Here is a 121,126-nt window from a genome sequence, read left to right on the forward strand (position 1 = left end):
GTTATACTGTGTTATATATATTACATAAGTAATTCATCTAACTAAATCCATATTATTGGGCCTCTGGATTATTTTAATTTTCTGTAACTATAATTAATACTGTAATTTGTGCCTGGAGTTATTGTGATTATTTTATTAAGATAATTTCCCACAAACAGCATTACTGGATGTGTATAACTATGTATAATCATCTTTTTCTAATTTTAATTTTTGTGAATACATAATAGGTGTATATATTTATGGGGTACATGAGATGTTTTAATACAGGCATTAAATAAGCACATTATGGAGATTATGCATTTACCCTTTGAGTTATGAACAATCCAATCCACTCTTTAGGTTATTTCAAAATACACAATTAAGTTATAGTTACCGTCTTGTAGTATCAAACAGTAGGTCTTATTCATTCTTTCTAACTATTTTTTTTGTAGCCATTAACGATCCCCACCTGCCCCTCATCCTCCCACTATCCTTCTCAGTCTTTAATAACCATCATTCTACTCTTTATGTCCATGAATTGAGTTGTTTTGACTTTTAGATCCCACATATAAGTGAAAACATGCAATGTTTGTCTTTCTGTGCCTTGCTTATTTCATTTAACTTAATGATCTCCAGTTCCATCCATGTTGTTGCAGATGACTGGATCTCATTCTTTTTATGACTGAATAGTACTCCACTGTGTATATGCACCACCACATTTTGTTTATCAATTCATCTGTTGATAGACACTTAGGTTTCTTCCAAATCTTAGCTATTGTAAACAGTGCTGCAATAAACATAGGAGTGCAGATATCTCTTTGATATACTGATTTCCTTTCTTTTGGGTATATACCCAGCAGTGTGATTGCTCGATCATATGTTAGTTCAATTTTTAACTTTTTGAGGAACCTCCAAACTGTTTACTATAGTGATTGTACTAATTTACATTCTAACCAACATTGTACAAGGGTTCTCCTTTCTTCACATCCTCGCCAGCATTTGTTACTGTCTGTCTTTTGGATATAAGTCATTTTAACTGGGATGGTGTATCTCATTGTAGTTTTGATTTGCATTTCTCTGATGATCAATGATGTTGAGCACCTTTTCACATGCTTGTTTGCCATTTGTATGTATTCTTTTGAGAAATGTCTATTCAAATATTTTGCCTATTTTTTGATTGGATTATTAGGTGTTTTTTTTTTCTATAGAGTTGTTTGAGCTCCTTACGTATTCTGGTTAGTAATCCCTTGTCAGATGGGTTTACAACAATCTTGATAGTCAAAATTGGTTCTAAAAGGGTTAAGCATGTTTATGAATTAACTTCATTGCAGAAAGATGTTCATTTCACACATCTTCACCAGTACTGAGTGTTAACAATTATTTCTATTTCTTAATAGAGGAAACAGAAAGTTTAGTTCTGTGCTATCTAGTACTGTAGCCACTAGCCACATAAAGTGTGGCTTATTCAAATTGAGATGTGTGGTAAGTGTAAGATACACACTAGATCCTGAAGACTTTTGATGAAAACATAATAATATAAAATGTATTACTAATAAAGTTATATATTAATTACACATTGGAATGATAACATTTTGGCTGTACTGTGTTAAAATATATTGTTAAAATAATTTCACTTGTGGGCCAGGCGCGGTGGCTTACACCTGTAATCCCAGCAGTTTGGGAGGCTAAGGCCATGAGGTCAGGAGATCAAGACCATCCTGGTTAACACAGTGAAACCCCATCTCTACTAAAAATACAAAAAATTAGCCAGGTGTGGTGGCAGGTGCCTGTAGTCCCAGCTACTCGGGGGGCTGAGGTAGGAGAATGGCATGAATCCAGGAGGTGGAGCTTTCAGTGAGCCGAGATCACACCATTGCACTCCTGCCTGGGCGACAGAGTGAGACTCTGTCTCAAATAAATACATACATAGATAAATTCACTCGTTTCTTTTTATATTTTTAATATAAATTGGTCTTAGCTCATTTTCCATTGCTATATTTGAATACCACAGACTGAGTAATTTATAGTGAAAAGAAATTTTATTTCTTACAGATCTGGAGGCTGAGAAGTCTAAGATCAAGGTGCTAGCACCTGGGTGGGGCTTTCTTGCTACACTGTAACATGGCAGAGGGCATCACATGGTGTGAGGGCAAGAGCATGCCAGCTCAGGTTTCACTTCTTCTTATAAAGCTACCAGTCCCATCATGGGACATCACTCTGATGACTCTATCTAATCCGAATTAGCTCCCAAAGGGCCCACCTCCAAACGCCATCCATAAGTAAATTTGGAAATTTTTTTTTTTTTTTTTTTTTTTTTTTTTTAGACGGAGTCTCGCTATGTCGCCCAGGGTGGAGTGCAGTGGCTGGATCTCAGCTCACTGCAAGCTCCGCCTCCCGGGTTTTTACGCCATTCTCCTGCCTCAGCCTCCCGAGTAGCCGGGACTACAGGCGCCCACCACCTCGCCCGGCTAGTTTTTTTTTTTTTTTTTTTTTGTATTTTTTAGTAGAGACGGGGTTTCACCATGTTAGCCAGGATGGTCTCGAACTCCTGACCTCGTGATCCGCCCGTCTCGGCCTCCCAAAGTGCTGGGATTACAGGCTTCAGCCACCGCGCCCGGCCTTATTAAGTTTCCAACACATGAAATCTGGAGGACACGTTCAAACCATGGCAGGATTCTAGAATATTTAAACTATATATGCAGTTTTCATTCTACTCCTAGTGGAGAGTACTGTCTCTAAGATTAAATGATGTATCCCCAGTATTTATGTATCTGGTGAATAGCAAAACTAAAACCGGGCTAATAATGTCTTACAGCTTTGAGTCCAGAACTTTCCTACTATATCACTGGAAGAAAGTTATAGCACTTTCTTTGTATAAAAGCTACTATTTATTGAAATGCTTTTCTGCCACGTGCCAGAAACTGTCTTAGCTATTTTATAGACACAATCTGTAATTCTTAAAGATATGTTCTCCTGGCTGGGAGTGGTGGCTCACGCCTATAATCCCAGCACTTTGGGAGGCCAAGGTGGGCGGATCACGAGGTCAGGAGATGGATATCTTCCTGGCTAACATGGTAAAACCCTGTCTCTACTAAAAATACAAAAAATTAGCCAAGCGTGGTGGCACGCACCTGTAGTCCCAGCTACTTGGGAGGCTGAGGCAGGAGAATGGCGTGAACCCAGGAGGCAGAGGTTGCAGTGAGCTGAGATTGCACCACTGCACTCCAGCCTGGATAACAGAGCAAAAAAAAAAAAAGATATGTTCTCTTTTCCTTATTTTACAGCTGAAGGAAAAAGAAGTTAAATGTTGCCTTTCTACGTAAAGAAACTATCTCAGAGCCCTCAAATTGCTGATTTCTATGATTGTGTTACTCACTGACTATGATCCCAAGGGGGAAAAAATTAGATTATGAAGACAGGAAATACAGATAAAATACAAGAAAAACATACAAATATGTAAAAATGAAGCAAAACTCTATTAATAAGAACACACTAATTTAGAAATTGTGATTTTTCATATGGAGACTGAGCTTGGCACGGTTTTCATTTTCATTAATGTTAATTTTTCCTTTTATTGGTATTACCCATCCCTTGCCTATCTCCAGAAAAAAATGACTTGCAACAAGAAGAGAGGTAACAGAATGGGGTTTAAGTAACAGACAGCAAAGGAGGAAGAAGGAGAAAATTCTACCTGGCAACCTAGGCTGGGCTAAGGAAATTCGCCTGTGGTAAGCTATAATTTAGCTCTGAGTTCACTGGCAGCCAAGATAAAACATAATCGATGCATTGTATTCTTTTTTTTTTTTTTTTAAACGGAGTCTCACTCTATCCTCCAGACTGGAGTGCAGTGGCGCAATCTCGGCTCACAGCAAGCTCCGCCTTCCGGGTTACACCATTCTCCTGCCTCAGCCTGCCAAGTAGTTGGGACTACAGGCGCCCGCCACCACTCCCGGCTAATTTTTTTGTGTTTTTAGTAGAGACGGGGTTTCACCGTGTTAGCCAGAATGGTCTCGATCTCCTGACCTCATGATCTGCGTGCCTCGGCCTCCCAAAGTGCTGGGATTACAGGCGTGAGCCACCGAGCCCAGCTGGCATTGTATTCTTATAATCTCACTAAAGAAAGTTTCCTGCGACATCAGGAAAGATTTATATTTTATTAACAGTTGACTCTTATAGTAATATAAAAATTATTATGTGGGGGACCATAAGGAACATAATAGAGATTATATTTTAAATTTTTATCCAAAACAGATGTTTCTCTGGCAACCATTTCTCATCTTCTCTCAATGCTGTCCAAGTGCATAATGATTTGCTTTTAAAATTGAATAATATTTGTAAAAACAAATTTAAATCACCCCCACATACAATGGATCATCCTTAATTTAGTAATCTGTTGTTGCTTTATCATAAGTCTATGTGGGTTTTTGGTTTTATATTTTAAATTTCTGCGGATAGTCTATGTGGTTTAATGTAGTATTTTATTTTGCTACTATATATAATTACGATGTATGCTGTTTGTTGTTTGTTTGTTTGTTGAGACGGAGTCTTGCTCTGTCGCCCAGGCAGGAGTGCAGTGGCGCGATCTCAGCTCACTGCAAGCTCTGCCTCCCTGGTTCACACCGTTCTCCTGCCTCAGCCTGCCAAGCAGCTGGGACTACAGGCGCCTGCCACCACGCCAGGCTAATTTTTTGTATTTTTAGTGGAGACGGGGTTTCACTCTGTTAGCCAGGATGGTCTCGATCTCCTGACCTCGTGATCTGCCTGCCTCGGCCTCCCAAAGTGCTGGGATTACAGGTGTGAGCCACCGCGCCCGGCCTGTTTGTTTGTTTGTTTTGAGATGGAGTCTTGCTGTCCCCCAGGCTGAAGTGCAGTGGCACGATCTCAGCTCACTGCAACCGCCCAGGTTCAAGTGGTTCTCCTGCCTCAGCCTCCCAAGTAGCTGGGACTACAGGTATGTGTCACCATACCCAGCTAATTTTTGATTTTTAGTAGAGACGGGATTTTGCCATGTTGGCCAGGCTGATCTTGAACTCCTGACCTCAAGTGATCCACCCGCCTCGGCCTCTCAAAGTGCTGGGATTACAGGCATGAGCCATCGTGCCTGGCCCAACAATGTGTACTGTTTCTTAATAGAGAGAATGTATAAATTCATTCTGCTTAAGGAGAGAACATGGATTTTTAAAATAGTGCCAAGACAGCATGTTGACTGTGGTATCAGAAAGAATATTTTTTTAACAAAGCTTGAAAGGATTGCACTGAACTTATTAAACATACATGATAATAATTTAAAGCTCTTCAAAAGCTGTTTACATACCAAAAGCTGACCATTAAAAATAGTTCTTCTGTGTCTTATCTACATCATTTGTGTGATTTCCCAAAGCCTCTATTATATAACACTTTGTTCTAGAGTCACTGCATACTGAATACTTGAAAATATTAACATTGCATTCTTAAATGATAGCTTGCATTTAGACTTTCTATTAATTCAAATGGTTCAATGAATACATCCTATAATTATACTTGCCTAGATAATCAGGGGATAAAAATAGGTCAGTGATCAGAGAATCAGGCCCTTAGAACTGTGGAAATTTCCACAACCATCCATGGAATAGACTTCCCTTTTGAACTTCTGGTTGATTTTTTCCAAAGATCATAAAAACCTTGAAATAGCATTTTGTTTGTGTGAGAGACTTAGGTAAGAGTTAATGATATTTGTAATTAGAAAATGATGTCACAGCACCTTCTCCAGAAGGGATTTTGGTTCACTACATAATTTGTGCATGCAGTATATCTGATGGTTAGTAGATTGTCGTGGAGGTGGGGGCAGACAGATTTTTTCCATGCACCTCTGTTGCACTTTATAGTGTAAGGGCTGCTTTCAGGCTGTGATGTCACTGGAGGTGACTTGAGGTTTTAAACTATATTTGTCCGAAATGGTCCCTGAGTTTTGCAAGTTCAACCTCAGGTGGTCCATGTTCAAGTATTGCACCACTACGATCAACCTCATTTAGCCACACTGCACAGCATCCAATACACCACATGTCCCACCTAGACTTGTGGAGGTTTTAGGCAGAAGACGTAGGAAGACAGTACAAGACAAGACAAGTTGAGGAAGAAACTTCTGTTTGAAGGCTTCATGTACAACTTCAATTGGTTCCCTTTATTGGTAAAGTTTTCCTTTTGTTGGTTTTCTTTCTGGTCTCTTGAGGACTTGACCAATAACTCATGGAATGTGTCAGCTCTGATTGCCTGTGTGGATTGGCACAAGTCATGCCTCAAAATTGGAATGTTGTCACATATAACATAGTCCTGCAGGGGGATAAATGTGGCCTGGAAAATGTTTTATCCAAACATTCCTTAAAAGCAATTGTGTTCTGCCATGGTAAGAGGCAGACAACCTTTAAGAACCAGCTGAGTGAACTCCCAGGATGCCAAAGTTTCAACAGGAGTCAGGACACTGCTCTCTTCCCCTTCCCTTAAAAATGCAGATGCCTTCCTTACTCCAAGGACATCAGACAATGGCCAATTGCCCTCTGGGCACAGTTGTAGCCAGGGCAGCTTTCCAAAAGAAGTGGGTAATTGGTGAGTTGTGAGGACAGATGAGGGATCTATGAACCTGGGCTGGCTTTGGTGAGTGCTTCCTAATTGATGAGTAACTTACACAAGTGTTGCCTGATGGCCAGGTAATAGCTGTCAAGCAAGCTCCATTGGAATGGATTTGAGGAAAGCATAGAAGCTATCTGTAGGGGCAGATTTGTCTTTAAGAAAGATGCCATGAGGTAAGCATATAATATGATTAGGGAGAAGAAGAGTGGACACGAATATCTGTGGAGCACCTATTGTGTGCTAGGCACTATAAGTTGACATTTTCACATATTTTATTGCAGGACTCCATATTACTTACATTCTCATTGCAATGTCTGTTTTCTTTAGAAATAAATTGTGGCAACCTGGTCCCTGGCAACCAATTAAGTAGTAGACTGGGCTAGGCAGACGAATCAGTTCTTTGCTTATTCATTCTCCTTTCTTCTGCACCAGGCAGACAGGTACTGAGGAGGAAAACAGATGCTTGAACCAAACGCTACAACATAGTAGGGAAAACATTCATTTCAAATGTGGTAAGCTCAGATAATGTTCCTCTTACCTCAGAAACATTCCTCATTAAAGGTGCATATGCAGTTACCAAAACAGTTGTTGAACATAGAAAAATAATAATTATTATTTTGGCTATCTAAAACTAATCAACTCTTTAATTTAAATTTTGGAAAAGAAATACGGAATTGAATTGCTCTTTTTATCTGGAGAGACTGAGTTGGCTGGGGACTACTAGCAAAGCCAAAACTATCAGCTGGGGAAGGATAATCAAAAGCTGCCACCAGGGATGGGCTCTCTACAAGAGAAACATTCAAAAAAGTTCCCATAGAAAACTTCAGGCCCACAGGAAATGTCTAGTTGAGATGATGGATCACAGACTGCCCCAATCGCCAGACTTCCATGGCAACCTTTTGCAGGCACCATCATGTGAAGGAACAATTCTCCTTTTTGTCCTAGGATACGTCTTTTTTGGGAAATGACAAACCGTGATCTTCTAAACATTTCATGTTTGATATTTGACATTTTCCCAAGACTTCCAACCCTGACCTTGCCATGCAATAGAATGGGGAGAAAGACGCTTCTTTTTTCAGAGATGGGCAACATTGCTTTTAGAGAGCTGCGCAGATATACAACCATCTCCTAACAGAGCATGCAGCTGATATGATTGAGATTCCTGGAGAAGTGAGTATGAGTCTGTTACCAGACCATATCATAGATTCTCATCTTCTGATAGTAGTTCAAATATTTGCAGTTATCATGAAAATATCTTTCATTGAAATGGTCTCATTTTTGTGAAGACTTCCTCGTACATTTATATCCCACTTTGTTAGACAGTAATTGACAAATACTAGCATTGTACTGCATTAGATTTACCTGGAATATATTTCTTCTTCACTATAAAATTCCCTTTCTATTCTCCCAAATGGCCTGACCCAGTGGGTTTGGGATACACCTGAAAATCTATAATTTTAGAAGCTGTCCACGTGACTGTTGTGTGCCCTGGTATGGGATCAGCGAGGAGAGGAGGAATTGCCCATCCATACAGAAATGTGTGAGCTTTGCTCTGAAAGTCTACAGCTCTAGACATTTTCAAAGTGTCTTACAAAGAAGACCGGGTTACAGAGATTGATCTAATTGACTCAAATTCTTTGCTATTACTGGCAGAAATATCTGGCCTTTAGTGGGTTGGTACAACCCATTTTTCATTCAGTTTATTATTCCTTGAATTTCCTCAGAAATAACTATTAATAGTCACTCTCTTCTGCAGTTCAGAGTTAAATTGTTGTAGGTTGAATTATGTCCTCTCTAGAAAGGATAGATTGGAGTCCTAACCCCTAGTACCTCAGAATATGACCTTATTTGGAAATAGGATCTTTATAGAAGAGATTCAATGAAAATGCAGTTATTAGGGTGGCCCCTAATCCAATATGACTGATGTCTTTATAAAAGGGAAATTTGGGCACAACAACAGACACATATCGAGGGAAGACAGTGTGAAGAAGTGCAGGGAAAAGATGGCCATCTACAAACCAAGAAAAGAGGTCCTGAAACAGATCTTCCCTCACAGCCCTCAGATGACACCAACTATGTCAACACCTTAATTTTAGGCTTCTAGCCTCCAGAACTGACACAATAAAACCCTGTTATTTAAACCACCCAGTTTGTGGTACTTTGTTACAGCAGTCCCAGCAAACTAACACCTAAACATTAGTGGCCCAGCCTCCACGTTTCTTCCTAATAAACTTAACTTTTCTCCTGTGTAACCGTTTTTTCTTTACGTAGGCAGTCTTCCTGGGAGAGTAGCTACTCCCTGTTGCTCTTCCTACCACAGAAGCCAAGGGACTCAGATTCTTTCCCTAAAATCCCATGTTCTAGCAAAGGAACTGGCCCATGACCTAAGTTCAGCCAATTGATTTCTTTCTTTTGGAACTTTCCATCTTGACTGAGGGAAGTACTGAGTAAGGACGTATTAGGAGACCATGCCCATAGCCTCCACAGAGCGGTGGTGTCTCTCCCAGCAGTGACTCCCCTGAGGCTATGGTCTGAATACCTGTCCCTGCAAAATTCTTATGTTGAGATTCTAAACCCCAAGGTAATGGTGGTAGGAGGTGGGGCCTTTGGGAAGTAATTAGTTCTTGGAGGCAGAGCCTTTATGGATGGCATTAATGCCCTTATAAAAGTGGCCTGTGACACGCTCCATGGCCCTTCTACTATGTGAGGATGCAGTGAAAAGATGACCATCCATGAACCGGAAAGCAGGGTCTTATCAGATACTGAATCTGCTGGTTCCTTAATCTTAGACTTCATAGTCTTCAGAACTGTGAGAAATAAGTTTATATTGTTTATAAGCCACTCAGTCTATATGATAGCAGCCTAAATGTACCAAGACATCCCACTATTCCTGCAACAGTCAATTGGATTTCCTCTTTTCTGCCTCTAGTCCCTCCAGGGCTTCCTTGATCTCTGCTAATCCCTAAGTCTGCTTTCCCTGTGTCCTATTCATTCTGTGAACTTCATGTGAAATAATCAATAGTCAGTTTTTTATTTTTTTAGTTTTGACCCACCAAAAAAAACCCCCCAAACCCCAGTTCATATGGTTTAGCCAGAGTCATTTTTTCTTGTTACTAGTAACCTCAATATTTCCAATGCACCTCACACATATGTTACAACCTAATAGTATAATTTACATGTGTCTGTCTTCCCAGAACGACTGTATTCTCAATACCTGTAAAGTCATTTGTAATTTTTGTTTCTGATTCTTTGGTTGCCCTGGTGTGTTTTTCTCTAATTGTACCAATGAACAGGAAGCAAGCATCTGTTCATTAATTCAACAAATAACTACTGAACATATTCTATATGTCAGATTTTGTTTTAGATTTTAGGTTCTAGATTTACCAAACAAACAAAATAGGACTTTACAGGTCAACCAATCCAATGCTTTTGTCTTATTGACAAAGAAAGCACTGAGAAAGTTAGGTGATTTAATGAGTCCCATAGTATGTCAGTGGCAGAGTTGGAGCTATAGTCCCATCCATGCCCTTTTTCAATTTAGCAAACATTTGTCAAATCGCCATAAGCCTCAATTGTGTACTAGAGGCTGGAAACAGGATAAATAAGGAGTTGTATTAGTTTGTTCTCACACTGCTATGAAGAAATACCTGAGACTCGGTAATTTATAAAGGAAAAAGGTTTAATTGACACAGTTCTATATGGCTGGGGAGGCCTCAGAAAAGGCACCTCTTCACAGGGCACCTCTTCACAGGGCAGCAGGAGAGAGAATGAGTGCCAGCAGGGGAAATGCCAGGTGCTTATAAACCATTGGATCTCGTGAGAACTCTCACTATCATGAGAACAGCATGGGGGATATCGCCCACATGATTTAGTTACCTCCCATGGCATCCCTCCAACAACACATGGAGATTATGGGATTGCAATTCAAGATGAGATTTGGATGGGAACACAGAGCCAAATCATATCAGGAATGGTCTCAAATAAGAAGCATAGGACTGGGAACACTCACTGATTTTAGGGAGGCCCCTGGGAGTGGGGTCCGACAATTTCAGAAACTCAGCACAACAGGGCGGATACTGAGAACAAGGAGTGACTTTTTCCCGTCACATCACTTCTGCAACTAGCACTTTTTGGCTTTTAAAGACTCCTATTGAAAGACAATGGCACAATGAGAGTCCTTGACTGAATCTTTTGCTTGAAGTTAAGCCCAGTTGACCAATTTGTTCTGTTTTTATCTCTACATTTGTTTATTGCTGTGATGGTATATACAGGACATCAAACTTGACTAAATGTGTGGCACACATAATGTCAGTGCTCAGGGTCCCCAACTCCCTTTCTGGCTCAACTCCATTTGTCCCTCCGGCCTTTCCACTTCTATCGTGCCCTGAGGTATTCAATGGTGGTCTCACTATTCTGGGTCCTGGATGGAGATTAAATCAAAATCCATTCTAGCATGTTTCAGTTGAAATTGTTTCCCGTGCTGCCCCATTGAGGATATTCATATTTAAAACTGTATATATGAATGTATGTATATTCTTGTGGAAAAATCCTACAACAATAATTCCTCATGGAAAACTCTCAGAGCTTGTAACAAAGGGGTAATATTCAGGGGGTTGCTGGACTTCCTTGGAGCTCCTTGGTGCCTCTCCCACCAGTTTCTGCTGAAATTTCAACTTTCAGAAATTTGAATGGAGCCAGTGATTTCTTAGAAGGCCAGGTTATGGACAAGTGGAAGATGTGCACACACGGTGATGTGAAATTTGATACTTTACTAAATGAACAACTGCCACTTGATTTAACATTCTCCCAGTTTTCTGTAGAGTTTAATTTGGTTCAAATGAAGAAATTAGTGTTACACCCATGTTTGAGAACAAGCCAAACTGCATGACTTCACATCGCTTTTAGAGCAGTATTGAATTACATAACTTCTTAGCTTGTTTGCTCCCAGCAGCCTGAGATTCAGGATTTTCAGAATTGAGATTTGGGCCTGAGGAGAGGGTTTCCAACTCCAGGGCTGGCCAGACCTTGGTGATGTCACCTGAGGAACACATCTGTGTTCTTTCAGTTGGGTTGGCATCTATAGGAGAGAAAATCCCATGTTGGAGGGAAAGCCTAAGAGATTATATTGGGCCTCTTTCCTTACCACTAATTTTTTGCTTTTCTGTTTAATTATGTCTGTTCTCTTAGGCTGAATGATTTTCCTAGTTCTGATCACACAGCACAAAGTCTCTCTCAGTACATTCTGTTCCTTTTACAAGGTCTCTGCCCAATTACAGGAACACACTCATCTCTTCTCCAAACAACCATTACTTGCTGAAATAAAGAAACTAACTACAAAGTATTTCAGGGAAATAAAGACTCAATCAGGGAAAAACCTAAAGCAACCCTTTCATTTAAAAAAGCCAATTAAAAAGCATTACCTTTGCAATGTTAAGTGAAATTATTTGTATATATTGATATAATTACCTAGTATTTATATTATTTCTCTAATCTCATCAGATCTGGTTATTATGCTCCAAAATAGGCACAAAAATAACATTTCCTCTACTATCTCTGACCTGACCTGGCACGTTAGTAAAATCAGGGTCCTAGTTTTCTTTGTTCAGCACAGAGGATGCGGTTGCAGAGACAAAGGAAGGACTAGAGAATAGAGTGATGATTTAGTAGATTAGCAAAAAGAGATGCAATCTAATTTTTGCTAGAATTACAAGGTAATAGTCTTTGATAGAACAATGGCATGTATTAGCTAAAGTTCAGAGACAGGTTTGCCATGATGTGCTTGAATTCCTAGTCTTTTGCTTTTATGGGCCCTTTCTAAGACTTTGAATCTAATTTTGTATTTGAAATTTTGCTTCATTTTTTTTTAAAGCAATCCTCCTCCCACACACATTATATGTGTTTCAGGGAGTTTACAAAGCATAGGTCTATCCATAGTCTAAGGCTTAAGTCTAAGCAAAAGGAGCACAGCTCAGCTTATTCCCAGATAGAAAAGTAATGTCATCTCAAGACTAGTGACTACAAGGAACAGTGAGTTTTTGGCTTTTTCTTTTTATTCTCCCCTAAAAATGGTAGAAAATGTTGTTGTAGGTACATTAATGAAGATTTCTAAGGGCTGAAATCATTTCATACAACAGCCCATCTTGCTTAGGAGTAGGTTGTGCTGTTCCACTTAGTGGTGCTTTGCTTGTACATGACCATCAGTTTCATCAAGGGCTTTGCCAGTGGGGCTTAGGTAATATTTGTACTTTTGCACATTTTTCAGTCAGCACCACCTTTTATGTTGAATTCTATAGAATGTGAATATTCAACAAATTTTGACCTACAAAAACTGCATTTTCATAAGGTATGACCTAATATAGTTCAATCATATGTAAATTACAAAAACAAAGATTGGTAATATTATAGCTAATGGGTATCATGTAGTCATTGTTTGTAAACAGAGCTGCTTTCAAATTCTTCACCAGAGGTGTCTACTAGAAACACAAGAATACAAGATGCAAATGTGAGCCACATATGTAATTTTAAATTTTCTGGTAACTGTATTAAATAAGTGAAAAAAAAAAACAGGTAAAATTAATAATATACTTTATTTAATCCCATATATTCAAAATAGTATTATTTAGACATGTAATCAATATAGAAATCAAATTAAAAATACAAAAAAGTACAATCTTTTTTTGTACTAAGTCTTCAAAATGTGGTGTATATTTTACACATCTGGCATATCTCAATTCACATTAGCCATGTTTCAATTGCTCGATGGCCACATGTGGCTAGTGGCTAATACAACAGACAATGAAGTTCCGGATCCTTCACCAACAAACTGAGTGGTCTTGGACAAGTAATTTAAGCATTCTGAGTCTGCTCACTTCCCTTTAAAATGGAGTCATATTTTTTTAAAAAACTACATCCTAGTATTAAATATGAGATTAAATAAATTAAAAGAGAGCAGTGTCTGGTAGATACTTAGAATACTGTAGTTATCAATACTGCATTATCATGTTAGGGAGTGGGTCATTAAACTAGCCACTGTTCTCTTTTACTTTGAGTTTTAGTTGGTGGACTTCAGCAAAGCTTAAAATGAACATTTTCCCTGTAAATAACTTCTGTCAGTCCTGTAACCAAAAGGTTAACATATAGAGTTATAGAATATTCTCAGGAATTACTGATGTCCTGATCAATTTATGAGATAAGGGTCTGGAGGTTTTACACATTTAGTATCAAGGTGGAGAAATATGAGCCCAGGTTATAGTCTGGAGGTTAAAAGTTCATTACAAGATCTCCAAGAAACCAAAAACAGAACAGGCTTGGAAATATTGTAAGCTTGCCTGCCATTTACTCAGCCAATTACAGAAAAAAACACTAAGCAAGGAACCTTTTCGCGTGTCCATTCACTTAACAACGACAAGGGCACTAAAACACACAGACAAAATGCTATAGAGCAAGTATTCTCATCTTCATTTTAAAGCTAAATAGAGGCCCAGAGTTGCTGACAAATTTGCCAAAGTTTGTAAGGCTGTTAGGTGGCTCTTTTCATCTCTCTGATTCTATGATACCTTCTATTCTTACTCATCAATTAAATATAATGTTGCAGTGATAGGTCTGGGACTAGCCAGGCTGCACAGAAGCATGAATGAATGAGTTGGGTGACAAACTTCCTCTCTCTATGAGTTTACTATGAAAGATCAAACACAGATGAGATTGCAGACAAGGGAAGCATTTTCTCTTCTCCCTCAATACTCGAATTGATGGTTTGTTTCTAGATGGTGTTTAGACAACACAACAGGCACACACTAGTTCTTTCACTAGACAAAGCAAGACAAACAGATTGAGTCACAATTACTATTTTTATTATTCCTGTTTATTAAGAGATTGGCAACTCATTTGAGGAGTCTGGTTTTGTAGGTAACAGCCAAAAAACTTGGAGGAAATAGGGTGGGTTTTTTTGTTTGTGGTGCAGTGGTACCAGTGAAACTGACAGGCGAGTAGCTGATCCCAACCAACCAACCCCAAAGAGCACGTGGCTCTTGTTATATCTGGCTGGCTCAGCAACTATCCAAGTTATGGGGCTACAGGGGATACTGTCTAGACCAGTTCTTTTGGCCCTGGCGTTGGCAGAACATAGAACCAGAAAGCCAAAGCATGGTGCAAACATCTCTCTGCATTTTTTCTGGTCGGCAGTCAAGCTGGATGGAAACTAAATCTCAAACAATTACCAAATACCAATAAATAAAGGAATAAAAAGACTGCACAGGGATTTCTTCCATCCTTGATGAATATGGCCTGACTCTTGTGCTTTAAAGCATGACTTCTGAAGTGACTATCCTTAAGGGAGAAAGCCGAGGGCAATGTGAAAGGTGGTATGACTTTTCCAGCTTCAGATAGTCTTACTGCATCACAGGTGTTTTCTAGACTCGATGATGGTACTGATAGGAAAAAGACATCCATGTATCATTGAAATAATTTATTTACCACTAGAGCACCACAAAAACAGACATACATCGTGTTAAAATACAGCGTAATTGGTCATCAAAATACAAAACAGCTAATCTTATATTCCATTTTTTAACCATGCCAACGATCAAATTGTACTGCTGATTAACACAAAAATAATTGCTGCCCACTTGCATACTAGCACTTCCCCCCTTCCTTCCCACCTCCACCCCCCTCCCATGGCAATATTTACTTATGGGAAATAAAGACCTTATAGAACCCCCAAATTTAAAAAAAAAAAAAGATTCAAGAGATCTTAAAATAGAGCATTTAAAATATTATCAGTGCATTCATGAGGAAAGACAAAATAATACAAAACAAAATGTCATCCTATCTGAGAGGAAAATACCTGCAGAAATAAGAGTGATTTACACATAATTAATAGAAAAGTGGAAGACAAAAAATATAATCAACACACACTCAAATCTGGGATTGGGTTACATCCAACACAAGGGCTGTTTACTATTATGGCATCCCATCTCTTGCTTTTCCAGTTTTCAAACTTGCAAATCCAATTCTTTATTTTAATTAATGGTCAGGAAATTCCGAAAAAGAAGTAGACCATATCAAACAATTTCACTTTGGATTCCCACCTCCTTATGCTGCTCTTTAGGTGAAACTGCAAATATTCCATTGCTTTACCTATTAATTTTTATTGTAAAGCTAAATAAGTGACAAGTGACAAACTGACATATTCTATAAACCCCAACATGAGGATACCTCTTCTGCAATGATGTGGCAAATTATTTATTAAAGCGAGGTAAACTTTAGCCTCAGATATAGATAAGTCTCACTCAGAGGAAAGAAAGAATTTTTTGATCATAGGAAAAATTGGCTTGTGCCTTTTCACCTTCAAAGAACATTTATAAAACCTTAACTTCAGTGAAATACACAAAATGACTTATGCTAACCTGGACTTTTTCCCCCATTTGAAAAATCGACTAAAATGTGTATGTTTCCATTTCCCACTGAATATTAAAAGCCTGACTAAAGAAAAAGAAGTTTCCTATGAAGTGTCCACTTTGTAATAACAATAGGATTTTATGAAAATATTGATTAAACGAAGGTAGAGAAACTTTTCTTAACTTAATCAAGATTCTGAGTTTTAGATAGAACCTTAAATCCTTGCTAAAACTAAAACATTTTACCTCAATCTTCTATGTATCTGTAACATTCCTCCTTTTCCTAACATAAAAGTTTGTTAATGTCTGACTTGGTTAGTAACGATGCTTGGAAGATGAAGGAAGACCACTGAACTCGAACCCATCTTTTTTGTAAAATAAAAAAAAAAGGACAGGTAGACCCAGGTAGCTTATGTCATAATAATGAACAAAACACAAAGCACAAGTAGGGCAAATGTTATAAAAATGCATCTGTAGTGCAAGTCAAAATATAGGGGCTTTACTCAAAAGTACTGGCCAGCTAAAAGAAACATACATTTGTGAGTGATCATTAAAAAGAGCTCAAATTTAAGTCAATCTAAATCGTAGTTGACATTATTACAGAATATAAAAAATATGGTAAAAATTTACACATTACACATAAAGTAGTTAATGTTTTGATTTAATAGTTTGCAAAAGAGATCTGCAGATGTGTTTTCAATTATGCTGGCTTCTATATCCATCTATTTTAATAATATAGGTATGGTTACATATACCAAAACAAAGGAAAAAACCTATAGCATAGCTATACAGCAATATTTTAAGGTCTGAAGTTTGACCAGTACATGTCAAAACACTTCAACATTTCACTGGTTTACTAAACTGACAAAGAACCATTTACAATTAAAAAGAAAAAAAAATCTTACAGACTTATTCTGACTGAAAGTTTCTTTTATTAACAGGCTTTTTAGTTTTTGGACCTTACAAGAAGCTTCCTTAGGCAGCTGGTACATAACATGTGTTTTCAGGGTCTTTATCTTAATGCAGACTTTTTCGGTCATATAATAACTCACTTGGGTTTTCATCCCATTAATATGACCTCTTTTTTTCTGGCTCGTTTGAGTTCAAGTTCTTTAAGCCATCCATGAGTTTCTGGCAAAGTATTTGGTCTCCACTTTATACACCTGTTTTATTTTCCAAGGGCAATGAAACGTTCATTATATAGTAACACACAATAAATAACTCACTGTTAACTCTAAGAGTAAGAATGGAAAGGGTGCCTATTGCATAGCAATACAGAAAAATCAAGTGAGGCGTGGGATAGGAACGGTACGTACAGCAACTCCACTTAATGGGATTTTCCTGTTTTTTTTTTTTTTTTCTTTTTGTTGTTGTTGTTGTCGTCGTTGCTCACATAATTAACACTAATAAATTCTTCCAGTGTTTATTTTTTTCCTTTAAAAACAATTTGCTTCTTGTCTCTCTCACTTACAAAGTAGGTGAAATGTAGAATAAGGCCTTCAACTTTTTTTGTGTCAGATGCCAGTTTTAACAAACAGAACACAAACTTCCTACGTGTCTGAACTAGTACCGCCTTTTCAAAATTTTTTTTAACACTGACGAACCAAGGCTCTCTTATGTTTTCTTGTTACAAGCATCATCATTGTCGTCGTCATCATCATTATCATCATCATTGTAATTTTGATCTTGCCACTTTTCCAAGAAGTTTAGCTGCATTTGCAAGACTTTACAATCATATTAGAAAGCTGTTCAATCTTGGGTGTTTTGCCAATGTAGTAGAGAATGGTTAGAGGTTCTAAATCTTGGGACACGCAGCAAGGAGAAGCAGATGCTTCTGGATTTATGGTATTATATAAGCTCAGGACCTGAAAGGACACAGGAGAGGAGAGACATCATAGGGAAAGATGGAAAATGAACACAATTAGTTTTTAAAAAACAATTTTGCATTGTTATCCGTCATAGCGCTGAGTAGGAAATTTGAATTATTTTCTGTCGTGAATTTCCTAAATTACAGTCAAACTGGTATGTGACCTTAGCAATCATCAAAGTCATTATTTTCCCACACAGAACTCGTTTTTCACACATCTTAAGCAAATGATTCTGTAAGAGTCAGATTGGAAAAAACTGCTCATTCAACAGATTTTCCCAGTTTTTCCAATAAGTCTTTCCTCTGATCAGTCCTTGGCTGCACATACTTCCTAGGTCCCCACAAAACTTGATCCTTGTAGTATTTGGTCTTTTTTGTACACTACTCTGTAAATGAAGTTGTTTCTTGAGTATACGTTTCAATTCCATATAGATTCAGAGCTCACTCCAGGTCAGGAACTCTATAGACTCTGCTTTTATCTTATAGCCCCAGTAAGTCTTCTCTGGACAAAATGAGATTCATGTACTAAGTGAAGAAATGAATACATGAATAAGTAGAAGAATAAAAAGTTCTATCAAAGCTCTCATAAGAGCTTTAATCTACCCTTGGGTAGAGAAAAAGACACCTGCAAGCAATGTGAAATCTTTCTACAGACCGGGCACAGTGGCTCACGCCTGTAATCCCAACACTTTGAAGAATCACTTGAGTCCAGGAGTTCAGGACTAGCTTGGACAACACACCTAGACCTTGTTTCTTTAAATAAATAAATAAGGAAGGAAGGAAATGAAATCTTTCTACGTTAAGTGTCTCCTCAGGCCAATTTAAGGTATCCTCAATTTTCATTAAAAAAAAAGTCTTTTTATTTAGCATTGCTTCATAGATACAATGATGCTAGAAATGACATAAAAGTGATCTCTAAGATCTCCTATAAGAAAGAATTTTTCACTTTCTTATATTTTGCTTAAAACGGTCATAATCATAATCACAATCATAATCAACCCTCCATTAACTTTCTATGTGGTAAATAGTAGTTGCTGAGTTGGAGGAGTTAATGGCAAGTCCGAAAACAGGATGAAGAGACGGTTCTATAATTAGACTTATACCTTTAACCCCATTCTGTATCAGAGGGGTGTGCGACTTTTACTAATGGAAGTATGTAGGTTCCCCACTGATGATACAGAGACATTTCCAAGGATGCCATTAATGTGTTAGTCAAACAGCAAATGACCTTTTCCTCGAGATTCACTGCAATTTTTTCAGCCTAAGACAGAAGATCTGTTCAGCACAGCAACACTGACTACTTTATTAGCTACCTCTGGCTTCTTGGGTAACTGTCCAAACCACACATTTGTGACCATGACAGTTATTCTTCCTCTCTCCTTGAAAAACAAGCGTGGTCTCAGCCTTCACACACTCCCTCTGTGTATCAGAGAGGAGAATTATGTTTCTACTTGGCAACAGGGCCTTGCCCACATTACAGCTACTGCTGCCGCAGCCCAGAGGAGGCAGCCTGGCCAGAGAGCTCAGACAAAGGGACAGGCATGAGCAAGCTTCCCTCACATGGCCAAGCACACGGTCGCCCCCGAGTGCCAAAGTCTACAGGGGAGTTGGGAAAACAGCTGAAGGAAGGGGAGCCATATTTGTCAATTTAAATTCCAGCATATGCAGGCATTTATAAATAAATATACTTTATACTCCATGAACTCATGATTTTTCGTATGAACTAAAGAGGAATTTTTATAATACAGATTGTCTAAAATAATTGATAACCCCCAAACTCATGAATTCAGCTGAATGTAGTATGTGATCTTCTTGGCAGCTGATCCATTTTCCTATCCTGCAGTGAAGGCAATTTTTCTAATGCCTCTTTAATAGGGAGATTTACAGAGGCATAAAGAGCAGAATAGAAACCCTAACATTTAACCATATTTTGGGAATTAAACCCAGTAAGATAGGGCAAATGGAGGCCTGGTTATAAAACAAGGAGGCCTACGTGCCAAGCCTTGGTTTGTCACTAATTTTCTCTTTGGTCTTGGGTATCATCTAGACTACATGATCTAGACTCCAATTTCTTTTCTTTTCTTTCTTTTTTTTTTTTTTTTTTTTTTGAGATGGGGCCTCACTCTGTCACCCAGGCTGGAGTGCAGTGGCACGATCTCGGCTCACTGCAACCCCTGCCTCCCGGGTTCAAGCAATTCTCTGCCTAAACCTCCCAAGTAGCTGGGATTGCAGGCGCCCGCCACCATGCCTGGCTAATTTTTTTGTATTTTTAGTAGAGATGGGGTTTCACCATCTTGACCAGGCTGGCCTTGAACTCCTGACCTCGTGATCCACCCATCTTGGCCTCCCAAAGTGCTGGGATTACAGGCATGAGTCACCGTGCCTGGCCCCCAATTTCTTTAAGAAAATGAAAGGGTTGGATAAGATGTCCTTTCTATCTCTAAAATCCTGATGAGCCATCAGGAGGAAGCATGTGAACAAATAACATTATTACATAGAAAAACTCTTCTGGAAGAGTTCTAATCTTGCTGGAAACCCATACCATCCAATCTGGGAATTACCTTCTGAATTAACTCTATCTTCACTGAAACAACTTGATAAAATACTCAGATTCTCATTTACTTTGTGTTACATTTTTAAAAAGTAGAGAAACTAATTTTCAAGTCATTTTTACATATATCATCTTTTGTGCTTCATATCAACTCTTGCGTTTGGCATTAGTATTTTAAAGATAACTTTTAATACAGACATTCCTTCTTACTGATAAGAAACTGAGGTTTAGAGATGTTAAACTACATTCTGTCATACATTAGTAAATTGCTAGTGTATTTACTAATAATCACACACTCACTGGCATTAACTGAAATCCCCAGTGTTCTTTCTAATGTAACAGTCCCTGATGGAGATGACAGCAGATTTTTTTTTTTTAGATGGAGACCTGGGTCCTGTCACACTTTATCTATAAATGATACTATGTGACATATTGATTTTAAAAGGGTGTGCTGTTTTTGGCTATTTATGCTTATAGCTGTTAAAAATATAAAACTCATGGAGGCAGAGAGTAGAATGATGGTTACCAGAGGCTGGGAACAGGGTAAGGGTGAAGAGAAGCTGATTAATAGATACCAAAATACAGTTAGATAGAATGAACAAATTTTAATGTTTTATAGCACAGTAGGGTTACTATAGTTAACGATAATTTATTGTATATTTTTAAATAACTAGAAGAGATGACCTGGAATGTTCCCCAAATGAGGAAATGATACATTTTTGAGGTGATGGATATCCTAATTACCCTGATTTCATCATTACACATTGTATACATGTATCAAAATATCACATGTACCTCATTAATATATGCAAGTATGTATGAATAAAAATTATTTTTGAAAAAGAATATAAAATAAAGAAAAAACCAAACAAAACTTCCCTCCAGTTGTTTATAACTGGGCAGGTGAGACCTGTGGTTTGAAACTGATCAGTGTCACTTTCTGATTTCATCTACAGCCTACATTCTTCCTCCTCATCTATTAGGGGAGTGCGAAAGTAATCGCGGTTTTTGCCATTGAAAGTAATGGCAAAAACCGCGATTACTTTTGCACCAACCTAATAAAAGAATTTCTCCAGTACCCATACATGTGTGATGGTAAAAGGGCACCAAGTTAATTACAACTCATTTGGAAATACTATCAGCAGGTGCACATGGTAACCCAAGAACAGAGACAACAGGTAAGCTGAACACTCACCCTGCTGTGCTGGGTGTCTGAACTCCATAAATACGGGCACGCTCCAGCACAGAAGTTGGCATTGTACCCTTTGGGTTCGTGTATCCATTTCCACCCTAGATCCCTCTTGAAATCAATGTAAAGTGGACGTAGGCAGCAATTATCCTGCACATTTCTGTTAAAAAAAAAAAAAAAAGCAATGGAGATTTTAAAGCTGATTCACCACCTCACTCTACCACCACCTCACCCCAAACCAGAAAAATGACTCATTCATTTATTCAACAAACATCTAATGAGCAAACACCATGGGCCAGGTGTTTTTTGTTTGTTTGTTTGTTTGAGACAGAGTCTCGCTCTGTCGCCCAGGCTGGAGTGCAATAGCATGATCACGGCTCACTGCAACCTCTGCCTCCCGGGTTCACGCCATTCTCCTGCCTCAGCCTCCCAAGTAGCTGGGACTACAGATGCCTGCCACCACGCCCGGCTGATTTTTCATATTTTTTGTAGAGACAGGGTTTCACTGTGTTAGTCAGGATGATCTTGATCTCCTGACCTCGTGATCCGCCCGCCTCAGCCTCCTAAAGTGCTAGGATTACAGACGTGAGCCACTGTGCCTGGCCCATAGGCCAGGTTTAAACGGCTTTACTGTAATCTTAAGTGACTTTCATGATAGGGTGTTGTGTGTGGTGATTTGCTGGACTGCTTGCCCCTATGAGTTCTATACCCTGACTTCCTTGTCTGTGACCTGGAAAATCATACCTTTACCTTCAAGTGACCAGATATAATCAGGGAGTGGCTGGGCATGATGAAGCCCTTTCCAATCAACACTGGGCAGTTCTGCCATCCAGCCTCTATTGCCCTTTCAAATACAAAATGAAAGGAGTACAACAGCAATTTTCAAAGAACCGTCTAAGGCATTTTCCTTTGAGAATCGATCCTTTATTTCACCACATGTTCCCCAATCTAGGAATGAACCAGAGATCAAGAAACATGCAGTCTTGCTGAGGGCAACCACTGGATCGGGCAATCAAAAAGTGCAGCTTTACTCCTGGCCTCTGACCTTTTGAGTCCTTCATCAGTGAGGACCCTTCCCTGTCCCGTACCTCTCAAAATAAGGAAAGAGCCCTCCTCTCACGGAGACCACCTAAGAACATTCACATTCTCCCTCCATGCACTCATGTGGGAATGGGAAATAAATTGTTCTTGCTTCTCTCATATGCTGTTGCTAAAGGCGTGACACATGGCATTCTGCTGCCTCATCTCTGTTACTATGACAGAAGTGTGACTATAAGCACTCGAACTTGGTGAGGGTGAAGGCATCATACAGATGGTGGGTTTTTCTTGATTAAGGAGTTGACATCACGCACCTCCAATAAGCTTTTATTTGTTCTGAGGGGCAGAGAGCTTTTCTTCTTCTTCAGCGCCAAAGAACTTCAGAGGAATGTTGGGGAAAAAATTCAGGGGGGCTAGTTTTCTCCCTTCACACTTGGTTCACTGCTAAAGACCTGATGAATGTAAGCCTCTGGGAAGAATGGTGGTATGAGATACAGGAGATGTACTGCACTCTATCTGGTCTTAGCAATGAGTTCCACTCGGGTCAATACACGGTAGAAGAAAGGGCAAAGGCAGTGTAAGAGTTAACAGATGCAATTACTTGATTTTATTTTCATTTCCTTTACCTAAAGCAATACGCCGCATCCAAAGCACGCTTCTTCCGCCGGTTGGTCTGTTGTGACTCAAGTCTGTAGGAGGGCAATAACATTAGCAGGAGATGTGGGGTCTTCCCACTGTTTTTTTTCCTAGTGGACTTTATAGTTTTCTGATCACCACTGGTATATGTGGAGGTGCCATCAATACCTTGAAAAAATGCATTTGGGTAATAAACATTTAGCTTCACCTTCATCAAATATAATCAGCCATATTTTTTTCCTTTGTATATTGTCACAAATAGCAGTGATGACCACCAAAGCAGCATCAGCTGGCAACAGTCATTCCCCATGGAAATAGATATGGCACAACAGGACTTCGACTAACCCACGTGACAATTAACACTTCTAAATGGGGCTCTTGTCAGAAGGCAGTTCAGTGTCAAAGCCAGGGCTGTTGGTTATGAAAGTCACTACAGAAGCAGTCTTTGACCTATAGTCCAAGGGCAATCTAGGCAGTTTATTTTAGTCAATCCTCAGTTTAGGCTGTGTTCAAGTCCTCGACAACTGAACACATGGCAATAGAATATGCCTTGTCACCCGCTGGTTAACACTCTTCCTAAGACTACTAAACTCAAAAGACTTTCCTAATGAACATAAACTGAGACTTAACTGAATTGGAGTGAATTAGGTTCAAGTGAAACAGAAGTCACCCTTACCTAATGCTATTTTGGGAAGCTGTGAAGAAAGGGCTTTTTCATTTATTTTATGGCATCCTCAACACTTTCCTGATTCCATCTGAGATTTAGAAACTTGAGCTCCCCAAAGCATGCTCAAGAGACTGCCAGTTTAAGCATTTAATCTCCACACTCCAGAGAATCATGACTAGGTTAGAGACTGAAATAAATCTCTAGACCTCTGGGAGCATTTTTCCATGAGCGAGCACTGCTGTAGTCTTCTAAAAGTGGATGGAGGTCCTGGGTGATGTTAGGAGGGCAGGGAAATCAATTCTCTGGCCTGGCATTGTGGGCAGATGCTGCATTGGCACATGGGCAGAGATTTCCTCTCACCTCTCATCATCCAACAACTCATCATCTAATACATGAAGTGACTTGAGGCCTTGGTATCTCCTCACTCTCCATGACTTTTGTCCAACTTACTTAAAGGTGAGCATGGGGAAAGCCAAAACCTTTTTATGTGTTTATAAACTAATATAAAATTCTGATAAGGAACCCACTTGAAATATTGGGTATGGGCTAGAAAAGGTGGAATATTCTTATACATGGAAAGTTAGTTATGGGAGCTGTAGCATGAGGAGACTCTTTCTTCTGTGAAATATGGTTGTCAGTTCCTGACATTTGGCTTGGGGGATTATCATTGAATTTTCTTAAATACATTCTATCTTTCTCTATAATATCAGTAGAGATGGAAAGTTGGTTTGCTACAATGAAGAACAAAGGTCTTAACTTACTACTGGAGGGTTAATGAGTTAATAATCAGTTATTATTGACCAAGTCATCACTGGACATTGAGAATTATAAACGGGGAACCTATCCCATTCTTCCAATCCTTTCTCCCTTCACATATGTATATCCAACCATATCATTGTCCAAATGAATGAAATTCCCCAGGCCTCACCAGTCTCATTTTCACATGCAAACTGATTTTATCCCCCATGAGATTACCAATATAGACCCCTCCCTCCCCCACCTCATATGACCAAGTTTCGGTTACCTGCAAATCTTGCTTCTAATTCTTCGCTTTTATTTGGGATGATGTAATTATTAGATGGTACAAAAGTGCAGCAGGGACAGTGTAAGCTTATTTTAAATCCCAGGTTCCTGTCTGGAAAACATTAAGTCAAGGAGGTCATTTGTATGTGTGTCTATACCCTTAAATCTGCAATCAATTTAAAGTAACTTAGGGATACCAAACATCTTGGGAGGAAAAGAGAGAGTGGCCTGTAACCTTTATGGTGAAGCCATTCATGAACAGCATCAGTTACATCGAAGGAAAGCCATTCGCCTTCTGCTCTTGTTTTCACAACTTTGCTGTCAATGTAGCGCTGGGTTGGAGATGTTAAGTCTTTGGACTTGAGAATCTAGAGGGAAAAAGAGCAAGAGAAAAGGCTGAGTTGGCATTCTGACAGCATGACTAAACCAAAACTATTAACAGTGTTCTAATTCATTATCTAAATTTAGCTCTACTATAGTATAGCCATGTATTGTCATCTCAATAGCATGGTCACATGCAAAAAAAACACAACACCAGGCTATTTGCCATGAAAAATAGAGCTACTAAATCAGCTGCATGTTATGATAAAGGTGACAGGAACCATAAAGCCAAGTGTCTTAAAGAAAGTGACAGTAATTATTTTACTTTGCTGACATAAGCTTTGCAAGATTTCAGCCATAAATTCTATGCTATTAAGTTAATGGTTTTCTTGTTCTGCTTCCCTACTTATTTAATTTGGGGAGTTGGGGTACAGGAAGGGACAAGAGGAGAAGTCCAGTTCAGAGGACCCAGACTCACTCTCAAAGGCCCTGAATTATAAATCTCTTTCTAATAAAGAAAGAACGGTCCTAACCTTGGTTTCCGAATCCACTGCCATTAAAATATGTGTCATGCCTCAGCTTTTGAGGTAAGTCCCTGGCTGGGATGTTTTACTCTTAATGTTACTTGTTATGATTTATAAAGATATTCCATCTCCTGTAGACTCAGAATGAATCTAAGCAGAAGTTGTTTGGTATTCTGCATAGATGAATGTCTAAAAGCAAATCAGCCTAAACACTGAGACTTTAGAAAGATGTATTTATCTCAGGCTGGGTGAGGTGGCTCACTGTAATCCCAGCACTTTAGGAGGCTGAGTTGGATGGATCAGTTGAGGTCAGGAGTTCAAGACCAGCCTGGCTAACATGATAAAACCCTGTCTCTACTAAACACAAAAATCAGCAAGGCATGGTGGCGGGTGCCTGTAATCCCAGCTACTCGGGAGGCTTAGGCAGAAGAATCACTTGAACCCAGGAGATGGAGGTTGCAGTGAGCTAAGGTGGCACCACTGTGCTCCAGCCTGGGGGACAAAGAGAGATTCCCTCTCAAAAAAAAAAAAAAAAAAAAAAAAAAAAAAAAAAAAAAAAAAGGCAAGAAAAAGAAGAAAGAAAGAAAAAAGAAAAGAAAAAGTTTTTTTTTTTTTTTTTTTTTTGAAACAGAGTCTCGCTCTGTTGCCCAGGCTAGAGTGCAGTGGTGTGATCTCGGCTCACTGCAAGCTCCACCTCCCAGGTTCACACCATCCTCCTGCCTCAGCCTCCAGAGTAGCTGAGACTACAGGCGCCCATCACCACTCCCGACTAATTTTTTGTATTTTTAGTAGAGATGGGGTTTCACCGTGTTACATAGGATGGTCTCGATCTCCTGACCTTGTGATCTGCCCGCCTAGGCCTCCCAAAGTGCTGGGATTACAGGTATGAGCCACAGCACCTGGCCAAAGAAAAGAAAAAGTTAAAATTTTGAGAAAGGTGTATTTATCTCAAATGAGTAAAGCGCAACTGCAGTATGTTCCTAGGTTTCGACAGGAAGTGAATATTTTAGGTGGTTTTTTTAAAATTCTATTAACTAAATCATGATTCTAAGTCTACTAGAGCTATAGTAAATCCCTACTGAAACCCTGTATCGTGCCTTTCCTCAGTACTTAGGGGTTCAAGCTCTCTCATTTTTGTACTACTCTTCCTGATTTTTGTACTACTCTTACTGTTTTGTGGTCATTCCATAGCAATGGGCATAGTCTCTCCAGTAAGTTCATAAAACTTCCCAGGTCAGGGATCATGTCTTCAATTTGATGTCATTTCAAACCATAATACTCAATTGAATCAATGTCTATTAAATGTTTATTTCAGTATCTAGAAGATTTATTAACTCTCCTTTAATCCTTGTAAAACAAAAATGCATCATTTTCCCACTGATTTGAAAATACACTTTCCTTCCATGTGTTTACATGATTTGTTTCAGGTACTTTGGCAACAAACACTTCCTGAAATACTTGTCATAATGGTAGACTTTTTTCTGGATTAAGTAAGTATAATAAAGGAAGGAGATTCATACAATTTGACCCTTGGGTGCCCTCATGAATTTTACACAAGTCCTATTCTACAGACCTGCCCCTGTGGTCCAAAAATTCCACTAAAAGAAGAGAATGTGGAGGCAATAATGACTCTATGATAGGCAAGAAATGCTCTTTGTGAATTAAAGAAGGCAGATAAACATGACTTAAGGGCTGGGTACACTACTCTCTGAGCTTGGCACACATTATTTTATTTTATTTAATTCTCAAAATATTCCTGTAGGGTAGATTAAGGAAACAAATTCAAGGAAGTTAACTTGCCCAATGCCTCCCAGTGAACAAGTGTGAAGAGAGGATCCAACTCAATCCTGAGTCATTTTCCCACTTCAGTGCTGGATTTTTAAAGACCAAACAAGTTATCTAGTCAAGAAAACATTCAATGATAGAGGCAGAGATTTTTAAATAAGATTAAAATGAATGTTGGTACAAGATGAAAATATAAGATGGTGGAATGTATACACAATGAATGTTGGCAAAAAGCTATAGCTTTAAAGATACAACTTAATAGCAATCCATCCCCTGGGAATCAAATCTTGCCTTGAGAATACTCCCAGTTGGGAAAATAAAACATCACTTATCTAATTCTGAATAAGTGGTATAATTAACCTACTATGAAATAGCAATGATAAAAACAATGGTTGAGAAGAAGTTTTCAGGCATTTTGATCTGCCTCACTGACTAAAAACTGGTAACATTCACAGAACTCATTGTTCTGTCTTTAAATTCTTCCTGTAGCTAATCTGCAACAATGCATTTTTACATAATGCTTTGCATATTTCTGTACTGCTGATTAGCACAGTGTATATCTTATTCCTATAGCTCACACTTAGACATACTACCTAGAACTAAACATTGTCTCCATTGCTGAATTAATTACTTATGATATACATGTCAAATGTCTATGATACTGTATATATGTGTGTGTGTATATATATGTCTATATATGTCTAGTGTCATTAGAGACACAGAATTTTTTAAAATTATGACCATGTCGACCAAATAAGCAGAAAAGACACATAATGCCAAATCTATAGAAATCTTTCACCTTACAGAAAAAGAGTACATTTAGATGATCTTGCCTGGAAAGAGTCCAAAGAGCAGCAAAGAGACTCTGAAGCTTTTTCTCTTTTAAATCTCACTAGGAGACTTACGATAAGGGCTTCCTCAACCACAGAGCACTGGTAGGCTCAGACAATGGACAACTTCATCCCCTCACTTGAGTGAAAGGTCCTCTGGATCTTTTTCACTAGCTCCAGATTCAAGAACAGGCCACATATGAAGCACCCAAGAAATACAGTTAGTTAGCCACATAATTCTCAAACATAGTGGCGACTTTTGCCTGGTGGATTTGTTGTCTTGAATTTCATGGCCAAAGAGTTCTTAACCCACTTGTTGCATGTTAACTCCATTCTTCTTATCCAGTCCTTAGTGGAAACAGGAAACAGCTGCTTTCCATCACTCAGAGAATATCCCTCATATTCTTGGAGACTATGATTAAGTCCCCCTCAGCGTGCTTGCTTGCTCTCTCTAAACTAAATAAACCCAGTTCCTTTAGACAATATTTAGAGGGGTAATTTCCCAAACCTTTAATCATTTGGGTTGCTAACAAGGATGAATGATGCTATATAAAAGTATTCCTCCTACAGCTTCATGATTTTGCTTCAGAACTGTCTAGAAAACCCTCTAATCACATCGTAAAGTCTTGAATCTTAACTTGAAAGGTATCTTCTTCCTAAGAATAGGCACGACTTCACTGGTCTCTGTTTATCTCCCATTTATCACCCACACTAAATTGAACTGTAAGAGAAGAAGGCATGGAAAATCAACCTGCTGCTTACATTCAAAAGTTTATACAAGAAGTGACCAGATCAGTCAACTTCCCATTCTATTTTAGCCTTTGCTGTCTGTCTTTCTCCGGTCTCTGAACAACAAGAGTATTGAATGTTAGCAGTTGTGGATATGTAGCTGTTAATTGTTTTTCTAGATTCACGAGTCATTTGCTTCTAAATTTCTTCATACCTTTTTTTTTTTTTTTTTTTTTTTTTTGAGACAGGGTCTCACTCTGTCACCCAGGTTGGAGTGCAGTGGCATGATCTTGGCTCACTGCAACCTCCGCCTCCCAGGTTCAAGCGATTCTCTTGCCTCAGACTCCGGAGTAGCTGGGACTACAGGTGTGCGCCACCCACGCCTGGCTAATTTTTTGTATTTTTAGTAGAGACGAGGTTTTGCCATGTTGCCCAGGCTGGTCTCGAGCCACCCGCCTCGGCCTCCCAAAGTGCTAGGATTACAGGCTTGAACTACCACTCCTGGCCTCTTTACATAGCTTATCATGACAAAGATAATTTAGTTGAATAGTAGAAGCTCTCTTAACTGGCGTCCCCTTAACTGGCCAGAGTAACCAGCATTCTCCATTAATTCCATGTTTTATAATATGTATTGGCTGATGCCCAAAGCACACTGGGGATCATTGGGGAAAGTTACTCTCCAAGCACTTCCATTCTTACCAGTTGAGTTGTATGCTTAACAAATATCAATTATACACAGTTCTTTTTTTCCCTAGAAAGCATGAAATGATATACATTTCTAAACCTGTTTATGACACTTGGACTTGTTATTGTAATTATGCAAGTTAATTAAATGGTCTAGAAACTGATGAAATGCAGGACCAAAAGTAAAGAGAGCTGTTTCTTCTCTGAAAGTCAAGTTGACTGTCTTGGAAAGTCTTCATAAAGACAAGTTCCTGTAGGAAAGAAGTTTTTTGGAAAACAGTTTGGTAGTTCCTCAAAAAGGCAAACATTGAATTATCCCATGATCCAGAAATTCCACTCTTACATATATAGCCAAAAGAACTGAAAGCTGGCACTCAAGCAATACTTATACATCAATGTTCACAGCAGCATTACTCACAATAGTCAAAAGGTGGGGGGAAAAAATTGAAGTATTCATCAAGAGATGAATGCATAAATGAAACATAGTACACTCATCCACTAAGATATTTTTCAGCCGTAAGAGAGAATGAAATTCAGACACATGCTACATGACATGGATTAACTCTGAGGATTATGCTAAGTGAAATAAGCTGACACAGAAGAACAAACACTGTGATTCCACTTACAAGAGGTACTTTGAATAGGCAAATTCACACAGATAAAAAACAGACTAGGCCAGTCATGGTGGCCCACGCCTGTAATCCCAGTACTTTGGGAGGCCGAGGTGGGCGGATTACCTGAAGTCAGGAGTTTGAGACCAGCCTGGCCAACACGTGAAACCCTGTCTCTACTAAAATTACAAAAATTAGCTGGGCATGGTAGCACACGCCTGTAATCCCAGCTACTCAGGAGGCTGAGGCAGGAGAATTGCTTGAACCCAGGAGGCTCCAGCCTGACCGAAAGAGCAAGACTCTGTCTCAAAAAAAAAAAAAAAAAAAAAAAAAAAAAAGAGGCAGACTAGAGGTTAGCAGGGGTGTAGAAGGTAATTAGAAGGTATTGTTTAATGGGTACAGAGTTTCTGCTGGGGATGAAAAAAGTTCTAGAAATGGATAGTGGTGATGGCTATAAAATATTGTGAATGTACTTAATGCTGCTGACTTGTATACTTAAAGAATGGTTGAATTGTGATGTTTATATTATGTATATTTTATCACAATAATTTTTTTCAAATTTTAGGTGCGAGAGAGACAGCTATAAAAGAAATAATATGACAAAATTTAGAAGAATTCTGCACTCAGGTTGCTCAGCAATTGTCCTTAAATGTTTCTCTCTGCTTCAGAGAAACTAAAGATAGAAATTGTAGATGATGCACTATGAATGTGATTTATACAAAACAAAAAAAAAAATGACATGGATTGGCACATCCACGTCAAAGAAAAGTCCTTGGACTTTCATAAAAAAACTCAGCCTCAGCATGTGAATGTGTATGTATACATCCATATGTACATACATATATATTTGTTTTAAGTTTAAAAAAGTTAAGGTTTGCATCTCTCTCTTTCTGTTTCTCTCTCTTATGTTTTTCTAATCCCTTGCTTTAACTGATTTTTTAATCTTTAAGTGACCAACAACTGTTTCTGACTGAATTAGAAAAGAGGGCTTCTCATGTATTGAAAATGAGATTTAGCTGTATCTGGCTTAGCTGCCACCCACAGTGATGTTTGAATGTCACCTTCATTACATTACTGATATATACTCATTAGATATAATATGTGCGAAATACCCACATATCGCCTTCAGCAAGGCTCTAAGCTCTTCACTGAATTACCAAACTCCCTACACAAAAGCATCCATTCATTTCTCTGCCATTGGAAAGCAGCCAACCAGGGAGTGGATAAAGGTGAAACTCACTGATGTTACCCAATAGTTTCAGGGGGAAAAAACAAGTAGAAGTCTAGATGTAAAATTATAGCCAGAAGAAATCTTAACCTTAAAAAAAAAAAAAAAGCTGTAAAACAACTCAGGATTTGGGTTAGACACTAAGGGCAACATATCTTACACATCTATGAGACATTGCAAAGAGTTATTAAGAAAGCATTGGGAATTCAATGTTATTTTCCATATTCATACATCAACAGACCCACAGGAGACCATGGGGCAATTCAATCAGACTTCTAATGCAAAGGGAATTTAACTATAGCGCTGTAGAGAAAAATTGACACCAGCTTCATTAGTGTGGGCCCATCTTGTTTTTAAATGCATTTAATGTTTTTAACGCTTTAAATATGTTTAATTATTAATATCTTTAAGTGTATTCAATGTTTAAATGTATTTAAATGTTTTAAATGTTTGCAGTGACTTGCAAGGAGTGATGAACAAATGATGAATCAAACATTCACTCTGCTGGCTATGAGCATGAGTCTCCCAGATCTGCCTGACCTCAAGTCATTCACTTCAGCATTATGAAATACTAGCATTGGCAAGGCACTTGGAGGCCATCTGCTTCAATCCAATACAGTTCATTCTCTAACATCTCTTTGTCTAAAGGCCTCTCATGACCGTGAACTCACTATTTAATGAGAAAGGTCATCCCCATTTTGGACAATTCATATTGTTGAGATTCTCCATTACCTCGGACTTAAAATTTCCGTCAACTAGTCCTCCTTAACAATAGCGCCATTGCCTCATATTTGTACAACCATTGTAGTTTTTCAGATATTTGAACATTTTGCCATGTTTTTAGCCCTTCACAGAAACCCTGTGGGATGAATATCATGGTCCTTATTGTCTGCATTCTTAAAGAAACAGAAGCCCAGGCCCGGCGCGGTGGCTCACGCCTGTAATCCCAGCACTTTGGGAGGCCAAGGCGGGCGGATCACAAGGTCAGGAGATCAAGACCATCCTGGCTAACACAGTGAAACCCCATCTCTACTAAAAATACAAAAAATTAGCTGGGCGTGGTAGCGGGTATCTGTAATCCTAGCTACTTGGGAGGCTGAGGCAGGAGAATGGAGTGAACCTGGGAGGCGGAGGCTGCAGTGAGCTGAGATGGCGCCACTGCACTCCAGCCTGGATGACAGAGTGAGACTCCATCAAAAAAAAAAAAAAAAAAAAAAAAAGAAGCAGCAGAAGCCTGAAGCACTTAGGTGTGTTAACAAACCCTTCAGGAAGAGCCTGGACTAATGTCTTTCCCTCTTAATACCAGTGGAGAAGGCTTTCCAATATTGTGTTTCGCCCTCTGGAGCAAGATGTAAAACTCTTTCTTTTCCATGTCAGGCAGGCCCCAATCACAAGAAGCGGCTTCCCTCAACTGATCCCTTTAAGGCAAAGTTCAAGGTGTGTCACCATCCTTATTAAACCCCTTTCCAATGTCTTCTTAAAATTAGTTCCTCAACAAACTCCAGATATAGTCTAACAGAATATGGAGATACATAGAACCTGTCAAGTGTGAAGAGGGCAGTAGCTATTGCTTCCCTTGTTTTGGTCACTACTTTTAATGCAAACTATTTACTTTTGGCAGCAGCCACAACACACCATTCAGTCAGAGAAATTTTTTTGTAAAATGAAACCTTTGTTCTTATCCACAAACTGTTGTTAAGTCAGATTTTTCCACTCCAAATCCTTTCTGGAATGAGGTGGAATAAAGAGAAAGAAATAATGGAAAGCAAGAAGGGAGGGAGGGCTGGTCTTTTTAGCCTAGTGGTCTCCAATGTTAGCCTGCTTCAGAAACATCTGGAGTGCTCATTAACACAGATTGCTAAGCCCCATCCCCAGAGCTTCTGATTTAATAGGATGAGGTGGAGGCCCAAGAATTTGCATTTCTAACAAATTCCCAGGTGATGCAGAAGCTGCTAACCAGTGATTACTCTGAGAACCACTGCTGTAGCCTGTATTTATATAATTCATTTTTCGAACGTAAATGCAAATTACACATATGTATCTGTTAATGTTGAACTCTATTATCTGACCCAAGTTTTAGCCTCTTGGAATCTCTCTGAATCTTCAGTTTGCTATTCAATGTATAAGCTACTCTTCCCAGCCACAGAGCACCAGCAACAGTGCAGCCAATGTCTTCATCACATTAACGATAACAATGTCAAAATCATAAGGCCAAAACCAGAACCTGTTGCTGGCTTCTTAGTTACCTCCTTCCTGGTAGTCATTTCTGAAATCAACACTCTGTGGTACGTTGTATACAGCAGAAAAAAGTGGAATTTTGCTCATTGACTAAGAGCCCTGACCATCTGGGCCACCTGACAATCAATCCATTCCATTTACTCAGGAGTCCCTAAGAGTTCTCCAAAGAAGCCATGAGGGCTGTGCCAAGTGCCTTTGAAAATCATTAGCATAGTGAAAAGGTCCAGAGGCTTTGGAGTCAGACAAGCCTAAACTATGGCTTACTGGATCTATAATTTTCTCATCAACGAAAAGGAATAATAAAATCCACCTTGGATGCTTGTTGAGAAAGTCAAGTGTCACAGAGTAGGAAGAGCATCAGTCACATTGTCTGGTATTCAATAGTGTGAGTTATTGTTATGATTATGTTCCTTACCTGGTCAGAAACTTTCAGAGGCTTCTAATGCCTAGTGAACAAAGTCCAGATTCCTTAGTTTAGTATTGATAACACAACTGGCCACCAACTTATCATCCCAGACTTGCCTTTCATCCCTAGAAGCCTAATCTAAACAATATCTCTAAAACATGGATTATGTACTCCAAACTTTGGCTTCTGACTAGTAACCCTATCAGAATGCCTTTCTCTCCTCCAGTTTTCCCCTAAAAAAACAAAACAAAACAAAATAAGCCTTTCCACTCTTCAAATCCAAACTTGAAGTCCAGTTTTTCAATGACATGCTTACTTTCACTCTAAACTAAAGTCAGGTCCCTTTTCCTAGTTCCCCATTCAATGCTACAGGGTTTGCTGAGCATTTGGTCCCTTGTGCATAGTGGCTTCAAGGGTAACCCTGGATGTGTGGAAATGTCCATTTCCTCCAATAGAATATTAAGCCCATAAAAGATAGAGGGAAACACAAACTTATTTAAATCCCCACAAACCCTTATATTTTGGTTTGCTGACACTGGTAGCTTAAAGAATACATATTCATTGATTAATTTTGGAGGAATCTGACTCTTTAGGTCGAAACCCTGTTATTAAAAACCAAGATTTTCTCTCAGGCAGACAGGCACAGAGAACACACTCCTGTGAGCATTTCTTGGCTTAACCACAGCAGGAACAAATGATTCTCCAACACATCATTCCCATATCCATACTCTGGAAAGCTTTCATTGGCTTTGGAGGAGCCGTTTACCCTCATTCAAAGTAATAATAATAATAACTAATAATATTGAAATATTTAATATGATCAGTTAATTTGTTTGGTCAGTCATTCATTCATTGCCGAGCATCTTGTATGCACCTGAGTCCTCATTTATTCATTTGTTTGATTTTATTTTATACCTCACTTCCCCCAGTTTAGTTCAACGAATATTAAGCACTGGCTGTAAGTAAAGCATTGCATTATACGTACACCCCGAGACAATAAGATGGACCCTGTTCTTAAAGGAGTGCATTGAATAGTAAGGGAATATAGACATCTCAAGAAAAACTTAAAACAACGTGTTCATAGGTTACCAGGAAATGTTACAGGCAGGGCATCTATCCTTGCCAGGTAGATGGGGTCAGGGAAGATTTCCTGGAGAGAGGAGAGTGTAAAAGGATGACTATGAACATCCAAAAACCAGCACTAAGAGAACACAGTCCAGGTAATAGGGATGTGCTGGTTCATTAGAAAGGAGAAGAAGGCCAGGCGTGGTGCCTCACTCCCGTAATCTCAGCACTATGGGATGCTGAGATGGGAGGATCGTTTGAGCCCAGAAGTTTGAGACCAGTCTGAGCAACATAATGAGACCTCATCTCCATGAAAACATTTTTAAAAATTAGCTGGACATGGTGGTGCACATCTCTAGTCCAAGATACTCAAGAGGCTGGGGCAGGAGGAACTGTTGAGCCTGGGTGGTCGAGGCTGCAGTGAGCCAAGATTGTACCACTGCATTCCAGCCTGGATGACAGAGTGAGACTCTGTCTCAAAAAAAAAAAAAAAAAAAAAAAGAAAGAAAAAAGAAAAAAAGAAAGAAAGGAGAACAAATAAATGCATCCTCCCCTTTTATCTTTTCTAACAATATATACTAGGATTTAGGGAGAGTTGGCTTGATAGGTGTATGGGTTTCCTAGAACTGTAGTAACAAAGTACCATAAACTGGGTTGCTAAAATTAACACAAACTTATCCTCTCACAGATCTGGGGGCTAGAAGTCTGAAAGCAGGGTGTTGGCTGGGCCATGCTCTCTCTGAAGCCTCAAGGGAGGATCCTTTGCCTCTTCTAGCATCTGGTGGTTTGCTGGCAATTTTTGGTGTTCCTTGGCTATAGGTGCATAGCTTCAACCTCTGCCTTCATCTTCACATGGCAGGCTCCCTGTGACTGTCTTCACATGGCTGTCTTTTTATAAGGACACCAGTCTTACTGGATTAGGGACCCACCCTCCTGCAGGATGACCTCATCTCAACTAATTATATCTGCAATGACCCTATTTTCAAATCAGATCACATTCCAAAGTACTGGGGATTAGGACTTCAACATATCTTTTTTAGGTGTAGAGGAGGGGACACAATCCTACTTCCAACAGTACGGATTCATAAATCATACTGTGGGGAGTATAATGCTGAATCTATGAGCTCCTTCAAAGCAAAAAATGTTCTTTCTCTCTCTTATTACCCCCACAGAGTCTTTTTCATGGCAGCTTACACAATCCCTGCTTGGTAAATTTTTATTAACTAACAGACTTCATTAGAAAGACATATTTGATCAAGTGACAAATAAGCCCCCAATTAGTCTTTTCTAGTGATAAAAACAAACAAACAAACAAACAACAACAACAACAACAAAAAAAAACTGCTTCTTGGAATTTTATATGCACCCAGAAACCCACCACAGAGATTATATATACCAAGGACAGAAAGCATCATCAGACAGAATAAGCAACTTAATACTGTTTTTTACCCTTTCTGTTTATTTCATTATGAGAATGAAATGAGGGAGAGAAAGCAAGACAGAAAATTTCAAATTAATAGCCAGTGGAGGCTTATAGAGAATCAGAACTGGGTAAAGTGGCTTTTATTTCACAGAGGCACAAACGGAGTTCTCTCTTCCTGTCTAACCGTAGCCTCCTTGATTATGCTGGGTCACTTCGGGGGTGCCTACCACACTGACACACTGCATGATTATCCTTCAGAAGTGACTTAACCCGCCCAGTACTTATCTTGCTTCTGCCATCACCATGTCCTGTAATTGCCATGGCTCCTTTATAATTGCGTCTGTCTAAGAGGTCGTAAGTAATGTATACCTGGCAAGAGCTTCATAAGGGCCTGCAGTCAGCTCCCATGGAATACACATCAGCCTCAGAAGACTGAGAATACAAGTCTCTTTGGAGCTCAGATAGCTACACTATTATGTCACAACGTGAACTCTTTCTCTTTACAGTACAGAGTATTGCACATTGATATATACCTGTATTATACATAGCCACGTGCAATTATGATTAAATATGGCATACGCAGACCTTTGATGACCTTTATGGAAATGTCAGTAGATGTGCCTTAAAGTTACACACATATATACACACACACACACGCACACACACACACAGGAAAGTCTCTCCTCTGTGATGAAAACACCTTATAATTCCCTATTGTTTCCTTCATTAAAAAAAATAAATCTTTACAGATGAACCTCTGTGCTAAGTGCACATGTGCATAGCAAGTAAATACATTTCTCCAGGTCGAAGGGATGAAGGAGTCCTTTGTGTGAAGAGAAAGTCTCTTGGATGCTGCAGCTCAGTAGCATTCATGAGACCATCAGGCACAAATCACACAAAAGAGAAAAGGATTCAACTGGACTAAAGCCACATCAGTATAGACCAGGAGAGAGAGGGGTGCAGTACAATATGTAATGGCAGAATTTGAAGGAGAATTAAATCAAGACCATACTGACTTTTTCCTAGCTGAATTCCTGCAGTCTTTGAGGCTGTACCACACAGCCCAGCACTATGACAATGATCTAGCTGTTTCCTGCCATTGAGGGAAAGACTGTCCATAAGACCTCAAGCTCTCTGGAGCCATATCTTCTAATTTTTATTTGACCTCCCCCTTCCAACTCCACTCTGACTTTAACACTAACATATGTGCACTTGGGGAACAGACTTCTAACACTCGATTTCTACCTCCTGGCACCTATAACACATGTGATCTGTACTATAATTTAAGTGAGCACTTTAATTTAGGGCATGTGACTATAAACCAACAAGCCCAGATAAGTAAGAGTCTGTTTTTTCTAAAAACATCAAGTTTATGGGGTACCCAAGAATATCAGTTTCATTAATTTGTTACATCACTTTATTTTTTACCTACATGGTTATTATCTATTCATATTAAATACTTTATCAGAATTAGCTCTGAATAAGTCACAGAAGCAGCATAGTTATGTACATTTCTTTCTTCATCAATATTTAGATATCTTTAAAACAAATGGAACAGAATTTCCAAATCCGAAAAAATGAGTGATGTTTCTCAATAGAATCACTGCATAAAGTTACAGACTTATATGAAGGATGTTCCTTGTAGTCTTATTTTGACATTTTAGTTAAATTCATTCAAAAACACTTATTGAACACCCACTGTGGACCAGACACATCTCCAGGAGTTTATGGCTAGAGGTGGAGATCAGATTATAAACAACATAAAGATGGAATAGATCAAATATGGCAGATAATGAAGATTATCAAGGAGAAAAGCACAGTAGACACTGGGGCTAGGATGTGTTGGGAAAAGTGACTCTGACATCTTAGGTAACGGTGGCCAAAGAAGGTCTCCCTGAGCAGGTGATCTCTGAGGAAAGACCTGAAGGAATAAAGGGAACCAACCATATGAGTAGATGGAAAAGCACTGTGGGTGGAGGGAACAGTGGCCACAAGCCACAGGAAGGAGTGAGTGCAGTGTTTGAGGAAGAGCAAAGAGGTCATTGACACACAGGGGAGCCCTAGGAATGAGGGGAAAGTTATGGCTGAGGGGCAGGTGACTAAGGAACAGGTCAGAGCCAGCCTCCTAAGTCATGGTAAGGACTTGGCTTCTACTCAGGGTGAGATATGAAGCCACTGCAGGGCTTTAAAGAGGGGATTTTGATCTGACCAACATTTTATCAGGAATCACTTTGACTGCTATGCTGTAAACAGCTGCTGAGGGGGTGTATTAGTCCATTTTTACGCTGCTAATAAAGACATACCCGAGACTGGGCAATTTACAAAAGAAGTTTATTGGACTTACAGTTCCACATGGCTGAGGAGGCCTCACAATCATGATGAAAGGCAAGGAGGAGAAAGTCACATCTTACATGGATGGCAGCAAAGAGAGAGAGCTTGTGTAGGGGAATGCCTCTTTCTAAAACCATCAGATATCATGAGACTTATTCACGATCACGAGAACAGCATGGGAAAGACTTGCCCCCATGACTCAATTACCTCCCACTAGGTCCCTCCCACAACACATGGAAATTCAAGATGAGATCTGGGTGGTGACACAGTCAAACCATACCATTCTGCCCTGGCCCCTCCCAAATATCATGTCCTCACATTTCAAAACCAATTATGCCTTCTCCACAGTTCCCCGAAGTCTTAACTCATTTCAGCATTAACTCAAAAGTACACAGTCCAAAGTCTCATCTGAGACAAGGCAAGTCCCTTCTGCCTATAAGCCTGTAAAATCAAAAACAAGTTAGTCACTTCCTAGATACAATGGGGGTACAGGCACTGGATAAATATAGTCATTCCAAATGGGAGAAATTGGCCAAAACAAAGGGGCTATAGGCCCCATGAAAGTCTGAAATCCAGCAGGGCAGTAAAATCTTAAAGCTCCAAAATGATCTCCTTTGACTCCATGTCTCACATCCAGGTCACGCTGATGCAAGAAGTGGGCTCCCATGGCCTTGGGCAGCTCCACCCTCATGACTTTTCAAGGAATAGCCCCCCTCTTGGCTGCTTTTATGGCCTGGTGTTGAGTGTCTGTTATTTTTCCAGGCATGCGGTGCAAGCTGTTGGTGGATCTACCATTCTGGGGTCTGGAGGATGGTGGCCTTCTTTTCACAGCTCCACTAGGTGGTGCCCCAGTAGAAACTCTGTGTGGGGGCTCCAACCCCATATTTCCCTTCTGCACTGCATAGCAGAGGTTCTCCATGAGGACCCTGCCCCTATAATAAACTTCTGCCTGGGCATACAGGCATCTCCACACATCTTCTGAAATCTAGACATAGGTTTCCAAACCCAAGTTCTTTACTTCTGTGCACTCACAGGCTCAACACCATGTGGAAGCTGCCAAGGCTTGGGGCTTGCACCCTCTGAAGCCATGGCCCAAGCTCTGTGTTGGCCCTTTTCAGCCATAGCTCGAGTGGCTGGGATGCAGGGCACCAAGTCCCTAGGCTGCACACAGCACAGGGACCCTGGGCCGGGCCCATGAAACCACATTTTCCTCTCAGGCCTCCAGACCTGTGATGGGAGGGGCTGCTGTGAAGACCCCTGGCATACCCTGGAGACATTTTTTCCCATTGTCTTGGTTGCCATTTGGCTCCTCATTACTTAAGCAAATTTTTACAGCCAGCTTCAATTTCACCTCAGAAAACGAGATTTTCTTTTCTATTACATTGTCAGGCTGCACATTTTCCAAACTTTTATTCTCTGTTTCCCTTTTAAAACTGAATGCCTTTAAAAGCACCCAAGTCACATCTTGAATGCTTTGCTGCTTAGAAGTTTCTTTCACCAGATACCCTAAATCATCTGTCTCAAGTTCAAAGTTCCACAAATCTCTGAGGCAGGGGCAAAATGCCATCAGTCTCTGCTAAAACATAGCATAGAGTCATCTTTGCTCCAGTTCCCAACAAGTTCCTCATCTCCATCTGAGACCACCTCAGCCTGGACCTTATTGTTCATATCACCATCAGCAATTTTATCAAAGCCATTCAACAGGTCTCTAGGAAGTTCCAAACTCTCCCACATTTTCCTATCTTCTTCTGAGCCCTCAAAACTGTTCTAAACTCTGCTTGTTACCCAGTTCCAAAGTCACTTCCACATTTTGGGTATCTTTTCAGCAGCAACCCACTCTACTGATACCAGTTTATTGTGTTAGTCCATTTTCGCACTGCTGCAAGACTGGGCAATTTACAAAAAAAAAAAAGGTTTATTTTATTTATTTTATTTTTATTTTTTTATTTTATATATTTATTGTTTTTTTTTTTTTTTGAGGTGGAGTCTCGCTCTGTTGCCCAGGCTGGAGTGCAGTGGCCGGATCTCAGCTCACTGCAAGCTCCGCCTCCTGGGTTTACACCATTCTCCTGCCTCAGCCTCCCGAGTAGCTGGGACTACAGGCGGTCACCACCATGCCTGGCTAGTTTTTTGTATGTTTTAGTAGAGACGGGGTTTCACCGGGTTAGCCAGGATGGTCTCGATCTCCTGACCTCGTGATCCACCCGTCTCAGCCTCCCAAAGTGCTGGAATTACAGGCTTGAGCCACCGCACCCGGCCAATTGGACTTACAGTTCCATGTGGCTGGGGAAGCCTCACAGTCATGGCAGAAGGTGAAAGGCACATCTCACATGGTGGCAGACAAGAGAATAGAGCTTGTGCAGGGGAATGCCTCTATTTAAAGCCATCAGATCTCATGAAACCTATTTACTGTCACAAGAGCAGCATGGGAAAGACTTGTTCCCATGATTCAATTACCTCCCACCTGGTCCCTCCCACAACACATTGGAATTCAAGATGACATTTGAGTGGAGACACAGCCAAACCATATCAAGGGGCCAGGGTGGAAACAGGGGACCAGCCAGGAGGCCACTGCCATGGCCCAGGTGACAGACAAGAACTGCTTGGACAGGCATAGTAACAGCAGAGACATGGGAGGTGGTTGGCTTTCAGAGATATAAGAACCAGTAAAATCAGCTGAATGACTTATCATTTTCCTCTTCCATAGAACTTTGGCAGTCTTTAAAAATCAACACTACCTTTCGCAAATCTGGATTTGTCCCCTTTGAGGGAATTCTCAAGTATGTATGCTAGGCTCTGCCACAGTTCTAGAACAGGGGTTCCAAAAAATATCCTGGGTACTGTTGGCATTGAGAAATAAACATACATGCTCCCTTGAAACAGCTTTTGCCCTAAAGGAGGTTACAGAAGAATTGGCACACTGAACATTTACAACATGAAGAACAAAAGGAATCTTATTAAAAATCAATTGGGAAGCATATATCAAGCCTATTTGTGTGGTGGTGGAGCAGGGAGAGGTAGTAACAGGACAGGAGATGAGATAAAAAGATACCCCTATTGGAGTCAGTCATTGTAATCATTCTTCAAAAAGAGAAGCAAGACAGAGCACAGGCCCCAGCTCAGCACTGCAGCCCTTAGCATCTTGATAAAGTGAATGTACACAGTGATAAAACAATGGCTGTTACCAAAACCCTGCTCTGTCCCACTGTTAACAGAAAACAGATCAGACCTTTTCCAAGCAGAGATGACGGACACCACTGTGGTGGAGTGGTTTTAGAATCACAAGCCAACCTCAGGGGGAAATATGAACCATGTTCAAGATGACAAGAAAAATCCTGACAGTAACCTACTCCTTCTGTATCTTATGTGCCAGACACTTAACCTAGGTGTTCTCCTCAGAGGGACTCATTAGGCAAGAGCTGTTATCTCCGTTTTCAGATGAAAAACTGAGGTTCAGAGAAAGGGTTGACTGGCTACCAAGGTCTTCTCCTTTCCTGCCCTGAGATGCTCATCTGCACCTTTTTTTTTTTTTTCTTTGAGAAAGAGTCTTGCTCTGTCGCCCAGGCTGGAGGGCAGTGGTGCAATTTGGGCCCACTGCACACTCCGCCTACTGGGTTCAAGTGATTCTCCTGCCTCAGCCTCCTGAGTAGCTGGGATTACAGGCACCCACCACCACACCTGGCTAATTTTTATATTTATAGTAGAAATGCGATTTCGCCATGTTGGCCAGGCTGGTCTCAAACTCCTGACCTCAAGTGCTCCATCCACCTCGGCCTCCCAAAGTGCTGGAATTACAAGCGTGAGCCACTGCACCCGGTCTGCTCATCTGCAACTTAATGAGATGACCACAAGCTGAGTGAGTGGAAAATATTCTTGAAGGAGACCCTGACGCAAACTCCTGGGACAGCAACCAAGAACCCAGACCCTACAGCAAGAAGGGCTAGGGGAAGTGGTTCATTTTTAGCAGATTCCGAGCAGATCATAAATTTCACACTGTTTCTTACAAAAGTTCAAACTCAATGCTCGGAAACTGTAATGATAATAATAGTAACCGTTGAGGATACAGATACTGTGCTAGAAGTTTCCATGCATTATCTCTATGCCTTACAAAATCTTTGCCAAGTAGGTGCTTTTATCTGCATTTTACTGGTGTGGAAATAGTGTTAGTAACATGACTTCCTCAGACTCCCCAAAGGACCAAAGCTATGCCTTGAACCCACCCTGATCAACTTCAAAGTCTGTGTTCTTTCTGCTAGTATGGAATCATGGTCAAGAGCATGACCCCTGGGGTCAGACTGCCTGGGTTCAAATTCTGGCTCTGTTTCTTCCTACCTGCCTGGCCTGGGCAAGCTACTTAACATCACTGTGTCCCAGTTTTCCCACTTGTAAAATAAGGATGAGACCAGTACCTACCTTAGCACACAGTAAGCACTGCATGTATTAGCGATAATTATCAATATTGTTATTGAGTCACATTATGATAAAAGAATAAGATTATTAGTTAGTATTGGATATTCATTAACATTTATTTGAATACAGTGGAGAAGGGCTGCTGTTCATTCTACTTTTTGGGGGGTCTTGTCTGCTGACAAGGTTAACACACTTGTGCTAATGTTATAACCTAATACAAATGATAACAATCCAGTTTCCTTATGAGGCACGCACGCCATTTGATCAGTTCGAAAAAAAACCCTGAGATATTAATAGCCTTGTGCAAACAAAGTGTTTATTATACTTCCTTTTTTTTTTTTTTTTTTTTTTTTAGGTGGGTTACTGTGCTATGTATGTCTCCAGCGTGGCGCCAGGGCTAGGATCAGTATTAAGAAGATTGTATGCTGTAAAATTATGTACAACAGGAGCACAGTATGGCTTTTTGTTTGTTTGGTTGGTATTTTTTTTTTTTTCAGTAGCACTTTTGCAAGTCTAATTTAACAGACAGTTTTTTTGGCTGACCTCTTTTTATTTTACACCCCCTTGGGCAATATGAGAAATGAAAGCTGAACTCTGTGTGTGTGTGTGTGTGTGTGTGTGTGTGTGTGCGCGCGCGCGCGCGCGCACGCACACATGCACAACCACAAGCACATGTATGTGTTTAGGGTTAGGAGAAAGGGACAATTTTCATTAACCCCATTAGTGCTGTGCTCCCTGGTATGATAAAAACCCCACCTTTCAATTTTGCAGCATTAGGATCCCTTAGATGGTAGGCCTAGGCCATCTACCCTGAACCTTCACTATGAAGCCTTAAGAATGTGCATTTTAAAATCTGTTGCAGAGATGTTACATATGGAATGTCCATTAAAGGTAGCTGATGATTCACTCCCCCCACCACAATCTTTGCTTACTTATTTTGCTCCACAAACATCAATTCACCCTATCATCCTCAAGTCTGAAAAATCATTTAATATTTACTATACAACTTGAAGCCAAAACTAAATGGATGTAAATGACTTAGGATTTCACCACTGTTTTATATATCCTTGCAACTGATAGCCTCTAGAAATGACATTTCATCACATTTGACAAGCTGGTTACTGTTTCAATGCAGATTCGACGAGGCATTAAAATCCTAAGGAAAGACGTCAGAGCAAATAGGAGGACAGATTTTATTTTACAGATGCTCCTCGATTTACAACGGGATTGTGTCCTGATATCATATGTATGAACAAAATTAAGTTGAGTCACTTTTACACCATCATAAAGTTGAAAAAATCAAAAGTAGGGGATCATCTGTACTTTTCACTTGCCAAAGTCTTGAGAGTTTTCCGTACAGAGGGGGGTTCCTTTGCCATCCTAGGGGTGGCTTCAACTGAAGCTGGAGTTCAGTGGCACAATCTTGGCTCACTGCAAGCTTCCCTTCCTGGGTTCACGCCATTCTCCTGCCTCAGCCTCCTGAGTAGCTGGGACTACAGGTGCCCACCACCATGCCCAGCTAATTTTTTTGTATTTTTAGTAGAGATGGGGTTTCACTGTGTTAGCTAGGATGGTCTTGATCTCCTGACCTCGTGATCCACCCGCCTCAGCCTCCCAAAGTGCTGGGATTACAGGCATGAGCCACCATGCCCAGCCGAGATGGCTTTTCACCATGTTGTCCAGGTTGGTCTTGAACTCCTGGGCTCAAGCGATCCACCTGCCTCAGCCTCCGAAAGTGCTGGGATTATAGGTGTGAGCCACCGCGCCCAGCCTCTGGATCTAGTTTTTAAGAGGACTTGCAGCTTCTGCCTTGGACATTTTCACACTTCAGTCTCCGTCTAAGAAGTCAGACTACTCTTCTGGGAAGACCACATGGAGACAACTGAGACTATCAGCCCCATGGGAAAATGCAACATTTTAGTGACTTTTTCTCCTGATACTGTAAGATGTAGGAACCCAATACATCACTCTGCTTCCCCCAGGGAGTTATTTTTGCATGATTTTATTCAGTGGTCTGAAGCTAATAAATCAGTCTTAAAAACAACCTGGCAACTGACTTTCACAGGTAACTCAGGAGAGAGCTCTTCTCACTGCACGAATCAAAGACATAGAAGTCAAAATCTAAGCAGTGACAGCAAAGGAAGGGAACTAACACATGTGAAACACGCACTCCCCACCTGGAAGTCACAAACATTATTTCATTTCACCCTCACAATAAACCCCAAGCTAATTGGGAATTACTAAGAAAGTTAGGTCACAATGCCCATACCATTGCATACTATGCCATACTGCCTCAATAAGGTAAATGGGGAGGCCAGACGTAGTCATCAAATCCTGGGACATGAGTGTGCACACTGAAACATGAGGAAGGTCGTTCTGACAAAATACTATGCATACCAATTAACCAAACCCACTCCTATTTCAATCTAGTCTATTCTGATATCTCTGCAACAAATATTGTTGGGTTCAAAGGAATCTCTTGATTCAGGCATATGGCTCAGTTCCTTGGAATTATGTGTCTGCCCACGAAAGGAGCCCAACCAAGATGGCAAGTTGCCCACAAATTCTCACAACTCCCTTTCTGGCAGGAATGAGTTCTGAAGCATTTCTCTGGATTCTCCAGCTTTTGCTCTAAAAGTACCTCGGGTATATCTCTATTCATATACAGATACCACTTACATGTACATTTCTTCACAAGACCCTGAGCAACCGGAAGGTGGAGGCTAATTTTTCTTTAGATGGCTGGCACGAGGTATGATGCTGATGCCAGGAGGTGTACACTCACAGTCTGCTGACTATTACTTTACTTTACACAGTGGGTTAGTGTTCCAAGATCAAAGATGGCTGCAACTTCTTTGACACATTTCCCATTGATATATGGGATCTATTTCCTTTCCCTTTTAATCTGGGCTGCCCTGTAGTTGATTTGATCAATAGATGAAGGCAAAAGTGATGTGTCATTTCTGGGCCTAAAAATTTTTTTTTTTTTTTTTTTTTTTGAGACCAAGTTTGACTTTGTCGCCCAGGCTGGAGTGCAGTAGTGCAATCTCTGCTCACTGCAACCTCCACCTCCTGGGCTCAAGTGAGTCTCCTGCCTGAGCCTCCTGAGTAGCTGGGATTACAGGTGTGCCACCATGCCTGAGTAATTTTTGTATTTTTAGTAGAGATGGGGTTTCACCATGTTGCCCAGGCTTGGACTCCTGGGCTCAAGCAATCCATCTGCCTCAGCCTCCCAAAGTGCTGGGATTACAGGTGTGAACTACCACGCCCAGCCTGTGGGCTTAGTTTTTAAGAGGACTTGCAGTTTCTACCTTAGACATTTGCACACTTGAGTCCCCATGTAAGAAACCAGACTATACTTCTGGGAAGACCACATGGAGACATCTGAGACTATCTAGGGGGAGGAGCCCAGCTGAGCTCGGCCTTCCAGTCATCCTACTAAAGTTCCAAGCATAGGCACAACGCCATCATCAATCCTCCGGACCTACCCAACTGTCATCTAAATGCCAGCAAGTGACCCCAGCCAAAGCCACATGGAGCAAGAGAACATCCAGCCAAGCTCTGATCAAATTTCTGACCCACAAAAACTTGTGAAGTACAACAAAATGATTATCATTTGAGGCCACAAAATTTTGAAGCTTGTTATGCAGCACACAGATAACCCAAACAGTGGTATGAATCTTACTATTCTGGAGGTGGTAAGGTTTTAAATGAGAAATGAGTATTGAAAGGGTGTCAGTTGGTGAGAAGAAACTAGAAATACTGGAGAGCTCCAAGTCCTCTGAGGTTAGCAAATTTAAATATAAGTATTCTTTGGTGGTCCCAAAGGATTATTTAGGGCCACGAAGTTATGGGTACCCTTAGATAAGTCATTAAGTTCCCTAGGCATTTCTTCATGTGTAAAATGGGGATTTATCCAACTCCAAGATAGCAGGTGTTCTTGCCCATATAGGAGACGTTCAACTTGAAGGGAATTCTCCTTCCTATTTTCTCTCCCTCTACCTCATAATTCTGGTCATGATTTTAATCATACATACAGGGAAAATGTAATCAAAGAAAGGTGTGTTCAAATTTATAAATTGGCTGAGAGCTATAACAGCTATCATAGGTTTGAAGATATTCCTAGAGCACTGGAGTTTTGTCTGAACATATCACAATAAAGGCTGCCTTTGGCATAAAGCTTTAAAAATATGGCAAGGATCATTACTATCTAATAACAGTTGTTTTTCATCTTTGTTTCCTCCTCTTTCCCTTCATCTGTCAGACACTTTATCCCTCTCATATTCCCTCCATTATTGTTACACATGGGAAGCCTATCTTGATCACACCAGTAGATGCTATTTAGAGTTTGTTAACTTGAAAGAGGTTAGAGAAAGCAGGAAAGAAAGATTTTTATTTTACTATCATTCATTAATGTTCTGACAGACTGTTCTGTAAAGAGAGCAGGGTAATGAAAATCTTAAGTTCACAAGATTTTAGGTTTAAATAAGCTCAGAGTGACTTCAACAGAAGCATGGGTTTCCTAACTATCCCAGGTGGAGAGAAATAAACCTTTACGGCTCTGGACAAGACAAATCCTGAATTCATGTACGGAATTGCTCTCCTAGGTCCATCCAGCCTCATACTGTGACTCTAAAACAAATACCTGGAGGCATTTTTATGAGACAGAATGACCCAAAAATTTGGGCTATATTTTAAATCTGTGAATTCCAACTGGAAGATCCAAATCTGAACAATCACATGTGAATCACCAGGAGAGTTCTTTGAAACAAACATCTGTGCTGAGGCGATTCTCATTTTCCTTTCCAGGGAAAATCAGAATCTCCTTGAAGGAAACTGTGGTTAGTCTTTGTAAAAGCTCCCCCAGGGATTCCAAACCTGGTGGAGTGCCTATGCTCACATGTAAGTCCACAGGCACGTGTGCACACATGTACACACATACATACTCTCCTCCGGCTGAATATCAGCATCCTGAAGAGTCCTAATAAATCATCCAAACAACCATGTAAATGACCAGAGAACCTTTTCATGGTCACCCTGTCTTCTTCTAGGGAGTAGGATGCCAACTGTGTGTCAAGTAATACAGTAATCAAAGGGTATCCAAGAACTTCAGAGGCTTTGTTCTTCTGAAGAGCTGAGCTTTCCAAATAGCTGAAGATCTGCCCACTTAAGCACCAGATCTTTTTTTTTTCCAAAATAATATTTCAGCAATTTTGGATGTTAAACTCTGTAAAATTTATTGCATGTGTTCACTTTCCTGACTATAATTTAGCCTCATCTTCATAATTCAAGGCTATTACCATAGCATCAATTCCTATAATGGGACTAGAGATGGGAGTTTATTACCAAAGACTACAAAGACCTCCAAATGGCAGCTGAAGAAAAAGGAAAGTTGGAGAACACCATGCTAAAAATGGGACTCCAAATAAAGAGGTCAGAAGCAAAAGTCAGAAGCCAGACAGGAAGCCAAGGAGATAAAGAGTGGGTTAACTATAAACAGGGTAAGTTTTAGAAAACTTGTCCACAACAGGCATTGCTTCTGTGGTCTGATTATCTGAGATAGCATTACTGTGATACACTGGTAAAAATCTTTAGTCTAAAGCAGAGGTCCCCAACCTGGATGGTACCCGTCCATGGCCCATTAGGGGCCCGGGCCGCACAGCAGGAGGTGAGCAGCAGGCAAGCAAGCAAAAATTCATCTGTGTTTACAGCCACTCCCCATTGCTTGCAGTACCACCTGAGCTCCACCTCCTGTCAGATCAGCGGTGGCATTAGATTTTCAAAGGAGCAAGAATCCTATTGTGAACTGCACATGCTAGGGATCTAGGTTGCACGTTCCTTAGGATAATCAAATGCCTGATGATCTGACATTGTCTCCCATCACTGCCAGATGGGACCGTATAGTTGCAGGAAAACAAGCTCAGGGTTCTCACTGATTCTACATTATGGTGAGTTGTATAATTCTTTCATTATATATTACAATGAAATAAACTGCACAAGTAACGCTCTGTGGAAAAATTGTATTCCATGAAACTGGTCCCTGGTGCCAAAAAGGTTGGGGACTGCTGGTCTAAAGGACCTGCTGCTGATGTCACGGTGTCCTCCTCTAGCCCTCCTCTTTTAATTTAGTGCTTCTAATTTCTTGTGGCCCTACAGATAGTCAACCCAGTTGAAGCAATAAAGGGCAAGAGGCTGCCTCTCTGATCCATCAAAAGTGTGTATGTGTAGTCTTCTCTTCGGGTGTTCAAGGATCTCTTTGACTTGCTCTCTGGACCTTGCCTGTGTTTCAGGAGGTGTATAGCTGAGCCCCAGAAAGATAAAAAATTGCCATTATTTTATATTTTTCTGCTAGAACTTTCTCCTTCCAGATGCCCATGTATAGTGACAGTGAACGTGCCCATGCTTCTCCAAACTAAAAGCTTCCATCTTGGGCCGTTCCTCTTTTAAGCATGGGACTCTAAGCCATGCAGATCGTGTCGCTTGTGTCATGGAGCAGCCAGTGCTGCAGAAACCTCTGAGACACATCTACCAAGAACTCACTAAGGTCCTCTAAGTTGCCAGCCTCAAGAGAAACACCCTTTCCTGGAGAAGGGTTGGGCCCTGGGAGGAAAAAAGTCATTGGCAAGCCTGTTGGCAGAGGCTACTCCTCAGAGGACAGGGTCAAGCGGCCACAGAAAAATAGTGACTTAGCAGCTTCCATTACAGGTAACAGGACCTAGGTGACCCTGCCTTCAATTTACTGAAGCTAACTAAAGTAGGGCCAAAGAGAGCAACCTATGATGCTATAGTCAGCACAGAAGGAAATTTAAGAGTGACTTAATTGGTAAAAAAAGAAAAGAAAAAGGAGATACAATCATATTTTTTGTTTGTTTGCTTAAATCATCTTGTAATTTATCTGGCTACCCTTAATCTGGCTTTTTTTCATAGGAACCAATTTTTGCTTTCCCTCCAAATATTACTTCATCCTCTAGCCTCGTTTGTCTTATTATTCTTCTATTCTGGCTTATCCCAAGGGTAAGAGAAAGGGAAAAATTTGCTAGGAATAGTATAGTATGTGGTGAGGAGATGGAAGGACTTGGGAGTCAGAGGTGGATTTGTATCCCAGCCCTGCCATTTCCTACCTGTGTGACCCTGGCCAAGTTACTTAATTTCTCTGGGATTTAGCATCATTCTCTGTGAAATGGAAAAAGAATAGAATAGCAGAAAGAACACTTCATTTTACAAACTCCATAGTATAGCTGTGAGTATCACTGGAAACAATACTTCCAACTCTTTGCTCAGCATAGTGTCTGGTCACACAAGCATGCTCTCTGACCTTGGGGTGACGAGCAACGGCCGGCCCATTGGTGCTACCCAGAATGCGAGTTAGGATTTAAAAGTCTCCAAAAACAGGTTCTCGAGGGCCTATTTAAATAAGTAAGAATTATTCTTCATGAATACCCATGTGAACTACTACTTTAAAACTGGGGCTGGGCACAGTAGCTCATGCTTGTAATCCCAGCACACTGGGAAGCTGAGGTGGGATGATTGCTTCAGCTCAGGAGTTAGAGACCAGCCTGGGCAACAAAGCGAGACCTCATCTGTACTAAAAATTAAAAAAAAAAAAATTAGCTAGGCATGGGGATGCACACCTGTAGGATCGCATGAGCCCTGGAAGTTGAGGGTGCAGTGAGCTATGGAGCTATGATTGCACTACTGCATTGTAGCCTGGGTGACAGAGCAAGATGCTGTCTCAAAAAACAGAAAAAGAAAACAATACGACTGCTTTGAGTATTTTAAACTCTTCTTCAAGTCTCATATTCATTTGTATGGTAGTTCTCCATTTTCATAATGAATACAAAGAAAATTTTGATCCTAATGATCACAAATTCCAAATGATTAGACTCCAGAGAAACCAGAGGTTTCTGTACATAGATGCCAATTTCTTTTTCTCAAGTAGTCCCATGTTTTAATCATATTGTCATATATATATATCCCTTATCATGGGGATCCCAAGGGGTTTGTTCTTAATCCTCTGTAGTGTCACTCTACACACTATCTCTGGAGGGTCACCTTCTCCCTAGTCTCTCCTCACCTCCAGGCACTGAGCACTATGTACCAGGTACCCTCAGCAAGCCCATTCAAGACTGTCTTTGCAGTGACTGCCCATCCTGCCAAGAATGATGATCCCCCGTTGCGTTTTAATAGCTACTTCTCAAGGCCTCACCAAAATGTCGGCTCCCTGGTGAAATTTCCCCACCTATACCCTATATGCGAGTACCACTATTCATATGGCATCAGGATGTATTTAAGTTGCCTGTTTATAAGGCTGCACCAGACTCAGGATTTTTCGAGTGGTTTTTTAATGTGCACAAGAAGCACCTGTGAATCTTGTTAAAATGGGGATTCTGACTGTGTAAAGTCTAGAGTGGGGCCTGAGATTCTACATTTCTCACAGCCCCTAGGTGATGCCGATGCAAATGCCCTGTAGACTACACTCCGGTAACAGGCTTTTAAGAACATCTCTGAAAATCTCAGCAAGTTGGCATTTCATCATCATTACCATTATATTTTGACGCTGCTGCCCACCAACTCCAACTCTACTAGAAAGATGAGAATAGGAGACGTCAGGACTGTGTGTGTGTGTGTGTGTGTGTGTGGGCGGGGGGGTGGGGGTTGTATTGGGTAGGTGGATTGGAGACTGTGGGTAGAATTAGAAAGGAAAAGGAAATGGGCTAAGGTTAATAAAGACACAGGAGGTTGCAAAGAGAGGAGGAAAAAAGTGAAAAAGACAGGAAGAGAGAAGACAATAAGCGAACAAAGAGAAAATCATAGAAAAGGAGAAAGAAACAGCCATAGGATGAGTAAAGGAAGGTCAGCTGACTGCTTCTCAGGAAGGAATCGGACTTTACAGTTTATCTGACTTTACAGTTTAAGGGGTTGAATTCTGGAACCAAACCCTCTCAAGAGTACATACTCCGGCTGTTCATGCAACCGAGGAAGTGTGCTCAGAACTTCAATACTGCATTCTAAAGGGTTCTTCCCTCCTGAGTGATTAGGAACAAGCTATTACTATAACAGTAATAGCAAATGAGGGCCTATATCATGATTGTGACTATATAGAATGGCTTATATCAGCTAAGAAAATCTAAGACACTAGAATTCTTTTGTGTTAAGACCTCAAACTGATTGCCCATTACAACAACCTAAATGAGCCAGGTATGGTGGCTCATGTCTGTAATCCCTAAACTTTTTGAGGCCAAGGTGGGAAGACTGCTGAGGCAAGAGGATCATTTGAACCCAGGAGTTCAAGGTTGCAGTGAGCTGTGACCATGCCACTGTGCTCCAGCCTGTGACAGAGAGAGAGAGAGACTCTGTCTTTAAAAAAAAAAAAAAAAAAAAAAAATGAACATTACCTGATACAGCTCAATCCGTTGCTCAGGCACTCTGGCTTTTGGATTCTGCAAACGAAAGACTCTGAACTCTGCTTTCACCAAATTGGAAGCATTCTTCTCCATTGCTGAGACGTCAAACCGAACAATTCTGAAGTAGGGTCTGTAGAAAGTGGGCGGGATGGCATCTGTAAAAAGTTAGGGCAATCATTGAAAATGATAAAATCCATTGTGCTTTCAGAAAAGACTAGCATGAGATAATCCCAAGAAGCCATAAGGAAAATATCTACAGAATAATTTAGTTTCCGACGGCCAATTTAATGTCATTAACAACTTATCCAGAAAAAAAAGAAATAAAATAAACATGTGCATTTAGTTATAGGAGTAGCAAATTAATAGAGATTAACAAACCACTTCCAATTCCATTTGAAAGCATGCAGTTAACCCCATCCTTTGAAGGCTGACAGAGTGGTGGAAAATCATAGATGGTTTTGAATTGGGACAAGTTTATGACAGTTGATGCCTGGAGAGAGCTGACAGGCCTGCATACACTTTAATCAGATATGCCAAGAAAATAGTTCCTAATGGCCAGCAGTTTGCCCATGTATTTTTTTTTTCCTTGAAAGTTTGGCATCCAAATAAATTTTTTTTTCAACCAGGCTCATATATCATATCTCCTTTGACTTCAATATTTTAGTTTTTCACACACATATGACTTAACATATTCTCTAGTCAAGTTATGATGAGGAAATCTGAATAAACAAAAGTATAACCCACGTACTAACTTATACCAGATCCAGTATTAGAATTCTTTATGCAGGATAATCTCTGTTGGCGGGAGGTCATCCTAGCTAATGAATAAAAAGAATTGGCACAAATTCCTTCAGTTCTAAACCATGTAAAATACAGAGTTGCTGATGGCACATGACAATTTAAAGCTCCTAGGAAGACTGGACACAGTGGGTCATGTCTGTAATCCCAGCACTTTGGGAGGCTGAGGTGGGCAGACCACTTAAGGTCAGGAGTTTGAGACCAGCCCTGGCCAACATGGTGAAACCCTGTTTCTGCTAAAAATACAAAAATTAGCCAGGCGTGGTGGCATGCACCTGTAATCCCACCTACTCCAGAGGCTGAGACTGGAGAATTGCTTGAACCCTGGCAGTGGAGGCTGCAGTGAGCCGAAATCGCAACACTACACTCTAGCCTGGGCAACAGGGTGAGGCTCCATCTCAAAAATCAATCAATCAATCAATCAATCAATCAGTCAATTAAGCTCCTGGGTTGCTTTAGAGTTGTGCTGGTTTTTTTTTTTTTTTTTTTTTTGGAATCTGCCAATGTCTTTGAATGTGCAACTGAGGCTAAACCAAGACCAGAGCAGGTCCTATTCTAACTCCATGCTTTCAAATACAATATCCATTTATTAAGCACCTACACTGTGCAGACCACTTGTTACAGGTATGTTTCCACAGTCTTCTTCCAAAATCTCCTATACACTTTCTTGCCCCTTTCCAGAGTGTTTCATCCAACTCTAGTGGCTCCATTTCTTTCTACCCACTCTTCAATTATCTGACTTCATTACAAATAATCATTCACAGTTGTTCATGTTTTTTATAAATGTTTTTATTACTTCTGAATTGTGTTTGTTTATTTTGTTTCCCCTGTGAAATTTTAAGAATCTTGAGGGCAGAGACTGGATTTGCCAGGTCTTTCTTCTTTCCCGCGTATCTGGGACAGGGTTCTGTATACATGGAGTTCACCAAATACCCCGTTTGCATACTTGGTCATCAACAGGAGTCTCTTGAAAGACTCAGGCATCTGACTGTTGGCAACACTAACTTCTTTTTAAATAAATGAGCCATCTTGCCGATCTTAAAATAGACGTAAATACCTTCCATGATTTATTGGGAAATCCATGCCCTGACGATTACACTGAAGAAAAAAAGATGCTAGGAACACACCAACATTTTCTCATCTTAAGACACCTGAATTTTTGCCTTCATAGGAACTTTCTCCCAACCCATCTCCTTCCCCTATATATGTGTGACTCTCAGCACACAGGCTCATGGAGAAGCAGGGAATTTCTACACCAGTCTGCTCCATACTGGTTAATAAAATGACTGTGTGAATTGAGGCTTTATAACCCATGAGTCAGAAGTCTCAGAAACAAACAAACAAACAAAAAAACCCCAAAAATCCAAAGTATCCAGGTTTCAAAGAAAAAAAGTATTCATGCAGACATGGTGATGATCCACTGCATCACCACTGCGAATTAGTTGATGGGCGGCTTCCAGGCCAGGGAGCACTGGTACGCGCAGAAAGGCTTTTGGAGTCCCCTAGCACAGCATTTTGACAAGGTAGTTGCTGAGAACAAATACTTTTTCTCCTCTGGGATATGCCCGCCCTCATGATTGGAACAGCTTGTCCTATGCTGACCAGCTCAGCTGAAAACAGGCCAGATACCCAGAGAAGGCTAGGCCGGTCTGGGGCCAGGCTTTCTGGCTTTGCCCACCCTCTTGGCCAAAACCTTCCACAGGCTGATGCTGCATTCATCTTCGCATAGCCTCCGCATTGGACAGTAGAAGCTTCAAACATTCTTTGAAGGAGCATCCTGGAAGAGCGAAGCTAATTCAGCGTGTTTCCTGTCATTAGGAAGAATAAACATCTCACTGAATTTGCGGCCCCCCCCCCGCCCTCCGCCCTTTCAGTGGAATCCCTGCAGGGCTCTTCCACTTTCACAAGCACCCATCTTTCACACCCGCCCGCCTCAATCTTATCCTTCCATCAAGTTTGTAAATAAGTGCTATTGAGATTTATTTTTATCTCTTTTGTGTTTATTAAACTTTGGACCATCCCCCCCCCACTTTTCTGGTCCTCTGCCCATCCACACTCTTTCTTTTTATGGCTGCCTCAGACCATGAGGTCAATTTTGTTTCTTCTTCTTCTAAGCAAATCATCCAATGATCCTGTCCTAGGCTTTTGAGCTTTGAAAGGGCGTTTGCAAATATTTACAGGAGTAGCTTGCTAGTTAAGTACAGTTGTTCAGCTGGGCTTCCTATACATTGGCAAACAGCCCTCCTCCCCTCTGGCTCTTATAAGCATTTAGGCTGTTTATATTTCAACTGTCTAATAACACAAATCTGCATTTTTGGTCCTTGTTTTATAAGTAGAAGTAGCTAACACACACAGTGAAAGGACTGCTGAGCAGCCTCCATCAGCCACTCTGCTTTGGTCTTGTAACCACAGCGAAGCGGCCAGGCCAGGAGGAGCCGGCAGCCTTCCCTGCCTGTACTCCTGCTCCAGCGCGTGAGAGTGTGGTAAAAACTGTCAACTGAAGAACCGACTACCCCTTCCAGGGGTCGATGCCAGCTGTCCTGTGCTGTCATCTGCTCTGGGTCACAAGCCCCCTGGCTGGCTGAGGAACGTGAGCAACTGGCCAAATGTTTCCTCATTTGGAAAAAAACAAAATTGCTGTAAATTGCGCTAGCAGCCTTTGACCCTGCCTTTACTTCATAAACACCCTATACACGCGGCAGGGAGACCCAAAAAGGCCCCTCGATGCCCAGTCGGGACGCAGCAGGCTCCCGCCCTCCACGGAGGGAGCTCGGGGTAGGGGCTTAATGGCTTGTGCAGCTCTGATCCACCCACTTAGTCTTGGAGGGATGGAGCTTTTTCCTCTGCTTCCTCCAAGAACTAATTTCCCCCTTTGGAATGGGAGTTCTCGCTAAAGTCCTCTGTAATACGCATCCCAGTTGCTATTCCATTGCCAGGTGGTCAGGTACTTGTGCTTGACCTTTGCCAACTTATCCACACTCACATCCTGGCCCGCTCCCTTCTCTCAATTTCTGACCTACTTTTTCAGTTCAATCAAATCGATTTTCCTTCAACCCTTTGGATTTCACACCAGGACGCTGATTCTGGTCCTCCTCCCAGGCTTTCTCATGGGCCTTCCTCCCAGGGAAAATTTTGCACATAGAAGATTCCAGTATGTCATCAAGTGGTGTCCCCCTCACCTCAGCCTTGGCCACACATGCCAAATCATATTTTGCAGAAGGAAGAGAGAGAAAAAAAACCTGAGAAAATCTAACTAGTCACTAATTTCCAAAGTAACAGTATACAAAAAAACTTAAATATAGCACTTAATCACATAATACTGTATGTACATTATATGTTGACTTGTATCTGCTCCAAAAAATTTACCAACTTATTGTATGTAAGCACTTTGAACTCACAAATCTTTCCTTATAGTTTTTCTCCACAGCCTAGGGTGGACTTCATGAGAGTGTAGCCAGCACAGGTGCACAGGGTCTCTCCATCCTCAGAAAGGTCTCATACCTGAATTTAGTGCTCTGTGGCCTCTCTAGTCATCATCTTGAAATCCTCAATCATTTCATCTTTGAATTGATGCTTTGTAAATGAGGTCTTATAGGACAATGGAGCATGCACAGAGGGCTGGGGACCTCAGCCCCAGGCCATCTCACCTCCTGTCACCTGTCCACTTGCCCAGGACTCTCTGCCTCTTACCCCTTGCCCTCTGGTGTCCCCAGTCTCACCCTGCCTTCCCTGCCCCACCCAGTGGCCACTGTTTTCCTCCACCCAGTGAGAGCTGGGGTCAGACACACAACCCATGCCATTTCAGGGCAGGGCCTGGTGGCAGCTGTCCCCACCACAAGCTGGTAGTGCCACAATATGTTTAGGGAGCAACCCAGTAAAAGCATGTCTCTCACCCACTCCTTTTTAAACTTTTTTTTCAATACTTTTTGGGGTACAGGTGCTTTTGGTGACATGAAAGAATTCTTTAGTGGGTGATTTCTGAGATTTTTGTGTTCGCTCTTAATTCAGGTACAAACCACATCCCAGTGCAGAGTTTGCAACCCTATGGGTTGAAGTGGCAGTCCCATGGGAAGGGAGATACCTGGCTCAATGTGTCATCAATCTTGTGGGCTTGTGGCAGGGGGACCCCAGCAGCTGCTGGGCTGCATGTTCCAAGTTTTAGGGCAAGGGTCTCAAGTCCCTGTGAGAGTCTCCTGTCACTCTAGGAGCATTCCCATGCCCAAGAGAGCACAATATCAAACAGCACATAAAAAAACACCGCGACAGTTGGAAAGAGAGAGAGAGAGACAGAGAGAGGGAGACCATGGAACAAAGGAAAAAGTTTTATATTTTAGCATCTTCAACAGTACTCCTTTTCCTTTTTTTTTTTAAACAAGATACCCCATATTTTCATACTGAAGAAGGATTCTGCAAGTTTTGTAGGTAGCCCTGCCAAAGCCTCATATAGTTATAGGATTCTTATGTACTGAAGGACCTTCAAGGCTACCTGAATTCTAATCCAGTTAAGAATGAACTGGTTGAACTGAATCAACCAGTTCCCAGCTCTGTGGCAACAGGGATATTATCTGGCTTTTCTGAGCCTGTTTCTTCATCTATATAATGAAGTAAATAATTTTCTACCTCATATGTAATGGATCGTATTGTCAGGATTATATAAGTAAGCAGATGGAAAGTTGGAGTGCTGGGTCTAGCACAAATTTCCACAGTTTCCTCCCTGCCTCCCTTCCTATCCCGCAACAAAGCTGCCAAGTGGTCAGTGGGCCTTTCGTGAATGCCCCCAAGAGAAAGGATGCTTTGACTAACTGACAGACTTAATTAGAAGAGGAGAGAAAGAACAGGAGGAGCTAAGTGTCCTGGGGCAGTTTATAAATGACGCTATATACTCTAATTCCTTTCCACTGAATAGGGAGAAATTCCAGTCACCAAAGTTCTCACAGACTCCCCCCACTATCCTTTAACATTTCATCTGATTTACTATAAACCTGACCATCAGAAAAGGTGACAAGAGAATCCTAACTTTCCACTAAACAGCTCTGCATCAAGCAATTTCACCTCTCACTACAATGTTCATATTAGGACTATTTTTATTAAAAAGGTTAATCAACATTGGTACAATACTATTAACTAGGCTTGGATTTCTTCAGTTTTTATATGTTCTACTTTTTTAATTTTTAATTTTAAAAATTAAAATTAAGGGTGTATATATTTATGTGGTACATGAAATACTTCAATATAGGCATGCAATGCCTAATAATCACATCATGGTAAGTGGGGTATCCATCCCCTTTGAAAACGTACTATAGTTGTGATTATCATTGGGAGAAGCTGTTGAAGGGTACACAGGAACTCTCTGCACTATTTTTGCAATTTCTTGTGAGTCTAAAATTATTTCAGACCTGGCACAGTGGCTCATGCCTATAATCCCAGCACTCTGGGAGGCCGAAGTGAGAGGACTGGTTAAAGCTAGGAGTTTGAGACCAGCCTGGGCAGCAAAGCAAGACAAGACCCCATCTATATTAAAAAATAAAAAATTAGTTGGGTAATGTGGCAAGTGCCTGTACTCCTACCTACTTGGGAGGCTGAGGTGGGAGGATCACTTGAGCCTGAGAGGGTGAGACTACAATGAGCCATGATTGAGTCACTGCACTGAAGCCTGGGCAACAGAGCGAGATCTGTCTCTAAAAAAAATTAAAATAAGCCATGCATAGTGGCTCATGCCTGTAATCCCACCACTTTGGGAGGCAGAGGCAGGCAGATCATGATGTCAAGAGATCAAGACCATCCTGGCCACATGGTGAAACCCTGTGTCTACTAAAAATACAAAAATTAGCTGGGCATGGTGGCAGGTGCCTGTAGTCCCAGCTACTCGGGAGGCTGAGGTAGGAGAATCCCTTGAACCCGAGAGGCAGAGGTTGCAGTCAGCCAAGACTGCACCACTGCACTCCAGCCTGGTGACAGAGAAAGACTCCGTCTTAAAAACTAAAATAAAATAATTTCAAAATAAAGTTAAAGAAAAGGTTAATAAAAAACAAAACTGAATAAAGGTCTTACAACGTCACTCATATGTGATGAGCTCTGAAACAGAATGTAGATTTGAGGTTTGCAAGAAGTCCCCCAATGATGTCTAGGGTTCAGCCCTTCAGGAGGGCGATGCTTCAGCTATCTATCTATTGTTTATTCCCTCTTAGATTGGTCACACCACAAAACTGGCAGAGAGAAAGTGTGTGTCTCTAAACTTGCTTGTAGGTGCTTGGGTCAAGAACCTACAGGTATTTGCTGTATTTGCTAAAGCAGTGGTTCTTAAAGTGAGGTTCCCAACCCATGGCATCAGCCTTGACTAGGAATCCATGATAAATGTGAATTATCCAGGAAAGTCTGATGCACCATCTCATCAAAGTTTGAGAACCAATGGGTGACTACATATTGGTTGACTCCTAGCTGGTGAAACCAGTCCTAGTTAACAATTAAAAGCAGATTGGTAAAGTCCAGGGGAAAAGAAGAAGGAGGCCTTAGTGTTTAACACCAGCTTTCCTGGAGTCAGCACTGACCACAATCCTCAAGGACAGATGAGCACTGGTCTCAGTGTCCTTGTGGGGGATTTTCCAAGATAAGCCAGAAAGGTCAGTAGTTCAAAGTGAAACACAGAAGGTGTGGGTATGAACGGAATTGGTAGTGGCCTGGAGGTTTTGTTTATCCTCCTGCCTGAGGTACTCACCAATTACCTGAACATCAAGTCCAAGCTAGTCCCCCTCCTAGGGGAAAAGCTAAACGAGGCTTACAAAGCAGCACAGGTGCCTGCTGATTAACAGTATTTCTCAGCAGGTGGTCTGCATTTTAGCAAACTCCTTGAGCAATTCCTATGTACCCTCACATTTGAGAACTGCTGAAATATAGGACAGAAGAAAAGAAGTCTACAAAGACATACAGAAAGACAAAGGAGCACCTAAAGGTTTTTTTTTTTTTTTTTTTTTTTTTTTTTGAGATGGAGTCTTGCTCTGTCGCCCAGGCTGGAGTGCAGTGGCACGATCTCGGTTCACTGAAAGTTCCGCCTCCCAGTTTGCACCATTCTCCTGCCTCAGCCTCCTGAGTAGCTGGGACTACAGGCACCCGCCACCACACCTGGCTAATTTTTTTTTATTTTTTAGTAGAGACGGGGTTTCACTGTGTTGGCCAGGATGGTCTCGATCTCCTGACCTTGTGATCCACCAGCCTCGGCCTCCTAAAGTGCTGTGATTACAGGCGTGAACCATCGCGTTTGATGTTTTTTGTTTTTTTTTTTTGTTTTTTGTTTTTTTGTTTTTTAAGATGGAGTCTTGCTCTGTTGCCCAGGCTGCAGTGCAATGGTGCAATCTCAGCTCACTGCAACCTCCGCTTCCTGGGTTCATGCAATTCATCTGTCTCAGCCTCCTGAGTAGCTGGGATTACAGGCGCCAACCACCATGCCTGGCTAATTTTTGTATTTTTAGTAAAGATGGAGTTTCACCATGTTGGCCAGGCTGGTCTCAAACTCCTGACCTCAGGTGACCCACCGCCTCGGCCTCCCAAAGTGTTGGGATTACAGGCTTGAGCCACTACACGAGGCTCAAGCACCTAAACTTTTGATCAGGCTTTATACCTAGAAAAAAAGAGTAAGACAGATAAAAGAGGAAGAGTTCTAAAGCTCTTAAACTGGAAAAATAGGATTCCTCTATGATTTGCAGTAGTAGTCTGCCTTGACTGCACGTTTTAATCAACTGAGTAACTTTGAAAATCCTGATGCCTGGGTTGAAGTCCCTAAGAGTCTAGTTAATTGACTGGGGTTGCCTTAGTTCTAAGTTCCTCAGATGATTTTAATGTACAGCCAGGATCAGCACCCCTCACTGAAGGAAACTGGTAGTACTCAGATTGAAGAAGGGAAGACTTAGGGATATCAAATCTCAAGGGATTTCAAATATTTCAGGGACTTACTTTCTATATAGCCAAGGAGCCAGTTTGACTCAATAATAAAAGTAATTTTCTAATAATTTAGAAGATTTAAAAAAAAAAAAAAAGAAAGAAACCAAACAACTCACTCTCTTTCAAGGTTGTGAGAGATCACACCTTACTGGTCTCCCTGGAAGAACCTGTGTACTCACAAGGCACATTCTGTCCCAAAAGATGCAGTGGGGCTTCCTGAATGTGGTGGCAGGGTGAGCTAGATGGCCTTACCGCCCACTTCCAGCTCTGCCATTACATCACGCTCTCCACTGACGGAGCCTTCAAAAATTGTTTTTCTCCCCTAAATCCCACTATGTTAGATATTTGTTCACTCACCCCCTGCATCAGAATCACCTGATGGGCTTATTAATATGCTTGTTACTTGGTTCCATCCTAGACCTACTGAGTGAATAGTAGGCAATTCTTTTTTATACTCAAGTTTGAGAACTTCTGCCCTAGACTATGATGGTCTAACCACAATGCACTTGACCAGGCTTCCCTTCTGGTTACTCAGTGTCACGAACTAGCTAGAGAGGAATAAAAAATGTCCATCCTACCTTCCCTACTCCAAAAAGAATGACCTGATCTTACTGCAGACTCAGAATTCTATTTTATGTCCCCTTCTCATTTTATAATAGCTTTACTAACTTCATCACTGCAAAGGCCTTTTTTAACCCCCATTTCACAGATAAAGAAATCAAGAGTGAGAAAAGTAAAACTTTGGGCCAAAGTCAAAGTGAGGCTGGCCTTTGAATCAAAAGCTTTTCAGCACAGTATCCTGCCTTCTGTGCAAAGGAGATCTGAGTTGAAGGCATGACTACCACGCCAGGCAGAAACACCAACACATGCAACGGAGCGTGCTGGCAACAAAATACAAATCAAATAACAAGGCAGCAGTTCCTCCTCCACTAGAGATAAGTTTGACCTTGCAATACAGCTTGAAAAACTTTAATGCAAGCCCACAGTATTTTCATGGATACCCCCTAAGAGAATGAACCTGATGTGGAGACCTGGGGTCTCACCCAGTGTGAAAGTTTCCCAGTGAGAGGCACCTCATTAATACCAGCATTGCCCAGGGTCTTTCAGATCCCCATACATTGGTGCCTAGTGCTGCTGTTCTCAGTGGTATCCCCTCGCTCTTATTCCCAAGCCCCTAGAATGAAGAGAACAAACCCCCCCTTTCCCTTTCCAGAAATGACTGTAGTTTTCCTGCAGCTCAGCAGTGACTGGTGTGGACTTCCGACATGCTTAATGAGTGTGTAGTGGCCCCTCATTCCTGACATCCCCAGCTTTGAAGGAAGTTGTTTGGGGTTCATTAGCCATTCCCCAGAATGTGACAAGACAAGCAACCCACCGAGTGGTTGGAGGGCAATAAACTAGCTACTATTTGTGTGTGCACAGACACAGCCAGCAAGAAACCAAGACAATTGTGTTTTGGGGTTTTCTGAAATTTGTCTTGGCATACTGGATATGGATTTTATTTCACTACCACATCCCAAACACTGCTGACATTCAAGTCACAGCAATTTAACATAAAATGACTGAGAAATAAACAGCGCATCCAGCGGTGGTTTCTGATTTTCTCTCCGGCCATCCCACCTATTAAATGTAACACAGCACCAGAGCATCTGCTATGTAAAGACAGAGTCTCTGAGAGGGGGATGGTATCAGACTTGACGAGCTGTTGGCAATGGTGAGTCTAATTGTGTCAGCATCAGCTTATGTGACTTGGCCTTCATCTAACTGCTATTTGAGACTGTGCGTACTGTCAGCATGAGTGTTTGGGCTCCTTCTTACACTGCAAAAAAAGTAAAATAACAGTGGTGCCGGCCCATGGTGTTTAGTTTTCTTGAACTGTGTCAGACATGGGGTTTCCAGTTTCTGTTCCAAAGTTTCCATCATCCTCATAAAACCCCACCTACACAGAGACACCTATTTCACTTCAGTTCCTCTACATTTCTCATCAGGCTCAGGGCTGTGCAGGCAGTTTGTGTAGGGTGTACTGGGTGTTAGCAGTAAAAGCATTGGGTGCTGAAAGGGCAGGCTGACTATTGCTGTTAAGAGGCCAATGCCTAACCTAGAGGAGTCTCAGAGCCCATGAGCATGAAGAGTATAGCTGGATCCACGTTTGTGGGCAGGTAAAACGTGAATGTCATGTGTCCCTTCCCAATGGCCTCAATAGGGAAGGCAGTTCTCACACTTGGAACAGGCCACTGAAGCAGCTCTTCTCTGCCATAATCTCATCCCTTAAAGCACATAAATTTATCTTTTTCTTTTCCTTTCTCCCTTACTGTCTTTTCTCCTTCCTTTGCTCCATTTTCTTTCTCTCCTCTTTTTCTCACTTCCCTTCAATCTGTGCTTTCGTTTGCTGTGATATCCAGGGAGCAAAATGATCATCTTTTTGGTCCTTTCATGGCTTTTAATGAGGCCAGTGACTCCATGATACAGATAACAATATACTATTCTAGAAAGTAGCAAAGGCTTCAAACAAGATCAGTAGAAGGAAGCCAGCCTGTGTTGATTCCTTTAATGAACGAAACTTGGAAATTTAGGATCTCATCCTTAACCTTTTAATACATTAGAAGCACATGTTATTTTGATCCCTTTTACAGATTACGAAACTGAAGGTGAAATCTTTGCAGGATGACACCAAGCATTTGCAAAATAGGACTTAAACTCCACAGCTCTGGACATTCTTGCTCAGCATTGGACATTCTTGCTAATCCCTGCAAAGAAAGCATTCTTATCCCACGACAAATAAACGCCAACATTCCCCTTTCCAGAAACAAATGCACTTTCCCCTGCAGCTCTGCAATGACTAGTATGGACTTTTGACATGCTTAATGGGTGTAGCGGGTCCTTATTAGCCCAAAAATCTTTCTCTAATCTTTTCAAAATTATAGCAGTGATGCATGTAATGGCCAATGCATGTCTTGTACTGTGAGATTTTCTTTGTGTTTTCTGTAAGCTTCTTGCTTGTGGCCTAATTTTTCTGTAAGGCAATTGCCTAATTACTTTGAGGCACTGTGCTGATTTGTTGCTCTGCCCTAAAGCTTAAGCTAATAAGTGGCAGGGCACACCCTGCTAGGATTACAAGCTGTTTACCAACTTAACCAAGTGGCATGGGCTGTTATTACTAGCATATTAAATTAATGGCTCGAGAGTGAATAAATATGAAGAGGAATACATGGTCTGGATTATCCAGTTTTAGAGAAGTGAAAAGCAAATACAGCTGATGTTCAGTCTCTCTGCAAGTCTTTATTGAAATTAGAAATGATAGCACACAAAGGGATTGCCTGGCACCCATTAGGTGCTCTCTTTTATAAGCATCTAACTCCTCTTACTGCAATTTTCTTTATAAGACAAGACAAGACAAGACAGTTTCTCTCAGAACCCTTCAGTGACAGAGATCTTAGAACCCAGATAGGTGGTCTACTTCAGCCTCTGACCATTGTTCCAGTGGTACAAGAGTTCTTCCCTATATTGGGCTGACAGCTGCTTTCTATAAGAGCTGCACCACAGTGGGTCTAATTCTGCCACATAAGATGATCTATTCCCTTTCCACTCAATCCTACTTATACCAAGCCAGTTTTTTGTTTGTTTGTTTGAGACGGAGTCTGTCATCCAGGCTGGAGTGCAGTGGTGTGATCTCGGCTCACTGCAAGCTCCACCTCCCAGGTTCACTCCATTCTCTTGCCTCAGCCTCCCAAGTAGCTCAGACGACAGGTGCCCACCACCATACCTGGCTAGTTTTTTTTTTTAAATTTTTTTTAATAGAGATGGGGTTTCACTGTGTTAGCCAGGATGTTCTCGATCTGATCTTGTGATCCGCCTGCCTTGGCCTCCCAAAATGCTGGGATTACAGGTGTGAGCCACCACGCCTGGCCGATCAAGCCAGCTTTTAAAGCCAGTTTTTGCATCTTCTCTTCTTCATCTCCTTTCTTCTGTAAGCAAACATCCCCTCTTTCCTTTCACATTTTGTCATGAAAGCCATTCACTTATTCTAGTTGTTCTCTACTTTGCCCCAATCTTAAACCTGAACCATTACATCTGAACATAAGTCTCAAGGCAGAATGAAGTAGAACTATCTATCACCTTCTTTAGTGTGGAACTTATGCTTCTCTGAATGCATCCCAACACTGAATTACTCTTTCTCTTTATTTTTTGATCTTTGCACTCACATTACATATTCTCTGTGTTCTGAATGTCTAATAAATTACAAGTCTTTGGTCTTTTCCACACAAACAATTTTGCAGATGTCATCATCTTACGCTTACACCCTGTGCAATATTTACAATATACTCCTATTCAGTCTATACTTATTTGATGTGAGTCCTCATTTTAAATATGCTGAGAAGGATTTGAAGTCTGATTTGGTAAACCTGTGAATTCATGTGTTAAATGATACTGCAGGGCACAGTGTTGTATAATAAAATGAAGGATCCTTGATGTTATTTCATTCAATCCCCAAAACTCACAGATAAGGAACAAAGGTCCTCAAGTCAAGTTTGTTTAGGTGGAAAAGGACCTGAATTCACACTAGAACTTATTCCTTCTGAGGTGCTTCCTCTGCACCAGGCACTTTCCACTGTGCTGCTCAACACGAGGGACACAGCCAAGTCTACGGGCAGGAGGCTCTGGACCTGTACAGGCACACACCACCACCACAGTGAGTCTTCCAGTCTGCCCAGCGGCATATCTTCTTCAAGGGGGACCAGTAGGCCAGTTGTGTCCTACTGCAAATCATCAAGGAAAATGGCCAGTGGGACAGAACTCAGGAAGGTTCTGGAACCCACCTTGGCCCAGAATGCCCATCCTCTATTAATGAGCACTCTGAGGGATTTGTTTCAAAATATACTTCCTTGAAAAGCTGAATGGAAAGTCTGAATTTTTCTTTATGCCAAATGGTAGCCCTCTATGTAGAATATAAAGATAGTAGGGAGTAAGCATTGCTTGGAAGAAACGTTAAGTTACCAGATATCCATATTAGCACTTCAGTAGATGGCCATTTAGTGCCAGAAAGAATATTAAGAGTTTCAAATGATGGTGCTTTCTTAGGGTTGGTAGATGTATTCATTAAGGGTGTGCACTCTTCCCTCATCCTGTTTGTACTGGCAACACAGCTATGGGCAATTAAGATACGGGAACATACAGGAATTATAGGAATCCAGATGAACTGTGGCATGAACGAGTTCTGGAATGGAGCCAGGGGTGTTATACTTGTTTTAAGGAATCATGTGTATTTGGGTGCTAAGCAGCTTTCTGTTCTTCAAGGTTGGGCCACTGTTTGTAAGAGGAAGAAAAACAGCCTTTAAGAATCTCCACTGCAGAACTAGACCCTGGTTAAGTACTTTAAAATGTTTAAGCGTCTGTTATTTTAATTCAATTGAACTAGCTGAGAGCAAACCCCTATAGTTTACCTTCAATCTCATTATTTTTGTGCACAGAGGCTATGAAATGTCCGAATTTTAACCTGCTCTAGGGACACTGGGAGAGAAAACTGATGGAAGAATGGCAGCTAGGGTCTCCAAAGAGTTAATCCAACCGGTCCCAATTTATTGGAAAGCACAGTAGTTTTGAGAATGGAAGGAGAATTCTTAAGAAAAAAGTACTTTTTTTTTTTTTTCTTTGGGGAAGCTTAAGATCTGTCATATAGCTCTCTCCGTTTTCTTTAGGAACCTTCAAGAAGCCCTTGCAATGGAGGTGCAAAAAAACTCAGATGGTTTCCAAAGCTTTCCTGCTTTCTTTTCTCACTGGTGGTTGTGTAGACCAGGGGGCAGGACAAATGCTTTTAGTTAGTCCCAAGTCAATGGCTGTCCTGTGCTTCCTAAAAAACATTTACTAAGTCCTCTTTAAAGAAGTGTTTCTTGATTAAAGTCAGTGGTTTATAAATGTGTGAGGATGAAAGTAAATAGAACACCATAGTGGAGTGGTACATATATAACAAGAATTAAACAAATAGCAAATGAAGGTATAGAGATGGGAATTTTACACGAAGTCTGCGTGAGGCTTACCTATGTGTACTCAAGTATATCCTAAAGTCAGTGGATTCACTTTTCGTATGTCAGGGTACCTCAGTGATGTCACTTAAGATGTTTATTTCTCCCATACTACATTGGTTTCACTAGACTACTCTTAAAGGTTAGACAACATATCTGAAAAATTTCCTTGTGTCAGAAAAGTGAAAAAATAGCGAGTTCCACAACCGCATCTGAATAAACTAATTCAGCTTCTGTGTGTGTAGTGCCTGAAAGGTTACCAAGAAAGAACATATGTTCCTTGAATAGTTGATTAGCACCCATATACACTGTACCACAGAGCACCTATGAGATACTATCTGAGTACATTCATCGGCCAGAGGGGTTTTGATCAGGGAAAATTGATAACGCCTCTCAATTCTTTTCAGTGCTCTTAAACACTCAAGAATGCTCTTTAGCCGGAAGCAAGCTGTGCTGCTGCCTGACTGTAGCACTGGATTAGAGATCACCGAAGGCCAGGAAGAGGTCTGCTTTACTTGTAAGCAGGTGCAAATGGGACCGGTACAGGAAGAGCAGTTTCTGTGTTGGGCAAGGGTGCCTTTGTAAGTTTCAAGAGCACAGACACTGGATCTGTCATCTTCACACTCCTGTGTCCCAGCTCCAGGCCCAGGACAAGGTCTCTTAGTACACAATAGGTGTTCAGCACGTATCACAAAGCAAAAGGAAATTAATTGCTCTCAAACAGCTAAGTCACATAACAATGATGAATGTTAATCCCAACCCTTTAGGTCTTCATAGTGTTTCACTAAGCACATCCACATACTATTTCTTCCTAGCATGATAACCCTGTAAGCCAGGTAGGATTATCCCCATTTTACTGTTGAGAAAACCATAATTCAGAGACCAAATGATTCCATGTAAGTGACTTCCCCAGACTTCTCAGTGCTAATTCAACGTTCATCTTCTGACATCAGGTTCAAGAATAGGCTCCCCTGTAGGATATCAAGTAGCCAGTGGAACAACCAACCCCATATAAAGTGCCTTCTAAAAGGGAAGCACAGTCAGCTGAGAAGGCCAATTCGGAGACTGCCATCATACTCCAATTTGAAGAGATACAGCAACATTAAAACAGCACCATAGTGGAGTGGTACATATACAACAAGCTGCCTTTTCAACTGGCACTGATACTCTGACAAGAGCGGTTTTTCTCTTCATTATGATTGTGAATAGTTATTACTAGTGCTGAGAGCAGAAGTATCTTCCTCTAAATGCACAGCAGCCTTAGAGGGTACAATGTCTGGAAGGGACCAGGGTGGAGAAAGTTATTAGTGTTCTGGCAGCCAACTCAGGGATCAGCTATTCAGTGGCTCCCGACATACGGTGACCTTCTTTAGAAACGGTACTTTGGGAATGACCTAGGGATAAGATCCAGAGAGGGACAGGCAGGGAGAGGACCAGGTCTCCCGTATTTCAGCAGGAATAAAGATGTCTTCAGAACAGCCTGCTCTTTCTTTCATGGTGGGCGAGGGGGCCACTTATCCACCTCAGTGGGCACAGCAGAGACTCAGAGATGTTGTTTGATCATCAACCTCAAAGACAAAATCACTTTTTGGTGTTCCAAGCAATCCATAATTGCCCAGTAGTTTACTGAACTTTTAAAATTTCCCTCTGGATGTGGGGGGACCAACTGTGACCTCTCTTCCCTCAGGATGGCCTGACGCAGATCAGTCTGCCTTGGACAGGCAATCGGTGCAGTCTAAACGCAGACAGACTTTAAAAAACTCCAGCTGATCCTTTTGCTTCCTTTTATTGAAAGCAACCGACTGCACATTACCCTTTTTTATTGTCAGAAGGAAGCTGGGGAGCTCTAGGAGCCAAAATGTGCCTTCTCCATAGCTCTACTCTAATTATATACCATGCCTAATTCCATGTCCATTCCTCTGTGGGTGCACAGGTCCTTTAACTATAGCTTCTATTCTTGCAGAGGATACAGATGTGTTCTTGCTGTCTATGGGCCTTCCAGATCACAGTCATTTCCATGTAGAATAATGCCAGTGGGGGTGGGGAGACATAGAAAAAGACATGATCTTCATGGCATGGTGAACCTTTAAAATATCTCAGAGAAGGATCCCAGAATCCTAAAAGGATTTTGTAAGTCTAATAGCCAGGCAACATAGAGTCATCAATCCTAATTCCCCAGCCTTCAATCAGACCACCTTTTCTTACAAGTCTGGCTTGGGCAGAAGAAACAAAAAGGTCAGGTGGGAACAGGCCTTGTACAGTAACCACTTGAGCTGTGAAGGGATTTAAGATGTGCACCATGGGAGGGGTTTTTCAGAAGTGAGCATTAAGAGAAGGTAGTAGTACAACTGATTTCTCTGTAGATCTCAAACAGGGTATTATCAACTTCCCAGGCCTCGGTTCCCTCGTGTCTAAAAGAATAATGGGCTTGGATGGGACTCTTCCATCCAAGGGTAGGAAAGACACTACCCGCCCTTGTGGTTACTGGGGTTCAAGGTGAGAAAGCACTACCCTCTGTAGCTGGACACGCCTTTTCCGGGAATATAGACAGCATGGTACCAAGGACGCCTACTTCCATTCTTAACCATCCGTTCCTCTCTCTTAACCTCTAACAAGTGCACAGTCTTAATAAATTTCAAATATCCCAAAGAGACAACTTCATGGCATGTCAATTTTTGTATCTTCTGACCCCAAACTCCCTTTCCAGCTTAATGGGCACCCTGCTGTCTCCCCTCCACTCCCTTCTCACCCCTGCCATACTGGACTCTGCCCCAGACCCTAAGTGCACCACATCACTTCCAATCTCCAAATATGCCAAGCACCACCACACCCATACCATGTCAGTCTTTCACCTAGAAACCTTTATATTTGGCAAATTCTATTCATACTTGAGGGTCCAGCCTAGTGTCACCTCTTTTTAGAAGTGTCTCTGGCTCTTCCAGAGCACAATGAATTCTCCCTTCTTTGCATCCTGACACTTATCATACTGTGTATTATAGTGGCCTCTTTAGGTGTTTACCTTGATAGATGGGAACAGCAAAAGAGCAGGGACTCACTTTATTTCTGTATCTTTAAAATATGATAATACTAGCACTTGCCTCTAAGAATTGCCATAAGGATTAAATAAGGCAATAAATATGAACATAGTAAGTACTCAATAAACATAAGCTTATATTATTAACAGAACGCTGGAAGCCAAAGAGGAAAGGGGGCACCTACTTTCAGAATCTGATGTCAATAAGACTTTTCTAGGCAGGAATATAGAAAAGGTCACAAATCTGAGGAGAGGAGCAGTGTCAAAAAGCTTGTGGATGGAAGCCCTCCCTTTCTCTGCCATCCAGAATCCAACAAACCAGAGTGGCCCTGTAGTCTGCCTCTACTCCTCAGTTTGTAACTATTAGCATCAGGAACCTGTGGGCAGGCTTGAGCCTGATTCAGTAGGACACATCTTAGAAAGTCATTCTTGGAGTCATTAGTTGTGTTGTCCCATTAGATTACTTGATAAATCAGCTATACAGAGAGACTTCCGGTGATGTTTGAGGAGCACTGCCTACATTTGCAAACAACTTACGAAGGGCTTTCTTGGACATAATGTCATTTTTAATGATATCTGGCAATCTCATATAAATGCTATCTTATTGACAGTGCCTACTAGGTTGGCTAGATAATTTCCAATTCCCACCACTCTCACTGTATAAATGAAGAGACTAAGGTTTCCAGCAGACAAGTCACTTGTGCAACAGCATACAGCTGACACAGAAAGGTAGCTGAAAATTGCAAACCAAGTCTGTCTGATCCCAAGTCCACACTCTTTCCACTGTCCTATGTCCCCACCTCTCCTGATAAAGATTTGTTCTGTAGTACCTAAAGGATGAGGGGGGCAGTGATAAATCTCAGAACAGCCCAAGCTCAGTACAATGAAGAGCCTTCAGACAGAGTTACCTACAAAAGGATCAAGCAACATCTCTGCGAGTAGCCAGGATCTTATGACAAGATTCAAGGAGTAGTGACAGAACTAGATGACCTTTAAAATGCGACCATTGAAGTCTCTCTGAACTTATTCTGGTTTGGGAGAAAAGGTTGGGAGAGAGGCTGCCCAATTAAAAAAATAAATAAAAACAAAATAAAATGCAACCACTGTGATAACCTGTGACACAGGCTTATTAGAGAAGTCTAGTTCTAACAGTTTAAACCTTCAATTTTCCTCCAAGGGGAAAGATGGGGAAACAGCCAGACAGAACTGAGTTCAGAGACTGAGCTTATGAAAAGCCTAATTTAGGTTTGGAAGGAGACACTAGGAGGCCCCTGCTACGCTCCTTCTCATGAGCCTCTCACCAGCCAAAGACACTCTCTGTGTGTGATCTTCTGTAGCTATGTGAGAAGACCTTGGTCTTAGTCTTGACATGGGGTCATGTTAAAACTCTTCAGCAAAAATATCCCGAATATCATGGTTAAAAGGATAAAGGGGCTTATACACCAAGGATGGCCACTTCTTAGCAGGAATTCCCATTTTCCTCTGAAGTCGTGTTACTTTGGGGAAGGCCCAAAACCTTTGTGCTCTGTGAACTGGTGATCACAGGGCTCTCATCAAGCTCAAATACGATAATGCCTGTCCACGTCCTTTTGTTAAATGCGAAATGATAAGTGCAAGGCAGCATCACTGTACTTCAACTTATTCTTAATTATCATTGAATAACAATATGCTGTCCACATATTCCCAGAGGTCATTCAGAAATAACAAGAATTTGCTTACATTATCTTATCTAATTCTACTCTACCCTTCTACCCAACTTTTGAGGTACATCTCCCCTTTGCAGAATAGGAAACTGAGGCTCACAGCTACCAACCGGAAAGTACTAGTAAGAGAGGGGGAAAAAATAGAATCAATCCCAGATCCTACCTCCTAACAGGTGTTCCTCTGACTCACCACATCTATCCCAAACATGGGAAGGGTTCACTCTGGTTTCAATGCATATAATAATACGAGCCATCCTCTGGGTGGTTATGTGACATCACTGTGGCATCAGTCTTATGAATAACAACTGCACAGGCTGCAATGTGTCCTGGGGCAGCCTCTGAAGCATCTGCAGCCACTTTGTCCTCAACTGTCAGAGACATTCGGGCTTCACTGAACCTCCTCCCGCCATGAGTCATCCCCCATGTTTCATGTTAACCATCTATTCTCAGCAGATTTGAGTTCTGCCTTCTGTCCTTTTCTGGTAAGATTCTAGCGGTGCGAATGGACTGTCCATAGCCCCTGAGTTTAAGGAAAAATGAGATGAAGCAAACGTATGTTAAATCCACTGCCTGGAAAGCCAGCCTCTCTCAATATGTACAGGGCCAAGAATAACAGCAGCTGGGTCGGACCTGGATTATCTCGTTTAAGCCTCACAAGAACTCTGTGAGGTAGATACTATTTTCGTTTCCATTTTGCAGATGAGGAGACTAAGGCTTATGAGGATTAAATAATTTATCTAAGGTCACACAGCTAATAGGTGGTAGAGCCAGAGTGGAAGTGACTTGTAATGAACCACTTTTAGTGCTTTATTTTAAAAGGTAAGATAGACTTTTATTATATGTAATCTCTCTTATGACACCTAATAGTATAGGAAGCATTTAACATACTTGTTTTTCTAAGGCTTTCAAATATCCCACATACCTGCTAACGCTTTTTCCACCACAATATTCCAAATTATTCTAACTCCATTCCAACATACATAGCTACTTTAATTATCTACCTGAAAATGATTATAACTTTTAATCCAATAAAATAATGAGTGACAAGATATAGTTATTAAAAAGAAAACACACAACCAATGCATTCAAAATACCTATGCTATTTAATTCCTTTTTTTCTTTTTTCTTTTTAATGAATCAAGATGTTCTAGAAGCGGGGGGGAGGGGGAATCTGTGACTTTATACTATTTAAATAAACCTTAAAAATACTTTCTCTGTATCTCATTTTCACAGAACTGTTACAACAACCACAAAATCGTCATAAATGACAAACTCTGTGACGTGCAAAGGAAGGAAAGGGAGGAGGAAAAGCATTCTTGTGTTGTTTCACAATTATTTTCGGGATCCCAAATGTGGTGCTTTTTTGTCAGTACATGTTTACTCTCTACCTTTCTAGATGGGGAAATCCAAAGCCAATATTTCTTAGTCTAAAACGTCTTTCATGAAAAGTTTTTCCAAAGCCTGTGGTTGATTTTGTTGCAATTTGTAACCCCTTGAAACTTGACTCATGGGATATATAATCAAATCTTGCAAGTCCTTCAACACGTAGCTGTGTTAAAATCCTTTAGTAAAAAAACTCACAAACATTATGGAAGGGACGAAGGGCTTCTGCAAGGACTGCTACTTCTTGCTAATACTTTCTATCTGCCTGTGAAGCCACTTGAGGGCTGTGTGACACTGAAGATACACACACTTCTCATGTACCTGCTTTCCCAACAAAGTAAAAGAAAAATGACTTCTGAAGGGCAAATTAGCAGCCCTGTTATTGCATTTTAAAATGGTCTTGTGTTTTTCTTAAGGCAGATTCATATTTGCAATATAACTATACATTAAAAAGGACACATGCTTTCCAGACTTGAATTCTGGACCCTCCTAAAGGTCACTTGCAAATTCCTGTAGAATTATGCATTGAGAAAACAGAGGTTTCAGATTCTGTCTAAATGTGGCTCCATTCGTGCTCACAGTCTTCTAATTAAACCCCTGGTTGCATCATCAATCCAGTCCTAGGGCCTTGCTGTAATATCCAAGGGCAGAATACAAAAGCTTAAGACTCCATCACATAGGTTTCTTTCCTCTTGGTTGGGAATTGCCTTTCTTTTTAACTTTATCCTCCCTTGAAATCTTTCCTTATCACCTAGTGTTTAATTTAAAAACTCAAATATTTTCAAGAAGATTCCAAAAAGAATTTACAGTAGGCTTGTGCCATAAAACAATCTTCTTACCCCCATGAACATTTATTTTCAAAATTTCAGATGAGCAGCCAAAAGAGAAACACCACCTCATACCTCCATATACACTACCAGTGCTTAAAATTGAACACTCATGAAAGACTGGAACTCCTACGGAAAGTAGAGGTTGCATTTGAAGAAGATCTTAGTGATTGTGTTGGGAGCAGAAGTTGGTGACTTTAGTCCTTGTTTTCCTAGTCCTGACTTTTTCACCCAAAGACTGGCTGATTCATCACAAGCAAATTACTCCATCTGTCTTCTACTTTAAGATTTCCAAGTGATAGAAAATCATCCCTTGGATTTCAGTTCCTGTGCCCAAATGTCCAATGGGACATGGTGGTGCCGTGAAATAAGTAGAGAAAAAAAATCTCACTTTCCACAAAACAAATTTATTATTTCTGAATAAACTATGAATACTTTAATTCAGAAGTATGATCAACTGCTTAAAACTAGTCACTTTATCAGTATCACATCAGCGAGCGCCTGGATGAATCGGTGGTCCTGCTCAAGCATGTGTATGTGTCTTGGGGCACCGATTACTCCAATGAGGTGACTGTTCTTCCACTGACAACACTAACCAAAGAGCTTCACTTCATACCTTTGCTTTTATAATTTTCTGCCTTCAACTAAAAACACTGATTTTTGGGTGAGACTCAACCAAAGCATGGTCCCCAAGAGCAAAGGTACAAGTAGCTGAATAAGGGCTCTTGCCAGGGGCCTCTGGGCAAGACATCTTTTCTATTTATATTTCCAGCTTCCTTGGAAGACAGCTTTGAGTACTCCAGGAGGTGGGGAGGGGGACATAAAGAGTGGTTTCCAATGCTATCGCTTAATTTTCACAAAAATACTTCATAAACTTTTTTTTTCAGTTGAGTCGAGGGTTTTAATGGCGGCCTCCATCTGGTAAGGTCAGAAAAGAACTAGAGCTAGATTTCACCCTCTCTTTTTGCTGACCCGCAGGAATCCCCTTAAAATTTATTCATCAGATGAGGTTACAATGAAAGTAAAACATAGGACATTGCACATGTGCTTCTCTGGCAACTGCTAATTTCTTCAATTTAAAAATAAACCTTCCCTGCTCCAGCCTGCAACTGCCCCACTGTGTGCATATGCGTGTGCACGCGTGCACACACACACACACCCCCCTGGTAGTACTATCTCATTTACTAGCTCTGTTTATTCACACACAGGATTCAGTACAACTACCTAGAGGTCTGCCTCAATTCCCTTCCCTTTTACGACCATCACAGAAAATTGGGCTTGTCTTAGAGTTTTGTTTTGTTTGTGATCTTGTCACTGGTGCCTAATGAAGATGTCATGTTTGAACACAAAGATATTTAAGATGTGGGATTCAGCAGACCCCGATTCTACTCCTGGATTTACCACTTAAAAAATGTGGCCTTTCAGCTGGGCACAGTGGCTCACGCCTGTAATCCCAGCACTTTGGGAGGCCACAGCAGGTGGATCATGAGGTCAGGAGATCAAGACCATCCTGGCTAACATGGTGAAACCCTGCCTCTACTAAAAATACAAAAATTAGCCAGGTGTGGTGGTGCATGCCTATAGTCCCAGCTACTCGAGAGGCTGAGGCAGGAGAATGGCGTGAACCCAGGAGGCAGAGCTTGCAGTGAGCCGAGATTGCGCCACTGCACTCCAGCCTGGGCAACAGAGCGAGACTCCATCTCAAAAAAAAAAAAAAAAATGTGGCCTTTGGCAAATGTCTTAAGCTCTAAGGCCTCAGTTTCCTCATCTATAGAATGTTGACACCACCTAATCTTCCGGGCAGTTGTGAAGGTTAGAGAAAGGAAAAACCAAGAGAAGACACAGTAAGTGCCTTGACTTGTTGGGGTTCAGCTTGATGCACTGTCATTCCTTGCTCTGTACTAGTTTTACTAAAGTAACAAAGAGATGTTGGAACAGAATAGAATTGATCTTGGGTAATTAACTCTCTAAGCTGCACTTTTCCCATCTCCAAAGTAGGGATAATAATAGCATCTGTCTCATAGAATTGTAGGGATGAGACAGGATGGTGAAAGCAGAACATTTGGCACTGTGCCTGGCACATGGTAAGCACCCCAGCATGTTAGCCTCTGTTATTTTTTCCTAGATTCCAAGTTGCCAGCAAAAGGGCTTTTTCTGGCAAATCTCTGCTCCCTTCCCAGCTACCTACTCATTCAGGGATTCCTCTCAACACTGAGCTCCCTTCCCAGCAGCCTGACCCACCCCCACTCTATTCATCTCTGCTCTTCATCTCCAGATGAAGCAAAAATCTGGTAAATATTACACTTACAAGGTAACAGGTCTGGAATGCTTGGCATCCCAGGCGGAGTGCAGTTGCTTCTTGGCACCCGGACACATATACTCTGCAGCCTAGGGCCAAACTACGTTTGGCTGCTTTGTGCAATTCAAATAAAGATATTAAAAATCTTCCAACTCTATAAACATTTGTACTATTTGCTAATCAAAGGGGTTAGCTAGGAAGAAAAAAAAAAGCCATCTAAAGTGAACTTTGCATGCTGATTACTCTTGCCAGTTTTAGACCATAAGGAGCGTAGCATGTGTGTGCACCATGTAAGTTTCTAACTTGGTGTGATAGCACAATTATTTATATATTTTAGGCCAGGTGGAATCTACTTCTAGAGTGGAATGTCCTTCCCCAAACATACAAACCTAGGCCATTTTCATTCCAGAGTTTGTGCCCTTAATCATTACACTATACTGCTGCTTTAGGGACACGTGATTGGTAACCGACATGAGCTTCCAATGAATGCTGGTGATGATGATGGTGGCAACTTCGATGGGTATAAATCTACCACTTCACAGCTTGGACAAGTTATTTAATCAGTCTCTGCCTTGGTTTCCCCACATGCAAAACGAAGAGAGTAATAATACCTATTATTGCCAGGATCAAATGAATATCAATGTCTCTAAAAGTGTTTAGAAGAATGCCTGCAGTATATGAAGCACCGCATCAGTATTATTATTGCTGTTATTGTTATTATTGACTAAATACCAACTGTGGATAAAAAGAACTAGACATAGGTACTTATCAAAGGGTAACTGGTTCCTTAAGTAAGTAAAAGAAGTTAAATGCAACTGGACATTTTAAGACCCAGCTTCCTCCATTAACTAGAAGCATGTGAAAGAAAATGGTAAAATGAGATTGTATCACAGCCAGCTGACTTAAATTTTGGTCTTCCCCAATTCAAAATAAGGACTGACTGAACTTCTCTCAGGCATGAGAACAGAAAAAGAACACTGTTTTCAACTGGCTTCATCTTATCTTCCAGGTATTTAACCTCAGAACTTTTAAATAAAACCTCCTGCCAAATTGGCAACCTTGAAAAAAAATATGAAAGCCAGATTTGAGCATTAGAGAGGAACAAAGACAGGTGCAACATTTTCATCATGTTAAAGAAAAGATGCTCCAGGCTCGCAGAAGAGAAGTGAATAAATAAAATTAAAAAATAAAAGGTACTGGCCGGGCATGGTGGCTCACGCCTGTAATCCTAGCATTTTGGGAGGCCGAAGTGGGCAGATCATGAGGTCAGGGGATCGAGGCCATCCTGGCTAAATGGTGAAACCCTGTCTCTACTAAAATACAAAAAAATTAGCCGGCCGTGGTGGCGGACGCCTGTAGTCCCAGCTACTTGGGAGGCTGAGGCAGGAGAATGGCATGACCCGGGAGGCAGAGCTTGCAGTGAGCCGAGATCGTTCCACTGCACTCCAGCCTGGGCTACAGAACGAGTCTCAAAAAAAAAAAAAAAAAAAAAAAAAAAGGTATCATGTTTTCTTGGTCTGCTTTTATAAGTAAAGGTACTAATGAGACCAGATTTCCCTTGCTGGTGGCAGAAGGTCACGTTTTAAGGACTGCTGGGATGACAACTAGAATCTGCTGGCAGACAGCTTTCTAGGCCGAGCTGTCCTGAGAAGGTGCTACTAAGTAGGGTAACAGCCACAGACAGAGCAAGGAAGCAATGTGAAGGCTGCTGCCCTTGCCACACCTCTTCTTCCATTACCCGCCTTTCCTTGTCTGCCTTTCTCCATCCCTCTGGTGTGCACCCACAATGCATACTGTTGCTTCAGGTCCCTTCTGTATAAGAGAAAAAACAGGCCAGGTGTGGTGTAGCACCCCTGTGATCCCAGCGCTCTGGGAGGCTGAGGCAGAAGGATCCTTTGCGGCCAGGAGTTCCAGGCTGCAGTGAGCTATGATCACTGCACTCCAGCCTGGGTGGCAGAGTGAGACTCTGTCTCAACAGCAAAAGGAACAGGCTGGACACAATGGCTCACACCTATAATCACAGCACTTTGGGAGGCCGAGCGGGGAGGAGCACTTGAGGTCAGGAGTTTGAGACCAGCCTGACCAACATGGTGAAACCTCATCTCTACTAAAAATACCAAAAAAAAAAAAAAAAAAAAAAAAAAAAAAATGGCCGGGCGCCGTGGCTCACGCCTGTAATCCCAGCGCTTTGGGAGGCCAAGGCGGGCGGATCACCTGGGGGCAGGACTTCGAAACCAGCCTGGCCAACATGGCGAAACCCTGTCTCTACTAAAAATACAAAAATTACCTGGGCGCAGTGGTGGGCGCCTGTAATCCCAGCTACTTGAGAGGCTGAGGCAGGAGAATCACATGAACCCAAGAGGCAGAGGTTGCAGTGAGCTAAGATCATACCATTGTACTCCAGCCTGGGCGACAGAGTGAGACTCCATCTCAAAATACTACTACTACTACTACTAATAATAATAATAATAATACAAAATTAGCCAGGCATGGTGACGGGTGCCTATAATCCCAGCTACTCGAGAGACTGAGGCAGGAGAATTGCTTGAACCCGGGAGAAGGCGGTTGCAGAGAGTCAAGATGGCGCCACTGCACTCCAGCCTGGGAAACAGAGCAAGACTCTGTCTCAAAAACAAACAGACAAACAAAACCACTATAACATATATAATGAATTAAAACGGAGGAGGTGGTGGCAAATGGGAAGCCTTATCTCAGGATTCATTTTAAGGAAAATACAGGAAGATGCTGGGGTTATATTAGTAAGAGAGAAGAAAAGACTTTTTTCTCAGTAAGGCATTCTGGGACCTCAGACTGCATCCTTTGGAAGCATCTGTCCTGCTTCCCCATGAAACTGGGCAGAGTTTCCCCCCAGCCACAGCTACCCAGAGTATAGGCCACGACTGGGCTTCCTAGGGGTTAGGGGTGGGGCAAGGCGGCACAATAGAGGGGCAGGCGACCAGCAGAAGAGTAGGATTTCTGTTTTTTATGCTTGAGAAAGCATAAGTATCTCCCAATGTAAAGTATATTAGGGAGAGAAGGACTAAATTGAATGAATCATAGTGCTGATTTGGGGGTGGAGCTGGTGGGGAGGGATGCCCTTGTGGTTAACCACATTTTACTGGGGTTTTTATTGATTGCAGTTGTATTGAAAGAGACATGACTCACACATACCATATTCAAAGCCACGTAAAGCACTGGGTTCTAATGGAATTTCAGTGTCTGAGAATGTCATGAACTATACTACAAAATGTGAAAAGTTAGGCTATCAACATAGATATCTATGTTTTGCTTCTGTCCTCTACCAGCTGACGAGGAGGCTGATTTTTCTCTTTGCCTTTTATGTTAAGGCTGTGGCTAAGCACTTAAGAAATACACATTGATCTAGGTATGCTAGGGACTGCTTCTCCTAAAAGTTGGTTTCAGCTGGGCACAGTGGCTCACGCCTGCAATCCCAGCACTTTAGGAGGATCCCTTGAGCCCAGGAGTTTGAGACCAGCCCAGTTAACAAAGCGAGATCTCCTCTCTATAAAAAAAAAATTTTTTTTTAATTAGCCAGGTATGGTGGCATCATCTGTAGTCCCAGCTAACCTCCTAGGCTGAGGTGGGAGAGTCACTTGAATCCAGGAGGTCAAGGCTACAGTGAGCTGTAATTATACCACTGCACTCCAGCCTGGGCAACAGAGCAAGACCGTGTCTCAAAATAAACAAAGCTGGTTTCATTAACCAACCATCTTCCTATGTGTTCAGATTGAACTTTGCTTGTAAATGCCATTCAGCAGTTTTTTTAATTTTTTGCTTTGTGCAGGGTAGTGTGTACAAATGGCTCTCCACAAATAGGCTATAAGCTACTTGAGGGCAGGGATAATATAGTAATAACAATAAAAAGAATAAACATAACAGCAAAAACAATGTTGCTAGCTATTGGGAGCACACCAGCTGTCAGGTACACACCTGGATTTATCCCACTTAGGTGGGGGATAAGAAACTGAGGCTTAAAGAGGGAACTTGCCCTGTGCTATGGGACTAGAAACAGTAACGCCTCCACTTAAACCTAGGTTGTATGGTCCTAGTACTCTCTGACCTGTTGGTGATGCCTCTTCCAAGAGGGACTCATCCCTACCTATCTCATTTTTTATTCATTTGCATGATTCAGGCACCAAATTCTTAAGGCAGTATATGCCTGGTGAATTATAACTGAATTAAATAGAATAAAACAAAATTTTATAGGTCATTGTTTTCAGGAACCATCCAGGCAGAGCTTAAAGTGAGATGACAAGGAAGTGAGGTGGCTGACGTTCCGCCTAGTTGTAGAAATAGTTACTAACACACGTTGTCCTTTCATGCAAGGTCTGACGTTCCAGCCCTCCTAACAAGATAAAGAATGTCATTCTGCCTTATTCACTTCTAACAATATTTTTAATTCTATTGTGTAAGAACACTTAATGGGAGATGTACGCACTTAACACATTTTTAAGTGTGCAATCTATTATTGTTGACCGTGGGTACAACGTTGCGCAACAGCTCTCTAGATCTTATTCATCTTGCTCAACTGAAAGTTTACCCCATTTATTAGTAACTCCTCATTTCCCCCTTGCCGCAGCCCTGGCAACCACCATTCCTCCCTTTGATTCTATACATTCAACTTACGAATATAAATTATTGATATCCCATATTTTTTCTTCAACTTCTTACGTTCAGGGGTACATGTGCAGGATGTGCAGGTTTGTTACATAGGTAAACATGTGCCATGGTGGTTTGTTGTACAGATCATCCCATCACCTAGGTATTAAGGCCAGTATCCATTAGCTATTCTTCCTGATGCTCTCCCTCCTCTCCTGATATCCCGTATTTTAAAATACTATCTCCAATATTATCTTCCTCTCACAGAAATTGGTACCACTTTTCTTCTTTTCTAGACTTTGAAAAAAAAGCACTGGCTGTTCTCAATGTATGCTGACATGAAATTTAAAATATGGGCTAGAATTTCTATTTTTTCTATGGTTTTCAGAATAAGAAAGCAAAAATGTTAAAAGCTTCAATGATCACCTTAAAATGACTGACTGAATGAATGACCATTTACTCAGCCTCTACCATGTGAAAAACATTTTTATATGTTAGGTAATTTCTTCTTTTGAAGAACCATTAAGAAGTAACGTTGAGTTTTTTGTCTTTTTTTTTTTTAATTAACTCTCATTTTAGGAAAAAAAAAAAAAAAAAGAAGAAATAAAGTTCAGAAAGGGTAACTGACTTCCCCGATGTTACAGTCAGGATTTTACCCAGGTCCCCTGTATGCAAAGCGTATGTTTTATTTCTACTCGATTGTAAGACTGACTGTCACACTCAAGAGTCATTGTTGGCTCATGTGTGAGTCACTTTCTTGCCTTATCAACAGCAGGTTGGGATAAAAAGAACCAAAGGTTGACATCTTCACAAAGTTTAAAGGAAGGGACCACCGTCTGTTATACAAAGCGAAAGAAACAGAGAGGCCCATTATATGAACTCGTCTGTCTAGACAGATGACTAAACAGGGGTCCCTCCAGGGTTAGACTTGAATTTCCTCCGTTCAGCCTGTTGGATATTTAGCAATAAAAAAAATTTTTTTTTGAACTGTTTAAAGGCTGTAGTACTAATCCAACCCCTCCTACACTGCCCAGAGAGTAGTTTAAAAGTATTTCAGTGAAGTCTGCGTGTGTTAAAGTTTCAAGCAGAAATCAGATTGAGACAAAAAGAGCCCTAAAAATACTTGTGCTGTCTGGCTACAGACCCAAGAACACAAGCCTAAATGTCCCTTTATAACTCCGGTGACAGCAGTTTGAACTCACAGAGGGAGTAGGGTCTCATCCAGGTGTCCCTGTAGCAGGGGACATGAATGCATCCAAGTTGGGCTTCTCATCTTTCACATGGGCTGGCAAGCAACTTCTCTCCTGTTCCTTATGTGCCCTGGGGACAACAGAACTTTTTCTAACTTGTAATATGAAGAATGCTACTTAGAGTAAAGCAAAAGTCAGCTTCCTTTCATCAAGGCTGAGAGATATAAACAGAAGCTTGGGATGATAAGATTTTTTAAAAGCCTACTAATATTGCTATGTTTAGTGTACAGAAAGCTGCTTCTGGTAGGCAATTAGGAGTTGGTTAGCAGAACACAGGGGCCCTGTGGAGAAACTGGGAGCATAGCAATTGACTAAAATCACTCTCATTTCCCAAGAAGTCCTTAGCTATACGCAGGATGCTATTTCTGTTATGGTACACATATGCAAAAATTCATTCACTCTCTCAGTTAATAAATATTTATTGGATGCCTCAACTGCAACATTCCTTCATAAGTATGGGGCCTATCAGGAATTGGCTATGGAATTTCCAGGATCCTGCCTATTGATAGGTGCTGGTACTATTCTAATCTTTTAACAGGCATTAGAGAATTAACACAGTCATTTAAGTAAGATGTATGTACTCTGCCAACAACAAAAGCAACAACAAAACAGTTGTCCTATTCAGGGAACAAAATGAAAACACTGGAGTTTATGTTGCCCACTCTAATTATCACCCAGCCTAGACGAGAAAATAACTGTAAAGACACACTCATCCTCCATATAAATTCATATAAGAAGCTATTTTCATTCTTCTAATGGGGAACATGAAGAGCATGCATGAACTAAGTTCAGAGACCACTGCTTAATTCCAATACCAGTATGCAAGCCCTTGCGTTCCACTGCCTGCCTTGAACTTTCACAGGTTCTTAGGAAAAAAAATACTGTATGTAAGAGAAAAAAAGAAACACATCCAGACATATCTTTTTTTCCTTTCATCAGAAGAGAATGATTCCCTGACACATACAGATGCATATGGTTCTCACTCAGAGGATTCTCCTTTTTAGACTTCTCATTCTTTAATCCACATTTTCCTTATTTAAATGTAAATTTATCATCTTGGAGGAGTGATGAATAAGATGAGCTTTGGAGTCAGACAGCTGTGTGATCATAAGGAAATTAAACATGGTGTTACAAAACCTCAGTTTCCTTATTTATAAAACTTAGAATAATAATAGCGTTTATATATAGTGCTAATATGGAGATTAGCCCAGAGCCTAATAAAACTATTCCATAACTGAAAGGTATTATTATTACTAATCATATTGTTATAAAAGACAGGATCCACTGCCCCCATCCATCAACATCATCACCCAAATAGATGTCTTTTCTTCATGCAGAAATTCATTCAAAACATAACATGGATATCTAGACAGAGCCACACAGTTTTATTAAAAGCTTTGTAAGCCCCCAAAATACAGGTTCTCAACTCCAGTTGCACATTAGAATCTCCTTAGAAACTTTTTTTTTGAGACAGAGTTTTGCTCTTATGGCCCAGGGTAGAGGGCAGTGGCGTGATCTCGGCTCACTGCAACCTCCGCCTCCCACATTCAAGCAATTCTCCTACCTCAGCCTCCCAAGTAGCTGGGACTACAGGGATGTGCCACCAGGCCTAACTAATTTTTTGTATTTTTAGTAGAGACGGGGTTTCTCCATGGTGGTCAGGCTGGTCTTGAACTCCCGACCTCAGGTGATCCGCCCGCTTCATTCTCCCAAAGTGCTGGGATTATAGGCGTGAGCCACTGTGCCCAGCCGGGAAACTTTTTAAAACTAAAGACACCAAGTCCCACTCCAGACTAACGGAGTCAGAATTTCTGGAGGTGGACTCTGGCCTGAGTAATGTAAGTAATATGTTGAGTGCTCCCCAGGTGATTCTGATACATAGTGAAGTTGAGAATGTCTGCACTACAGCTACCAAACAGAAACATCAGCCTTGACTGTCGAAGGTCCCAACAAAGAACCTAGGTGCCTGGATATCCCAAGTCCAAGTCTTTGCCATGGTACCAGTGCACCATGTAGTAGGTTTGCTATTCTTGGTGCTTCACCTGTTTCATTTCTGAAAAACAATCTGCTCTCTTCCTAACAATAACACTAGAGTTAATGATCCTTGAAGTCCCAGTGACCACAGTTCCACAGGGAGTTACCTTCCTGGTCTCCTGAGTATAGACAATGGACAAGGTACGCAGCAGTCTTGGGAAAACAAGCAACACAGACCAGGAAAACAGAGAAGCAACCCCTGCTGCCACTGTGAACACATACGAAGTCAGCTCCACTTCAGAGCAAAGATACAATCCAGCTGAATATTAGAAAAATATGGTCTGACCATTTAGATTTCAGAGGGATCCAAAACCAATTTAGACTCCAGTCGGTCGACAAAGTTCACATTCAGCAAAACAGCTCCAGCAGTTGCATCATACACACAACAGGGCAATTCAGAAATACAGATGTCCAGCCATGTGCAAAACAATGCTTTCATTTTTTTTCTTCTCTTTCCCACCACTGACCCCGAGAACAGGCTGGAAAAGCTCAGCATCTGTTGCTACTAAGAATAGGCTGTGGGGATAATTATTTATGAACTTGCAAGCACTGACCTACCTAGCACGCTCAGGGGCGGTCAGAGCAGATCACTGTCACTGTGCTGAGGGTTCCACAGCAGATGCCCCGTGCCAGGTAGGGTTACTTTCCAGTTTGCTCACTGGAAACAACAGGTAGGAGCATGACTCTAAATAATCAACCTGGTGGGTCATTCTCAAGAGACTAAGATTCAAGTTATAGATAGGGTTCTAGGGAACTACACGGTACACAATGTTTAAGATGGCATTGAACTCTCACAAGAGAGATAAGAAACAGGAAAGCCACGCTCCTTCTGGCAAACAGCTAAACATCTACAGACCCTCATGGACACTCAGCCTGAAATCTTATTGTGGACAACATCTATTAGACACTGCTAGACATACCAGGACCAGAGTGACAATCTAGGACCTAAGGCTAAAAGATATCCCTGCATGCTTTGGAGGTAAGCCTGAGTTTCAGAGTTTGCCGGACATACATAAACTCCATATAATGTATCAGGACTTGCTTTAGAAACCTGGTACTGCCAACGGGGCCTTTTAAAATAGATAAACTTATCTTGATTGGAGGAGAATGGCATTAATGAAAATTGAGGGAAATAATATGCATGTCTTATAAAACCAACCAAGTATGTAGTACATATTCATATTTCAATAAAGTGCCCCATATTCTCACAGATACAGCAATAGTGTGGATCCAATCATGTCATATCCACAAAATAGAGTTTTTCTTTTCTGTTTTTAAATTTATTTATTTATTTATTTTTATTTTATTTTATTTTTTTGAGACAGGGTCTCCCCTCTGTCACCCAGGCTGGAATGCAGTGGTGTGATCTCGGCTCACTGCAACTTCCACCTCCCGGGATCAAGTGACCCTCCCAACTCAGTCTCCTGAATAGCTGGGACCACAGGCACGTGCCACATGAGGCCCAGCTATTTTTTATATTTTTGGTAAAGATGGGGTTTCATCATGTTGCCCAGGCTGGTCTCAAACTCCCGGGCTCAAGTGTTCCTCCCACGGGGCCTCACAAAGAGCTGGGATTACAGGTGTGAGCTACCACACCCAGCCAGAAAGTTTTTTTAAAGTGGGCAAAACCTCTCTCTGTTCCCCAACTCCTCCACCTCTACAGACACTGTGGTAGACTGTATCATTTGTTCAAAATGCTGGCTGTCCCTCTCCCCTGGGCCCATCCCCACAGCCTCTCTCCCTTGTACCCAATTCCTACTCTACTGAAATCATGTGTGGTCATGTGACCTGCTTTGGCCAATGGAATGTGGGTAAAGACAACTGCCACATCTCCTGGTTCTGCCATAAGGTCAGCATGCCCGGGTTAGGGGCTGCTCCCTAAGCCCTGGTCCTGGAATAAAGAGTTCATGGAACAGAGCCACAGCCATCCCACAAGGCCATCTACATGAACATGGGAGAAACCTGTGCTGTTTATCGCTCACTGAGATTGAGAGAAAAGCTCTAGATAGTGAACCTGAGCTTATAAAACAATGCCAGATTCCAGAGTCCCAGTATACCACATCATCACATGGATGTTTATATACAATAGGTCCATTATGTCTTCTTAATATATCAACTTTGAATAACAAATACTTGATGTAACCATATTGTCCTATTCTCTAGTCTCAGTATTTCAAAGTTGTTCCCTTGTAAGAATATATCAATTTTTTCAAAGACCACACTAAGCATTTCTTGGTTTTCATGACTCATTAAGACAGTAGTCATGCAAACTCAAAGAGAAAGAAATTACATGAAGGGGCAAATCTCCTTCCAGAAAACATAAACAGTTTTCTATTGCTGCTTGATGACTACCAAACTACAATCTCAAAGGTCATCTTTCAAGAGGTAAATATCATCTCCCCCAATAAGGCTTCCTTCACCACTAGGCCAAGTTGCACAATTCTTTTTCTGGCCCCTAAGATGCTTTCCTTGTAATTAACCACAGGGTTGGCTTTTTGTTTCTGTTTGGTTGGTTTGGTCCGCCTGACTTCCTCACTAAATGCAGGTTCCCTGAGGACAGGATCTATGCAGTTTTCTTATATCTATCACCTGGCACACAGTAGGCTTAATTGATGTTTCTTGTACAGATGGATGAAGAAATAAAATCAACAACCCAGTGTGAAGTCTTCCTGTTCAAAACTTAAGAATTAGAAAGCAAACTTGAGTCCAACAGAAATTCTTTTTGACTGATAAGAGACATAGTTTTACAAATTCTCTGGCTTATGACCTCATTTCAACGTTTAGGCAAAAGCCCTTCTATTACATGCACAGAGCACAGCTGGACAGATCCAAAGAAGGATCCTTCCAAGCTTGACTTTCTATTTCACACTGGAAAAGGTAGTTTGACATTCTCCTAGGCCAAAGTATGGTCAGCTATGGGTGCAGTGTCACATGTCCCTGGCCATCATGTCAAAGAAGGCCATGACTAGGCCTCACCGCAAGTATGAACTCCAGTAGCTGCCATTCCACATGCGTGAGCACAAGTTGGGAGACCCAAGGGATTATTTTCACACACAGAAGGCTGCAGAACTGACTTCTCCTCAGAAAGGAAAGGGGTGAGTTGCCAATAACTAAGGACTATTAACTAAAAACCATCAAACAGAAACATATTTCCTAAATACAAAATCCACTGTAGCCTGCCTATCAAACTATTTGCTAAAGAAAAAACTCAGCATAAGGCACATCTGTTTGAGATTCTTGCTATAGAAATGCAGTTGCAAAGTGCCATCCTGATGCACCACAAAGACCTCCTCACTGAATTTCCTACTTCCACCTTGGCCATTCAACATACCATTCTTTTTCTTTTTTTTTTTTTTTTTTTTTTTTTTTTTTCTGAGACGGAGCCTTGCTCTGTTGCCCAGGCTGGAGTGAAGTGGCATGATCTTGGCTTACTGCAACCTCCACCTCCGGAGTTCAAGTGATTCTCCTGTCTCAGCCTCCTGAGTAGCTAGGAATATAGACGCATGCCACCACGCCCAGCTAATTTTTGTATTTTTAGTAGAGACGGTTTCACCATGTTGGCCAGGATGGTCTCGATCTCTTGATCTCGTGATCCACCTGCCTCGGCCTCCCAAAGTGCTGGGATTATAGGCGTGAGCCACCGCACCCGGCCTGACATAACATTCTTAACAGCCACATGGCCCTTTGGCTAAAACCACTCTTCTCTCCATTTTAGTCAGAGGAAAAGCCACAGACTTGATGATGGCCTACAAGGCCCCATATCACTTACCCCTCGTTATCTCTCTAATCTCTCCCTAGGATCCTTTTCACAATCCTTGAACATGCCACAACAGAACCAGCTATTCCATCTGTCAGAATAGAACAGAATAGAATGCCCTTCCCTAGCTAGTCCCAGATTACTCTCTAACCTCCTTCAAGTGTCTGCTTACACGCACTGCCTTCTTAACAAACACATCCATGCCCAGCTTATATAAAATTGCACCTCATTTCCTTATCCCCATGACCAAGCTCTACTTCCCCTGCAAAACATTTATCCAATTCTAAATTCTTATTTCATCTTTATTATTAATTATCTATCTTATGCCACCAGAATATAAGCTCCCCAAGGACAAGGATTTTTGCTATTCAATTCACTAGCAGCTAGACTGCTGTCTGACACAAGTAAATACTCAATAAATACAGCTGAATAGGCTGGGCACGGTTGCTCATGACTGTAATCCCAGCATTTTGGGAGGCCAGAGAGGGTGGATCACCTGAGTTCAGGAGTTTGAGACCAGTGGGGCCACAACGGTGAAACCCCATCTCTACTAAAAATAGAAAAATTAGCCGGGTGTGGTGGTGTGTGCCTGTAATCCCAGCTACTCGGGAGGTTGAGGCAGCAGAATTGCTTGAACCCGGGTGGTGGAGGTCGTAGTGAGCAGAGATCACGCTGCTGTACTCCAGCCTGGGCAACTAGAGTGAAACTCGATCTCAAAATAAAATAAAATACAATAAATACAGTTGAATGAACTAATATATCATAAGAATGTCCTCTCTTCGGCCAGGCACGGTGGCTTATGCCTGTGATTCCGGCACTTTGGGAGGCAGAGGCGGGCGGATCACAAAGTCAAGAGATTGATACCATCCTGGCCAAGAAGATGAAACCCTATCACTACTAAAAATACAAAAATTAGCTGGGCGTGGTGGCATGCACCTGTAGTCCCAGCTACTCAGGAGGCTGAGGCAGGAGAATTGCTTGAACCCAGGAGGCGGAGGTTGCAGTAAGCTGAGATGGGCCACTGCCTTCTAGCCTGGCGACAGAGTGAGGAGCGAGACTCCATCTCAAAAAGAAGAAGAAAAAAATGAATGTCCTCTCTTCACCTTTCTCTTCCAATGGTCTCTATATGCATTTGACATTTATCTTAAAATTATATCTATATTTGTAGTTAATGTACAGCTCTTTTAACTGAAGACGTATGCAGGAAGTAAAATGAATACTACCATGTCATTCTTCTCACACTTCAATAGCGATGTGGGCTATTTAGTGATGCAGACCACATACGAGAACTGGATATTTCTGTAAATAGTTCAATAGCCAAAAAATCTACAGTAGTTATAGAATATCCATACTGTACAGTTGGCTTCAAAGTATTAGGTGGTTCAAAAACATCAGAATACCAGGAAGCACAGGGTTGCACAAAGAAAATACCAGGTGATTTATCATTAACTTTGCTTCTTAATAGGTTGGTAAGATTCTTGCCTGCTGTAATGCCTCTGGTTGAACAAAACACCATTTGGAAAGAGAACCCTGCAGTTACCCAAAGCTGAGTTTGGCTGAGATAGTAAAGTTTACATTCCATTGTTTGCTAGGTCCTTACCCCATGGAATGTCTCAGAACAGGATTCAGGCCATCAAGAGGTCAGCAGCGCTTTGGCCAAATGCTACCTCGGGGAATTACACATTATCTTATACATGATATGTGTCACTTATGCATTAAACACTAGCTTTGAAAGTCCCTTCCCCACTCCACAGTTGCCCAGTTGAAGGCATTTGAGTGCAGAAATTCACTCCCATACATAACTTCCAAACTAGGCATCCAACATCCACCCACATGATTAATTTACTTCCTTGCATACTCGTTCCTCTGTGAAGAACAGTGAGCAGAGGGTATGTGTGATACTATTAATAACTACCTCAATATTTGCATGCATTTGGGAAAATGAAAAGCACATGGCAAAAACTCCACAGGGGCTGTAGGTTCAGGGTCACACTTGAAGGACCAGCTGATCAAACAGAGAGTCCACTGGATCTGAATCCATCCATGTGGTAGGACTGAGTAAACAGATGTGCATAATCAGAGCATCCTTTGACTTGAGCAGCTGCAAACTTTAGTGAGGTCAGAAGCACCTGCAGTGCCTGTTTAAAATGTGCAGAGTTCTCAGCTCCACCCACCCCAGTGATTCTGACTCGGCAGCTCTGAAATGGGGCCAAGGAATCTAATGGATGTCCCAGGAGACAGAAATGCAGATCACACTTTAAGAAACACCACCTCAGGTCAGGCACAGTGGCTCATGTCTTATAATCCCTGCACTTCAGAAGGCTGAGGCAGGAGGATTGCGTGAGGTCAGAAGTTTGAGCCCAGCCTAGGTAATATAGCAAGACCCCATCTCTGAAAAAAAAAAAAAAATTTTTTTTTTTTTAATTAGCCAGTGTGGTGGTGCACACTTGTAGTCCTAGCTACTCAGGAGACTGGGGTGGGAGGATTGCTTGAGCCCAGGAGTTAGAGGTTACAGTGAGCTATAATCATGCTATCACACTCCAGCCTGGACTACAGAGAGAAAGACCTTGTCTCTGTCTCTAAAAAAGAGAGAGAGAGAGAGAGAGAGAAACACCACCTTTAAATCTTAACCAAGTTACTTAAAAGCCTCTTACTCAGTAAATACTTTTTTAAAAAAAATTATATTTGCCTTCATGACTATTAATCCATTCCTTCATAGAGAAACTTATCTCTACTGTTATGTCTTAATAGGAAAAAACCTTTAGGCAAGCTAACCGCATCTTAACCAATATTACTGGGGATAATAAGCTTGAAAAGAGAAAAATTATTTCGCAGTCACATGGGCTGTGAGGAGCATGGACTATTTTCTCCTCCAGGGTATTTAATTTAAAGCTGATGCAGCATCAGAGCTGCCAGTCCAATTGTCAGTGTCAGAACACGTCGTTATCAACAACACCCAGGTTAGAGAGTGAGAAAAGCAAGAGGCGCCACAGGCCTCACGCTCCCTTCAGCCGCTCCCAACATCTCCTTGGAATTGAGAGGCGGTTCACGCAAGGTGACAGGGATGGCCCTGGAGCTGCTTGGCACAGGCCAACTTCACTTAACGAGTGTTCAGAATCACACTCAGCATGGAGAAATTCACCCTGACCCTGGATGCCTGCCCCCTGGCATACGCTCACTTACATTTTTACTCAATTACTATTTCTAAGAACAGAGACAAAAAAAAATGCAGAGCCCCACTGCTCAGCAGCCTTGCATGAAGGTCTGAAAGGGGTCTGCAGGGTTCTTCCAGAGCCTGCGTGCTGGGCAAAGTGGAAAAGCCTCCCACTGTATGGGAATCTATGTGGAGCTTGCGCCCCATCTCCCCTTCCACACCCTCAGACACTCCTGATTTTCCCTGACTCGCTGAGGAGCAGGGTGGGTTTCCAATGTGTTTTCACCAAAGGAAGAGAGAAGCTCGCAGAAATTAAGTGACCGAAAATAACCCCAAGTGAGGAGTGTCTGAGAAGAAAAACTGCCCAAAACACCAGGGTAGGCCTCTCACTTTGTTTACTATGGGAGGAAAAGATGAAAAGGAAATTAGTCCCAAGTAGTAGGCAAGAAAGTTACAAAATTAACAGGACAGGATTCCAAAGGAAAAGCCAAAGAAAGGGGGAGAAGTCTGGGGTCTCTGTGGTATGGTGGCATCCAGGCCAGACCTGAATTCAGATTTTGGCTCTGTCACTAGCCAGCTCTGTGACCAAAGACAAGGTGTTTACCTCTCCAAACCACAATTTCCTAAAAAATGGGGATCGTCATTCCGGCCCTCCCTGACCAACCAATGTGGGGAAAATTAGGATGATGTGTCTTAAGTACCAGGGACATAGTGGGTATTCAACAAATGTTTTCCTTCTCTCAATTCCTCCCGTTTTCCTTTCCAAATAGCCAGTTAGCGGGGGTGGGGGGGGTGGGGGGGGTGGGGGGGTGGGAGTCAGATGTTTAACTCCTTGGTTTAGCTAGTGAAATAAAATTAGAATTTAGAGTATAAAAACAAAACATAATGACTCACAAAAGGGAGCTTTAAAGGCATGATTAAACTTTTCACTCTTTTTATTCACATTGCAGCTTCTAGCCACTTTGAGGCTTTCTGTACTAAAATCAATGTATATTCTCAACAGAATGAGTTCTTTTTGAAGAAACCCCAGCTTAGGCCACTGTAAATAAACTATACTGATTTCTAAGCAACAATGTGTAGGCATGATACATTGCAGAATAGGGTATCCAGTGACCTAGGCTTTTCCTAGGATAATAAAAACATTTCTTTTGTCTCTAGCCGGGACCTCCACCCACATTTAGAATCAACATAATCCAAACCTTCTCAGGGCCTCAAAAATATGCAGTGAACCAATGCCACGATTGCAAGTCTGTTTCCTTTTTTCCTGAGCATGGTTCAGGGATAACTTTAGCCACTGAATTCCTTGAGTGTCGGGATCGCCCAAGCTCTCTTGTTTGCTGTGGACTCATTGTCCAGTATACAGTAAGCATTCAATAAATGGCTGAATTAATCAGTGTTCCCAATGAGAAAGGGGTGAAGACCTCTGGCTTTTGTACCCCTAACACCTGGTGCTGGCTCTGGGGAGCTTGCGTCTGCTCTGAGGGTCAGGGTTAAGCGGTTTGAGCAAGTGGCAAGCTCACAGGTCCCGTTAGCTGAGGGCCTTACCCACGACAATCCATTTCCTCATGCAACCCAGACATGTCAGTACAAAGGCCACAGATAATCGCAGCGTAACTCCCCCACAGGTCTCCCTCTAGAGCAGGGGCATCCAATCTTTCGGCTTCCCTGGGCCACACTGGAGAAAGAAGAATTGTCTTGGGCCACACATAAAACAGACCAACACCAACGATAGCTGATAAGCTTTAAAACAATTGCAAAAAAAAAAAAAAAACCCATAATTTCTTAAGAAAGTTTACAAATTTGTGTTGGGCCGCATTCAAGGCCATCCTGGGCTGCATGCAGGCCGAGAGTTGGACAAGCTTGCTCTAGAACCTTAAAGGAGAGAAAATCTCCTTTCAACTTTGGTTCAGGACAAGAAACATTAATTGAGCAACTACTACGTGTCAAGAACAAGAACACGGATACAAATAAGATATTAAAAAAGAACATCCTCTTGACATTCAGGCCATGCTGTCCAACCCTCCAGAAAGTGGCCTCCATGGGGATCAGGAAAGGTGTATGACAAATCACTCTGTGACCCCTAGAACACAGATCTCATCCCCACAAGTCATTCTTTTACATGCTGAAATATAGTCATTGTACTACTTCAAAGTTATTCATCAGTTTTTCTCATGTAAACTCTTACTAAAAAAAATTCTAGGCACCTTAGTGATCGCTTAACTACAAGGCTGCATTTCAGAATCTCATCTTGCCTCTGGCAAGTTCCCCACAGAAGACAAACACTAAAGATGGATTTGATATAACTATGTCAAACGAGGAATAAAGCAGACAAGTGTACTCACCAAGGTACCCACAGAGCACCTGGGACTGTCTGGAGCACAAGCTGCCCACTGAGCCAGAGGGTGTTGTAACAACTGGGCAGACAGCTAGGAGTTTTAAAAAGCACAGTCATTAGCTATTTTACTGAAGAGATGCCTGGCACAGAACTATACAAAGATTCAAGTAGAAGAGGGACTCATTGAATGTTCTTATCATTTCCCCAGATACAAAGTCCCTGCTACCTAGGGCCAGGGGATTAGACACTGAGGATCTAAGGAGGATTCCAGATTCTAGTTCCAGATCTTCTGGCATCCCTTAACCAGCAGTCAGACTCCTGAATTCAGTTTTCCCTTTAGCATGTTCTAATGTTAAAATAACAGCATACAATTTACAACTGAAACGGTAAAATAAATACCTTGATTTATATTAAAGATGAATAAGACAGGCTTTGACCTCCTTTGACAAAAGACAGCCTACCTATTAAGAATAAAAGTTTGGTTTTCATTTGGCTGGCCTAGATTCAGTGTTCTTAAAACCACCTGTCATCATTTCTAAGCTGCATGTGAAAATTCCTTCTTGAATCAGTCAAAACTACAAGTGAATATTGGTTTGGGGCTACTTACCTACAGTTTAAAAAGCTAGAGCTCTCTGAAACGGACTAAACACATCTTCCACGATAGTTATTACATCCGGAAAATCTGAACTTTGCTTTCTTTAAAGTAAGAGCAACCCAATTTGTATTTTGTCCACCAAATTCTTAGAAAAGAAAGCAAATCCTCTCTCCCCCCAAAATACCTCAAATTGAAGAGAAAATATTGCTGAGTGTTCAAAAGTTTTTCTATTGGTGGTAGGGTCAATAAAAATATAGAATTTTTGCAGAAGAAGATGTGAATTCAAACCCCTGTTCTGTCACTGATTTCCTGTGAATCCATGGAGAAGTCTGTAAGATGAGGCAGACATAACCCTACCCCTGAGGGTTTTTATAAACTTGAAATGAGATGATATATTTAAAACAGACTGACAAATAAACGGTGGTCAAGGAATATGAGCAGTTGTCAAACTTGTGTGACAAAAGAAGCCCTGACTGCCTTTCAGGACCTGGCATGAATGTCATTCTTTCCTGGCTCCTTACATGCATTGAGTCCCTGCACCTTCCATTTTTATAGGGCACGTCTTCTAGAAGTAACACTGCCACTATTCAGACCTGACTTGAAAACTTCTTTCAACACAAGACAAAGGCTTTGTGGACTCTTCTCTTGATTTTTATTTATTTATTTATTTTTTCTATATGTGTGCCTCTTATCACTCAATTTTTAAATGGATAACAGGGACTTTTTCCATACTCTGGAACTTACCATGTCCAATATTCAGCCCACTATCAAGATCCCAGTGGCAGATTTTTCACAAATGTGTGGATTACACCTTCTAGGTGGAACACTCTTGAACTGAGATATGGGGCTCTGACTGGCCAGTGTGGCATGGAAGACGGAGACCCAACAGTGGGGATTCTATAAGCACATACTGCTATCATGTTGCCACCATATGCTGCTTCCAGCTGACATCTGCTCACATATGTTCCCACCAATAAGAAACCATGCTGTTTATTTTTAGAGGCTTCTCCACAGTCTTACAGGAAGAAAATTCCCTCAAATAACCAGTCAGCAAAGACAGGAAGCTACACTGCATATAAACTGTTTGTCACAAGATTAACAAGTCAAACAAAGTTTTCTCATTCATATCTGACCTTTAAAAAGATATGCTGAAAGTTATCTTAAATAAAAATCTCAAAGAATACAACCAGAGAAAGGCAGAATATGCAGAGTAAGTCACTTGGTTAGCAATACTTTTTCTTCGAAACTATGGCCCTATGCATTTCTTGGGGGGATTTAAGTGCTTTTCCTGGGAAACAGCACCTTCTTCAGGCCAGTGTACGCCGTGGTGCAGAAGAGGGACAATTCTATTAAACAGAATTCAGATCCCAAGGTCATCCAGGTCATAGGAAGTCTGTGTGGGAATAACGTGAGGTAATTATTGTCACTTGCAGTTTCCAGCCTGCAGTTCTCAAGCACGCACCTTTGGTCTACTTTCACTCGCTATAAAGCAGTACTAAAATCCCTTCTTTTCTTTCCTTTCTTTTTTGTTTTTAAGCAAGGCGGGAGGACAGGGAGCTCCAGTGCTGATCCAATGCCTTAGAGGTTAAGACCATGAATGAGATAGAGATGTAAGGATGCTAATAATTGTTCAGTCCACAGAAAGTAAACCTTAGTTTTAAAATAATCAGTTTTCAGGCCGGGCACGGTGGCTCACACCTGTAATCCCAGCACTTTGGGAGGCCGAGGCGGGCAGATCACGAGGTCAGGAGTTCGAGACCAGCCTGGCCAATATGGTGAAACTCCCTCTCTACTAAAAATACAAAAATGAACTGGGTGTGGTGCCATGTGCCTGTAGTCCCAGTTACTCAGGAGACTGAGGTAGAAGAATTGCTTGAACCCAGGAGGCAGAGGTTGCAGTAAGCCGAGATCACACCACTGCACTCCATTCTGGGCGACAGAGTAAGATTCCATCTCAAAAAAAGAAAAAAAAATCAGTTTTCAATAATCTACATCATTGAAGCAGCACTGAGGTATGGATACACACTGTTTAGAACAGTGAGGCTTTGGATATATGCAAAAAGGCTTTGTAACAAAGAAATATAAACAATTCTCAAAATCTGAGGCATGTATAGTCTTACAAACATAACTTTTTTATTTTAAATTTTATTTTATTTTATTTTAAGTTCTGGGATCCATGTGCAGGACGTGCAGGTTTGCAACATAAGTAAATGTGTACCATGCACCTATCAACCCCATCACCTAGGTATTAAGCCCTGCATGCATTAGCAATTAATCTTGATGCTCTCCCTCCCCGCTCCCCACCGACAGATCCCAGTGTGTGTTGTTCCCCTCACTGTGTCCATGTGAGAAACATAATATTTTTAGAAGAACACAGGCACTCACTAATTTATGATGGGGGACTATGAGTAACACAAGTCATAAAATAGAAAGAGTCCTAGAATTAAAACTTTGCATGGGTAATTTACAATGTAATTAAATGACTATGAAGTTAATTAACTATAAAAATGTTGGGGTTTATTTTTGCCTGCGATGACACAGCTAAGAAATAAAGCAACAAAACAAAAATACACAGTGTTTCCAGAGTATGTTTCTGAACTAACTGCACAAAAATTACCTAGCCTTCTTATCGAGATGCATTCCAGAGCCCACCTTAAAATGAATGAATTATAATCTGAATTGGGATGGGTGACAAAGGTTTGGGAATCTACACTTATAAAGGTACATCAGTAATTATTTTGCATGGTAAAATTTGAGAACCCTGGTACAGGTTATTGTGCCTTACAGGTTAGCAAGGCCTTTCAAAAAACCTCATTTGACCTCAAAATAATCCAATCAGGTGAATCAAGGAAAAATTATTCCCTCATAAGGGCTATTTGTTCTGAGTAGGTAGTGGTTTTGTGTAGTGTGAGTGTCTATAGGATAGAGATAAACCATTCTTACTGCAATGGTATCTTAAGCAAAATTAGATGTCTTACAAATGTACAACTAAACTCCCTATCAAATAAACTCCTGCCCTAATCCCTCCAGCCTCTCCACACAAACAAACAATGCATCTCTCTTGTGATATAGCAACTCTGTAAGTAGGTACAATTATTCTTCCCAACACTGAACTACAATGAGTTTCTACTCTTAGAGAATTCTCAGCAAATGTTACTAAGAAAGGGAAAACTGATCCAAATGTATAACACTTCAGGGTCAGCTTGGATCAAGACCCTCTTTCTATAATCTGAGTACTTGTGACAGTTAATAAATTAGACATGACTTTACACATAGTTTCATTATTGATGGTGATATTTTCTGACAGTGAAATTCTTCTGAAATACCTCTCTCTCCAGGACAAGTCACCTCATTCTACATAGAAGAAAAGTGTATGTTTAGTAGGTGGAACTGTGGCAGTTCAGGACTTAGAGATCTGATCAGTGACTGGAGTTAACACACACAATAACCTAAGGCTTAATACTATGAAGAGATACAAATGAGTGACTAAATTATTATTCAAAACAACTTAATGTTTTAAAAATGCCTCAAGATATCTCAGATAGAAAACAGTGAAGACAGGTACAAGCAACCCAGGGTGGTGAAGTTTAATAGACACATCTGAAGGTGGAACTTGCTGCTTCAGAGCCTGAGGTCATGGCTATTATTCAACTTTGCTTCTGCTTGGCTACTTCCAGGTAGGAGTCAGAAGGTTTGGAGCACTCCTTTCTCTGTCTCCCTCTCTTTAACCTGCAGAGCCCAAAATGCCAAGGATGAACTTGAATGTAGAAATGTTTTCCCACAGAAAGCCCTGACTGACCTCCGGGGGGACTGTTCCTTGACCAAACCACCCATCCTTTGCACAGAAAAGTCCTCGGTCTGTGATTGTTTCTTTCTCCTTCTAAAGTAGAATCAGAATAAGTCATTCACACTTTTTTGGAGTTTCTAAGCCAGCAGTTTTATTAAAAGAGGTCACTGCCGGGCAGGGTGGCTCACGCCTGTAATCCCAGCATTTTGGGAGGCCAAGGTGGGCAGATCACGAGGTCAGGAGATCGAGACCATCCTGGCTAACACGTTGAAACCCCGTCTCTACCAAAAAAAATTAGCTGGGCATGGCGGCGGGTGCCTGTAATCCCAGCTGCTCGGGAGGCCAAGGCAGGAAAATGGCATGAACCCAGGAGACAGAGCTTGCAGTGAGCTGAGATCGCACCACTGCACTCCAGCCTGAGTGACAGAGTGAGACTCTGTCTCAAAAAAAAAAATAACAAAAAAGAGTTCACTATAAAGGAAATAGAAACAACTTCAGTCATATTGCCATAAGATGTCAAAGCAAAAGTGAAAATAAGTGAAAATGAGATTAAGCCAATAGATAGGGAAATAAATGATCATATTTTTTAAAACCGAAATAGAAGAAACGACGAAGTTACTGCTACATCTGGTGTAAACAGAAAAATCCCTGATAAACTTGGTCTAAAAAGCATTGACATTACCAACACTGGAATGAATCCAAAACTTTAAAATTAAATTATATTTCCCAGAAAATTCCCATTTATGTTTTGGCAACAATAAATATTTTAGTGCTCTGAAAACCCACTAAAAAGTACACAGTCATCTTTTTCAGATGGAGAGATTTGCAAAGACCAGTGGACCTGCGGTCATTTTAGAATCTTTCTCAAAACCAAATTTTGCATTCTTGCTCACAAGATGAAGTAACAAATAAGGATTTTTACAACAGTCTAAAATTATGAATGAATAGTTATTTGCAAACTAGCTTGTCAAGACAGATGTGGCATTTATCAGTGTGGTGTGGGTTAGATAAGAAAAGGAAAATGAACTGAGCCAAAGTCACAGTCACAACGTTTTTCTTTTTCTTTCAGAAGACCGAAAAGATGCTACGGTACTTCCTGAAACAACAACTCTGAAAGACCAGCGTTATTCTTAAATAGCTGCTTCGTGACTTTTTCTTCAGAAACGCAGCGTCTCTTCTTCAGAAATAACCTGTTTCATAATTACTGACATATAGGTAGCTTGGAAGGCCTGAGGGACAGTGACACGTTAGTGGAACACGCTAGTGTGAGAGAAAAACAGCTGCCTGTGGAGGGATGGAAATGCATTCAAACTATTTCCAGAAGGTTTGGACTTCACAATATCCAGGAAGCATTTTCCATTTGCCTTAAGTTCCTCAAGTCATTGTGGTTAAGAGAACATCTAAGCCAAACATTTCTGACTTATCAGGCAGTAACAAATCCAAGCCTTCATTTGAGAGAATGAAGGGATGGTCCCGGCCCAGGAAGGATCGCTTTCTCAGCACGATGAGGCTTTCCCTCCTAACAGACACTAAAGCCAGTGAATTCAGTTCCTCTTGGACAGCAATGTTTTTCCACACCAGTGAAGTGGTGTTACTGGGTTGCCCCAGGAAAGCCAGGATGCTAACGCACTGAGAGAACATGTTGCACTGTGAATAACTATCCAAGGCCTTAGTGTGGCTTCCCCTCTCTGATATCATTTCTACTCCTCAAACCCTTTGCAGTGACTGTTGGCAAGCCCCTCCCCTTCATCTCATCCAGCTTCCTCTTTGAGATTTCTTTTTTTTTTTTTTTTTCAGATGAAGTCTAGCTCTTGTCTCCCAGGCTGGAGTGTAGTGGCACGATCTCGGCTCACTGCAACCTCTGCCTCCCAGGTTCAAGCAATTCTCCTGCCTCAGCCTCCCGAGTAGCTGGAATAATAGGTGCCTGCCACCATGCCCAGCTAATTTTTGTATTTTAAGTAGAGATGGGGTTTCACCATATTGGCCAGACTGGTTTCAAACTCCTGACCCAGGTGATCCACCCATCTTGGCCTCCCAAAGTGCTGGGATTACGGGTGTGAGCCACTGCACCAGGCTTCCTTTTTTAGATTTCTACACTATAATGTCATACTATTGCTAAAGCCTCCTTTAAAATGAATTGTCTGACAGCTAAGAGGTGGCTGTGGCCAGTGCTTGGTTGCAGAGGTGAAATGAGGTCTACGTGAGTGTAACCACAGCTGCCTGACCTGCCACAGCCTTGACTCCAAATGTCCTGGCTTATTTTCAACTGGTGGAGGTGATGAGAGACAAGGCACCTGTGAGAAGAAGCGAAATCAGCCCCAGAAGTGCATTACACAGAAGTCCCATCTGTATATCAGCCTTTTATAGGCAACATCCCCTCTGTTCTTTGATTTTGGACTTTGGGATCCAGGAAAACAAACAGGCAAGTACTATGTGACTCATACGCACCTTCAGAGATCAGTTCAAAGAGTTTAAACAATTTTTCCCGGTTGGGTGTGGTGGCTTACATCTGTGATCCCAGCACTTTAGGAGGCAGAGGCAGGAGGATTGCTTCAGGCCAAGAGTTCAAGACCAGCCTGAGCAACATGAGGAGACCCTGACTCTACAAAAAATTGAAAAAATTAGCCAGGCATGGTAGTGCATGCCTGTGGTCCCAGCTATTCTAGAGGCTGAGACAGGAGGATCACTAGAGCCCAGGAGATGGCGGCTTCAGTGAGTCATGTCTGTGCCACTTACTCCAGCCTGGGCAACAGAGTGAGACTGCCTCAAAAAAAAAAAAAAAAAATCCTCTAAAATTTTATATACCCTGTGAAACAAATGGCAAATCTTGAGATGTCAAAAATGAAATAAAAACAAAAAAATCTTGATTCCAAGACTCTGGCTGGGAAGAGTATATACTATGTGGATCTCCTGTTCTTGATTCCACAGATGGGCTCCTAACATTCATTAACTAGAAAACATTTCTGAGGGCAGATGTCATGCCTCCACTTAATTTCATTTTCCATGTACTCCTGCTACAGCACTCTATACCATGCGCACACAGACCGCTATTCTTTCATTTCACAAGCATTTATGTGATTTCACTGATTCTATATATTTTGCATATTCTATTATCTCTAAAATCCAGATTCTCTCTTGTAATCAATGGCTAAGTTAATTGGCAGTGATATTTAGTTAATGTCATAACTAATAGTTAAATGGGAAGTGATATTTCTTTGTTAGTGGCACATGAAATAGTGGTGCATTTTAAAGTCAATGAGATTCGATGAATACTAGCTGCTGTGCAAAGAAGGCCAGAAGCAGCTGCACCAGGTGCTTTTTCACACACATCATCCTTTACAACCCCTAGAAAGTCAATGTTCTTCTTTACAAATGAAGAAACTGAGGCTGGGCTAAGTGAAGGGGTTGCAAATCCAGCTGCAAAGCCAACAACTGCAGACCCAAGCTCTGAATTCAGTAGGAAGCAACTTAAATATCAATGAGGCAATTTTAATAACTTGCACTGAGAGAGCCAAGTTGCTAACCAAAACAGGACCACTCTTTAACAATTGCCACAGGCCTGGAGTAGGATTTCTTGTCTTTGATGTTACCGCTTCCCTTTCAGCCTCTGAGATTCCTTTGGTACAATTCCCTTTTATTTATTCTCCTTTCTTTATTTAATGGGTCTGTCTAGCTCCAAAGTCCACATTCATTGTACATCATCTTGCCTTCTCAAATAAATTAATTCTCTGAAATAGGAATGCCCTATCAATAAATAGGAGTGCCCTATCAATAAAATTTATCAAAATTTTTGTGAGGAAAGTGATTGCAGTTCAAAAACAAAACCAAGGCTGGGCGTGGTGGCTCAGGTCTATAATCCCAGCACTTTGGGAAACTGAGACGGATGGATCACTTGAGATCAGGAGTTCGAGACCAGCCTGGCCAACATGGTGAAACCCCATCTTGACTAAAAATACAAAAATTAGCTGGGCATGGTGGCGCATGCCTGTAATCCCAGCTACTTGGGAGGCTGAGGCAGGAGAATCGCTTGGACCCGGGATGCAGAGGTTGCAGTTAGCTGAGATCGTGTCACTGCACTCCAGCCTGGGTGACGGAGCAAGGCTCTGTCTCACAAACAAACAAACAGAAACAACCAAAGGCTTAATAAATCACACTTTTTGCATCAATTAAGTGCAGAAATAAAAGTTGAATGTATTAGATGCAAGAAAAAAAAAAGCCTAGTTTGTGTGCTTCACAGGTATATTTTCTCAGAGCTTGTGAATGTAATTCTTGTTAACAGAGGAGAGTCACCATTCTCTCATGGATGTATTACATCATTTATCAAGATGGCAAGAAAGGTCATGTTCTCTATTTCCTGGGCTCTGTATTAGGTCTTCTATTACCTGTGGTGGCTGAAAGTCTAATTTCCATAACATATGACTAATAGAAATAGCTATTTCCATTTCCTTAGCTGTCAAAAGGACAATATGAGTATTAACCTCATAGGATTGCTTGTGAGTATTAAAGAGTACATACATGTAAAATATTTAAAACTATGCTTGGCCTATAAGTCTTTAATAAAGGTTAGCTATGCTTCGCCTATAAGAAGTCCTCAATAAAGGTTAGCTTTAATCATCATTATTACCACCTTCAATATTATCTGAGAGTTGGAAACAGAAAAGATATGGTTATGAGAAGCCCTGTGCTCTTTAGCATAGTGACATGACCCATCAGACACATTTTCCCTGATAATGAAGGTCAGAACATTTCATCTCTCCACATCTCCTGACCCTGACACCTCTTTGAACTCACAGATTCTTCTTCTTCCTGTAGTTCAATCTTATTCTCTAAAGGAAATGCTCATTCATTGGTCAAACATTCCTTGATCAAACACAATATGCTAAGTTCTATAAGAATACAGGTAAGTTAGACTTGAAGGCCTTCACATAGGAGAACTAGATAGTGCCAGACATGGTGAATTACCAACCCTATGTGCTGTGTTTGCAGCCCCACCCCATCCCTGCCCTGAAGTGGCAGAGGCCACCTAAGGAACAATCTGAGTGAGCAAAGGAAAGAGATCCACTGAGTGGAACTATCGCAAAGGAAAGAATGAGCTGGAGGTTCCAAGATATCCCAGGTTAATGGAAGGGATGTCCGAGGCATTGCTTATAATCACATTTTCATCTCTCTAAAATCCAGACCCTCTCTTAAAATCAATGGCATGTTCACTGGAGTGATATTTTTTTCTTAGCGGCACATAAAATAACAGTACACCCTAAAGTCAAAGGCATTGGAGACTCAGAGAATTGCTACCAGGCAAAGAAGGCCTACTCCATGCCAGAAGCAGCTGCACTAGGTGTTTCTTCACATATGTCATCATCAATCCTTTACAATCCTAGAAGGCGAGTGTTACTTTCTTCATCTTTACAAGGGAAGAAACTGAGGCCTGGTTAAGTAAAGGGGGTGCTATCTCCCACAAACTCAGGGCATATGATGTGTGAGCACTCGACCACCCATGCATGCAGACATTCCCTCACAGTGAAGGAAAAGAAGGCAATTAGGAGATGGTGGGGAAAAGGCCAAGGGGCAGTTTTATTCCGAGTCAAGACCACCAAGCCAATTCAGGAAGTAAGGTAGTGGTGAGAGTGTGGTACAGTTAAACACCCAGTTCTGGATATCAGCGCTTAGAAAAGAAACAAAACAACCAACCATCAAAAGCAGCTTGTGGTTGTAGCATGATGCAAATTTATTCTAAACAAATGACAGAAGCAAACTTTTCAGTCTAAACAAACCCATCAAAGAATTCCCTAAAATATTATTAAATCTAAAATAAAATACCTGGAGAACATTGAATTCCCAGGTTAAAAACTATCATTGTTTAAAGGATATCTTTTAAAATGAAAGCACATATACGCCTTCAAAATGACAATGGACATTTGTTTATCTTGCAGAGCCACATTTCATCAAGCTGTGCAGAATCTGCAAAATGGAATACACCCTTGAGCAGAAGCGCTGCCTAAATAGAGCAAGCATATAGGGCAAATCCAAATCCTCTCTCCGGGAGCCCATCAGTACCGGAAATGCTACATCAAGATAGCAGAAAGGGCTATTTCCAGAGCTCTTCCATGCAGTCTCTCGCTCGCTGCTCACCTTACTCCTGAACCTATAACAGGGCGGGGTGAAGTGGGTGAGGGGCAGGGGGAGGCAGGCTGGAGTGGCAGTGGGCCAGAGTCCCACTCCAGTGGTGACCCTGCACACTTCTCCCAGGTCCAGGAGCCTCCACTCTAATTTCTCGAACCTTCTAAATATGCAGCCTAAAGTGTGTTGTAATCTCTGGGCAAAGGACTACAAGTCAGTGACCTCCTTGGTTCTAACCCAGATGTGATGTGGGTTCAACAGTGAGTCATTAGCCCTTTTTTCACATCTCAGTTTCCTCTAGGAAAAATGATCTGTCATTCTTTCATATCTTTATATGAAAGATGCTGCGACTAGGTTACATCACCATCTTTTCTCCAGGGAGAAGTCGTCATTCAAAAAGTGCAACTCCTCGAGTAGACCACAGGGGTTGCTGTGGAGACACAGTGGCCTCCCCCAACCCCTTCCTTCTGTGAGGTGGAGAGGTCCCCACCTGCCCCTCAACCTCTGCAAAGCCCCTCTTTCATCGGGTGGGGTCTTCTCAGGAGAGGCATAAAGCTGGCTGGCCTCACTTGGCAACACAGACAACCCAACTGCTTTAGTTATAAATAGTATACTTCTTTGAGAGGTTTTTCTAGTCTTTGAAAAGTAAAAAAAGAGGAAATCCTGAAGGAGGAGCATGTGGCCTAACTTAAATGTAACCACAATTAGGCACTAGAGTTAGTACAAGCAACGATGCAATAAAAAAGGGAGAATTAAAGTTTGGTCTGTTGTGTATTAATAACTCAATCATCCTGGAAGTCAAAGAGTTCAGGTCTGTCTTTGATATGCTCCTTTTTCTTTCTGTTTCTCTTACACCCACATACAAACACACACACAGGGAATCCTAAAAAATAAAATAGTAAAAATGCTTACTACATAAAGCAAAAATACCACTATGTTCCAGCAATGGCTAACATTTCCCTTCATTGGGCAACTGGCCAACAGCCCAGCAACTTGTATATAGAAAGACATATTCATGAATTGAATGCTAAGTCACATTCCCCAAAACCATAGTGTCATTGGTATTCATTCTACATTCCACAATTTAACTTGGAAAATTACAGAGGAAATAGAAAAGGAGATTGCTTCATGTTAAATGTTTAACATTCATGTGAAACAACTACAAAGGAAATCTCATTGTGATTTTTCAGGCTGTATATTTTCAGTGTACCTACTTCAAAATGGTAGAATAAATCGAGATGATTATTTACTTTCTTCCGTTGCCTAGCTTGGAGATTCCACTCTTTATTAACACAAACTGCTTATTTCCCTTGCAAGGAGAATCCATGATAATACCTCACTTCTTTTTTCTCTGTTCTAACATCACACTGCTGCTGACTGAAGCTAGTAATGGATAGCTCAACACCATCATTTAAGCTAAATAAATGGGAAGTTTTGATGTCTCTAATTTAAGACCACAAAAAATAAAGTACATACCATATACAATGGTCTAATCCACACTCCATTTAATTAAGATAAGTGTCTGACTATCCTCCTATTCAGTATTCTCCTTTGAATATCCTTTGATCATAAAGATATTTTATTTTTGTTATTATTTTCTAAATGGTACTGTTAACAGAATTCAGTAACCCCAAACAAATACCAGGGCTCCTCAACAGGGGCATTACTGACATGGTGGCCAGGATAATTCTTTGGTGTTGGGAGGGGGCATTGCCCTGTGCATTATAGGATGGTTAGAAACATCCCTGGCTGACCCACTAAATACCAGTAGCACCCCTCCACCTCCAGTCATGACAACCCAAAGTGTCTCTGGACATTGCCAAATGTTCCAGTGGGAGTAGAGGTGGGGGGATGGCGGCAGTACGAAATCACCAGGGTTAGAACCACAACATGTGCTGACTGGTTACAGTGAAAAGGGGAGAGAAAAGAAAGACAATGAAACTTTGTGTCTCTTCCTCTTTTTGATTGTCCAACTCTCTACAGATTTTTACATGTCAATTATTTGAATTCTTCCTGTGTATAACTGAATCACCGTTTCTGTTTCTAAAACCTTGTGCAGCATCTTTCGAATAGATGTGCCTCGAACTTCAAATGGATTGTTAAACTACTAGAGGTCCACTAATTCCCAGTGGGCAAACTATCGGTAAACCTTAGCATAACTCCACTTTGAGTCTTAAACTAACAGCACGTGAAAAGATCAATACGAATAAATTCAAAACTAATCAGACTCCTTCTTTAAATGTTGACACAGTATTATTTATAGCCCATAAATACATTCTTGACTAAAATTCATCCTAGGAGATTGGCACCTGGCCAGTTCTATTCATATTTACTGTATTTATATAGTACACTTGGCCAAGGATAATATTTAAGACAAAATATGCCTGAGGGCATATACAATATCTCTTATATTTTTACTTTTAAATCTCCACATTGCTAAAAATATGTAGTCTGAACTTTATAAAATGTCCCACAAAGGGCTATCAGCAATCTGTAATGATATATAGCTCATTGAGTATAATTAGAGCATATTTGTAATACTTGAGCTGAAGTCACTCCCTGAACGCTAATAAGTTGGTGGTAAAAAATGAACCAGTGATCTTTCCCATGCCTTCATCTCTGGGGCTTATGACCCTCGCCAGATTCACTGCAAGGAATGGCAGGCACACTCCCTCCCCACAGCCACTTCAGTGACAGCTGAGTTAAAAGTTAGGCAGAAAAGTCCTAAAGAGGGAAAGCTAGTATATAAGCCAATACTGTACTTTCAATTTGCTTTTTAAAAATACGTTTTTTTCTTTTTTCTTTTTTGGAAAGGTTTGCTATATTCCAGTATAACTAGAAAGTGCTGGAAAATCAGTTAACCTATTTTCTATAAAATTATCCAGTCCTTGCACAGTAGTATCGAACCTGCTATTAATATGGCTTTCTGCTCCTAAACTTCCACACAGAATACAGACTTTTTAAAGCCTGTTTTCTTTGTATGAAAACTGGCAGCATATTTTATTTATCCTGGATGTATCGGAGGTTTTCATTTATTTGGTGGCTGGGGTGAAATGGAGAGGAGAATCCACACATTGATGTTAAATGCCATACTCTGAAATCCTCCTAATAATCTAGAAATTTTTCCAGTTTGTTGATGATCATGACCCCAGGTTGGACCATCTCAGCTCCTCAGACTGAAGTGTGTTTGAGAGAACAAAGAACTAATGCCCTCTTGGGTTACCTGCTCTCTCCACACCTATTCAGTAATGAGATCAGAGCTCCTTTCTGTGTTATAAAAGCACTGGGAGTTTATTAGACCTCTTGCATATAAACATTGAAAGATGAGCTATTCAGGTTCTACATAACATACTCTCCGCTCTGCCCAAATACCAGTAGAACCAATGCACGTGCTAGAGAAAGCAAACTGACTCAACTCCTTGTTTGTCTCAATGGTTCTGGACTAATTAATGAACTTTCTTTACTAATATCTCCTTGGCTCCACCCCAGATAGAAAACTTTACTTCTCAAAGGGGATACCCAGGGGCGGAGTGTATTTATCACCACTGTTATGGATAGCGCCATAATTACAATAATAAAATCATCCTGCTTGCCAGAATTCTCTGCATCTGTTCTGCTATTGAACAAGAACAGGAGAAGCTGCAGCAAAATAAAGGTCACTAGGAAGACTGGGGTTAGATACATGGGCTGACTTCCGAGACCATCAAGTACAAGACATGGCAGGTCACAGAGCTAGCACTTGCCAAATTAAAAATAAATATTAAAAAAGAAAAGCACCACCCTGCAATTAGAACCTTTAAGATAAAATTACCAAGATGGCTGTATTATCTATTTAGGCAAGACACAGAGACTTTGCAAAGGCAGCCAGCAAGTATATAGGGCATGGAAAGGGGAGGAGAGAAATGAGCAACCAATGAAAAGTTTATGACTTGCGATTTGGAATACACAAATGTTGAAGAGGTTCCCCCCACCCCCCACCGCCCCTACTTTGCTTTTTCTTCTTCCTGGTATTTAACCCTCTCAGGTATCAGTGAATGATGCTGCCTCTTTTCTTTTCTTTCTTCTCTCTCTCTCTCTCTTTTTCACTCTGAAATAATTCTACACTGTCTCTTCCTTTCCTCTACAATAAATCATTTCACTCCTATTGCTACCGTATGCCAGCTGGTTTTGAGGACACTGTTCTCAGAGAAGCCAGTTTGAAAAAAAAAAAAAAAAAAAACGGCTATCATCTACTCTGACTTTTAGGAATGCATTGAAGTAAGTGCAGGAAGCCTACGAAAAGGCAGGAGCAGGATAAGAGACCCGTAAGAAAAATGATCTGCTACACTGGAGATCTGAAGAAGGCAGGTTTGAGTGTATTCTGAAAAATACCGTGAACTAAAACCTTTTAAAACAGTCAGAAACGGAGTTGTCCTTTCTACACTCCAGGTGAAGCGAAAAGGGAACGTGGTTATAGGATTTTGCCTTTGGGTAATGAAACACCTAGTGATAGCAAACGACACATCAAGGACTGAGGGTTTCCAGGTAGGTTTCTCTAGGGGTCTCCAAACCGAGTTTTGTCTCGGCGATGCTGACATTTTTAGGGGAGTTAGAGACAATAGAGAAGACTTGGGGAACCAGTTGATAGGTCAGCACGGAAAGGGGGCGCTTTCCGGAGAGGCTAGCTTTGAGACACTTTTTTTTTTTAACCCTTCGTGCACCAGTTCGGCGCGGTCCACGCCAATCGGAGCAAAGAAAACAAACCTACCAAGATTCCCCAGTTTAACTCTGCCCCTGGGAGCACCTCAGTTTGACAGAGTGGGGCTGACTCCTAGCTGGTGGCGGACTAAAGAACTTCAGTGAAGAAAAAAAGAGAATAACGCCTTTTAAAGCGCTGAATTGTTAGGGGGAAGGGAAAGATGGAGAAAATAAAGTACAAAGTAAACATTTTAAAGCCTAGTGGCCTCAGGCATACAACTGGAAAGGAGGTGGATGGGGCGAAGGACAGGAGAACGGGAAAAAAGCGAACGGGAACCGCGAGAGGGAAGGGCGATTCCGGGAGCTGCTGCGTTTTTGAGAGCTCCGGGCAGCGCTAAACCTCGGGGGATGGAAGTCAAAATGAGTACTTACTTTCGGAGGGGAAGAAGGGCGGCATGTCTATTTTGTAAACCTCCTTGGCGTAGTACTCCTCGTCGCTCCTCTCGCGCTCGCAGGCGGCCGCTCTCCGGCTCGCCTTCTCCTGGAGCAAGTCCCTGGTGCTGTTGTAGATGGAAATCACCTCCGGGGGGACTTCCTCGGGCTCAGGATAGTCTTCTGGGGGACTGGTGAGCTTCAGCTTGCTCAGGATCTGTCCGCGGATCGCCTCGATCCTCTTGCGCATGAACTGGTCCATATCGAGTGTGCTGCAGGTAGACAGGCTGAGCGCGACCGTGACCAGATGCAGGATCAGAAAAGCGCTCAGCACACAGTAGTGCATTTTTTAAAAAGGTGGAAAAAAAAAAGTTGTTTTTAAAAGTCAGAAGAAAAAAAAATCAACAATTCTCAAAGTATAGATCAAGGAGAGTTGTTTTTTGTTTGTTTGTTTGTTTGTTTTGTTTTGTTTTTGATGCGACACTTTTGCAAACAATCTAATCAATGCCCAATAGAAAAACGTATCTTGCTTGAATTCCTTAAAAAAAAAAAAAAATACTAATACGGGATGGGCAGAGGGAACCCTGACTTTGGAGAGTAAGAAAAAAAAAATTCTTGGAGCAACGAGATGGGGAAAAAAAAAAGAGACGAGTGGCTATTAAGTAGAAATAAATTTAAGAGGAGGAAATGGAGTTCAGTGTGTCAGTCTCGGGTGCGGAGTGGCGGATCTGAACTCTGCTCCTCCGGCCAAAAGGGAAGAGATGAAAAAAGGTCCCGGGGCTGGCAGCTGGCGAACTGACGGGAGGGGCGCCGGGAGCGCGGTGAGGGGGGCCGCAGAGGCTGACCTGGGCTGAAATTTATATATTTAAAGAAGGAGCGGTTCGGCCCTGCCTTCCACTGCGGCGCTGAGAGCAGGAGCAGCAGCAGCTCCGGAGCAGAGAAGCGCACACGTGTGTGCGTGTGTGTGTGTGTGTGTGCGCGCGTGTGCGCGCGCTGGGGGCGAGCCCGGCGCGCCGCGGGGAGGAGGGTGCGCTTCGCACGGCGCTCGGGACTCGGTCGGGTGCCGCAGGGGCCGCAGAGGCTGCAGAGGCGGCGCGGATCCTGCTCCGGGAGCTGCGCGCCGTGGCCTACACCCGGGCGGGCGCGCGCTGACCCGCTTGATTACTCCACGTTGCTGCCGCCGCCGCTTGCAAACGCTTCCAGCCTCCAGCTCCCTCCTTCTCCTGCTCCTCCTTCTCTTGCTCCAAACGCCAACCCAGCCACAGACGATCGGCCGTCGCGGTTCCGTTCACCCCCTGCGGATCACAATGGCAGCCCTTGCGACACCCTGGCTGGGGAGTTTTATTCCTGAGGGGGTTGCGCAGGGGCTCCCTTGGACTTCCACCCTTTCCCAACCTCTCCTGCCTTCTCCCCAACGTGGAATTGCTCGCTTAGGGTAGGTAGGCACTTGCCACCCTAAAATAGACCCTCTCTGCCTCCTCCTGTCTGCAGCCGAGCAGCCCCCTCAGTTTGTTCCTGGATGACTCCCTAGACCGTTAGGCTGATATTCTCCATCCCCCTCCCCTGCCTCTTTCACTTGCGCTCTCGCTCTGCTGTCTTTCTCTTTCTATCTCTATCTGTCTCTCTCTTGTCAGGAGCTTCTGGAGCTCCGCTCGGAGCGAACCTTCTGCTGCCAGCAGATAACATCACGATCTTGCCGGAGAGGAGAGATTTATAAGTTCTCTCTGAACCACGTGTCTGCCTTCAACAAAGTGACGTGCTAGGATTACAGTCAGAAGTCCTCTCGTTACTTAGACCACGAGCTCTCCCCTAACCGTTGAGGGGGTGTGGAAATGAGGACCGCTGTGGGGAAGGGAGGAAGGCGGTGGAATGTGCGCCCTGACAATAGTGATTTACGGTATTTACTTTCTAGTCATTTTGGACAGGTCTGTTGAAGAACAATCAAGTTTCCCGTTTTTACTTAGTGGAACTCAGTCACAGCCTCCCAAACTGAATCACTTGCCCTAGAATGGAAGGCTTTCCTCCTGTATTATGTGTGCACACACACCCCTGTGGGAGGGAGCACCAGTCTACTCAGGGCCAGGCCAGTCCTGAAGACATACCTTCCAATCTTTTAAATTCATGTCCTACCTCTAATTTTCTGGGATGCCTTAACAGGTTGCCATCCTAGAGTTTATTTTGTTAGTTTGTTGTTTACAATATAGCCCTCTGTTTATGAACTGCTGGAAAACAGAGATCCATCAATTTTACCTAAAGAATAAGGTATATTTGTCTGTTTCACTGATTTGAATGAATGGTCACCTTTATCATTTGCTGCCTAAGCCACTTCTTGTATGGCTTTCTCTTCACCTTCTTGCTAGGCTAAACATTATCAACCAACTTCATTCTTTCCACAGCATTAATCCAGGAAGCTGGAATTTTAGTGTTTGATGTCTACTGTTCTACACTACTCATAACTTGACATTTTCAATTTCAACCAAGTCTAAATTAGATGAATACAAGAATAACTCTTACCACTGTTCCACTTTCCCTTTTTCTTTTATTTTACCTTTAGTTACTCAAAGTCAACATTTTCATTTCGGCATGACTCTGCAGCCATACTGACTAGACAGATGATTTAAATTGGAAACTCTGTTGAATTTACCCCCAAACCCAAGATCTCTATACTATTCCCAATTCAGATGTTCCCTAGTTCAGAAAAGTCACAAAGAACTTTCTATCACTTTTGAAATTTATACTTTAGATGTATATGGGGCCTAGATTATTAGTAGAGCACTGAATAAATAAAATAATAATAGCTAACATATCCTACACTTAGTAATTTGATGTGTGTTGTGTATGGTCATTTAATCTTCACAATAAACCTATAAAGTAGGTATTATTATCCATATTTGGCAGATGAGGAGACAGGTACAAAGAAGTTAAGTACTTTGTTCGAGACCACAGTAAGTGGTAGAGCTGGATTTTTGCAGTCAGGATCCACTATGTTCTTACCTACTATGTACTTGTGAGAAACAGTGGTCCCAGAATATGTTCTGACAAACAGGAATTCTGGGGTCAAACAAGTCTGGGAGATACTGGGTACTCTCCTGTCCTCTTAGATTCCTCATTCCGGAACATTTTCATGTTAAAGGCTCTGAAACTCGTGTAGAAGAGAAGACCTTTTCACTCTTTTAACCCAGCATTTTCCGAACTCCCTTGAATACAGAATTTTTTCCATTATCACACATTGAAAAACTCTGGAATAAAATAATTGGTCCAACTCACCATTTCTGAATAATTCTAAAAATTATGTATAAATCAGCACCAGCAGGTTCCTTTCCTTGACACCAGTTTTGAATTGAAGCAACTTGAAAGGAGTTAGAAACCAGCTACCATCCCAATAGCCCAAGGAAAAGATAATCAAGAGGTGCTACTGTCAGCCTAGTAGTTTCATCCAGTTAAGTCCTCCCTCTGAGATCAGTTTGAGAACTGCAGTAGGCTAGCTCTACAGATTGGACAAAAAGTGAATATTCCTACATCTGTGGCCATTATAGACACAGAGCAGGAGCTCCAAACCAGAGCTACTGAGTGAAGATGCTGCTGTGGAATATGGCTGGTTACCTGAGTTAGCTATCACCATATTTTGCTGAGGATATAGGTTCAGCTTCCCCACAAGCCAGTGAGCATCTTTCATGTTTACAGACAACCTTCTTGGTACAGATACTGATGCACCTTAAGTAGATTCAGATTAGAGTGCAGATAGAGTAGCAAGAGTCCGTTTACATCACTTCTAGGAAAACGGCGTCTAAACCATAAATTCTGATGGCCACCCCTCTTCCTTACATAGACATATACAGTTTTGTTCATAATACTTAGTTTATTGAGTACCTATTGCTCACTTAACAGCTTAACAGCTCCTTAGACCTGAGACCCCTGACTTACTCATAAAAGGCTACTTTAATTTCCCCAAAGCCCAGGAAGGTAAGACGGGAGGTATTGGTAGAAGCTGCTGGAATGGGTAAGTGCAGTAAGTGAGTATAGCAGGAGAGGAGGAGCCCCTTTCCACCTCTCAAATGATCAGTTCTTTGAAGACCTAACAGGCAAGATTGCTAGAGCTGTATCCCTGGTAACTGTAAATGAATCCTTTCTTCTATTAAATAACTATTATAATGTTTTTTCATCTCTACATTTAAGAGGCAAAACATTCACTAAATTTATGGAGGTCTTATGTGCCAGGGTCTCCACAGTCTTCATGGTAAAATGGTATTTAAATGATATACACCATCTTGATTACTTCAAGGAGGCAGGAGAGTACAGTGGTTTAAAGAGCAGGCTCCAGTCATGGTTTCTTGGGTTCAGATTTCTGTCACTTTCTGGCTTTGTGATCCTGAACAAGTTACTGACTCTGTGAGTTTCTTATCTTATCATGTCTTTATTTCTGTCAGGGAATTTATAATAAAAATATCTGGCCTTCTCTCTCTCTCTCTCTCTCTCTCTGAAAAGCCAGGGAAGAACCCAAGAAGAATTTGCTTCTAGTTCTGCCTCCTAGTAGTTTCTGTAAGCACATTTTAAATAGTACGGTATTTTGCCCCCAGTAATTATAGGAGGAAAGGACAAGAAAATTCCCTTTTGGTGAATAAAATGCTAAATGACTATCAAAGTTCAGTTAAGCGTTCACGATTAAAGTCTCTTATTAACGCCCTCAAATGGAATTTTTTGTTTCGAAATTACAGAGGTAGAGAGTGGAGCTGTTTCCACTCTTAGCCATTCTCCACTCATCAATGGGTCTATTCAGTTAAGTAATGTGGAATTTCTACAAGAGGCTGAAGAAAACAAAACTACTCATCCCTGTCCTGGAGTTTTACGCCTATGGATCATAGGCCCTTACTAACACTGACCAAAGCATAACTTCATTTGTAACAATTCTGGAAGCTTTCCAGGATGGTTTCAAGCATGAAAAATCAGGAGGCGGAAAAAAGAAATATATTGAACGACTGTAATTGATTACATTTTCCCCCAAACAGTGATACTTGATAAATGCAAAATAACCCTTTAATATGAAAATACACCAAAAGTCTTTTAAGATTTTATTCATAATTTTACATTTGATACCACTATTCAAGAACAATGTTTGGTCTATATCATTTTTGTCTGATCTTCTATATGCATTTCTGTAAACAGCTTTATTTCATTATTCTATTTGTGAATAATGAAATGGAAAGGTGGTTTCCTCATGAAAAATAATCCGATTATTATTTCCATTTGTATTTAAAGATTAATCTAAGGAAGAAGTGTTAAGGAAAAAGGAGGAAACAATGGGAAGGGAGGAAAATGGAAACAGAGTGGGTTTAAAGAGATCAGATGTGGTAAAAAATAAAGAGATAGGACCAAGAAAAACCACAGTATATCAGCAGGTTGTGAGGCCTTAAAGAGATAAACTCATCACACTAATGATACACTATGGGAACATTATCTCATCCTTTGGAATTATGATTAGTTGATTGATTACTGCTTGTGGCTTTTGGGCCACTCATATCTCTACAATTTTAGCTCTCCAGGAAAGTCTTTCTTGGGGAGGCGGTCTCAAAGTGGCCTGCGCTATGTCATCCCTGTAGCTGCAGCCTCTGGTTTCCTGCCCCTAGTGAAATTCATCCAGTAAGATAGCATTTAGTGACTGATATAAATAAAAGAACATATGGTAATAGTTGGCACACAGCATAACACTATGGATCAGGGCTTAACAAAATCCTAATGTTGACAAAAAGAAACCAGCAGCAGAATTTTCCATATTTTTTAGGGCAGTACTTGACACTCACCTTTACAGAATCTCTACTCCTACTTCATTTACTCTATCACCACAGAAGTTCACAGACAGACTTCACAAAGCAAGAAGCCAGAATGAGGTTGCTGGGGAGAAATGGAGAGTGTTTTAGCCAACTAAAAATAAAAATGAAAGATGAGAAAAAAAAAGAGAAGGTGAGTGATAAAGAAAAATATGACTGTATTCTCATAATTAATATGAGTATGATATAACAAAAGTTTTTTTTTTTAAAGATACATGGTCTTTAAATGAATTTATGTGTCTGTCGTCATCTCAGTGGGCTTCATAGATTGGGTAAAATTCCAAATGTCTAAATTTCCACTACCAAAATTACCAACCTACATTTCAAACAACTTTGCCCTTCTGCTGCCTCGATTAGCCTGCAATTAAAAAATAAATAAATAAATAAATAAAAACCAAGGGTCAATAGTAATTGCATAAAAAAGGAAAACCTCAGTGTAGTTTATGATAGTGGAAAAAAATAGTAAATAAGTATTTTTAAAAGCCTAAGTATATAAGTATTTTTAAAAGCACAGCTATATAGATGGTTATAATTTATAAAACTGGAGACTACAGACCACAAACTCTCACTGATGATTATTTTAAACCTTAGTAGAAAATAAAGTTCTCATAACTAGGGAAACGACATTATTTATCACACAAATCCAAACATTTTTTGGGGTAAAGAGGATGCCAGTCATTGAGCACATTTTAAATATTATAGTATTTTGCCCCCAGTAATTATAGGAGGAAATGACAAGAAAATACACTTTTGGTGAATAAAATGTTAAATGACTACCGAAGTTCAGTTAAGCATTCACGATTAAAGTCTCTTATTAACGCTCTACATTAAGACAATAGGGGTAAACCAGGACTGTTCCAGATAATTACCTTATTTAAAATGAAGCCACTTTAAATCTGTAAGAATACATCTGTTAGTCTTTCACCTTTTTTCGGTTACAATGGTGATACTGTATTTTGCATACTTCCAAGACTTTTTTTTCCCCTTTCTCTATGCAGCATATTCTAAAAATCACCATCCGAGATACATTTTGAAAATGCTACTTGCACAATTTTAGCATTGATACAAACCTGCACTGACACAAAAATGAACCCCCAGGAGGTGCTTGGTCAAGCTCTTTTGAGCTCCATGAAAGCAGTCTCCCACAAAGAAAGGAAGAAGATAAATACAACAAAAATGGGATTAACAAGCATGTTATGTATTGTGTGTATAGCCAGAGAAATTAATTTTTAAATTTTTGAAAATCAACAACAGAAAAATAATCTCAAAGGTAAAAATGAGTTTGGGCCCCTTTCCCATTTTAGTGCCAGTAAAGAAAAAAAAAAGAACAGTGTTTCTGTTTGTTGTTTGGTGTTTGCAGGTCACATAATAATGACTTTTCACATGTTGATCCTTCTTGTTTAGCACACAGTAACTGCTTCATAAAACCAGGACACCAGGAAAGTTACCTGCACATAATTGAAGGGACTGTTTCCTGTTAATGTGAAATTTTTTGTAATCAAGAATCCTATAATTTGTGGTTTCTCTTTAGATTTGTTATATCTATATGAGTCCTTTTAAGTAAAAAGGCAGTATCTTTACTGTTCCAAGCAAATAACAAGCTATCTACCATAAGAAATAAATATCTGCCAAAGAAATAAATCCAGAAATGGGTATGTCATTGTGACCTGAGGAGACAAATAATTTTGGCTGCTGGGTTATTGGAGATAACAAGTGTTTTGTATTTGTTTCTTTAAGAGGACTTTGTCTTATAATTTTAAGTTACTTAAGATCATTAAACAGTAGACTATTATAAGGTCAATCTGGTTATTTAACCAGTTGTAACAATTAAATCTAATCAATGTTACACTTATACTGATTGTTCAGAAACTACATACATGTGGTTGTAGGGAAAAAACATTTTTATCAGTTGACTCAATGATAGCTGAAATCATGCCACCTAGAGGAAAGCTGTGGTATGTCTTACAACTTTGTACTGTTATTCATTAATTTATAGTTTTGCATTGATTTGTTGTTACTGCACATCAAATAAAAATTAGTTTCACATAAATATTGTAAAACATGCATTTTTAGAAAAGATGCTAAAACAACAGCAATGGATATCCTTAATTATAAAGTTTTAGTTACCTGCTATCTCCTAGGAAATAACATGCTAAAATTCTAATCATTTATAAATCATAATTTGAATATTTAAATTCTTAATAGCAAAAATGTCAACCACTTACACCTTTATGAGTCACCTAATGTCATTAAGTAACAGAGAGCAGCAAATAGTCGGTATATTGTATCTTAGGAATAAAGAACCAATAGCTGTATATAGTAAATTATTGGATACCACGTCAGTAAAGTAGTTCCATTTCTGCAGCATCCAGATAATTCAAATGTAAAGTTTTAATTATCAGACATGCTCAGGCAAGACCTATAATGAATTATCTAGTAGCAAGTTACAGAATAAACTGACAGCAACAGCCTGGGGTGATATGTTAACTCTAAATTGACACGGCCAGGAAAATTTTCACCTTCTGATTAATGGCATCTACTAATTTTTTGTAAGTACTATTTCCATTTTACTTTTCTCCAGAGGATAGTTTTCTTCAGTCCTTAAAGACCCAGCTCCTTACATGAGCTTTGGTGCCAGCATCTACTGGTCTAAATAGGAGTGGGGCTGTCCAGTTCTTGCAGGCTTCCTGCTGTAAATGGCACAACTCACACAATAATGTAGCCTCACATACAGCTCAGGAAGCACATAGGCATTGAAGACACTTGCTGCAGCCTCTACTGTATTTTGAATAAAGAACTTCTTAATAGCCCTGTCCTTGGGCACACATGTGGCCACCACCCTTTTTGGCATGATCATTGTTCCTTTTGTCACCTTGAAAGTGAGGACCCAAAAGAGCATGGCATCTACTACTACCTTCCATTGGCCATAGGTTAATGTCATGGTTAAATGAGATCGAAATACTGAATGCCCGTTTATCTTTCCAGAGAAGAGTTCAATTTCTAGAATCTCATTTTCTATAAGACATTAATATCATCTAAAATGTGAGGAATCACTATTGTGTACAGCAGCTCTGTGACTCGAGCCTGGATTGAACTATACTATCTGTGTGGCCCTGGTCAGGTTACCGAAACTTATTGCTTGTTTCCTCATCTGTATAATGGGGACAATAACAGCATCTACTTAACAGGGTTATAAGGAAGATGGTATGAATTAAGGGTCATTATGAAACCTTTAAATATTGTCTGGCATAAAACCAATATTGTTTAAATGTTTGCTGTTATTATCACATGTTCTGTTCCAACTTTTACTTGAATAAGTGATAGAACTATGCAAAATAGGATGGTTAAAAACAAAATAGCAATTTTTTTTTTTTTTTTTTTTACATCAAGAAAACAGTGGTTCTCACTTAAAAATAAAGTTTTATTACTCAAGAGGCACAAGGAAACAGTGGACACATGGAAAGGGAGTCAAATTTTTTATGTTCAACATTCATTGCAGGGTAATTAGCAAACCTTAAAAGATAAAGTAGGATTCTAGCAAATAGGACTCTTCATACAGTCATCAAATATAGCTAGTATCAATAGTACTCTATTAAACAGTATTTAGAGTTTGGATTCTAGAACAGAATAAGGAAAAAATAAAAAATGTTTTAGTGTCTCATTAAATGTCAGGATCATTTTTCTCAATATAAGGCTTTTCAGACTGTCAAAAATTACATTCTTTAAAAAAAGTATTATTCTATTTACCTCATGCATTATTGGCATTTAAGAAACTTATACTATCCATAATGTTTTCAATCTTACTTTTTCAGTTAACATATCATTGACACCGTGTTTTCATCAGTCTTCATGATAGTTTATGTAAATGTCCTCATATCACTGAACTTGTAAGTTTTAAACAATTTCTTGCTATTAAAAACAATTCTATATAATACTGTTCACACAGCATTTTCTGTCATCAGGATCTTTTCCTGAGGAAGGTTTCCAGAAGTAGAATTGCTGGGCCTCAATAAGCACCTACCACCTGTTAGACTTTAAACTTTTGTCGGGGGGAATTCTATCTAGAAAAGGAACACTCACAATTACATAGATGAGAAATGAACGGAAACCTATAGGCGCAGCACTGCACTTGATCTTCCAAATGCATAAGAGAGAACATCTCTTGACACTCTACTACATATCAGGCACTGTGCTAGATAGACACTGCATACATTAATCCAATCTTTACACCATGAACTATATATTATTATATCTGATTTATATGCTAGCCTTACAAAGGTTAAGAAACTTACACAAGGAAACAAAGCTAGTAAGACTCAAAACAGAACTCTGAACTCAGTTGTGATTCCAAAATTATGCAGTCTCTCATCCAACAACAAACACTGGCATTTCTTAAAATGTTCAGTGTAAATATAATTTTACTGGTTATTAAGGAGTATATTTGGGAATCCTAGTAAGGACCAAGATACGGCAGTCATGTCTCATGCAATCTATCCTAGTGTTCCTGCCATTTGTAGACAAAGATATCATCACATTGAACCTTTTGGACTTTGAGCTTTTATATTTATAATATACTTAAGAGAACCCAGTGTTGCTGTACAAAGACAAATATTATTGTGTAGAAACAGTCTTGATGTTATGATTGGTACTTCTCAGTATTTCAGGGCAACTGCTGAGTCTGGCTGCCGCACTGATATTTTCAAAGCTGATGTCAATCTATTGTTTATGTCCTGTCCATGGGAGGGATACATTTTTACCTAAGATTGAAGTCTGGTTCTGCAAGTGCAAAGAGGCAACTGTCTGGTAGCCTGAGGGTGAATCAACAGCTGCAAGGCCACCCACACATACGGACACAGCTCTCAGCTGTCTCTCCATTTAGAGCCCCAGTTGTTCCTGACCTCTTACAAATTTGGTATTTTCACTTTGATGTTTATGAACCGATTGCATTAAAAATGCAAGATAATGATTCAGGGTTAGAGAAACTATTATTTATACAAATGTGGTTAACACCTCATCATTTTAAATTGGCTGTGCTAATGCTCATTGTGCTCTTCAGGGTTTTTGTGTGTGTGTGTGTGTGTGTGTGTGTTTGCCTGAATCTACAACCTACATTTGCTCTGGCAGTATGTTGAGTATGTGCTAGAATAGAATGGACCTAGGCAACTCTAGGGTCCTACAACTAAATACACTTACTTAGAAAACCTCCTAAATAAGTAGGCCCCTCGATATAAGTGAAAAACATGGGAATTCACTCCTTACATGGTATCTGTTGCTCCAGCAGTTCTCAAGATGTCTTTTGATGCGTCATAAACCCATTCTTTTGGAGAACAACAAAAAGATTTAAGGTCTGGTGTATTAATTCTGAAAGCCTCAGATGATAAACAATGCTAAAAAACCAAACGCTATTTGTTATTAACTAAGTGGCTTAACATTTAAGGCAACAGTTACCCTACCATACAAGTTAATTATAAAGAAACATATCTTTTTCAAAATATAAATACTGAAAGAAAAGTCAACAATAATTCAATCAATAAAATTTCACCAGTATTTGTATATGCCTAAATTGTATCAATAAAAGTTTATGGAAAAAGCTTAAGACAAATT

General features: G+C 41.0%; 1 protein-coding gene across 3 annotated transcripts; it reads right to left on the bottom strand.

Moving 5' to 3' along the window:
- Positions 1-15,034: 15,034 nt before the first annotated feature.
- TGFB2 (transforming growth factor beta 2) lies at positions 15,035-117,613 on the bottom strand. Of its 3 annotated transcripts, XM_050780339.1 has the most exons (8): positions 109,698-117,608; positions 94,097-94,180; positions 52,932-53,095; positions 25,187-25,319; positions 24,953-25,063; positions 23,252-23,429; positions 21,594-21,747; positions 15,035-17,845 (listed from the first exon to the last, which is right to left on the bottom strand). In XM_050780339.1, exons 1-8 carry the CDS (start codon positions 110,041-110,043, stop codon positions 17,687-17,689), a joined length of 1,329 nt encoding a protein of 442 aa, XP_050636296.1. In that variant the 5' UTR covers positions 110,044-117,608; the 3' UTR covers positions 15,035-17,686. The 3 variants fall into 3 exon arrangements, with proteins under 3 accessions (XP_050636296.1, XP_050636304.1, XP_050636315.1); XM_050780347.1 differs by lacking the exon at positions 94,097-94,180 and having other exon boundaries at positions 109,698-112,329; XM_050780358.1 differs by lacking the exon at positions 15,035-17,845 and having other exon boundaries at positions 21,601-21,747; positions 23,252-23,314; positions 109,698-117,613.
- Between the last annotated feature and the right edge of the window lie 3,513 nt (positions 117,614-121,126).

The sequence above is a fragment of the Macaca thibetana genome, chromosome 1 (assembly GCF_024542745.1).
Source record: "Macaca thibetana thibetana isolate TM-01 chromosome 1, ASM2454274v1, whole genome shotgun sequence".
Lineage (NCBI taxonomy): Eukaryota > Metazoa > Chordata > Mammalia > Primates > Cercopithecidae > Macaca > Macaca thibetana.

Coding starts and splice junctions, on each gene's coding strand:
- TGFB2 (XM_050780339.1), bottom strand. CDS start 110,043: ATGCACTACTGTGTGCTGAGCGCTTTTCTGATCCTGCATCTGGTCACG. Junction 53,096..94,096: donor GGTGCTCTGTGGGTACCTTG/GTGAGTACACTT, acceptor AACTTTTTACAG/ATGCCATCCCGCCCACTTTC. Junction 17,846..21,593: donor CAGACACCCAGCACAGCAGG/GTGAGTGTTCAG, acceptor GTGTCCTTTCAG/GTCCTGAGCTTATATAATAC.